Source organism: Manacus vitellinus, unplaced genomic scaffold (genome assembly GCF_001715985.3).
Source record: "Manacus vitellinus isolate BGI_N305 unplaced genomic scaffold, ASM171598v3 scaffold_3_pilon, whole genome shotgun sequence".
Classification (NCBI taxonomy): domain Eukaryota; kingdom Metazoa; phylum Chordata; class Aves; order Passeriformes; family Pipridae; genus Manacus; species Manacus vitellinus.
The window spans coordinates 42,847,563-42,991,741 of record NW_021940535.1 but is presented as its reverse complement, the minus strand read 5'-3'; the positions used below and the strand labels follow the sequence as shown (position 1 = coordinate 42,991,741).

At 37.7% G+C, this 144,179-nt stretch overlaps 1 long non-coding RNA gene across 1 annotated transcript; it reads right to left on the bottom strand.

Moving 5' to 3' along the window:
• Window positions 1-76,000: 76,000 nt before the first annotated feature.
• LOC108640181 lies at window positions 76,001-140,345 on the bottom strand. Its single transcript, XR_001920970.1, has 3 exons — window positions 140,328-140,345; window positions 77,481-77,563; window positions 76,001-76,127 (listed from the first exon to the last, which is right to left on the bottom strand). It is a non-coding gene; the product is annotated as an uncharacterized LOC108640181 (long non-coding RNA).
• Window positions 140,346-144,179: the final 3,834 nt, after the last annotated feature.

The following is a 144,179-nucleotide window of genomic DNA, read 5'->3' as shown; positions in this document are numbered from 1 at the left end:
CCTTGAAGAATTTTGCTTTGCAAAAAGAAACTGCTAGAACTCTTTTTCTTATTAAAAGCAGTTTTGTGGAGTACATTACAATGAAACACCCTCTCCTAACCACCTAATTATTCCAGCATCTACAGAAAACAGAGACAGGGAGCAGCAAAGTAATAGTTCTAAATTCTTCCCTAAAGGTTTCTTTTCTCTGCACTTCCCCAGTCTGCTGGAGCTCATGCTAGCCAAGTTGCTCAGAGACATTCACCTGAGGATGCAAGAAGATTCTTCATTTTGGACTAGTGAGTGAACAAATCGTCATCATTTTTGGTGAGATATAATAATCTCTCTCAAGGAAAAGATATTTATTAGCATTGCACAGTCCAGACTATTATGTTATTCTTTAGCAACACTGAATCAAGATGGGTCTGGGAAAAGAGAAATAAAAAAACCTTCTGTCTCCCAACCACTGATTCACTGCAACAGGGGCACCTCCTGGAGCAGGGTAGTTGTATGCCATTCCTTATACAAAACAAGGAGCAGATGCTTTTTTCAATCCTAAGTGAATTACATGAGTGAAGACCCTCCTTCATGCTACTGAGGTATATCAATATTGCAGATCACAGAGTTATCTTCAAGTCAGCTACTTAATATAATCCGAGTAGCACAGGTATAGTAGCACAGAGCTCAACATGGGCAACAAAAGGCCACGAAACAGAAACATTAAGAAATAAATTAAATATTCAATAATCAGCCCAAACAGAGTTCTTGTTGCTGCTATGGCCAAAGTTCTACTGAGCCTTAGGCTAAGTTGTTTAAAGCTGCTAAGGAATCTCTTAATTTATAGACCACATCCTTAGCATTCCTCAAAAGCTCTTTTTCCTTTCTGTTCCACCCTGACTGGATACAAACCCAAGACACTGCTGATTTATTTTTTGGATACAGTTGGCAAAATTATGTATATCTAGTGGCCAGATTCATCCTCTATAGCTCTCTCATTCCATGCCAGTGAGGAAGCTTTTATATTCCCTGACTGACATGCTGTAAGGTTTGCTGTCTTTACTGTTTTTTGTTTAGTTTATACAAATTAAATACAACCAGATCTCACACTTGTGATCTAAATTGCTCCCCAATATGTCATATTTTGCTGACTATAATGCACTTTACAGATGCAGGGAGAGTAAAGAGTGAAAGGGGTCACCTTCCTCTGTTATAACTCTTATGGAGGCTGGACTTGATAAATCAGTGGCTTAAGCTGTTATAATAAATAAGATGTTTTTCTATGCAGTCCTCACTACACAAGCTTAACAACCTAACACAGGAGATGTAAATAAAGTGTAAAAAAGGAGTTCTCAGCAGAGTCAAGATGATAAGGCTGCTGCATTAAAAAAAATAAAATCAATGACTTTTTCCCAAGTGTTCACTGAAAAATAGCACACGTCAAAGCATTTCTTCAGATGAATAAACATGAGGAAAGTGTGGTTAAAAGAAGAGTTGAAGGCCAGGGCTCCAAAGCTAACATTGACTCCTGGTTGTCACATAAGCAGTCAGTGCTACTATAGGAGGATGGAACTGCTAGAAGAGAGTTGAAAGCTGAGCTATATTTTCTACTTGGGCACTGGTCTCACAGCCCTCAGAGTGTGTGTTTGGGTTATTTCAGTGTCCTCTTTGTGAGTTGCGAACCTTCTAAGGGTTATTTTTGCCTACTTTTACCTCCAACACCTTGTTTCAAAGGCTTGATCTCAGGCCAACAAAGCTAAATATGTCTGTTCACTCACAAATATGATGGGTCTTTATCTTAAATTTAATCTGAGGCCACTAGAACCGCAGAGATGCACCTATTCAGTTAAACTGGCAAGGTTATAAGGTAGAGACCATAATGAACTTACACACTCTGAACAGACAGAGGGGAATATTTAACCCGTGCTCTTTGGTGGGTTGCACAAGCCCCACTGACCTCAGCTTAACTCTGCACTTACCTAGGAGGCCCCACACAAACATACAATACTATCAGAGCTAAAGTTTAAAACTCATGGTTGACAAAGACATTTTTTTCTTGCATATAATGGAAAACCAGACAAGTCTCACATGCATATTGAATGTCAGAAGCAAATCCTTTAAGATATTGTGTTGCTGAAAATTTCATATTTGAATATACTTTGGCAAACCAGATACCTACTCCACATGTACTCTATGAACTTTCCCCTGCTGAAAAAAGAAATCATGCCTTTCAGCTATTTCAGAAATGAAAATATTCCATGCAGGTTATATTAAAACATATGAAAGTGTATAAAATATAGTCACGGTCAAATGCAAAGTCTAGTGTCAAATGTAGCATTGAGGTTGCTCAATCAACCACACAAATCAGGAAATTCCAAAAGTTAATGGTGCATGGTCTTCTCTTATATAACTCCATTGAAACTATTTTGCATTCCCAGAACTCACTGACATAGAAACACATGAAGCATTTCCATTTATTTTAATTTCATAATGTTTGTGTTACTTATTTTGTGGTTTAGACTAGTAGAAGATTCTATCTGGACAAGTTAACATGATGATAAAACTGAGCTAATTTCGATCTGGGTGTATAATCTTTCCAAGAGAAACCTGAAATCAAGACCAAGCGGTCCAAAAACCAATTAAGTACTTAACAGTTCAGGAGTTAATTTCCTATCTCTCGTACAGGTTTCCAGGTGACCTTTAGTAAACCATATAAATCTCCATGCAATATTAATTCATTCCAATATTAGTATATTTAATATAGAACAACTTAATTTCAGCTCAAGCTGCTTTATTTTCTTCTGCAAGAACAGTGAAATAAGCCAGGCTTGAAGCTGGCATCAGTCACATTTTTTATTCATTTGAATATTTATTTTGAAATCATATCAAAAGGAGCATATCTTTCTCACACTGTCATAATACAAGTAGCCCCTATAATGCTTTATGAAAATTCAAAACAGAATCACTAGTCATGAAAAACATCAACTTGAAAGGACTTTTAGAGAGTCAAGACTAACTTAAATAGGATTAGAACTGAAGATTGAAAGCATGAAGGAAATCTGGACAATTATCCCATTGACTTCTCTGTTGTCAGGATGTCACCCAGCACTTGTGTCATATTAGCTGTGACTGCTACATTTCACGTTTGTCAGGAATAAATGCACATAAGTCTCCTGAAAAATATTGAAAAATTTTGTATTTCCATTGATTTCTTTTCAAGAAATAAGATATGAAGGAAGCCTTTCTCTGGCATTTTACTTCCTACCATTTGGTTCTGTTACAGTTTCCTACTACTGCAAAGGTTGAGTGAGGAATGCTTAATGGTTTAAAATTTTTCTTGAAATGTAAAATATATTTTAAAGTAATAATAGGTGTAATATGTTTTTATCTATTTGGAAAATGCATTTTACTTTTCCCTTAACCTAGTTTCCTAGTGTAAAAAAGTGGATCAACTCTATTTGAACAAGCCATTGTCTGAACTACTAAAAGATGTTCCTGTAAAATTGCAAATTCTGTAGTGTTTGCTTACAGAAATTAAGCTGAAACATATTGGCAGCACTAAAGCAGTATAGGCACCGTTGATTTATATCACAAATTGTCCTAGCATTTTTACTATTATTTTGATGTGTTGATTAAATATTTCATATGCAATCAAATATTCCTTTTCACCTCTTCTAGGAGGTAAAATACACATGTGGACTTCTTACTGTAGAGTCTCACTTTTCTAAAATGCATAATACGTTTCACGTGTATTTACAGCCTCATTGAGTTGTATAGCAATATTATGGATGCATTTCCTACAGGGGGTGGTTTCACAGGTGTTTAAAAAGAATGCTCCTGAGTGCAACATTTTATACAGTAATCTCTAATTTAGCAGACAGATGTGAAAAAACACATGTAGCCAGGAAATTCCCTAATAACAATACAGGGGGATGGAAAAGAGCACACATATTACAACTAAGGTCAGTATTCATTTGTGCTCAAAATTAAAAACTATACTCAAGAAAATAAATGTACATCATTAATTAAATAAATTTTATGAGAGTTCAGCCCTTCCTCGTCTGTAAAAAATTAGCCTAAAGTAATATTATCATTACCAAGTTTTAGAATCGTCTGATGTAAAAAGTAATTTTAACTTGACCTTTTATTTTCTATTTATTGCTAGGAGCATGTGCTGTGCTGTGAGTTCACTAATGATGTCCCTGGACTGCCCCACTCAGAATTACCTCTGCTAACAGAAGTTTGCTGCTGCTGCTTCTGCAAAGAGTGGCATCTAGGATGGAACAAATCCTCCTGGGTCTCAAGTCCCCAGCTGTCCACTGGTTCCCCTTATGTGACTTGCAGTGGGCTGAGAAAAGATTAAACAGCAAAATAACCCACAGTGTTGGGAACAATGACCAGAAGTTCAAATTTCTTCTTTCCCATGGCCTGAGTGACTAACCAAGGTTAGTAGTCATTGCACACAAAGTCAATGCAATGCAAGGATGTAGGGTCGCTGGAAATTTCTCAAAACCCTAGGATATAATTGCTTATGTTACATATAAATCACAAATGAGGAAGCTCCAAATTGCCTGGAGATACGGAAAAGTGGTAAGTGTCAAGCCATTCCTGACAGATTCAGATATGTCAGTGCTAGAGAAAATGTTTCAGCTTCCCAGATTTTCTCAGATAAAACTACAGTCAAAACAGAAATGAAAACGCCTAGTTACCAAGATGACAGTAGAGTTATTTAGCCCCTAAAATTGTCTTCCTTTGAATTAAAAATGCTTTCTGAGAAAGAAAAAGTCCTAATATTTTTTCAGAATTTTTAATTTAAAAAAAACCAGCATTCAAAAATTATGATATTCTTTTATTATGGTTTTTCACTTGTTAATTTTTGTGTTTCATTAATTATGTGATACATAGCAGATTCTTAGTCTTTCACTATAATATACCATCTCTTAGAAACACACACTTTAATAGGCTACATACTCCTTCTGGCTTATACAACATGTCTAGTCAGCTCCTAAAGCAGATGAATGCAGGTTTGTGTACGACAGGTTTGAGGTAAAAAAAAGGGTGTTTGTGAAGGCCATCTTTAGCCTCAGGGGTCAACTTATGCAATATCTTCTGCTTTGAAATACCCTCTGCTGGAGCCTCTCTTCCTATCAAGCAGGGACAATTTCAGACCAAAAAAAGGGTTAGATTAGCCACACTGAACACCCCGCTTCTAAACATGCGGGATTTTTTTACTAAGAGATTAAAGTGCAGGCACACTGTAAATTTGTCACACGCTCACAGACTGATATCTTCTTGCTGCCTCCAAACCCTTCCGCATCCTGTGCATTTCTCACTAAGATCCATGCAAGTATCTACAAAACCCATGCGTATCAATAAGTTCAGCCTGAATTCAAACCACAGCAAAACACAGCTTTCTCAAAGCCTACAGGAGCAGCAAACACTATAAATCTAAGGTTAATGACAGAAAATGCAATGCACAGTGCACAGATCCAATGAATGTTCTAAGAAATCATTCCCAGGTGTACCAGGTGGACAGACTCAGACCAGCTTCTAGTGATAGTGATAGAAGTGTTCCAGCATTCACACTGTGCTTACATATGCAAGCAATCCGTGGTGAGAGTTACATTTTCTGAACCATGAATATAAAATAGAGAAGCTTTCAGTGGAAAATATGTATGCTTTCATCAGTATTTTTCATTTAAATGTTCTTGCATGCTATTCAGCGCCATCATTTAGAACATAAATTCATGCTTTTCTTGGATCTTAGTTCATGAATGCTGCTCAGAAAGGGCTATGGATTCCACAAGAAGCATCAATCCAGAAATTGCTCCACATGAGGTAAACTCTGACCTTATGTCTGCCTCCTAGAGAAATTAAGCGAGTTTTATAACTATGAGAATCTCAAAATTATGGGTGATAAAGTCTGAAAGAAAGATGAATATTTAGGTTAGCAGATAACTCTCCAGAGTTATCCATCCATACATACATACATCCACCCCCACTAGAAAGCAGCTTCAGATCAAATGAAGAGCGATAATTCTTACAAACACAAAAAAGCAAAGGGAATGAACTCAGTCTAAGCACCATTCAAAGCAATACACAAAATGAATCCTGGAAAGATGACAAGAATATCTATATGGACATAAACTATAACACACTCTGCCAGAAGTCTGACAGCTAAGGGTAGGAAGAAAAATATATGCAAGAGTTTAGACCACGTTTATGAAGTTCTAAAATATGAAAGATGTGAACTCTTTTGCTATATCACAGTTCCCTTATTTAAAATCCTGTAAGTCAGTATTAGCTGCAGTAAAATGGCTAAAAATTGTCTTATCTCATTCAACATCTGTTGGATTTTCGCATGATAAAGAGTATCTTCAGTCCACATATTATTTTAATATCTAGGTAAGCCACATTCTTAATTTTCTTTAGCATGTCACTAAAATCTAGAAGAGGGAAAATATAATTTTTAGACCTTTTTGAAAGCTCATGTGACTAGAAGTGTATCATGCTGACTTCTAATTTCTCTGAAGAGGATTAAGAAAACAGAAGATTTCCCAAAAATGCCCAGAGATACAAGACATGATCTGGCAGCCTTACTCAGAGGCCACCCATGGAGTGAAGGACTACTTAACACAAGTGCAGTTCGTAGGTTCTGGATTTATGAAGCTAATGGAAAATTAGATCATTTTATTTGCATTTTGTAAAATGCAAAAGCAGTAAATAGTAGAAGGAAAGATGTAAAGAACCTGTCTGTTTGTTTGTTTCCCATTATTAGGTAGCACTGGGAGATGTTAATAATCTGTATTTTATTTTTTAAGAGTGTGTAGTACTAGGCTATGCAAGATATGACTTCTGGTTAAAGTTGGTAAACTTCCGAATTTCTACTATGTTCATTCTTGAAATCCAATTTTCAAGAGGATGCCAAGTCCTTGGTGAAAACAGTCTTTTCTTATATACTTACCAATGGGTTAGAAGTAGACTGGGATCATATGGGAATAATCAATCACAGTTTACATTTAGGCCATTCAGCACATTTAGTACACACTTACACAAACAATGTATAAAAAGATATATACTATTAAAAACATTGTTTTGACACAACTCAAGAAAATACAGAGTCAAAGTATTCTAGGTCATTTGGACACATCTTTCTTCCATTAATTTTAATGGAAGAAATGCCTTGCAGTGATACAATTTCACAGAAGCCAGATGAACAGTATTGATTTACTTTTCCTAAGAGCAAGGGTGTAGATCTCCCAAAAAAGAATCAGTTTGTGAATCAAGATGATACTATGTCAGAAAAATTTAAAAGTACTCTTGTTTCTCAAAGACATATTGGTTAAAACCCAGAATTAAATACAGAATTATAGAATAAAAAATTTCAAAAAAACCTCGAAAGGCCACCTGCTGAAAATAGAGTCCACTGTAAGTAAATGTCTTCTAGAGGACTGAGTTATATTGGACAGCATACTAGTCCTATTTAACTACAGACAATTCTTAAAAAATTTAACAGGCCCAGGGCATTGATGATGTATTAGAAAATTCACCTGTTCAGAAAGGATTATTGTGAGCATGATGGGTTCAGCATCAGTGAAAGGATGCAAGAATAGTTGATGGTCACCTCCATGCCCCACTTGTCAGTCTTACATATGTGCTGTTTTGTGGACTGTGAAAATGTAAGGACATCCTATCCTGATATGTTGCAGATTTCTAAAATGTCTAATTTGTGGAACTGCTGTTTTATTGTTTCTTTTAGTATATTTTGTTCTTCCAGCAACAGTGGAGGGATAATCTTTCTGGAATATTGAGTCTGATTATACTGTGTAAGGCTGATATTTTTACCAAATAAAATGTAAATATAGAACTGTGTGAAGGCTAATCTGGAGACAAGAAGTATCATTTAATTGGCTTGTGCTGATAGCCTGGTATTTTTTATATTTAAATAAAACATCACAACCCAATTGTGACTTCATGTCTTTAGTTAAGTGGAAAATAGCACATGCTTTAACAAACAGATTTTTTTTTTTTTTACTTACAGATCTATGCAAGTAAGAATTTGCAGACAACACAGTAAGATATTCTGCCTGCTAATAATGAGTTGAAAAGCTTTGTAATCTGTAAAATAAGAAGGACAAAGAGCTAAAAAATAATACAAAACAAAACGAAAAACTGCGGGGTACCTCAGAAAGAGCTGATCAATTTACAGTTGCAATCCTTTTATTTTCTTTTTCCCTCCTACACCAGAACTGTATGTTCTGGTGCTGTGCAATGATTGCCTTCTGTAGCGGCTAGAGCAATGTAACTCTCTTTCAGAGGACCTTTGTTTTCTTCTGCATTGTAAAGAAGACCCCTTTGCAGAAAAGGGCATTGAAAGGTGATGAATTTGGCATGGAAAAGGCATCACAGAGCAAAGCTGCAATATTGGGATACTGCTAGAACACTCATTAATGTCATCTCATTATAACTGCTTAAGATGCTCCATAGGCACCCAGCCTTGCAACCATTTCCTGGACTATTTGCTTTTAACACCTTGCTCCTTTCTGTGTGTACCTCCAGCACTCCCACTTTTTATCTCATCAACCATGAACTCATCACCTTTGCCTTCAACAGCCAACTCCTGCTAGCTCACAAGGGCTAGCAAAACATTGGCCACATCTTAAACTCACAAACATTTTCATGTTTAAAGTCCCTGACAGTGTCTGGGTAGCCAGTGCCCTGAGATCACAGCCACATATGCAGCTCCACATTGTCTTGTAATTTCTTTGTGCTTCCTCTGGCTGCAATAGGCCTACCAGTTGTGTCTATCTCATACTTAAAAGTTGTGAGTTGTGTAATGAAGGATTTTCTTCCTTCTAAACCTTTTCAGAGTGTTCAGCTGGGTCAATGATCACTGCTTGTGCACTGCTAACATACATCCAAGGGGTAATAGTCAAATATTTGCTCTCAAAAAGATAATAAAAGTAATACTTTTTCCTACCCAGACAGAAGAATAATGGAAAGTTCTTAAGACAGTAAGACTTACTTTGAATATTTGCTAAAAGAGTTTAAAAACTGATAGGGCTGTCATTTATTTGCTAGCATTCCTCTGAATAAAAAATTACTGCATGTTATCAACATTTTGATTAAGCCAGTCAATTGCTGATTTGTTGGGTTGTCTAGCTTTTAATGGATGGAAATGCTTAAAAAATGCAAGAATATTTGCAGAAATACTGTCTATAAAGCCTTCAGTAAAAGATGTCATCTATGAGAATGTGATTTATTGCTTTCCATTTAAATGACACTTGCTGAATTCTGAAGGACTTTCTCCTGACATATAGCATTTCTTTTTTGGTCCTTAAATACATGCACATTCACACACAAAACCACATTGAACAAGACAGATGTATTAACATTTGTTAGCAGGTCAAACCAAAACATTATCAAGGACACAGTGTTCTCTTTGACCTGCTAACACTTAAGCAAGCTGCAACAGCCCTGCATAATTCAGATTGTAATATGTTTTACTTAACCTTTGTTAACTAGCACATGAAGGAACAGCTTTTCTTTTTAGGGAGGACAAAACATGGTGTTTCAAAAGGGCTTATGTGAGTTGAGAGTACAGCTCTGTACACAGTTAAATCCTACATTTGACTGCTGAAAACATTCTTTCCCCTTTCCACCCAAATCCACATGGAAACAATAGAATAGGGGAAAAAATGGCTGAATTGAAAATACCTTGAATTTTTTTCCATACCAAAACCAAAAGATAAAGACATCTTCTCCCGTTTGCACATGATGTTCCCTTGTGGACAAAATAAAACATCTAAAGGCACATGTCAGGAAAGACCAAGGAAAAAAAGGACTAGGTTCATAAATATGTTGCAAGATAAGCTTCACTAACCTAGTCATTGGAGCACATCCTGTTGTCTTCAAACTACAGTTGTTGCCTCTGCTTCTGGGATTTGAGGTCAGAGTGTTGTACACTACTCCAGGCTACTTCTCAAAGTATTTGGAGACACAGATATCAAAGATAACTGATACTACAACCTAGACTTAGCTCAAAGCACTCCAGCCTTATAGGCAAATTTTGATTTTCCAGTGTCAGTAAAATGTAGTCTGCCAGGGAAGACATCAGAGAAGCAGTGAGATATCTGGTAGAAGCCTCTGAACTGAAACACTGGGATTTTAGGAGGTAGATGGGAATGAGTGTCTAGGAGGAAATCCTAAAGTTTACAGGGGATCAGGAGCCATGGCCTTCCTGTCTTTCCACTTCTCATTGCTTCCCTATCATTTTCTTTCTACATGCAGTCAAACCATTAAACAGATAATCAAAAATCATTCCAGTGTGACTCAGAATTGTGAAATAGCCTGAGAAGCCACCATCTTCTGTTTGTTTTCTTTTCCAGCAGTAATTTCCAGGAGGGCTACAGCACAATCTCACTTTGTGATGCAATCTGTCACTGGCTTGAAGGCAGGCGAAGTGAGGAAGGAGGAGGAGGTAAGAGTTGTAAAAAATTAAGAGATTTCTCAAGACCCTCCCCTGGAGGTCCTAGAAGATGTTAACATAAGGTAAGTGGCTAGGGTCAGTTCTGGAGGTGGATTAGAAAAAAAAAATAAATTTAGACTAATAAAAGCTGAGAGAGCTTCTGTAACTCATCATGTTCCCATTTTTAAAAGTACCAATATGAAAGAGCCACTAAAATAAAGACCTTCAGTTTTCTGATTTAAATAAATAAATTAAAAAACACATCAGTACTAAAGGGATACCTGTTACATTGCCCAAAGCAGAATTTTTTTCTAAAATGAGTACAGCCATTGGGGAATAAACCTTATTGTTCTATGTGTGAAAATTCAGGTTCACACTGGTCTCCAAACACTTTCCAACACAACTATTGTTTCCTTCCTCAGAGCATTCAGAACAATGGTGAGTGCCTGCAAGATGAAGGTTTCAATATCTGAAATACAGTCTCTGCTCACAGAGTAAACAGTTTTCTTAGCATCTACTATCTTTCCTTCCCAACTCCGCAGGCTTACTGAGGAAATAATTGAAACAAAACTAAGCTAAACAAGGTATACTTACAGAAGAAGACAGACCATCTAGAAATACAACTGTGGAGTAGTCTTTACAAGTAAAGGCTGCAATCACTGACAAATCTCTGATATTCATCACAGCCAGAATTTCCTCCCTTGGCTTTCAGCCCCTCTTCAATATACATGATGACTTGTCAAATAACAACAAATTACTTAATTTCTTGGTTAGAGCTCCTGTATCTGAATGTTCAAATGCCCTAGGTATCAGCTCAACCTCCACAGTACATTTGAATGGGAGCACAGTGGAAGTGGGAGAGTACTTTTCAAGTGCATAAAGTAGCATTTCTGCTTTTAAGATGTGCACTATGAAACACTGCTTTAATTCCTCAGCAAATCTACCCCAGGATAGACAGGCTGAGCTCAAGCACTCCAAGAATACTTTTAACAGTCCAATCCAAGTGCTTTAGTCCTGGCTTTCCTTGTTTCTCCTCTCTGTATGGGGAAGGAGCCAAAGTAGTGGGGGGCACATTTCCTATGCAGCTTTACCTGTCATGGGTTTGGCACCAACAGCTACAAAAACCCCACTCTGAACCTAAGGCTTTCCAGTATGGGTTGAAATTGCACACATCAATAATGTTTTCCCGTGAGAAGATATATAATGTTTTCCTTTGGGGCAGGAGATCTCTATTATTGTATTAAAGTTAGCCTGTTGCACAATTTTGATTACACTGTGTCTGTTTTAATCAACTGCTTCACTCTGTGATATTGCTTAAGGAAAAAAAAAAAGAAGGAATATAATTTTCTCCTCAAATCTGTCATCAAGAGCACCAGATACCCTCTTAATAAACTTTTGTTCAAAACACAAGTTTTGCCAATCTCAAAGGCTGTCATCTCTGAGGTACATCAAACTAATTAGTAATTTAGCAGGAGTAGAGGGAAAAAAGTTCACTTCAGGCACTTTAGTAGACAGAGACAAAGAACAAAGTTCCTTTATCTGTATTAATACTTAAAAAAATAAAATTAATGACCTGCAGTTAAAACAGTACCTGGAATGATTTTATGGAGTTAGTGCTTAATTTGAAAACATTCACAGACTAAAAGTATTTAATTAAACTAATTAGACACCAAATTGCTTCTCTTTGAATGGAAGGAAAACAATATTAATAAATAAGTAATCTTAATGTATGTACTATAGTAAAGACAGTATTAGACTCACCAGGATCCCAGACAGAGGCTCAAGCACAGCAGTATCTGCCTCCCACCACTGAAATGGTGATTCCCACTGGTATGTATCATGGCCAAATCTGTCTCCATCCCCACCCCAACTGCAGGCAGCCACAGCATTTACCCCAAAGTCTATTTCACTTTTCTGTTTCATTTGTTGCTGTCTTACTGATGGGAGTTCTGCTTATTTTCCCAGGGAAATTGGATGATCTTACTACAAGAATATTTGGTTTTCCAATGCACAACACAGATCCATGCCATTTCCAAAGCCAGGGTGGACAATCCCTTGTGTGGCCAAACAGAATCAATTATTTCAGGTATATTCAAGAGAAAAGAACAAAATCCTCTTTTTATATATATACCCATCTCCCAAATCAGCCCATGGCTAACAGCCCTGATTTGTGACAATTTGTGCCAAGTCAAAGCTGTATCAAACTAAGTACCTGTACCACAGCCCAGCAATCTACTGGTCCACCTCACTTGAATTCCTTGCCTCCCATAGCTTGGTTGCACTAGAAGAAGGGTATTTTCTGTAATAATATTTGTGTACAATTTTTTTAAATTGTTTTATATATACAACGATAAATTAAATATGTAAAATCAGTATCCAGCTAGTCACTATTGCCTATGATGTATTATAGCTACACGCATAAAGTCACAGAAATAAACATAGAAAGGCTTTTATATGTGATTTAAAAGAAGGGAAAAGTATTGCAAGAGTGATTAAATATATTTGATTGTCCTTTATTTTTTGTGTTTAGCCTTTCAAACTAGCAGTTTGCATGATGAGAACTTTCAAAACTTCTGCAAAATCCAAGGGAATTAGGAAATTATTCAGTGAACCGGTATAATTTGTCTGGGTTTTGGGTCTTTCTCAGTCTGTTGGTTGAACATCACTTCCTTGAATCACAACATAAGGTATTTTTTAATAAAATGAAGTATAAGTATTGGTGTTTGGTGACAATGAAAAAATAGTATTATGGGTGCACCTTTGCATGGCTCAATCTTTCCTTCCTTTAACTATCAAAACCAAATATAAAACCATTGCACGGTTCCCCCAGTCATACACTACAGTTCACTATTTCACACACCATACAGTTTGTTATTTTTTAGGGTGTTTTGTTCTCTTTGGGGTTGTAACCCTGCTATTATCTCTTGTAGGACCAAAAATGTCAATGGTAAATTGTATATGAATTCAATGAAAAGATCTCATTGGTTTTTAAAATTTATATGAGATTAATCTTACTTTTATATAAAGTAGATGACTGTGTACAGATGTCCTTACCTGAGAGATGACTGGTAGAATATTAGTAGTCAGAATGGTATTTTTACTCGTGAGAATGTTTTTTTACCACGTAGAAACAGCATAAGGCATTCTAGTCCTAATTACTTGAAGCGTAAATAGACAAAGCAAAATACAAAATGAACAGAAGAAAAATGCTGTTTTCGGTGTCAAACCTTCCCATGTATGCTAGAGCTGGGCACTCATCTGGCTCACAGAGCCCTGCAACACCTGTAATCCAGCTATAAGGGGTAATACCTGCATAAGGAGGAAGCACCTAGAGAGTTTTTGCAGAAGTATCTAAATTTCTAAATATGTTTTGTAAAACCTTAATATTAATTGACTTGCCTAAAAAGACACAGACAGTTCTCAGAAGAAGAGGGGGTCCTCTGAGTCCCAGAAAAGTGGTTTAATTGCCTCAGCATTGTTCCTTATCAAGAGCTATAAGACTATAGAATAATTACATGATAACAGTGCTTAAAAGCTCATCATTTGGACCATGTAAAGTGAACTGATGAGCTGTAAACTGATGTTTGGAAAGGTGACCTGAATGGAAAGCAAATATTTTTTCAGTCACTTATTCTCTGAGATGGAAAATTTGAATTCTAAACTACAGAAACCACTGGCAGTTATTATTTTTAAAATACCTTAAAAAAAAAAGATGAATAAATGAGTTTTCTGCTGTCTGAGGATACTAGTACTAAAATGGGATGGCATAATTTAAAAACACTCTAGAAATAAGTAAAGTCACATCTTATTTCAGTTTCTTAATTTTACTTGTAAATTTTCACTAACTTGCCATAAGTAAACTGCTTACAGCATACTGTAATCATTTGCCAGTCACAGTCAGACAAGTGAGATTTCTGGGTAGGCCATTTGCTTTGGATTTGAATACAAATGACAGAATTATTTGGATATACCACAATTAAGTCTGTCCAGTTATGATGGCCATTTAATGAGCTTCAGAAAGGCAGAAAGGAGTTGGTTCTACCTGTCTAAGCAGGGTTTTAATATGCCATAAACCCAACATAATAAATAATTTAAGTGCTGAAATATAACAAAGCTAAGACTTTCCCACTGACTCCGTAATGTGGATTGTCACACATGGAGACAGCCATTAGAAATCCAACCAATAACAAAGTGAAAATGAGTAGATCACAATATTTGACTGCTAAATATTACAAATGTGCTGTCTCTCTTCATAGCAACACGTTATGGTTTGAGATAGTTGTAACCCGCACTTGACAGACATTTTTGTGGCTGTGCCTATGGGTCTGCTCTCCTGTGTCATGTTGCTAGAAGGCACAGCCCCGAGAAAGAGTGAGTGAATGAATGAAGGAAGACAGGGAGCATCTCACAGAGTTGTATCAGAAATCATACGCTGCCCTATTTTAAACAGAAAACCCAAATGATTTCTATCAGATGCTAAATTAACCCAGCGGGGATTTCTCACTGTTCCAAGCGGAAAACTGCTTTATTCGTAAAAATAATTGGATATTTGAGAGATCGCCATGTTTCATATCATGAGTTGTAAATGTTGGCTGGTCCATAAAGGACTATCATGGTGTCTGCACGCCTTTACCAAGGCAATTATGCAGTTGATTAAGTTCAGCAATGCCCTGAAACCTAGCTTTAGGACAGATTCAAGGTCCTAAACCAACATAAGTTGGCCTTTTCAGTGTCAAGTAGGAACCAAGTTGGTAGCACTGCCCTAGGAGCCTCCTCTGTCACTTATGACATGGAAATGATATTGAAATGGAAATACACAGAGGTGAGGGGGATAAGAGGACCAACCACCTTTAAGCAGGAAATGTGAAAATTACCCTTAGTTATGGTCCTCCAGGAATAAAGGGACGATATGATTTTTACATCTGTTAAATTTTCTAAGTCCGTTTTTCTTTGTGGTGACAAAAATACATAATTCAAAGACAAAACATTTTTCTACCACCATAAAAAGTTCACAAGTTATGAGGTAATTGCATTAGCACGCTGAGAAAAGAGAAGAGAATGCAAGAAATCCTGATTGGCATTTCTCTGTTTAAAAGGAATTATTTTCCAATACCTGAGCATGCCCAGAGGAGCTAGTCTCTGAGCAGCTGTGAAACAGAACCTTTTTACTTCAGGGTTAGTGCAGGGAGCTCATTAGCACAGCCTCAACCCTCAGCTAAACAGCCTTGTTTGCATATTGAAGCAATAGAATGTGAAGGTGTTAAAAAGGAAGAATTGCAGCCGCTACTCCTGACTGACATGTCTATCTGGGCTCTTGTGTTTACAAGAGAATAACGAAGCTGCCCCAAAGCCCCTACTGGGCCTGATTATTATGCAGAGGCTTCTTAGATTATGTATAATTGATATCCATTTTCCCTCCAGCTAACCAATGGCAGCTCTCAGGAGTAATGCTCACTCTCCTGCATCTTACCAAGCAAGCAAACACTGGAAATTGCTATCTTTTGCTAAGCTTAATAATTTTTAAAGACCAAAAATTGACATTTACATTTTTCAGAAGCACAGATGACTGCATTGTTGGTGGGGGTTTCCTGCTAATAATAATCAAACAGTGGAGATACTGTATTTAAGGGTGTTGATGATCTGGGGCTATGTTTGTGTATCTTTTCTATATATTTATACACATACACATTCAATGGACTGTCTATATAATGTGTGTGTATGTCCCAGTTTTCTCATACACTAACAATATGGCAACAAAAAGCAAGGACGGGTTCTGAAAGATTATTTTCTGCCATTTTTAGTGAAAGATTTGCAAGGTGAGTTATGCAGGCAAGGACATTTCTTCAATTACATTTACCTGTCCCCTTTCTGTACTTACAATAGTTATCTTCATCCTTACAATTTAGGCCAAATGTCCGACTCCTAAATCTGACACAGGCATAAAATTGAGTAGCGCAGTGTTCACTTTTTGTTTCTCAGATAGTTCTCTGCTCTTCTAAGAGAAAATCCCATTGAAGTTTTTCCTCAAAACTACATTTAGCCTTTCAATTACAAAGCAGTTATGAGACAGGAGAGGTTTTTTTATTTCATTGGTCAATTTTTTGTTGTTTTTAGGGGCTTTTTTTGGTCTGTTTCAGAGCTTTTGAAAGGATGTTTGTGTGGGAGGAATGGGCACAATAATTTTTAAAGTTTTGCCAGCAAAGAGTTGATCTTGAAAATTAAATGCTAATAGCTTGTGATAAACATGCAAAGTCTGTATAACCCTCTCAATGTGCTGTACTTCAATCCTGACCTTCAGCCTTTTTGCTTTTTTTTCCTGGATATCTCTTCAGCACAAACTGTCAGTTGCATGGAGAATTTTTTATCCATACAAATAGTTTCCAGAATAAGGATGTGTCCAGTCCAATCATTTTCATGTCACCTTTCTCTCTAGAGGTGAAGACCAAGCTCACTAATCCTTTCTGCTACCTAGCCTTGGCAGAATTTTAATTTTAATCTGCTCTCTTAGGAAATGCATGAGAAAATGCAAGGAATATTAATACATGGGCTGAACTGGGTTGAATGTGAAAAGGTGAACGTTCTTCCACTCACTTATATACCTATTCAAAAGCATAGCCATTATGAGTGCACTAAACCCTCTCTCTGCACAGAGCAAGGCAAACCAGCAGAAAGGAGGATCATGAATTGATAGAACCTCTTATAATCACTTCTATAACTACCGAAAATCTACATACTTCTTCCATCCACCGAATAGCCTGAGTAAAACTAGATAAGAATAAGGAAGGAGAATACAACCTGATTTCTGTTCCAGTAACTTTTCAGAAACCAGGGAGTAGTCATGGAAAGCTGAACAGTTTGCAGCTGCCTTTACTTTAGCATACCCACCTTTATGTTATGGAAACATAAATAGACAGAAACCAGCCACAGCAAAAAAATTTCTGCCTAAAGAAAGGCAGAAATAGTCCCAACAGGCAGCCATACACATAATGATCTCCTGACCTGTATTTAACAAAAACTACACACTAGTTCTAAGAACAAGTGAAGTCAAATAATCGTTTCAGAGTTGCACCTTTGGCCAGTGGACCACAGGACTGCAGTCTGCACGACCACACAAAGATTTCAGGCCACATAATTACATTCCAAGCAGTATTAGTCCTGCTTTGACCATGTAGTCAGTTAAGTGATATATAGGTCTTCTTTTTTATAATATAAGCATCTGGTTTTTTACGTAAGCCTCTGCAAAGTGGCTCACTGCAGTTCTACAGAGAGCTTACTGGTCACATATGTCTGTCTCTCCACCTCCTTTCAGGTGCTAACTTTCATTAAAAGAAGTTTTAATTAAATATTAATTTATTACTTATTTATTACATAGTGCTTTTCCATGTCAAGAACTGCTGAGCTTGCCATACAGATACTATTTGATCTCTGGGAGGAAAGGATGTGTCCATGGATGGGAGGGGGCATGATCTATATTGAGGTGCAGGTCACGTTATGAAAGACTTAGGTCACATCCAGCATTTATGATGAATCTCAGGAGTGGCTCTATTAAAAGGCATTGTTTTGTTGTTCACACATTCAGTATTATTTTGAGATGCTCCTTGAAAGTATTTGTGGTATTTGGCCATCACCTGCCCTTGAAAATGAAACTATCAGGAAGAGTTTCACCTCTGTTTTTGCCTTCCCTCTCAAAAACCAAATCACAAGCCTTCTTTGATTTCCACCAGTGTCCAGTAGAGACCATTATACTTAGTTTTTCTTCAGAAATATAGAACCATCTCACTGCTTTGAGTTTGGGAGTCATCTTCGGCAGGTATCTCTCAGGAAACATGTCCGGCCCAGTTTGCCAGGTACTTGTAGAAGCTATCAACAGAGATAGGGGCTAACTTTAATAACACAAAATCTGGACTCATGGGAGTGTGATTCTTTTCCTTCTTTCTTCTGTTATATAAGTCTAAAATAAGGACATAAAAGCCATCCTTCTGAAGAGCAGATCCTGTTTCTCAGTATACTTTCCCTGAGGAGTCACCTAATGAATACTGAATGTTTTTCTTTTATAATATAAAATACTTTCCAAAGCCCATTTACCATCGTCACAGGAATAAAAATTGTGCTGACTATCTGAAAAAGATCATAATCAGTAAATATGCCATGTGATGGGCAGACTAGAGCTTTGGTCCAGTTCACTATATGATCCATCTACAGCAATTAAGAAATATTCAAGGTTTTGTCCAGGAAAGCATTTAAGTATTAAGTTATATATACAGACATACTGAGTTTAAAAGGTTGACTGAGAATCTCATAAGAGGTTTTTCTTTTTCTTTCCTTTCGTTTTTAGATTACACCAGATTTTCCTCACCCTGTGTTGGTAATTCTTTTTCCAGATCCAGGGGAAATCAAGGCACACGGCCATACATGAAAATCTATATTTTAAATCAGCTCTGCAACACATTTTTTATATTTATTATCTCTTTATCATTTTTCTTGGTAGTAACAGGGGTCTTTTGAGTCACGGCTTCTGTGCCACACTGATGGCACAAAGGAAGCCACAGCATGAAAAAGACTGCAGGACATGATTATAGCAAAGAATAATTGAAGTCCCAGGAACCTATAGTCCAGAATAAATTTTAGCCTGCCATTCAGTGTGTTCTGCATTCATTACTATTCAGTGGAAGTGCCATGCACACAAACAATAAAAAGTTTACTCTTGGCACTAGAAATTCTCACCTGCAAGAAGGCAAAGCAGTCTAAAGTGGAGACAAAATAACTGTTGGAATGAATATTTAATGACTTCTTCAAGAGGTTAGCACAGGGAGAGAGGAGAACAAAGTTTACCATTCAGAGACTACTCTTGTATAAGGCCAGGGAAATTTGTTTTACAACTCCATTGAAATATAACATAATCTTCCTCTTTATTAGGTAGACCCTTGTTTTAATTTGTTGCTGCTCTCTAACACTGAGAAACACCTGAAACTTTCAGTATCCTAAAGAAATAGACTATATTTTTATATAAATACAGAAATAGTTCTAGTCTCTTTAGTAGCCACATTGTATCCTACTATAACAGAGGAACTTAACACAATGCATTTGCAAAAGTCAGTGCCCAGGAGCTACCTCAGCTCGTCATTTCCTCTATACCTTGCTGGGCTATAGCTAATAGCTAATATGTTGATCTGAATATCACTGATCTTAGTGCCTTGCAAAATGTTCTTTTGAATATAGGTTCCTAAAAATTGACATAATTTTTTGTACAGGTATCACAAAGACAGTATCACAAGGAAAAGAAATGGAGAGACATTAAAAGTACCACTAAAAGACAATCATCTCTCCCAGCACAAGCTAAAATTTCAAGTCCGAAGAATCTGATTATGTCCATAAAAACATAGGTCCAAAAGCTGCTAAAGAACAGTCCCTTATTTGTTTTTAAGCCTGTTAGTCTTTCTATCTTTTGTGTCTATCACTGAATTTCTCTTCATTTCCTGCCAGACAAGCTATATAGATAGAATGCCACAGAGACAAGAGAAAACTTCCCCAACCAGGTGCAACTCACTTGGGCTGCTTTGTTCCTCAGGAGTTCATTTTCAGGCAGCATCTCATTGTTTCAACGAATTAATCACCAAAACCCTGGTCTGGTAATGAAGTGCTGTGGATTTGCAAAAGCTCAAAAAGCATTATATTTATTACCTGAAAGAAAAATGAAGTGAGCGCTCAGTATGGGAAAATGAGCACAATGATGCTGTCAGAGGCCAGTCTTCCTCTGGAGCTGTTACTAGTAAAGCTAGCTAAGTCTCAAACTCTGTGGTTCATTTTTGACCTGCACCAAGTAGTCATCTCTATACTTGTACTTGAAATCTAGAACTCCATGGATCTTGGGTTGTTGTTTTCCACAGGTTTGGTGAAACAAACTATTCTCAAAGACTGGCATCAGTGTGATTTTTGTTAGTACTCATACAGGCTTAGATTCAAATACAGGCTACTCATTAGTCTATTTTCATCCTCCCTCTTTCCAAGCCTGTCATAACTATTACCATGTTCTGAAGGAACAATTGTGATGTTTATGTTATTATTCAAGTGGGTAAATTCATTACATTCTACTTTATCTCATAACATTTCTGCATTTTACCACTGTAAAATAAGACAGACAGGATTTTCAGGAGATAGGATGGGCAGATGTCTTTAGCTTTAAGCTATAACAAGAGAATGGAGAAAGCACTATAAATGTATAAATATGGCATTTCCTGAGTCCCACTGAAACACCCTGCAGAAACATTCAGCATATGTCTCCTCTGACACTTGAGGCTCAATCCAAGACTGCTATAACAGTCTCTTACTGCTACACTGAGACCTCCTCTGCTCAAGCTCCACAACTCTCTCGAGAGGAAGAGTCAGCAACTCTTCAGCAAAGCATTGTTGTTGGTCCAAGCTCTTACTCGTGGAGATGGATCAAGCATAAGAAATCATCCACCACCAAACAGACCAGCTGAGGTTTTGCAGAATGGATACCTCGAGACTGAGACAGGGCTTGGCTGCTTGAACAGTAGGTGCTGCCACAGGAGCTCAGTCATGACAATGTTGCTCTGAATATACTAAAGTTACTCTATTTCTTTCAACTGTGATTACTGCAGCTGAAGTAGAATCAGTGCCAAATAGGTTGTAATTCTGACACACAGCACTTGGGAGCTCAACAGCAAAAATGCATCCCCTGACCTTTTATTGGAAATTCATCTCCTATCACTAAGAAAGAGGAGAAAATAGTGTATGGTGAGGTTTCCTATTAAAGCATCACCAAGCCTGTCAAGTGCTGAACACGTATTGTGCTTAAACACATGCCAAGACAATCTTTGTCTCTCAGCATTTCCTAAATCAACACAGTTTCCTATAGGAAATTTCCTAAAGGAAATACATTTTACTTTCTTTCAGCACAGTAGAATTGCCTAGTTTGTTCATGGCCCTTTTCAGGACCATAATATGAGCCATTAAGCAAAACATATCCATTCAAGATTCCCTATTTAAAAATAATTTATAACAATATCAGAACCATATCTCTGCATGATTACAGAATATCATTTAATAAAATTTAGAGAGTGAGTAAGGAATATGTTTCATTTGGTTTACCTCACATTACAAATACCTGTAAATACACATACAAAGAAAGCATAAAACATAATTATTTTTTTTATGAACCATACTGTGGGGATTTATCTCATCCATTTAACAACACAGCCTCTGAAATTAAGTTAGTTCAAAAGAAAGTACACATGATCCTGTTGTAGGTGCTTAAGACAAGTGTAATGAAGCTAAAAGTTGGCTCAGTCTAGATGTCCAACATTAAGGTGCATGAAATTAGAGAAGATGAAGACTCACGGTAGTGCTGTGTGGCAGACCAAAGCAGCAAAGGATTTGGGCCAATGTTGAAGGACTTGGACCAGGTGTATGAACCATTTTTGTTACAAACTGCAGAAGAGATATAATTCTGCCTGTACTTCTTGGAGAATTAGGTTTTCTATCTACACTGAAAGCGGAGTGCAAGGGCAATTTGTAGGCATGCGGGGCAGCAGCAGATTTTCAGTAATAGATTGATTCCGTTCCCCAAACATGAGAACTTTTCTTAAACAAAAGTACTTCTGCACCTCACACCTTCATCCAAGCCTTACCATACTGACCTTCTCAGTATCTCTCATTTTGGTGATTAGGATTTATTCATGTGTATTACATCAGAAATGTATAAATTTTTGATAATAAGAAGGCTTATCTGGACTTTCTCTAAGACTTTTAGATGCTGACATTGAAAGAAATAGCCATAATAATTAAAGAGGTAGGACAGTCACTTAAAACAAAACAACACAGTTGCCCACATTTTACACTGACTCTCAGAAAATCTTATGTATTTTTAAAATAGAAGTTTCACCAGAAGAGCAATTGGAGTGGGAGGGGTGGTGGTGTGTTGGGGCCTAGGAAGCTCAAACAGTCTTCCAGAAATGAGGAATGTTGGCATGGGCAGTGATCTAGTTGTGAAACACTCACGCCACTCACTCAGTCACTCAGAACTAACAAGCAGTCTAAATAAAGAAATTAGCATAGAAAGTAAGGTCTCCCCTGAATTCAAGGTAACAAAACACCTTTATGTAGGCAACTAGCATTCCTTTTAACCATCAGTCATCAGTTCATTCATAGTTGCCATAGCAGAAAGCAACTGAAGTATTTCAAAGAGTGTCATTTCAGAATTGCTGCCAGAAATTAGAGATGAAGGCTTATCAGCACAGAAAACACAAATCTGGCATAGACCTCCTGTAAACCAACAGTAGCAAGGAAAGTGAGAGGCTGAAGTTCAAATGTTTTTTTTACGCCAATTCCACCCTGCTTTGATATTGTAGTTTCTAAGTTTGAATCACTGGAACACAGTAGCTAGTCTCTTGTCTTAGCCAATGTCTGTCTGGCATCTAGCAAAATGCAGCTTTGCCTGTGGTTACAGGAGTTATGATACAAATGAGTAAATATTAAATATAACCATTCATTAAGGGGATAATCTTTTCCTAAAGGTCTCTTATGAAATAATTCATTCTTTCAATAAACTTTTCTTTATCTGCTGGCTAAGGACTTCATTAAAAATACAAAACCTATGAGGAAGACTGAATAGTAATACTAATAAACAAATACTTCTGTGAATATCTTACTTATTAAAAAGAACAATTAACAACCAGTTCCAAAAGGAAGCTTCAGTCTACAAATAACGTGTTTGCAACACAAAAAATTAGAAACATCTTTTCCACATTAAAAGTCAGTTAGAGGAGATATGCTACCAGAGTTAGGACAGAAGCATGGCAAGTTGTGTAGGGGAAAATTATGTTCTGCCATGAGATTAATTTTTGTAATTAGAAGAAAAACAGATGAGTTTTCCTGCACACAAATTTCCCTTCAGAATGCAGTATTATTCTTTGTGGTTACATATCATATTGCATTATCACCTTTTGTTCTTCTCTGTTACTTCTGCAGAGCTTAAATATTTATCCAATTCACCATTCCAGTTCCATGGAATGACTGCCATCTACCATGTAAAAAATTCACTTTATAAAATATGCTTTGTTTCTAACAGCAAAACGTTTTTTTAGACCTCTATTACAGTAGACATATCATGTCTTTTTCTTACTGCTGCCACTTAATGAACCCTTCCCAAAATTGTGCCATGCACTCTAAACCAACAGTGGGAAGCATTCTTGCATTAATAGCTTTGTTACCTAAATAATGGAAACAAGCACAGAATGTAAAAGAGGGCATGTTACAGATGGAGAACTGAGACACAGACCGATTTAGTCAAAAGTATTTTCCAAAGGCATACAATAAATCAGTGGCAGAAGGTTGGATTCCTTGTTCCCTATTCAGTCTCAAACTTTCCTTTCTTTTATTATTTCCTCTTCCACATGACATTACTTACCCACACACATGAGCAAGATAACTATCACAACTATTATGCTGTGCTATTATATAGCACTAAGGATGAATAAAAATGCAGGCTATGAAGTATATCAGTTTTATACTGTGCTTTTGAATGTCACAGATCTCCACCCATAACAGTTCTGCATCACTGTTTCCATAGTAACAAGATAACATGAGACACTTTGGTGTATGTTACTGTCTCTGAAAGAGTCCAACCTCAAGATGAGAATACCATATTGGACTTTGTAAATGAATTCTGATTTGTGCCTTTCATGCAAAATATATCCCTGAATGATGTACCAACTTGAATAGTGAAGTTATTTAATTTGATGATGATACAAAGACATAGATTGAAAAGAAAACAGCTTTTAATGTGTGACAATGAGCTGAAAATGGTTTTCTTTTTAGATAACAGGAGCTACAAGGCAACAGATTCTCATGCCAAATTAAATAATGTTTATATTAAATTTACAGGAAGAAATTAAGTGATGGTAGTGATATATAAGGCCCAGTAAAAGACTGTAGAGAATTTTTTAATAGAGTAGTCCCCCAAATTACAGCTGACAGTTGAAGAAAAGGTGTTATATGAGCTCACTCATGGTACAGGTAAAATGGTAGCAAGTCAGGTGTCTGCACATCCCAGCAGTTGAGATCTGGGAGATGAGAGAAGTAAAAGAGCCCAACAAGAGGACATTAAATTACAGTGGAGCTGAAAAATATCAGCAGGTGCAATGGACAAGGAGCTAATTTGTCCGATGTGGTCCAAAACTGCTAGGAATATGTACATGGAGACTGTAGGATAGAAGAGAGAGGGAATGGTACTGCAAAGATAGGTAAGAAAAAAATTACATACAAGTTGTAGACAAATCATGCACATCCACCTCCAGTAACCATTTCTACCACTCCTAAAAATTTGACCTGATTGTGTGCAATACCAACCAAACTCTTCCCACTGCTGAGCTGCAGGGCCCACCACATAAGCTCACTTCCTTGTCTTATTTTTGGAATGTTCTTCAGGATATAAGTTGTTTCATAGAACAGTTTGAAGTGCAAAGCACATATAATGGGTTGTAAAACTTGGGGAATTTTCTGACTGGTTCCCTATGTGGCAGGAATGTGACTGAAATACTGTAGTCTTATAATTCAATTACTTTTTTCATATATTTTGGCTGTTTATATTTTTGTCTACCTTTTGATGTCTAAGAGTTAAATTAATTCAAAACGTCTATGGAGTTGGAAGAGCCTCCCTCTGACTTGCAGAGATGTGCATGGCTGGGCTTGTATTCTCCTACCATATGTATCCCTTTTAATGGTTCAGACTTCAAGGGGCTGACAACATCTCTTCATTTGATCAATAGCCTGAACCGTTGCTACGTGCTCTAGCATGTACAGTGGAAGGGGCCTGGCAGTGGTACCTTTCTCAGAAAAAGCATTAAGACAAAGTCACTTCTTTCCCCAGCACTCCCATACCAGCTCTTTGTGTGGAATGTCACTAAATCCAGATGGCAGCTCCACACTGCCACGCTGGAGCAGCAGCAGCTCCACACTTATGAGGTCAACAGCCACTGGGGAGCACAAAGGGGGGCTTTCATCAGTCAGTCCATAACCAGGAGAGAATAAATTAAATTGCTTCCCCTAAAACACTGCCCAACACTCACTGCAAGGAAAGTCTTCAGGTAAATGGTCTTTTCTTCTCTCGAAACTTTGCTTCACATCATTTGTGAGAGGAACCTGGGGAAACTTTTGTAAAATCATGAGAGTTGGGGATAGACTTGTGTGAAAGTATGAAAGTGTAGCTCTATGGTCTAACGTGCAATAGTTTCCACATAAAATAATCTATTCTTCTATTCCTGTTCTGTTCAGGCTGGTGGGGACTCAAGTGGCTCTAATGAGACAAGGATGAGCGAAAGGCAGAAAGGTAGACTGTGAACTGAGTTTCAGCAATAATATTTCTCAGGGGCTGGTTATGCTCCTGAGTTTTAAAGACCACTCACTTATTGAAGGACTATAACTGAAGCTGAGTATAAACATGTATCTGTATCTGAACAAAAGTGAGATTTTTCACCAAGACATGCAGTGATCTCACTCCTCTCCCAGTGAACTAGTCCTCTGACCTGCCCCATGAAAGCTTTTCTTTCTCCCTCACTGCCAGCTCTGAGCATCCTTTTCATCCAGAGGTCTCTTCCATATCAGATCACCTGCTCTGTAGCTGACTTTTGCTCTAGCACTGCTCAGTTTTCTAGGGAGTTCAGAAATGACCTTATGTTTTACAGAGCTCATTCAATCTTTCAAACACAGTAAGAAATTTTGGAACCTATTGTATATAGTACCTGTCCATAACACGGCACACCACTAAACCTCGTGCCCTACCTGCAGATTTACAGCTGAAATGTATTTAACCTTCAATGCATGCAAGAGCAAGAAATAACTAGAACTTTGCCTCAAAACAGGGACAGAAGAAATGTGGATATCTGATGATAGAACAAAACTTTCAGTAGAAAAGTGACATAAGAAGTCTTTACAATAATGTTGATAAATAGATTGTTATAGGTGCTGGGAATTGCTATGGCACTCTTCACCCTTTTGCCTTGCAAAAGAACTTGCTAGAAGATAGCAATAGAATTCCAGACTCTAACCTTAAGCTTGATTTAATCCCGTAACAACAAACTATAATGATATTCTTTAAATGGAGAGTACTCAGATGTGCTGGGTGAGATAAGTAAAGCAAAAGCTTTGGAGACTATTTCACTCCTTCACAGGGAGAGTTTGAAGGGGATGCCTTTGTAGTTTGTTTTGTTTTAGTAAGGGTTTTTTTGACAGTCCTGATTTGCAAGCCAGCAAGTTTCACTGACTTCCTGCATTACATTGACCCTACCTCACTTGGTCCTCAGACAATTATTCTTCTGTTCATCACTTCTAAATGCTAGTTTTGGATCTCCTCCTTGTTGCACATCAGACCTTGCACTACTGCCCCAACTCCATGCTTCCTTATTACCTGTGTTTCACCACTTTCTTTTAGGGGACAGTCTAATTTTTATTTTCTTCCCAAATGTTTCAGCAGCAGGCAGGATAACATAAAGTAGGTTTCCTTTTTTTACTATTACAGTACACAAGATGTGCACAGCAAACTGGAACAAACCAACTGACTGTATCAGAGTCCCTGGTGTGGAACAAAATAATATATTTCTTTCATCATGATTCCCACTTGTGACCTCACATTGTTTATGAACTCTGGATGCAATGTTTCTACTGTTAGATGTCTGCGACGCAGTGGGGTGGGAAGGATACCAAAAGGTTTTCTTAATAATCAGCTAGAAGGAAACAGGCATATTAGGGTGAGATTCATTCAACAAATTTGAAGTGCTTGTTTTAGGCTGAGATGTGTAAAATTTTACTTTTAAGGTATTGAGTCTTTGGGGGTTTAGGGAGAGTGATTGGAACCACTACATTAACTTGATTTCTCCAAAGCAATCCAGCTTTGGAGATCAAAAGCAGAAAATATATGGCAGACATTTACTTCTAGAAGTCTTAAAAAATTGAGGGGTTAGTTCCTCCTCTTGATTATGGCAGGGTTATATTAATTGCCTAAATAGTTTAAGGCACAGTCCTCTGGAAGGAATGATGAAAAATACCATCAGTAAGTGAAGAATTCACTAGGGAACACATTAAGAGAATGAGAGAAATATTTTAGGACATATTTTAAACCCTGCCAGTTATGGAAAACAAAATGCTCATAACAGGGACTCTATAAGATACCTTAAGCTCCAGTGTTGTAGTACTCAGAAGTTATTGTTTACTCCCAAAATTCTCAACTTAAAATATTACATGTTGTAAATTTGTATGAATAAAAATGTACAATTGTACATCCAACAGTGACACTCTTTCAAGAACAGAAAAGCAAGACATTCTTTCCTATTTTTCCTGGCATACATAGGCTTCAGAACTGAGATTTCTAACATAGTATAGGAGCACAAAAATAGGGGAGTTTTATCCAACAAATTGCAGAATCTAGCAACAGGGAAAGACAAGAAATTTTTTGCCTTTTTTGCTTTGTTGCTAAGTTTTTCCTCTACATATTGGAAATGAACAGAGCAAAAGGAAAGGTAGGCTTGAATTCAGAAGAAATGAAGCTTTGATCTTAAAGAAGTTAAAAATCAGAGTGTAGAGAGTACACATATCACTAGGTCAGGGGAAGTGATGTCACACTCGTAATGAGCAACAACAATGCTTCTGAAAAAAACAACTTCAAAAAATGCCTCCTAGATATTACATCAAGGGGTATGTTTGCATGTTAACTGCCTCCAAGCCATCTTTTATATTAAACTACTTTACGTGCAAGACTTCCAGATCATTTACAGGGCAAGTGCTTAGGAAAGTAGGGGCTTTCCAAGCGCCTGAAAAGATTGTCTGACTGATTGTCTGTCTACAGGTTTCTCTTAAAGCTATTTTAAGTATATGATCCCATCCCAGCTATTTAACTCAGGAACCTGCCAATCACACACTGCCTAATTGAACCCTCGAATACTGTAGGATTGCAAGCCACAAAGCATATGAACAAAAATGTGAAGAAAGAGTTTTCTGCTGTGATTTCATTCTTCAAACCCAATTTGAAGAGGTCAAATTTCAGATTGCACAACCCCATTGAGACTCAGGGACTAAACTGGGACAATTGAAAAAAAAAAAAAGCTTTTTTTTTTTTTCTACTTTTGAAAAGCAAGAGGAGGTCTTTAATACTAGTTAGTTGCTGGGGCTGATAGCAAGGTTTGAGGGTGGGAAAAGGACAATGCAAACTGAAAAAGGGAGACATAAGTCAGTTTTTGTACTGCTGAGCTAGTAAATGGGTGACTGACTGACTGTATGACATCCCCTTCAGAGACACTTGCAATCCTGCTTTCTCGTCTGAATTTTTTTTTTCTTCAAAGAGAAAATATGGGAAAGCAAACAGAATAAGGAGCTAAATAAGGGCAAATACGTCTGGAATACATTTAACAAAGGGCTAGAAATAAACTGTGTATTTCACAATGGTTGGACTGTGGTTCTGAGCCAAAGTCCCCAGAGGTTAACTGAAAACCCCCTTGATTTCAACATGCTCTACGTCAGAACCTAAATCTCAGTGTTTTACAGAAGTAAGAGTGGCAATATCTATCTTGGCATGTATTAAACAAATTTAAACTACTATTTAATCAGCATATACTTGGATTTACATTGTCGCCATCTTTATTGATTGACTTCATAAACATGTGTGACCTCAGCTGGTGTAAAACCTTAGGACTCCACCAACTCCAGTAGAGCAGTGACAGTTTATGTCAGCAGAGAGATCTGAACTGTAAAGGAGAATGGACTTTACACAGCACATGGTCATCATGTTCTGAAATGGTATGAAGTATGACTGAGCAGGTTCGTAATATGAGCTGAAGAGCAGTTACTCTAAGGAAGAGAAAGCATCTGACTACATATGCTTATGCAGCAGGTGATTTGCAATCATGATCACCCCCAAATGTTGTCAGAGGTGTGCCTGGCAGCCTTTTTGATATTTAAGGGCTAAGTGAGTGTTAATTGTACTCACCTTATTTGCAGAACTTCCTCTATCTTGAGAGCATTAGTGACTGTCAGGCTGCACACTTTACATAGCTGTCTACTGGATGCTTTACTTTTAGTGACTTTTTGGGGGGTTTTGTTTGGTTTTTTTTTAACCTGAGGCGTTTCAGTCATGTAACTTCAGCAATCAATTTTGGCCCAAAGCAGCATAGGCCTCAGTCACAGAGAAGAAAGTATTTGCATGCAAGCTCACTATTAAAGCACCAGGGAGAAGAGTGAGTCCACAAAAGCTTAAGAAATCAAAATCAGAATTGAATCATCACAGAGTCAGCTAAATTATTGGCCCTGTAATTAGCCTTTTTGGAGGTCTCTTAATTGTTAATCCCTTTGCTCATTATAATTGCCTTACTGAATCCAAATAAATCAAATTTTTTTAAGAAATAATCATGTAATTCTAATGGCTACATAAAATAAAAAATACGGAAACTACTTTGTTTGAGGCCTAATTTAGATTAGGCTCTGTTGAAAAAAATTTGTCTTGGGAACAGTATTTTTTGCAGAATTTTTTTGCGAGAGCACTGAATTGGAAGGCTGGGAGAGGTTAATATTTCATTTACACAGTGTATGCAAAGCAGTTACATTTAAAAATTCACTAGATTGGGAGTATTCACTGCATATGGAGAGTGAGTCAGTGCCAAACAAGAACTGCATCCATGCCAGGAAAGAGAGCCAGGGGTTAGACATCTGTAAAGTGTTGGACAGGATGAAGACAAACATAAAACACTTTGGTTCTTTACACATCTAGGTGATTTTCTAGCCATTCATGTAGATCTAGTTTTCCAGACCAAAATCACTGTATGTAAAGATACACATTTTCATATTTTGCAATGCACAGAAACTTTATTTCATCCCATAAAGACTGACTTTAACCTGAACATATAACACTGAAATACCCAAGGTCTTATCTGACCCAATCTGGGATTAAAAAAAAAAATGTCATCCAGGTGTCTGGGACTTCCAACACTAACAGGAATTACCTCATTATCCTACAGTACTAGCCTCATCAGATAAAGAAGAGTATGGGGGGGAAAGATGTGGAAACACGAGAAGGAGAACAGATGAAAGGAACTCGGGAGAAGAAAAACATGTTGAGCCTTAATTGAGCTTGGAGAGGATGCAGGAGGAGTAAAACATAGTTGGCTGACTTATGATTTATTCTCTCTAGTGATCTGTGTTTGCAGTGGATTGAAACATGCTCTTGTTCCTAATATATATTTTATTCCTTGTTTATCAAGTGTGAAGTCAAGGATGAACAAGTTTAAGTTTGGGCAAAGCATGATGCTTCTTTATCAAGAAAGTAAATCTTATCAAGAATTACTTTGTAAAGCCCAGTGAGCATATTAACATTTTCCAAGTTGTTACACATCATTCTGTCTTTAGCCTCAGTTAGTTTAGTGTGTTATAATAAACATTTAAATGTATTAAACTTTATATAACCTCTTATATGCACAATATGCAATCTTGATGCCGAGTGCTTCACCAAGAAATCATCACTGAGCACAAGAAAAGAATTTGAGGTTAAATTTGGACAGAGAAAGAGAAAAAGAAGAGCAGAACCAAATATACAAATCAATGAAAATACAATCCTCTTTCTCCATTCACCTACAAAAGGAAGGAGAGATGACCAAGTTTGGAGAGGTAGCAGGAGAGAACCAACATAATAAACAGAGATCACTGGTAACATGTCTCCAAGGATTCATAAATATAACTGTTGAACCAGACTTTGTGCTTTGATTCCTATTTGTGGAATATTTTGTTAGCTTTAAGAGAATTTCTACAGATTCCATGTTTACATACATGTTTAAAATTCCATATTCATAGAATCAGCCCGGTTGGAAGGGATCTCTGAGATCATCAAGTCCAACCCTTGATCCAACACTGCCATGGTTACTAGACCATGGCACTGAGTATCACATCCAGTCTCATCTTAAAAACCTCCAGGGACGGAGAATCCACCACTTCCCCGGGCAGTCCATTCTAATGCCTGATTACCCTCTCTGTAAAGAATTTCTTCCTAATATCTAATCTAAACCTCCCCTGGCACAGCTTAAGACCATGCCCTCTTGTGTTACTGATAGCTGCCTGGGAGAAGAGACCAACCCCCACCTGGCTACAACCTCCTTTCAGGGAGTTGTAGAGAGTGATGAGGTCTCCCCTGAGCCTCCTCTTCTCCAGGCTGAACAACCCCAGCTCCCTCAACCTCTCCTCACAGGACTTGTGCTCAAGTCCCTTCACCACCCTTGTTGTTCTTCTCTGGACCTGCTCCAGCACCTCAATATCCTTCCTGAACTGAGGGGCCCAGAACTGGACACAGCACTCCAGGTGTGGCCTCATCAGCACTGAGTACAGGGGAAGAATCACTTCCCTGGTCCTGCTGGCCACACTGTTCCTGATCCAGGCCAGGATGCCATTGGCCTTCTTGACCACCTGGGCACATTGCTGGCTCCCGTTCAGCTTCGTGTCAGTCCAAACTCCCAGGTCCCTTTCTGCCTGGCTGCTCTCCAGCCACTCTGTGCCCAGCCTGTAGCACTGCAGGAAGTTGTTGTGGCCAAAGTACACAACTCAGCACTGGGCCTTGTTGAACCTCATCCCACTGGAATCAGCTCAACTCTCCAGCCTGTCCAGGTCTCTCTGGAGAGCCCTCCTGCCTTCCAGCTGATCGACACTCCCCCCAACTTAGTGTCATCTGCAAATTTGCTAATGGTGGACTCAATCCCCTCATCTAAATTCATATGTACAGATACATATAATCTTTTCTACAAACTACTTTGTGGAGTTTTGAGGCTCCAGCAGGCTCCAGAACTATATATAAGTATTTAGAATACCATCACAATTAGCCCTGATAATAATGAAAGGAGTGTTTGAAACTAGCCCAGTACACCAAAGTGTCCAGTTGCCCTTGGAAAGCAAGAGTGTAATAAAATGTCATCTTTGAAATACAGCTCTCTATCTCCTACATACAGCTGAAAAATTGCCACTTCAGCAATGAAACATGACAGCTGCTCAGAAGCATCCTGTGTCTCTACATGCTTTTCTCTTCACTTGGTTAGGATGCCCTCAGTAACTGTGCCCTTATGGAACTTTTAGCTATAGGTATTTTAGTTTGGGAGAATTGCATGACACATAGCTATCAAAGGATCCATTACTATAACACATATTTTTTCCCATGATCGCCAAATTCATAATTCTGTAGACAAAAAAAAATCTGTTTCCTCTGGATGTATGTCTCAAAGTCCACATAGGTATTTAATGTCATTAACATGTTAGTGTCATTAACATTCCAGTTTTTTTAGTCCTTCTTCATGATTAAATTAGAAGGGAAAGAAAACCAAAAACAATTTATGGAATCAATAAGTAACCTATAGTGAACTTCAGGTAGTTGCAATATTTTCTTCTACTGTTTTAGTATTACTTTACAGTGAACCAAAAGTATATTAAAAGAGGAACCATCAGCATCCTTTTTATTTCTCATCCCAGATTATCAGCCCTCATGTCTTATTTTACTTTTTTAAATTGCAAGCACTTCTTGAGTTCTTATCCTTTGCTTTAGATATAGCAGCATCTGTACAACACCAGCTACCTTTGTCTGAAGGAAATGTGTGAAGTGTTCTAGGATACTGGTCTGGCCTGATCATGCATTCCTCAATGTTCCAATACCCAGGAAAGACACATAAAAAGATGTATAATCCATTTAATTATGGAAGTAGCACAAATTACTGAAGGACAATATAAAAGGATGGCACAAACCCATAGGAGAAATATTTCTATGGGCTCAGGAGCATACCTGCGACAGAATTTGAAAGGGAAATAATACATCACCAGAAAAGACTTTTAAGTGCTTTATTAACAAGAGAAAAAATTAAGATAATAGTTAACAACAAAATACAGTTAATTACTAGCAAGTGGGTTAAAGCATTGATTCTAAGACAGGATTTGGGGAGTGAACTTATATCTATTATTAGACTAATTAAGTAGTAAAAAAAAAAGTCTTCAGGAACACAAACCCTGCTCCAGAGACAGATGTTTTTCTATTTTCCAGCTATATCAATTGGATTAATAAAAGAGAGTGTCTTTTTCCCACAGCATTTCCTTGCTTATACTCTTAGGCTATCATAGTTACAGCATTATCACTATGTCTGGAAAGTGTTCCGTGATCTTTTTGCTTTAGCCTTTGCTTAAAGATCAGTTTTAATGTCATAGTCAATCTCATTAAAATCATAAATAGAAGAGTGAAAATCGGGACAAAAAAGTGAAAGAATTATGTAGAATTCACATAGATAATATTGAAGTTTTCAAGTTGGCTAGGTTAAGTGTAATTCAGTGCTGAGAAAACAGAAAACAATATATAGCCACTAGCAATTATCTTTAGCAATTTCAGGAGTACAGATTCCAGAAGACTAGAAAGAGTAAATATTTACTTACTTTTAAAATGTCAAAAAGAAGAAGAGAACCTCACTTCAATTACCAGGAAAATATCAGAACAAATAATGAAAAGGTCTATTTTTAAGAATCTTGAATATAACCAGTATGCAAGAGACAAGATGAATTTCAATAAATAAATCATGTCAGAGCAAATTTATTTCTCTCTACAGTACATAAGATGCTTTAAGGACAGAGGAGAATAAATACTGTCATGCATTTGGATTCTGGTTTTTGACATCTCACAGGACATTCACATAGACAAGTAGATTTAAGATAGTTATTTGGGAAATCCCATTCACAGAATTAGTCATCAATAGTTATCAATGATTCATTTTCAAATGAGCAAGACACATCAGGTCAGGTTCTGTAAGAAGCTGTATGACATATTCATTAATGAACTGGTAGATGATTAAGATGCTCTTCGCATTTTAAAATACACTAAGCTAAAAAGACTTCAAATCCTTTGGAGTGCAGAATGTACACTTTAAATGATCTTGGTGAACAGCAGAAATCTGAATCCAGCTAAGCAATTAAATTAATTCACAGATACATGCACAAGTGAAATTACTTGAACAAATATAAAATGGAGAATGACTAACCAGATAAACAGTGTAGAAAAGAATCTGACAATTAGAATAGATCACAAACAAGCAATAAAATCATACAGTTGCATAAAAAGCAATCATGCTGGCTTAGAGGAAATTAGTACATTTTATGTTAAGCACACAAAATATTCCTTCCATTCTACTCAGAGCTGGTAATTCTTTACCTGGATCCCTGTGATTACTGCAGGTTATCACATGTCAGTATGAAACAATACATCGACCAGCTGGAGAAAGTCCCAAAAACAGAAATAAGAGTGAACTTAAGGGGGAAAAAAAAAGTTATCCTGCATAAGACTTTGCAAGAACTGAGCTTGCTTAATCCAGGAGGGGGAAGACTAGGAGAAGATTTGATAACAGTTCTCAAATTTTCAGGATTCTTCGTGACAGCAGATAATGAATTGTTTTCCACAATCTCTGAAAAATAGAAAACATTGCAATAAGGAAGAACTGGGTTAGAGGTGGCAGAAATAATTCAGTGTGAAAGGCCAACTAAGCAACGAGTAATAGACCTACAGAGATTTTTCCTGAGTGTTAGAAACTTTAAGGAGGAGCAAGCCAAACAGTGAGGACTGGTTTTCTGTATCGATCTTGTTTTGAAGCACACATTTGATTTAGTATATCTCATAAATATTGCACAAAAAGTATAATAATCAAACAGTATACAACTTTCTACACTTGCTCTATTGCATAGACTCTGGTGATAAATATATATCTCTATTAAGAGTGTTGTAATGTAAGATGAATACGAAAAATGAAAGCAATTTGAATGCCATAAACAAGGATTCAAAATTCTTTTAACTAGGCATCATTCTAGTGACTACTGCAGAGGAATGGAAAGGGAAAATACCCACACTTTTCACAGATTTTTCAGTCGACCACTACTTTCTGTCCAAATATTTCACTGATCCAAAGAAAATAGAGTTTAATTATTAATTACACACACAAAAAATGAATGCCTTTGTGAGCAGTCCATATTGCATTGGCTTCTAAGGTTACTGCATGCTCAACAATTTTCTGTTTTTTCATACTAAAATGTAAATAAAATAAAATCAATTTCTGCACCCTATAGCTCTGACATGGCTGTTATTTCAGAAATATCAATTTTTATCACTTTCTTTACCACTTTGAACTTTTCGGTAGATCATTAGTTACGTAATACTGTTGATGATATTTATATCATAAAAGCATGATTATCAACTAACCTATAGGTTGGATACATGTGTCAGCATACCACATGAAGGCAAATCCTTTAAGCAGTCTGGATGACACTCCTCTAAGTTACTCAGAGAGCTGAAATAATGAAAATTATATCTTGTCCCATTAAGAGGGAAGGTAGTCCCCATCCTCTCTGACATAACTATATCTAAATAGTGTCTACTTTGCTGTAGCCTCCAATTCTTTGTCGCTTCTTACCTTAATATTTCTGAGAGGAATAACATAGGAGTGTTTAATTAAGCCTGTGATGTCTTTATTTTCCAGGTCTTTATAGTGTCTTAATAGCAAACGTGCACTCTTAAACAGACCTCTCTATCTGGGTGGAAAAGTTATGCCAAGACCAAGAGAAATTCTGCACACCAAGGTAGGAAGGACCAAGTCCAAGAACAGTGAGAAGGCAAATGCTGAGCTTACCCTCGCTACTTAAAACTACGTCTGAAAGTCCTTCTCTTTCATAAAACACACTTCCTATTCTTAAAATAATGAGTAATAACAAAGAATAGCTGCTGTTAAAAGCAGCTAATGTTTCACCTGTCCCTGTTAATGTGCACTCATAAAACTCAAAAGTCATTCACACAACTTTACTCACAATGGGAAATATAGACTATAAAAAGTGTTCACAAGATCACACTTGGATACTTGCACTTCGAAAAAAATCTATGTATCTAATAAATAATATTTTCTAATGAAAGTGAGCTACTAGGGACTCCTCATAAAATGTAGTACTATAAAAAAGACTATTTCGGAAAGTTAATCTACTTCATCAGCAGGATTCTCAGAAATCAAAAATAATATTTGAGAGAGGTTTTAAAGTTATTTTTAAAAACAAGTAAACATACTTTCTGTTAGAAAAGAGAAAGCTTGTGGTGAGCTGTGCAAAACCACAACTTATTGCTGCTCTGATCATTATTTCCTTTTCCCATTTACTGGACCACATACCAAAGCAGCTATGACAAGGTCCAGGAATAATTGTGTTGGAGCTTTAGAGCTGCCTCTAGGTCTGTCACATTGCTAGACTGCCCCTGTGTTGTTTGTCTTCCTCGTCCTCCAGAATTCCATTTTTTTCCTTTCAACATTTTTTCCTATAATTTGTCTGGTTTTTATCCATTCATGGGCAACTTTCCACTCAAACCCTGTATACATCCTGGACACACAAGGTGTATATAGCAGACCTTCAGGCTGCGAGTACAGATTTTGCTCAGGTGGGCAGATGAATTTAAGAAGCACATGCCTACTGGCATTGAAAATGCATACCTGAGACACATCCTGCACACAGTCTGAAGGCTTCACAAACACATACCTTAGACAAGTACCCCTTTTCTATTACAAACACAATGTCCTTTTTTTTCCTGACTAGATCCTGGTTCAATCTGGAAAACTCAAACTTGATCCCATATTTCATGTGCTCTGTTCAAGTCAGGAAATCTTAGTGTGCTGTCTGGAAACACCTTAAGGACAGAGTTGGATTTGGTTTGAATTTCGTATTCTGCCACTGAGATGAAAACGGAAGTCTCACTTTTTAGGTGGTACTTGTGTCTACACCACTCAGACAGAAAGCTTCTGAGAGCGTCCAGAATATCCTGCATGCCTGCACACCAAATATGTTTGAGTCACTCCCAGCATATATCACTGTACCTCCTACAGCTATCCACAGAGAAAATCCTGGGGCACTGGTTTTGTGGTGTGCAATAAGCCATCCATCACTCATCCTCCTATTTTACACACTATGTCGATGATATGAGCCTACTGTGCAACCCTACATAAGACACAGGGTCTGGGAAGCAGGGGCAGAAACAATGGTCACAGCCAGATGCAGGTGTCACAGTGTCAGGCCTCCCCACTATTTCCCAAGTGTTGACTTTGTCTGAACTTGCAAATAGAGGCTGTGCCTGTGCATGGAGTAAGGATAAGATGGCATAGAGGTGCTCATTGATGCAAGGGCCCCTTACTAGGCAAGCTGTGGAGATGCCACCACCACCAGCTCTGCCACCGAGGGTCTGCAAGCCGGAGGGTTGGTGCAGCCCTGTGTACAAGAGTCCCCAGAACAGCAGTGAAGCTGCCCTTGCACCTACAGGGCACAGCTCAGAGACACAGTCATGGGTGTAGCCTCCTCTCACAGCAGGTTCTCAGTGCCCCTCAGCAGGTGGACAGTCAGGACAGTTAGCCGTGATGACCCCTTCAACAGTGCCACAGGGCACTGGGCTCTGAGGTCCAGCTATCACACCAACTATCTCAATCACAATGTTTGTAAACCACTATTACAATATCCTGTACAAATAAGGGTTTGTCAACAAGAATAACTGCAAAGGTGCAGTCAGTGCTTGCATGGTATGCTGCAAGGACTGTATGCTGCAAGGGTGCCAGGCCTCTTTCTCCTGCTGTCCCTGCATAGTGCCCTGTCAAAATAGTCATTGCTGCCCCATGGGAGTATAGGTAGCATGTACCACAGGGGACAAAGAAACCCAGATAAGCAGGGTGCAGGAAGGAGAAGGTCTAACCTGTCTTCCCACCTTCTTGGCCTCGGTTTTGATCCATGCATCAAAAAGTGATGTGACTGGTGATCCACAGAGATAAGGAATGAGCCTGCATTCTCCTTTATTTGGACACTGGACACATATCCAGCAGATGAAAGGGGAGGTATTACATCTTTACCAAGCTTCATCCAAGTAGCTTCACACCATCCATTGCCAACTTGAATTTCACGAACACAGACTTTCTCCAGTGATAAAGAAACATTTACACCATAAGTCCTTTAAGGTCCAATTTTTGCACTAAAAACAAACTTGTGTTTTTTAGGAATGACAGAAAATGCTATGCACATATTGATAGATTGAAAAATAACAAATTGTCTTTTCAAAAATATTAAAAATGCACATTACGAACCATTATGAAAATACACTAATATTGCACGGTACAGATCACATTCTTATCTCCAGAACATCCTGACCTGAATCTGTCCTTATTCAGCTTTTTCAGGAAGATGGAATAATCCCTTGGGACTTCACCAAGCACAAAGAGGCAAAGTGATGTGTCCACAGTAAGTAAAGCAGTGATTCAGAAACATCCTTCCTCAACCTATTACTTATCAAGCAATATTTCCTCACCTTATTAACAGGCTAAGAGATCATGAGAATCAATGAGATTAATTGTGCTTATAGATAAAATGTATATTGCAGGTTGTGTTTTGTTACATCTGGGGTTGAGGAGAAATCATACATTGCATCAAATGACTGTCAGTTCTGCTGCAAGCACATTTCTCACTGCTCAGCTATAAATAGTGCTCACAACAGATGTGAAAAGTATCACGCTCCATTCTGAGGTGGGAAATCGCTGAAGAAAACTGTTCTGGTAAACAAGCCCTTCCTGGATGGCTGTCTGAATAACTGGCAGTGAGCACAACTCCTGGACCGCTCTGCTGACAAAAACTCCCTCACTCCTCCCTGCTACTAAAGCAAGGCTGTGTGTCAGGGAAGGCTGAGGCCACTAATACAGAAACTGAGGAGTATTGGTGTCAGCCTTAGAAAATGCCCTTTTTTTGCCTGGCAAAACTGCTCTTTATAGCAAATCATCTCCTGGATATGGTCCGGGTGTTTAGTGCAGCTCACATCTCAGCTGTTGATACCACCATCTTATTGCCAGCCCTCACCACAGGCTCAACAGTGGCTCAGCCCCCATGGCAGACACACCAGATGTATTTTCCTGAGTTAGAGATTCCCAGGGACAACTTCACAGCATGTACGCAGCCTCTTTCAGTGCTGCTAAGAAAGACTTTTCTTGTGTCTCACTGGAGTCTTCTCTGCTACAGCTTAAGAACATTTTGCTCTCCTGTCCATCAAAAATATGGAAAACAAACTATCCTCATTTGCACCCTTCTTGGTTTGCTTTTGAACACCCTAGACAAGGTCACTATACCTGCTAACAATATTTTACATAGTTCAAAACTGTTAGGTGTTCATATATCATCCTGTTCCAGAAAGTACACGGGACGCAGCAGGGCTGCTGCATGTAATCATTTGATGGAAAATATGTTTAAGGTATTACACACCTCTGCTCTCTTCTGCGCTGTCATATAGGATCTCCAGTACCTTGATGGCACAGCATTTTCCAGGTCTATTTTCCTGCTTCACCAATCACATGCCCCACATCCCATGCAGCACCCCTGCCAGGGAGCCTGGGAATTCATTAAGCCGTATTTACATGAGCATAAAATAGGCTAGCTGCTCTGCTATTACTAAACATACCACTAAACTGATACTGTTCCCCTTGGCAGTTTGTACAAGTCATCCTTCAGAGGTACCCACTCCTTTCCACTGACCCTATGAGGAACACAGGCTCCTAAATTTTAGTGCGCCAAACTGTATCTGTCTGATATCTAAAGCAGACAGTGAGTCAATCTTGCATCAGCACCAACACAGGTGGTTATCTCAGCATAGCACTTTTGGTGTATGCAATATTTGAGTAAAATCATGCAACAGACCTCCCACAAGCATTCAGGTTGGTAAAACTTAATAGCTCAAATACTTCCAAAAGAAGCAGCCCAGTCCTGACTGAAATGAATTTTTTTCCAAATGTAAGTGAAAGCATGGAAAATATTTTGCAGTCTTCAGTCTGAAAATGAGGATAAGCATCTAAAGCAGAAGTCTTCATTCTGAATCACTGGTCATTATATATACCCTTTAGGTAGTTAATATTGAGCTTCACAGTATGGATAACATGTTGGAAACTTCTTTGTAGCTATCCAAAGAGATAGCTAGAGATATCCTAGTTACCACTGACATTTAGAATATGTTAATTGTTTTCCTTCTCCTTTACTTTTGACAGCTACGGCTTAAGAAAGGACTTTGATATAGCCCATGACATGCCTGAGGGTGTTTTTAAAAAGCACTTTGGGGGAAGAGGAAGAGAATGAATACAAGAAAATAAAGCCTGATCTAAATTAGTAATTTACATGTTCCCAGGTGTTTCCTTCTTGAGATCTCACATAGAGCAACTGCATCAGATCACCTGTAGTTTAAGGTTTTCAGTTTGTCACTAAATCTCTCCTCCTTTTCCATAAGCTTATCTCATGTCTTCCAGAGTACTCTTGTTTTCACTTCACATCGTCTGCACAAACAAATGAGGCACTCCCTCCCCCACAAACACAAACTCATGTGCACTCATGCTCCTCTCTTTGGTCTGCATAAGGTAGCTTGGCACCAAAAAGATATGTGATTAAGTTTTAACAAGTGTCAAAGCCAAGTGGCTCACAGACACTTACCTGGAGATCAGAATGAGGTTTAGGTGCTTTCTGAAATTCAAATTAGCAAGTGTCATTCTTCCTGCCTTCTACCACACTTCAGGGAATGTTTGATCTGCAGAGAGAGAATGAGACACAGAAAATGAGCAAGAGAGAAACCTCCAGGATCCAGGGGCTCAGACTTCCTACTCCCCCACACTGCCACTGTCTCTGGGAGCATGTGAATAATCACAGTTACTCTTGTTTACATGGCCCTACTGCAGGGCACTAATGTAATGTACTGTAGAACCAAATTCCTCATAAATATTTAGGTCAAGGATTTCAGCATAGAACAACAGTACAATTAACAATTCAAAATGCTGCCACTTGAAGTTATTTTTGATATCATCAGCTGGAAGTGAGCAGACATGCCTTTGTTAAGTTATGATGTAGTCTATCATTTGTAATACAGTATCAGTGCAAAAAAAATCAGTTCCTAAGAGCATTGATCAGAAAATTCATAATCTTTTTTTGTTTGCTAAAGCACGCATTTTATAAAGACTCTCATGATCTCTTGTTACTGCCATGTTGCCCAGAAATAAAAGGGAAGGAAGGAGATCTAACATCTCATGACCTACATGGGTTCTTTATTTTTAAAAATGCTAAATTTAGGTAGTTTCTGTATCAGAAAAAAAATTAAATAAATCGGCATACACAAAATGTATTTGTACATCAACTTAAATATAAATTTTACACTTCACATAGTGGTCCAAATTAATATATCAGTGTTTACCTACATCTACTCCTCATACCTCTTTACTATACTATTATACAAGTGCTTGAAAAAATATGACAACACATACAAACATAAAAAGAGTTGCAATAGCAAATCACAGTGTATGAGCAATAGTGATCTCCTTTCTTTTTTAACTGAAAACAATATTAAGTCCAGTGAACTGTAAGACCTGCATCCTTTGTTTACCCAAGTATCCCATTAAGCTGCAGCTTACATATTGAAAAGGAAAAGAAAGATAAAATGAAAAAGAAACCAAGTATGAAGAAAATAAGAACTGTCCAAGAAGCAGAGTTTTCCTCCTACTTATGCTCAGTCATCAGCCTTCTATCTTGGCAGCTTCTGTGTTTGCCTGCTCAAATCTGAACAGTTCATCATCCAAACTTACACAGAGCCAGGGCCTGTTTTAACCACACTGCATACACTGACATTTTCTCCAGTTATACACATTTTAAATACTGAGTCCCTTCTGCCACAGGACAGAAATAAAATGGCATCTAGTTATACTGAATCTTCTAGTTCTATATTGGCCTGTTGAACTTGGGATTAATCTCTTTCTGGATACTGATGTGATTTTGGGTATTGATATAAGCAGGATAAAAAATACATGGCACCAGGTGGGAAAATGTATGATCAAGGCACCATGAAATCTTTATCTTTTCTGTGTGTTTTTCCTGTTGTTCCAGGAAACTTTGATTTCAATCCATCATCAAATTAGACAAGAAGCTGCTACACTAAGTCCTCACAATGGAGGCAGTGGTGTGGTTATGCAGCAGGCACATGGCAGACAGCAGAGGAACCCATTCACAGTGACTCTTCCTGGTTGAAAGCTGGACTAAACACAGCCCTGTCAGACCATGCTCTTGACTGCGTCTAATTCTCAAGTGACCTCTTTTCCTACTCACAGAGAAGTGCAAGGCAAGGACAAAGGAGAAGTAATACCTTTGAAACCATATATGCCTTTCATTGTTATATATATATAAAAGAGGTACAGTTGCTAAGTCTTATTAACAAAGAATCAGAAAACCACACCCCCCTGTGACTTGCTAATTATGTACCCATCCCTGTAAACGTTCAAGGCCAGGTTGGATGGGGTTCTGAGCAACCTGGTCTAGTGAAAGGTGTCCCCCCTACCCAAGGCAGGGGAGTTGGAACTAGATGATCTTTAAGGTCTGTTTCAATCCAAGTCATTCTATGATTCTATGGGCACAGGATGTGCTGTGTACCTTAAAATTTTTGCGATGGTCCTCTAACTTGTCTTTGAGTGCTGCTAATGTGGCTATTTTTTGAAGGCAGCAGTAAGATCTGAGTGCTTTCTGAAAATGCGAGAGGATTTAAAAGGATGAAGGGTCCGGATCTGAAGACATTCTTTTTATTTTATTTTTATTTTAGTTCTTTGACATACTCGACAATCTATTCTTTTAGACTGATGCAATCCGTTCAGAAAAGGTATCATAGCAGCAAGCTTGAACTGCAGTGCAAAAAAGCAACAAAGAAATTGCTGTGTTCACCTTGTCCTAAAGACTTTTTCCAAATATATATATATATATACATACACACATACATAAATGCCTTTATTTATAGCTCTTTTGAACTATAGAAATGAAGAAAGAGAAAAGCATTGAATAATTCATCGAATTTTCTTCCTTTATCACTCAGGTCCAATTTTCCCACACGAACATATAAAACCAAGCTGAATTCTAACAAATTATTAATATTAAAGATGCAACTGTAGCATTTTATCCCAAAGAAAAGAAGTCTTGCTAGTCAGCATTGCTAGAGTTTCTGTGACCACTTGGAGACAGGCATCTAGATCTGAAGCAGCCATCCTTGTCTCTGTGTGTAGTCAATGTAGATGACAGAGCCCAGGGACTAAGAGGTCTCATCCTAAGCAGAGAGGTAAAACAAACCACCTGAATACATTACAAAAGTATCTATTTCTCACACTAAAAATAAGGGGAGCCTGAATAACTACCTCAGGCATGTACCCCACAGATGTTTCAAGTCATGAGAGATTAAACATTCATGTGTCCAGCCTCTGACAAACCAACCTACTCAATTTGAATTATGACTACAGAAACTGTGCCAGATAAATACATATCAATATTCAAAAATATTCTAAATATACTGCTACCTTAGGGTCACTGCAGGTAACTCCAGTTAAAATGTGCTCTCCAGGAATATTCAGTAAGATCCATTGCAAAGTTTATACGTCAATAAAACACTCCCCTGTAATAATAGAGCTTTGACTTGACTGTAGTGAAATTGAGCATTATGCAGAGAATACCCTTGCTATACTGTTTACTAATTTAGCTTTCAAGACTGTGTTTAGAGGGATGTTGAGAATTAACTAGCATGTTCTCTATTTGTGGATTATGTGGGTAATTCCCCAACCTGAAATACGAGTACATATATCTAAAAATAAAGCTCCATACGCAGTTTCCCAGTAGACAATTGCTTACTCATTTAAAATGTATGTTTACTTAAAATTTCGTTCTCTGGGATGGCTTTATGAAATATACATTTTATTTTAGCAGGGATTCCCAAAGGAGTCAGCTACCAGGCAGCCTTTTTCTAGCTCCTTCAGTACAAACTGTGTAAAGCAGGACATTAAATCTGCAATAACAGGCAACACTCAGAAATTGGAGTTTCAACTGTGTTTATGCTGACAGTGCCTGAGGAGCACCTGGATCTGAACAATTCTGTTAGTACATTGGATAATTCATTCCCAGTAATTTGTTACCTGACATTAATTTCCTACAAAACCATGATATCTGAATGCACTCCACATAAAATCACTTTTCAGGAAAGTCAGAGGCTAAGAGGAAATAACTGAGTGAAATTTCCCTAGTTATGAATGTTTTCAGTATTTTTGCATCCCAAACCCCTGTAAGACCCTCCCACGGTAATTTTAGCTGCTTTTGTATTAGGCAATGAAGATATTAATTCTTCCAACTGGAAATCTACCTTAAATTCTGTCCCACATTTTGAAAGCATGAAGAGAGACTAAAAAAACAGACTTAAGAAGGTTAAAAAGTATGCAGTCACTCTATTGTATAAATTTTCTAACTACCAGCGAATTCATGCAAAAGACTTAATACTATACATCACATCCAACATGGTCACACAGATCATCTCCATTAGATAGAGTCTAATAGTACCTATATACCAACAAAAGGACTTGTTTATGAAGAAACATTTACTGCAGTTTTGAGTAAATATAATGCTCTATTGTATATTACAAATCCTTCAAAATCAATGTCACAAACAGTCAAAACAATAAAAGTACGTTACAAGGTTTTGGTTGAAATAAAGGACAGGGAAATAGTAGTATACTGTTTGGCAGGAGTCCTGAAGACATTTATATCAGGAGTCATTTAAAACTAAATCAAAAGGGATTCAGGTACCATTGGCTACAAGTAATACCAGCCAGGAAAACTAATCTCGATGAAATGACACTAAAAAAATCATTTTTTAATGCACTGTTTTCCATCAAAGCCTTTCACAGAATAAATGTCTTGAAAGAGTTTGACTGAACTGACAGACATATCTGAACGTCTCACTCAGCAAATATAAATCAAGATGAAACTATAGATGGTTTTATAGAGGAAAATAGAGGTAAACTCCAGAGACAGCTACGGTTTCTAGTAAGGAAACAAATATATTTAGTTACAAAAACAAACAGTTGTAAAATACAGGAGAGAAACTCTCCTCAGAGCTTTTATCCAGCAACTGATAGCAGAGGTGAGGAGTACTTGCTACAGGGAAAGTGGGTTACTCACAATATTATTAAATGTAGGATTGGGTTCTGCTCAGTCTTTCAGACCTGCCATATTTGCTGCATAGCCACCTATATCAAAATGCATTGAAACTGCAGGATAAGAAAACCACATATTTTTAGGCTTTTCTAAGTTGAGCAGGGCTCATAACAAGTGAAATACGGAAATAAAAAGAAATTTTAGGGGGGTAGGTTAGAAATAGAATAGGAAAACAGATAAGAAAGAAAATGTTAAGCAAATTTATTTTTTTTAATCACAAACTCTAGCTCTTTGTAGCCTAAGTAAGGTATTTACAGAAACCCTACAGTTGAGGACAATTTGACATGTAAAGAGGAAATGAGCTGTTAGTTTTGAAAGAGAACATCAAAACCAAGAGGCAGTATAGTCCGTCATGAGAAAGTTACACAAGAATCATTTTACAGATTTGAAATGTTGAACACTACAACAGCACCCTGCTATTTAAAAACACTGTAAGAAACTTTCTGACTCTTTTCCAAAGCAGATAGATAGACTTCTCTGTTTCCAGCCTCACCACATGTCATATTCCATTTCCTGCAGAGATAGAGTAATATCAGGTATACAACTTTAGGCTAAGAAAGGATACAATCCCTCAAGCTTCACCAGCAGGTGAGCAGACATTGTACCAGCCTTCCCCAAGGCAACAGCTATCAGCAGTCACATCTTTCCCCAGGAGAGCACACAGAAAAATCCATCTGTTTCCCAATCAGGGTATTCATCATGTCAGTAAAATGATACAGAAATTTTGTTAGCAAACTTGTTACCCTCTTGACTGAAAAAGGCTTTGCAAGACTGAACAGTTGTTTCATAAATATAGACAGTTATTGCTTACAATTGTAGCATCAGTGCCTAGGTCACTTAAATGAAAACATTTCTTTCCCCTTAGCTGCAACCAGCTCACTGTTTATTTCTCTACTGGGGCTGCAGATTGGCAGTACTGAGGTGACATGGTTATCTGAAAAAAAATAGACCCTGGCTCCTTGTCCTGGTTCCAGCTGGGATAGAGTTAATTTCCTTCCTAGCAGCTGGTACAGTGCTGTGGTTTTGGATTTAGTATGAGAAAAATGCTGATAACACAGCAGTGGTTTAGCTGTTGCTCACAGTGCTTACTCTGTCAAGAACTTTTCAATTTCCCATGCCCTGCCAGTGAGGAGATGAAGTAGAAGCCAAGAGGCAATGTGGCCAGGACAGCAGATCTGAACTGGCTAAAGGTATATTCCATACCATAGAATGTCATGCTCAGTATATAAATGGGGAGGAGTTGGTTGAGAGGGGCTGATTGCTGCTTAGGGACAGCCTGAGCATCAGTGGATGGTGAGGAATTATATTGTGTGCATCACTGGTCTCTCTTGAGTTCTATTTATCTTTCTATTTTTGTTGTCTTGCTTTTCATTTTTATTGTTGTTACTATTATATCTTATTTAAATTATTAAACTGCTCTTAACCCACATGTTTTATCATTTTTCTGATTCTCCTCCCCATCCCAGAGGAGGCAATGGGGTGAAAATTGATCAGCTGTGTAGTACTTTATTGCCAGCTGGGGTTAAACCACGACACTTCTTTTTCCCTTTTTCCCTTCCTTGGCATTTATTTCCACCTCCACACCAGGCTGCACAAGTGCTAACACCGCTTGTTTTCCCGAAGTATCAACTCTGCCATCCAATTTACCAAGCCACCTCAGCAGGTCAGGGGTGCAGAGTTAATGTGGTCAGCGGGAGGGAAGGGGAGGTAGCCAGGACAGGGTTACTCCAGCATCTGTGAGGGCTCAGATGCCCCACACACGACAGCTGATCCCCATAACACCTCAGGTCGGTTTGATGACACTGTCCCATAAGAGGCCTTAATAATTAGAGACCTGAGATTTACAGTTACATATGCTAATTGCTTTGTAAAAAATCAGGTAACAAAAGCTGCTACAGCAATTCATTTATAAGTTTATTAGATGTATGACTAAAATTTCAATGAAAGGGTAGACCATGGGAAAACTCTTAAAAGAACTATGCTTTACTAAATAAATACGTCCACATCTAGTGTAACTATGTATCTACTGTTTATCAGAACTGCTATGGTCTATCATGTTGTCTCTTATAGTAAAAGAAATAATGATAATCATCTACCATAATAGAATTCCTGCTTATTTTAATAGATGTATAAACACTTTAGTTCAATTTGTCCATTAAATCACTAAAAAAAAAACTTCTTCTGTTAAGTTTCAACCCTATTAAGCTTTGCTGGATTGCTGTACTCTTCATTACTGTTGTCTCTCAAAATACCACCTTCACTTCAGCTGTAAATAGCCCAGGAAAATAGTTCAAACCTTAAAGGGAAACTTCCAAAGAAAAGATATTTTTTCCCTCATAACTGAGACCTTTCCCAAGGGAACAGTCCACTTTTGGATGTGTTAGTGCTTCATGTTTGTAGGAATGGAAAAAAAGTATATAGAAATAATGGGTTGGCTGAGTTTATTATGAAAGGATTGCTCCTATTAGGAGATTCAGGGCAAATAAGAGTCACGATAAAACAAAGTTATGGCAGAAAGCTTGGAGAATTTGTACTAGTTTCAATATCTTTGCTTCCATCTTCTAAATTGCCAATTGTCAAATGTCATTACTGCTCAGGCTGTTAGCTGCTCATTTGATTACAGCATAGCCCCCTCTCTGGAGTATGGCTCTCTCTGTGTGTAAAATCATAAAATGTACTTGTGCAGGTGCAAAACTTGGGAAAGCATGAAGATGATAATTAAAGATATTTTGTTGTCTTTTTAATACATAGATACGTCTACAACAAAACACAGAAATACTAAGCTGTTTACTTCTATTTGTCCTTAAAGGATTTACAACTGTATGTACTTCAATAGTTGCAAAGAGTTCTTGCATAGTTTTAATACTTATTTATGATGAAGCATAGCAAAGGAACCACAAGTTATTTAAGAAAATGAAATAAGGAAACTTTTGAGGTTTTAGTAGAAAAACAGACTGGAGTGCAAGTAGTCTAATGTAAATGAATAGATGGCTTCAATGAAAATGAAAGAGAAGAAAACTCCCTCCTGGGGTTCATTATGCCTCTTGAGCTGTTGGTAGTAAAGTTAATTTTTAAATGCTTTGAGGTGATTAAGAACTCAGGCATCACTCTAAATGTAAATAAGTCCTGTTTCATTTCCTTGCAGTTAACTGATTGCAGCAGTCACCAGCTACTTAGCTTGCTGATGTATTTGAGATCTGTAGTCTAGTTCATAATTAACCCTCTTCATATGAAGTGAAAATGTTGCCAAGCCTGGTGCTAAACATATATAACCAGGATGTGACATACTCACGAGAGAAAGAGAACATTTATATTTGTAAATCATGAGGGCAGTATTTGAAGCAAAAGTATCACAGAATGGAAATCTACATAGAAATGAAAATTTTGTTTCCATTCACACTGGATGCAGCTTTAAAACAAAACCAAAATATATGCAGTTTAGACACTTCAGCATAAATAGATGAACTATTTATAGTAAAATTTGGAAAACCATTAAAGTTGGACCTCTTTCTCCCCATCAGGTCGAGTCAACAGAAAATTTCAACATTCTGTATATGAATATCACATACAAATTAAAAATCTCAGATGATAATCCATTCTGTTAACACATATATACAAGCAATTAGGAATTAATACCAATAATCTGTTCAAGGCAGTGACTGGGACCTCCAAAATATGTATTGTCATTCCAAATCTCTCTCAAGATTGTTTCAGGGCTAGGCAAATGTTTCAAAAGTGACTAATGTTGTGCACCAGTTTGTAATTACCTAACCCAGGACATGCTAAACCATAAGCAGTTAAAATAGATCTACTGGATACTGAAATACTGAGGCAACAACACTCACCTCTGAAAATTCTAGCCTTAAAGTTGCCTAAACTTGCAAGAGGAAACCTACATCTCTCTACCTCTCTCTTAGCAGACTAAGGTTAAATTCTTTCACAGTTCTGAAATATTTTAGTAAAGGCTCTTCACATCTTTCCTACTTCAACCTTGATTGTTCTTGTGATATAAGCTAAAAAAAGCAGTCCAATAAGAGCTGAATTCAGGACTTTTGCACTCCCAGACTTACAAACTAAATGATAGGACAGTTAAACACTTTTATTTTCTCATACATGTCATTGTGTCAAGGATTCCCCATATCACATCAGGTAAATGGAGATTGACATTTGGTCCAAAGATCAGCTTTTTCAGTCACCCATATGCTCAAGGATAACATCCTCACTGTGAAGAATCCCAAAAGTACCTTGGTACTGCCCCAGTCTTTGTTGTGGTGGAAAAGGTGGAGTTTCTCAAGACATTAGGTTTAAGCCATTCAGAGATTTGTGAGTCTACACTTGTATTTCCAGCTCCTTCAAGGAACCAACAGGCAGCTACTGCTACAGAGAAAATCTGTGGGTCCTGCGCACCTATAACCGGTCCTAACTAAGAGGGATCTTCATATTCCAGCTATTTCAAGCTGATTTAAGGTGATATTCCATATATACTTCACTACCATGGTAGTATAGTCAGATTGGATATTATGAAAAAGTTCTTCACTGAGAAAGTGGTTGAGCTCTGGAACAAATTTCCCAGAAAAGTGGTCATGGCCCTATGGCCCCCACAACACTCTTAGACATATGGCCTAACTTTTTAGTTTGCCCTGTGTGGAGTCAGGACTTGAACATGACAATCCTCATAGGTTCCTTCCAAGTTAGGATATTCTATGATTCTCTATGGAGTAAAGATACAGGCTTTATTAGTACAATACAGGTATCCAAGTACTCCAAAGTCCAGGAACCTTCAGTACAAGTCCTAGCCCCAAACTCTTGTAGTAAAACATTTTTCTCCCCTGCTGTCAGGTTTCTTTATGATCCACAAAGGTATCTGACACTTGTCCAAGCATACTATAAATACTGAAATATTTCAAGGCAAACAGAGACCTACAGAGATGTCCATTTTCACATCTACCTGCAAAGTCAGTCATTTCGCATGGTTAGTCAAACCAAATTTAAACATTCTTTTTTTTTTAACTCAATTCCTTTTATTTACTTGAATACCAGAAGAATTGTTGGAGGAAAATGTACACAAAATAGACATGATATTTTCACAGTCCCCTTCTAAATCAAAAAGCCAGAAATATCTCACAGCTGTTAGGTACACCTCTGCCTTGCACAGAATGAGAGACTGTGCATGACCATGGCAGATCAGAAGGAACAAAGAAGGAAAGTAAGATTCATCAGCAAGTAAACTAATGAGAAACTGATCATTTCCAAATGAATAACAAAATGTTAAAGTCATTTTAAATAAACTCCACAAAAATGCAGTTGTTCTTTTCCCAGCACTGATATTTAATCCCAAGTAGCTAAAGTGGAAGAAAGAAATGTCCTAAACTGATCAGGATAAAGACTTCCTAAAACTGTCGGTAGTGTGAGCTTAACTCAGCACTGCCCCAGCTAGAACCCTATTTCTGCTCCAAGATTGTCACAAATTTATTAGTAAATTTGATGAAGTAAAATTTACTCCAACCATTTTGGAAAGAAGGTCTTTTCTGTGAATTTTACTCCAAATTTCAAATTTTCCCACTGACAAGTTTTAACACTATTTTCAAATTAAATATACTATTACAATCTTACCTGACAAACATCTTGAATACATCTTAACAGCTGGATTTCTAATGTTTTTTCTTCAAGAAATGACAGCACAATACAGTCTGGCTAATAAGTAATCTTAGCTTTTACGAAAGTTACCAGAAGAGTTTCTTTTCTCCCCTGCTCTTCTTCAACTTCTAAATCAAATTACAGCAAATATTACTCATGTCTCACTTTCTATACTTCACACTTGTAGTTGGAAGAAGATAGGGAGGTGAGAGAGGTTGATCTAGTCATTTATTAATGTCAGGGAGCTTCAGGCTAGAGCTATTCAGTGGGGGAGAAACACTGTTGTTGCTCTCAGTAAATTGAGGCAGGTCACGTCAGTCTTGCAAACAAAAATTCTCCAGTTGTTCACATTTGCTAAATAAAGGTTCTCTGGCCAGCTGCCTGCTGACAGCCACAGAACAACAGCAGCAAGAAACATTGCACATCTCTCAGGCACCCGCAGGGAAAGCAATGGCACCCCATATGAAGGTTCACAGAATTTCCAAGCAGTAAACAAGAAGACACAGAGAAATTACTAGAAGGCACATTTGAAACAGGTACTTGATTGTTTGTAAGGAGGAGCTGGCTGCAACATCTCCAGCAGGCAATGTCTTTTCCTTTTCATTTTTTTCCATATTCTAAATATGGGTGACTTCAAAATTTATTTTTTAAATTATGCCAAGTTTGGAAGTTAGGCTTGAATATTCCTGCACATGGATATGTGCATCCAGTGATTACGAAGATGTGAGTTAATCTGTGATTATAACTGGAAATTAATCTTTTGAAAATAACTCTCAAAGCAAGGTAATAGCTGCCATACAGCACACTTCAATATTCATTTTTGCAAGCAGAGCAGCTATCTACTTCTAAGTTTGAACTTTAACCATCACTTCAGAATTCTACATCAATGTCCTTATTTGAATCACAGACACATTATTAAAAGGAGGACAGTCTATCGAAGGCCAGAGCCACAGCAAGCCCACAAAAACACCAATTAATAAATGTGGATTTAGAAAGGTACTTTCTGTTATATTCTGCTCACCAAGGATCTGATTCAAACTTTCAGCAACTGTAGCACCCCATGAGAAGGTATGCAGGCAAAGAGGAGGTAATTTTGTTCCTTTTGTGCTGAATCTTTCACTGTGCTTCACTTTTTTGTGCTAAATGAGGACAGATTCTTTGCATGGATGTTTCCCACCCCTCAACTCTCATCCTGACACCATGGGACACCCATTCCCACAGAGGACAGGTCACCTTCACTGGCCTCCTCCATAGGATCATAGAATCATAGAATGGTTTGGGTTGGAAGGGACCTTAAAGGTCATCTAGTTCCAACCCCCTGCAGGGACACCTTTCACTAGACCAGGTTCCCTCCCTCTGGGGCTGCTCAGTCACAGGCAGAAAGAAAGCTAAAAGTCTTCTCACCTCACTGACTGGCCATGGAAAAGTATCAGAAATCCTGGTAGGCACTAAATGCAAAGAGTCATCCCAAAAAACATATGTTTATTTTAAGCCTTCATATTTTTTAAGTAATCTTGTTGTCTTTCGAAGAGGTGAAAAAGATATCTAACCAGTTTCGAATGTTTGCAAATGGCAACCAGTATGAAGTGTATAAAACCACAGTAAGTGCTTGGTGGTAGTTGAGAGGTTCTTTCCCAATACTTTGGTATGGATTACAGTTTTCTTCGTTGTACCACTGCATTAGTGCAGCCTTTCCCATGCCTTACCTGTCTGGGATAACAAGAAGTGCTTTTTCAGAGGAGTATTGCAGACACTAATATTGAATTGTTTACAGCATCACAAACCACAAGTGTAACATCCCATTAGCAGAGCAGGAGCATACAGCCTTGATTCAGTGTCCAAATTTATTTTCTCCAAGTGAGACTCTGGAGGATACTCAGCCTCAGCAGCCCTCAAGTGCAGAGGATTAGTGGATGCTCAGCACCTCTTAAAGTATGAGCAAGACTGAGCAGGTCCAGCCCACGCTGACTGCCCGGGTAAAGATTTTCTCATCTTATCCTCAAAGCTGTTCAAACCCTGATCCTAACAGAGGTCTTAGAGGGCTTTTTAATTTTCATACTTCTCAAACTCAATTTAATTTAGTCATCCCTCTCAAATCAAGCCAAAGACTTAGAGGGATTTGAGGAGAAATACAATCTTTTTTCATTAAAAGCAGGGTCTTATCACAGATCTTTGTGATTTGTATTGTCGTGGCAATAGGGGAGATCGTGTAACTGGGAGTGTTTATTTTCTATGAGGCAATTAAGGTTGAGAGATATGATTGTAATTCTACATGCTTACTTGCAAAACTATGTACTCACTTATACCTGGGCTGGGCTTGGTCCCTCTGGCACCAGTTGCCAAAGTTATTTGTGTGTGCATATATCAAGGGCTTTGAGAGGTCAAAGAAAGACCATTCAAACGAGACTTAAAAAACCTTGTCAGTGTAAACAAACTTCTTATCAATTTGAGAAAAATTCTGATTTTTACAACACTCTGCTCTTTTCCCATCAAATCCACAAAAATATAGCACAGAAAGTTTGTCATTGCATTTGAAGTGATCTCCTCTTTAATTTAGAAAGAGGAGATCAAAAAAGAGATGCCTTCTTTTAACTTTAGGGAATTTTTTCTCATGTTAAATAATTATTCACCCAAATTCATATCTTCTTTTATACTTGATCATGTTGGTCCCCCAGATCCAAACGCCCAAACAATTCAAAATTGGACTGGAATCAATTCTTACTATTCGAGGTTATGGGCATACTTGTTTCCACAGGTTAAGGTAATGCTCCACTTCTAGCCACTGACAAAATACTACACCCGGTTTTAATATCTCCCGAGTAAAAAACAAACTAACAAACAAAACACCACCACCAGCCAAAAAAAACCCACCACCAATCAACTTACAGGACAGAGAGAAGGTTGCCTGGACAAGGCTGTGACTTGTCAGGTAAGGACAGCCACAACTGCTGATTACAAAAATGCAGTTTTCTGTTTTGACCAGGGACAAGCCCCTCCAGTAAAACATGATGCCAATTAGCATTTATTGTAGATGAAAAAGGCTGGTTCCTAACCTTCTGTGATACTAGAAAGAGCCGAGGACACTCCAGTTAATTGTATGATATACAGGTACTCAGTTAATCATAAAGCACAAACAGCCTCCTCAGATAATCACCCAAGAACTGCTAATTATGAAAAGAATAGATTATACTGAAAAATAACCCATATTTTAAAACTTTTCTCCTGGGCAAGGAGATTTCTTCTCTTTTCTTACACTGATGTTTATTACATTCAGTCTTTGTTCAAGGGATTTTCTTCCACCAGCTTGCTATTCTCAGCTACATCTAATCTTTCACACCTGTTCAGACTTATTAAACTTAAAAATCCTGCATATTCATACCTCAATTAATTTCACTGCTTGTAACCAAAATCATTTAACTAGGGAAAATTTATACTTCTTAAAATATGATACAAACAGGCCCATATCTTTCCCAGTCAGTGGCCAGTTCCTGCTTATCCAAGTTCTCTCACTCTCAATAACTTCTAACCAAAGACCAGCCAGATGAAACTGATACCAATGAAATTCCTGGTGACAAGAAACATGGCAATCTGAAGCATTTTTAGCCCTAGTGCATTCCTTAGGACAGAGGACCTATACTAGTGAATTAAGATGAATTAGTACTGAATTATATAGACAACATATACATAGACATATATATATAGACAACAGGTCAGCAAAGGCATATAGTGCTTTTGGAAAAGTCCATAAAAGAGTTTGGCGAAATAAAAACCTGAAGAAACGCACAAAGATCAGTGTTTACAGAGCCATAGTGTTGTCTACTCTCTTATATGGATCCGAATCATGGGTCATCTACCGCCACCACCTGCGACTCCCAGAACGCTTCCTCAACACTGTCTCCATACAATTCTAAACATCCACTGGTCAGATTATGTGACCAATACATCTGTTCTAGAACAAGCAGCAGTCACAAGTATAGAGGCCATGTTGCTGAGAACACAGCTGCGATGGGCAGGGCACGTCTCCAGGATGAAGGACCAACCACCTCCCTAAGATCTTGCTTTATGGTGAACTTGGCACTGGCTACCGCATGAGAGGAGCCCTGAAGAAAAGATACAAGGACTCCCTGAAACAACATCTCAGCCTTGGCCATATTGATCAACACAACTGGTCTACTCCAGCCTCCAATCGGGAAGTCTGGAGACACACCATCTATAACGTTGTTGCTTCCTTTGAGAACGCCCACAGGATCGCTCTAGAGGAGAAAAGACAACACAGAAAGAATCGTGCCTTGCCAATACCATCTAAGGAGTCTTTCTGCTGTGCCTTTTGCAACCGGACTTGTCTATCTCATATTGGCCTTTTTAGCCACCAGCATGCTTGTAGCAAATGTGGGTAGAGCCCTTCCCAAATCTTCGTTCCCAAAGCCTAGCCATGATGATGGAGTACTGAATTATATACTACTGCTGAATTAATGTCATGAGTTCATCAGTCATTTAACATCATCTTCAATATAAGAAGAGCACTTAATCCTGATCAGCTGCAACTGTCCTCAAGCTCAAATACCAGTATTGTCTTATGGCATCAGAAATGCCCACAGAATCTAAAAAACTTGCACTACATCTTGCAATGTTTAACGACAAATGCTACATCTACATCAGCATTGTTTGCCAGATTCTACAATGGCATCCCACAAAATATTGAATATAGCTAAAAAAATGAAATACTATGTTCAAGATATCTTATGGCTGAAGATTAATTAAAACCTCTGGATAAAGATGATGGCCAAAACTGCTACTCCCCTGGCACTTTGGGACTTCCACCACAAGGGTATATTTTTAAGGCTACACAAGACTACAAGACAAAACTCTCACAAGCCTACCTCCTAACAACCTTGATTTCACACAGTTATCAATATATGTGTACATGTGTAGGGATGCTCATATACTCAAAAAAAAAATTTTAAAATACTTTATTGCAAATCTTAACCACTTTTAGAAAAAAATTAGTCCAGATGTAGCAGGTGTTCCTTATGTTGGTTAAAGTGGCTGTGGAAGCCAGCATGCTGTGTGGTATAAAAAAAACATAGGATGCAAAGACTAAATGGAAATGAGATTATCAGGGTCTGTCTCTAGAGACAAAGTGATTATTCCGTCCAAATGATTATTCAAAAAGAGCAGTCTCTGACAGGGGGGAAAAAAGATAGAATGAGGGTCATAGGGGGAAAGTGTGCATTGTTCAAATATTGATAAACAAGCTGCACAGAAGGGGGTAGAGCCTGAGGTTCCAGTCATAGCAGTGGAATTGCCTATTTACCGGATGATGGGAATTACCGAGGTGAAAATCTACTGGGAATGGACAGGGCATAAGAATGCAGAAAGACAAACTGACCCATGTGGAAATCTTAGGAACCCCCTGACAGGGATGGAGCAGTAACCGCCATCTCCAGAATAACAGGCAGTAGGAATGGAACAGCACTGATCGGCCAGAATCCCTTTTCATCAATCAAATTAAGGTTTAATATTGCAGTGGGAGGCAGAGGGGCAGGAAGGGATGTGGGTAAAATAAAAGGAGATTACATAAGAATTGCTCTTTACTTCTTAAAATTACAAAGTTGGGGTTCTGTTCCTATTAGTGTCCTATGTTTTCCAGCACGCTGTTACCTGTAACTGCTGGTGTGTAATTATGTGTTTCACAAAATGGTGCAGTTACAGGAAGCCATGACTAAATGCTCCTACTAAATAAGCCTCTTGTGTATTAGTCACTATTTTCATGCAGGAAAAATGGAGTTTGGCTCTTCCCTCATGTTTACACCCATTTTGAATTGGTCTCATCTCACTGCCTCTATATGTGATCTGCCATTGCAAGTGGAAGAAGACTCTGATCTGCTGTTTCAATTAACTTTTCAAGATACATATTTTCCTCCAAATATTAACGATATGCAGAACTTAAAAAATTACAAAGTGATGTTTATACTGGTGTATTTCAAAAGAATGAATGATTTAACTAATATAAGCATAAGAATAAACTTCCACTGTGTAGCAAAGGAATGCAGGAGTATGAGGGAATTTTCACATACATATTTTAATGTACATAGCAATACAGGTGTGCATTCTTATGACCACAGAGAAGAAAGAGAAAAAAAAAAAGTTATATAAAATACTTTTCCTCCCTTCGCAGCCCAATCCAAATCCAATAAAGAGAATAAGAGGGGATGGGTGGAGACCCTTATTCAAATACTTTAGGATTCATACTTTTTTTTTTTAATATGGTTGACTCTTACTGTAGAGTTGCCATAAAACTTGTCAGTTGCATATATACTAGCTATAAAAAGTTCCCCTTAATAGTGACATCATTAATTTTATTTGGAGGAATTTTGCTGACCTCACCTTTAGATGAGATGGAACAGGTAGAAGGGAATGGTGCGTACAGAAGACAGGCAGTTGTGTTATTTTGTGTTTGCACAGCACAGTGGAGTTATTACTGCTTTGCAAAATGGCAGCAACCTACAGGTAAAATGATAGCAGATCTACATCACCAGATTGCATATTTCCATTGGAGGAGACAGTGGAAGTACTACTTAGCAATTATCTTTCACATATTAAAGATATAGAATGGTAAGGCTGACTTGGAAAAAAACTTAATTCCATGGGACTTTTTATGACAGTAGAGCAAAAACTCAACTGTCATTATGACACTGCAGTACTAGGATATTTCTAAAAACTTATGTTAATCAGTTGTGTCAGTAAAGGAGGAAAGCTATGTAAAGAACTATTAACTAAATCACCTGATATATTCACAACTGATACTCTTCCCAAATGAAGCTTCGAGCTGACCATCACCTCTTACAGATAGTCATGACATAACTCTGGGTGCCCTCTCTTTTCATAGGGATACAATTGTTTTCAGTGCTCCTCCTCTCCTAGCATTACTGGGATTTCACTTTATGCCATTTAGAATAAATGGAGCTCATTAATGTAATATTTTGTGCTGTGACTTCAGATTAAAGATGCACCCAGAAAAACACTATAGCTTAAACAGAAAGATAAGTAGAACTAGGAAAATAACACTCCCTCCTGACTGCTCTCTATTCCTCTCTAAGGTAGTGATTCTGAGAAAAAAGTTATCTGTTTGAATAAATGAATAGAGGGACAGTTGGCCTTCTGTGCATATAAGTTGGCTAGCTGAGCAAGAAATGTTTCAAAGACCTTGAGTGCAAGTCTTTGTTTATTGAGAATAAGCAATCAATCAGCCAGAGCATACAACAAGACCTTGTTCAAACAATGGATAATAATGAGTGCCTCAGTCACACAGCTTAGACTGGGCAAGTAAGCCTGACATTACCAGCAAAAAAGGCAAAGGCAACAGCATAAAAGTCACAGAATGTGACAGTTCAGGGAGGTCTCAAGCACAGGAATGTTAACACACGTTCAAATGGATAGAGGGCTTTCTTGAGATTTTTCTTAAACAAAACATTTATTATTTAAAGCTATCAAAACTTGCCTTGAAAACCAGATTAAATAAATTCCTCACATGTGAAATCTCTATGACTAAAGACCAACTTCTGTTAAATTAATTTTCATGAGATTTATAGTATCAAGATTATTTTTTCTTCCTGTATGTATTTGTATATGTTTTACAGATTTCATTTACAGCAATAGCCCCTGTTTATAAGCCTCACATGAAAGCAGGCCAAATGTGAACAGCAGCACAGAAAAGAAACAGTCCACATCATTAAGAAAAAATTAATGGAAAATCTAGTGCAAAACAAGAACTAATTATTCTGTGAAAAACATGCATCTCTTTCTGTTTCTCTTTCCAGCAATTTCTCAACTACATCCTTCTGTATTACAAATGAAATTATAAGTACTCTCAAATTTTGCAGCCAGTAGATCCTGACAGTCTTCTGATTACCTGGTGATGGATGAACTTGCATTATTTACACAGGAATGGGGTGGCAGGGGGAGAGAGGGAGAGGGGTGTCTGGAGAGAGACGAGAGACCAGATATGTAGAATGATTTCATATTCTTGGGTTAATGAACAGTAACAAGATGAGAAGTTCATTTGCAGCCTGCAAAATATACTTCAAAACAGAGCTTGGGTCAACAAAAAATTTATGGGTCTGCTTTACTTGCTGCTAACTGAAAATCCTATCACATGCAGTCTTCATTCTACCACATTTTCCGTGAAGAGAGTGAAAATCTTCAGATTAGCCAAGCTATTTGTGTGAGAGAGCTTACAAGACCATGAGATCATGTCAGCTGTGGTATAAAACATCGATTGATAACACAGGCTGTTTCTGTGAACCATTTCTGCACTGCATCCCAACAACCCTTTCCTCAAACCTTTAGCTGCTCATGTAAGTTGATTTTCCTTGAGCCCTTGCAGAACTTTTCCCATTCAAAATTTTTCTGTTATGTGGCTGCTTAAACTCATGCATTTATCTTATTTTTATATATATTAAAAAAAAAAAAGACTCAACGAAGAACAGCCAATGGAAATTTTTTCAAGATAATCTAGTATATCTTTTGGTTTTGATAAACTGAGCACTCCTGCAGCTACACAAACAGAGGGCATTACATCTCCATAAATAAGTATCAGTCTTATCTCATTTGTTTCTACATGCGCAGGAGAGACAAATGCTGGAAATGGAAGTCTGAGGTATATTTCACAGTGGACAGAACCAGGATGCACTTCCTTCTCCTGTACTGCATTTGGACAACAGCCCTCCAAGTCCTCAGCCTCTGTTGTAGCTATGAAACATTCATTTTCCACAGGTAGAAAGGAACTAAATTACACACTGATCACTGTACTCAACTGCTCCTTCTGCCAACAGGGAAAACACTGTGCTGAATTTTAAATGAAGTGAATTTGGTAGATATTCAGAGTGTGAACTGTATGACGCCTTGTGCACCCCAGGGGCTGCAGAAAGGCAACAGAAAGGTTTTCAGTTGCTTGAGATTTCAGTGGGTGAATGGCAAAACCAATAAAAAAATATGTGTATCATTAGGCTTAAATGGGAATGGGAATGTCCCTCATGGCAGTGCAAACTGGGGACAGACTGCCTGGCTCGTAGCTCTGCAAGAGGGGCCTGGGCAAGGGGTCAGGGTAATAGCGAACAGTGCTGCCTTAGCAGAAGAGCATAGCCAGAAAGACAAGGGGAAAACTGCTTCTACTCAGCACTTATGAGGCTGCATCTGTGTCCAGTTTGGGGCTTACCACTACATGAGATATATTTTCAACCTGGAAAGATTCCAGAAAAAGGCCATTTAGCTGGGGGCTGGAGGAGATTAAATCCAAGGAGAGGCTGATGGAACATGTTTGTTCAGCCTGGAGAAGGGTATGGGGGAATCTGATTGCAGCAGCCTTCTGCTACAGAAAAGGGAGTTTACACAAGGGTGGAACCAAAGTCTTCTCTGGAATGCTCAGCAAAAGGTAATAGTCACAACAAATTGCAGCAACACAATCTAATTTGACATAACAGGGAAAAAATCAGACTGAGAGTGATTAAGGACTGAAAGAGGTTGTCCAGGGAAATGGTGAATTATCTATCTTGGGAGATTTTTGAAATGTGACTGGACAAGGTCCTGAGTAACCTGATTTAAAGTTGCAGTTATTCCTTCTTTGGGTTAGATTATAGGACCTCTGGAGGCTTACTCCAACCTGTGTCTTTGGCCCAAACTCATCCTTATGGGCACGGCCATCTCAAAAGTTTGGAGATGGTCTGTGGTACCTCTGTCATGTCAAATCAAAGCACAAGAGATTGTTGCTTTCAGGAGACCAGGTGCAGCAGCAGCACTTTTGGAGGATCAGCTGGACTAGTACCCTTTTATATATCCACTCTGCTGCAGCAGTTGAAGAGCATCGAAGATTATTGGAGTTTGTGTAGAGCACAGAAGAGTCTGTTATGCACAGGGGAGAATAGAGTCAGCACAGCAGTTTGGCCAGGAGACCTGCATTCTTTTATCCTGCCCTGTTGTCACCAGCTTCACTTGATAAACTCACTGGATCTCTCTAGGAAGCCCCAATGAGACAGTTTTCTCATTTACTCAGAGACCAGTCCACTGAGGTCCAAATCCTTTGGACAGCTTAATAAGATAAATATTTATTAATCTGAGTTACTATAATGGCAAAAGTGTTTACTGTCTGGGAGAATTGCTTCCCTCTGGTCTCCTCCCTGAAATTTTCTACAGCTGGAAGTTGCTCTTTCCTTCACATTGCCTGACTGCCCTCTGAACTCCCCCTCACCTCTCTCCATCCTTCCTGTGCAACTGGCATCAGACTCCAATCTCAGTTCCACTTTCCACTCTGCTACTACTTCACCCACTCTCTTCTCAGCACAGCCAGCCTGGGAGAACACTCACCTGCCATTTTTATGGATTTCGCATGTCTCTCTCATTCCTGTAATTCCTGCTACCACTTTGTGCATTGTTTTGCTCTGTGTGTTTGGATGGTGTGTCAGTCCAGGTGTTTGAATGCTCATGGGAGTGGGTGTAGTGAATAAAATTTATAGATTGCAGTAGTGGAAACTTCATAACAGCACCAAATATCTAGGGTTAGGTGAGTGTAAACTGTGCAGGAATTCACAGGACCGGGCAAGAATCCATGGGGGAGCAAAAGTAGGGAGATATATTTGTATTTCCAAACAAGTCATCCTTCCTTTGACTCTGATCCCTTGCAGTCCCTCCCCTGATTCACAGCAGCACCAAACTGCCGTGGTGAACCTTGTCTTGCAGCAGAATGAAGAAAACTCTCCCTGTCTGCAGCAGGACACACACAGAAACAGAAGGGATTTCTCATCATCCCCAAATTTTATGCTCCTCTCACACACTATCAAACATTACTGTTTTTTTAGGATTATATATTTTAAAGAAAAAGAAATAAACTATAGCTGATTACCCAACACCAGATTTTTGAATTGTCTTTTTACTAACCAGAATTTAAATCAAGCAGTTCTGTAAGAGCCCAGATTAATGCCTGGTATTTTAGACTACCACAGCTGTGACTGGTATTGGGTATTTTGGTAGGCATGGGTTGCAGACAAAGCTTTCTGCTTCATGGAGATATTCAGAAATTTTCTCTTTTGATCTTGCCATAATACCTACACACACAGAGGATAAATACCTAAGCCTCATCTTAGGAAATCTGGTTAAACAAATGAAAGCAAAGAGATGGAGCAGAGAGGTATATTTACCAGTCAAACAGATTTTTTTTTTGGTTGGGTTTTTTTCCTTTTTAATGAACACATTTAGATGCTTCTGGGTAGCAGGACATTTTCAACACCCATACATTTATTCATTTTTTTCTACCAATGTCCAGCATATGTAGGTAGCTACCAAAGCTCAGGCATTTCCTCTTGCAATCCCAGGTTTCCAGGGAATATAGCAATATATAAATGCATAAATTTAAACTGCTTTATAAATCCCATTAATGTAATCAGTTGTAGTTTGCACCTATCAGTCTGTCAGTTGTTACAATTAGAGCAACTTTTGAACAATAAACCTCTAAAAACATCCATCTTGTAGGTTTGAAATAAATAAAATAGTATGTTAACAAACTCCAGGAAAAAAAAAAAATCATGCTCCTAGCTCCTACACATGTTGACAGTTGCATTTTTAGGTTATATATAATAGACAGCAATCTTTGTTTGGAAGCCAACACACACTTTCCCAGTGAACTGCAGGATACATATAAATAATCAGGGCTGGAAAAAGGTCATCTCACGGCTAGAACTGGGGTTAGCAACAGCACCTTTCAAACCAACTGTTCAGAAAGCCTTAAGCAAAGCAAATCAAGCTAAGTGTAACATAACTGACTGTGCTGAAAGCTGAAAAAACTTAATCATAGGGATGAGCCAACCTTGAACCTTAATGCTCAACAAATTTTATTAAGAATTGACAAGTAGCGAGAGAAGTTACACAGCTAAGCTGTAGCTCAAGGGAATAAGTGTGCAAAAACAAGACAAGGTGCATTTAATAAGGCCCAAGGACCACCAGCTGAGCTCGTGACAATCTATCAGTAACAGTTTGGTCCCAAGGTCTCCTTATTACTGCAGCAGGGTACATATGAATGGTATATATTGACTTGCAATAAGAGATTCCAGGAAATGTTCCCTTTTAACTTTTGCAAAATAAAATTTAGTTAGCAGCAAAAACCAACATAATATATTTTCAAACTGTGTCTGTTTCCCATCAGAAAAACAAAATAGATTTCATCAAGACCTACTTGTCCAAAGGTTCAATTTTCGTAACTGAAAATTGAGTTCTTTTTCATTTCAATGCCCTTGGGTACTGTCTTGTGGTCGTGTCATGATCTCATTTGCTTTGTTAGGCCAGAATCCCCAGACAAATTTACCTGTACTTCCACTTTATGCCTAGGGACTCCTATACTGCAAGCAAGAGAGCCTCTGCCTGAAAGTGGGAATTGTCTCCTAGAAGACACAAGTATTTTCATAAAGAATAATGTGCTCAGAGCAGCCCACAAGTTGTGCCCAGAGTATATAGATATAGCATGCTAAGAGTTGCTGCTTGGCAGGAGGAAAGGTGGCAGAGGAGAAAGCAGGATATTCAGAGGTGTTATACACTTTGCCACTGAATTGCTGTATGCTTTAAACACAGCTTCACAACACTAATTAGGAAGCTAAACCTCGTGATTTCCTGATAGATTCTTAAATATCTTAGAAAAACCCTCAGGGAGAACTGTAAAAGGCAGGAACTCCACAACTGGACTATAACTAAACACAATGAGTTTTGAATCTCACTCCAATCTGTCCACAAAGTCTGCTTTCTATCTGAAATTTCTTCTGTATATCCAATTGGAAGGAAACATATTGGCTTGTTTTCTTTTTTTTTCTTTTCTCCCAAAAGTTTCCTGTAAGCCAGATAACACATCTTGCTCTGAGTTCTGAAGGCATTTTAAATTAATACTGCATACTTAATCTTGTCTTAACATGCCTTTTGATTGGTTTGTTTGTTTGGGGTTTTCTTTTCGTTTGGTCTGGGAGCTACATTTGATGGGATGCAGCAGTTGTGCAATCCTACTGATTAACTGATGTTTGCTGTTAAAAGAATGCCATGAAACTTAGTTAACTGAAGTTTGTAAAAACTTTTACAGAATCTTAAAGGAAGCCTTAAAGGTAAGAAATAGTTATTAGAAAACAATGGAAGGACATCTGATGAAATGATATATAACAAAACTACAAAACAGAGGGTCTATGCAAATCATATCTAGATGAACACCCACTTGTAGCTCCTTTAGCAGAATAGAGGTGTTGAGTACCGTGTGCTGGAGCCTGGTCTCATTTACCTGAACTGCAGTGATGCAGTGATGAGTTACTCCTGATTTACACAAACAAGAACAGAATCAAGCCAGGCAAGAGCCCGAGGGGTACGCTTAGAATGAAAAGGAAGGAGTTCCACATTAGACAAACCCACCAGACCAGGGGATTCCTAGTTTGAACTACTTTTTATATGACAATTGCCAGTCCTCTGGTAAAACTGCCACCCATGTACGAAATCTTACAATCATGAAGAAGAACATTTCTCTTCCACTAAGGTACATAAAGTCAGTGTTTGGGAAGGGACAATGTCTTGTCATGGTCAGAAAAAATGATCTGGTAAAAACAATTCCTCCTTCCTCACTTATTTCCTGTATACCCTAACCAAATCTGTTTATTTTACTGACAGAGGGCATTTTTATTAGTTACCTGTAAGCTGGATGTTCTTTTGAGATAAATCTGAAGCACAATGTGAACTTTCTCTTACATCCCCAGCAACTATCCTGGTGAAGTTTCACTTGCAGCCCACACAGCAGTTGCAGGAGTTGTGATGGAATTACAGCACAGCTGGGTGTGAAGAGCATGATTGCACTTAAAGGTGCAGTTGCAGCTCTTGAATAAAAATTCAATATGCACATGTCTGATGGAAAGGTCATTCAGAAATAGAAGTATTCTGGCAACACTTTCTAGGGTAACTTCAACATATATTCAATGTCATGCAGGATAGTAGCTATTGAGAAGCTGTGAGGAGCAGCAAGTCCAAATGGGAAAGGTTTGCAAATAGGCTTACAGCCCACACAGGTTCAGCTAGTTCCTGAACTGTTGTTTGACACTGATCTCATCTCAGCATTTAATCTTCAATTTTCAAGTGAGTATTCACTTAGTTCTTATCACATGTAGCAACTACCTGGTTCTCATTACAACATTGCATAGAAAGAACAAGTCCCCATAAAATAAACCTCACCTTACACTCCAATACTCCATTTTGGGCTGACTACATTGCACACTACTAACATATCCACAATGACTTGACCCAACAGAGTACCAGAAATCTGGGGGAAAGCCAACTATTAAAGACAGATCTGCAAAGATCTGTCTAAGTATCCATATTTAAGGGCCATTATTCTTTTTCAAAGACCAACAAAAAATTGAGGCTATGTCAGATGCCTGACAACTGTTATATAAGACAATCTAATACTGCCCTTGGTGATACATTTGTTCCCTTGATAGCTGTATGTGGCAGAGAAAAGTATTTACTAATTCTGTCTATTGCACATGAAACTAATTTGGGTTCCTCTGCCAGAAAAGTAACCAGCTTGAACAAGGGCGAACCAGAAGCAGGGAGTCACTACTTGCCATAATTTTATTTTCTCTAAGATAAATGGAAATAGTTTTTCTTTTATTTCTCTTTTTTTTTTTTTTAATTTTCTAATGCATTAAATTAAGTTGTGGTGTATTAGACACTCACCTAAAACCCCCTGAAAGAGAGATGGATTAATCAACACACAAGCAGTCTCATAGCTAAGCAGGATGTCTAAAAATAGGATCTCCAGATTATTTCCCTTGGGTTTCAATGTAAGGCTTCCAATTCTTTCAGCTTTTGAGTATTCTTGTTTCTTTTTTCCTAAAACTTCCCCAGTTTGTTCACTGTACTGTGAACACAACTGAATATAATGTTCTTGAAATGAAATTGCAAATGCCAGCTATAGGATATATTCTTCTTGCTTACATGAAGACCATGTTAGTCCTGTTTGCCAAGGAATTATCCTGGGAGTTAATATCCAGCTTATCCATCAGCCAGAATCTCACTTAGTTGTAGTCAGAGTGACTGTTTCTGGGACAATCTCTCCTCTAGTACCTTTGGTTTCTATTCTTTCTTCCAAGATAAAGTTGTCTGTTTCCAATTATTTGAGATCTCTCTGTATCATTTCTGTTCCTTACTTGGAATTTCCCCAGTACTTGAGCTATCTGCAAACTTTATCTGTGATAATTGAATTTTTTTTCTTTCAGAATATATGAAAAAAAATGAACAGAATGGAGCAGGAATTAATCCCTGCAGGGGCCCAATATAAGCATCTTTGTGTGCTAAGGCTTTCTCACTTACATTTATAATTTGAAACATAGTATTCAAGCACAATAATTTTGTACCTTTTACCTTTCTTCATCAAAATGTCATTGGTTATTAAGCAACACTCATTTCATAAATCTATCAATCAAAATTTTAATCCTATTGAAAACAAAAACTATTTTGAGAGGATTTCCAGGCTGCCAATCCATGTTGGCTACATTAATTGCATTATTTCCCCTGTTTATTTCTTAACTGATGCACTTTAACAAATTCATCTGTTATTGAATTCAGGCATTAAGTAACCTAGATTTCTACACACTGAGAAATGGTACCTAAATGTAATTTTAAAACATTTTAAGTGCTTTGAAACTTTCCTGGTAGCCTAAAACATATCACTGTTTATTACTGGAAAACCTCATCAGCCTCATCTTTTTAAAATCTCAGCTTTATATAATGAGTTCATAAAAAAAACGATTCAGTACTTACTTTCCCTCAACATCTTCCAAATTACTAATGAAAAGTACTTCTAATTGTGAGATTGCTTTTTCATCAATAAGGAGAAATATAATTTTTATCTCCTGTGCCACTTTTCTGTCATTGGTAACTGTACCATCTCACCTAGTAACAGACTAATAGAATTCTTCAGGATTCTTTTTGTTATATAAGTGAAAAACTTTCTTACAGTTCTAAATGTGCCAGCCACTGATTTTTCCTTTTATGATTTTTGCCTCCGTCTTCCATTTTCTATAATTAAATATATATTCTGTATGCATTTATATCCACTTCTTTAGTAAGTATAGCTACTTTCATGTTTTTCTCTATACCATGTAAGGGGTTTTTTTAAGATAAAATCTTTCTAAACTGTATTGGGGGCTCTCATAAAATTTTCTTAAATCCCTCAGTTCCCTTCTTCAATAGCCAACTAGTGGCCATTTTTACACATGACAAATATGCATAGGTGCTTGTCACAGTGTATATGTTTCTACTTATTTAACATGCACATCTAAATACAGTAGTAAAATTCTATTCTTTTCTCAAACAATAAATGCATCTATCTCAATCACATCAACTTTTAAAAACACATTGATGAGATGTCATCATTCCCTTTTTAATTTTTAAATATTAACATAATATTTATTTATGGTGATTACAATAAGTCTTTGGCTTGGAGATGATAGTTTCATAGGGTTTTTTAATATCCAAATATTTTACTTTTATATTATGGTATTTTCAACACATCGCTCACACTAAAGTCTTCCAGAATACACAATGTACTTTCCTTTATTAAAAATACTCTTTAGGGACTGTACTTTTGTCCTTTTGTGGCTATCACAGTAGGAGAGAACTAAATTCTATGCCATGTTTTAAGATCTTGATTAGCAAACACCTAAGAGCGCTAGCTTTAAATTGTCTGTCATGTGAAGACTCCTTTTCCTTTGACATACAACACTAATCCTTGGGGAATTTTGCTTCACTGGTCCTTCCTTGGTTTTAATAAATAAATTTTAACTCTCTCATGCTTATTTCCATCTTGTGTGTCCAATGAGATGGAAACATCTGAAGCCTGTTGGTTCTTCTCACCACAGAAGGTGAGACAACATTGCCCAAATGCCTCTCCTGCTTGTTCAGTGTATTTCTGCTCATCACCCTCTATTTCCTACTATGTACAATGGTACCCCCTTCTCCTGCCTGGGGTGATTAATAGATAACTACTTTCTTCCTGAGTTTCACTTTCTTTGGTTGCTCAGCAGCCAGATCCCTTCTTCATAGTGCTGGAGAACTGCTGCCAGTCATAGTAAGCTCATCAAGAAATGTTAACCTTCACTGATATGCCACATTACCTTACTTAGCCTTTCATTTACTTTTCCTGCTCTTTATCTGCTAGACCCATACTGCTGTATTTGAACTGAAGGTGGCAGCCAAAAAGGGACAGATTCGTATCTTTCTCCCTTCTAATTTGCCACAGTCTTCATACTTTCCATCTTTTGCTCTTTGTGGAGTTCTCTTTTCATGAAGACAATTTTTATCAGCCCAATTCAAAGAAGGCCAGACACCTTCCTTACATATCTTGCTTACTATTCACAACAATCTTTCCTTGTATCTAAGATGTCATATAGCTTGGCTCTGATTACACTTGCATAGCTGTAAATATATTTTCCTAAATGGAGTTGTTCCTGACATGAGCGGTAGGCCCTGTAATTTTGTAGCATAGCAACTCACTTTAGCTAAAATAGGGGTTTATTATGATTTTGTAACAGGAAGATGCTTTCATTCTGACCTAGATAAGAATCTCTTTCTCCTCCCTCCTTAAGACAACTATGAAAATGAGACTGTAAATCTCCTATGGAGAAGCTACTTGGACAAATCAATAATTTATGTTATGATTTTGAGAGACTTTCACCTTGAGGAAGTGCCAGCCCTATCGTTATTCTGTAGATCTTGTTTGAAAATGTTTTCCATTACTAATCGAGAGAACCTTTTTTTTTTCTTATTATTTATACAAGGCTCCTTTGATTTTCAGTGTGCGACACTTCAGAATGAAAATGGTGTCTGCATTAATTAAAAAAGCAGATGAGAACTCTTACTTTCCTTCCCCCTCACTTAAAATCCAAGTAAAATGCTGGCAGGCAACACTCAGCACGTAGTGCTCTACTTCCAGCCATGAACCCCTTTTATAGATTTCTGTCATTTTAGCTGCTTCTGGCTAAAATCACTGGTTACAACAGTGACTTGGAAAGAAAAATGAGCAGTTAAGAGCAAAACGGGGGGTAGGTACACGTGGCAATTAAATAAGCCTTCTGCAAATCTCAGGCAGAGAGCATGTCAGTCATACAGTTCCTAAAGGAGACCCTGGCAGTGCCAGGTTCATGCTGAGGCCTTTGGGGGAAAAAAAACATACAAGTTTATGCCCATGCACCTTTCATTTGACCTCCACAGCTTACTCAAGTGCAGACTGCCCTGTCAACAGCTCACTTCCCCAGACCCTCCCCATTGTTTCAAGAAAACTTCATTATGACTTGTAGCAGCATGTTCTAAAGCTGGCTTGGTTTATCCACAGGATCTCTTAGAGATTGGATAATTAATGGTCACCCCATTCTTACCCACTGCACCATAAGTCAAAACCACTCACACAAAGTGAGGTAGCATGGCTGGGTCTGCCCACACAAAGGACAGACACAAGAGCTCCTGGAATGGCACAACAAACAGCAAGGCCAGGGCCAGTCTCTTCACATAAGTTTCACATTTCCACCTCGACCACTGCAGGCAGCTGTGACATTTCTGAACCATATCTAGAGGCAGCAGATGACCTTCAGGCCTTCTGGAAGTTGCAGAACTTGTGTCTGTCTGCTGTATGCCAAGTAAATTAATTCCCTTTACTTCTTTATAGCAAACCAAACCTGAGATGTGACAAAGGGCTAAGAAATCTGGCAGAATAGGAATTACGGGAAAAAAAGAAATTTAAAAAAATCTTTGGTCTAGGATTTTCAGTGTTAGCACCAACTTCCACCTCCAATGGGTTTAAACTTTGTTTAAAATGAAGCACCACCCTGCAAAATTTTTACAGATTTCTGGAACGAAATTACTTCCTTTGTGCAAACATTCGACTATCACTCCAAACACTGTTTCTCACAACTCACTGCTATCACTGTGAAAAAAAAAATTCTGAGCTATATGATGCTGGAAATATTCATCTATTTTGCTTCACAATATGTAAAAAAATAAGCCCATATAGTATTGAAAGTAAAAAAAAGAAAAGAAAAAAAAAAAACAACTCACCAAAAAAAAAACAAAAATTAAACTTTCCCAAACTTTTCAAGTTTTGATAGTCTTTATATTGTAGTCTTACATTACTAACATAACATCAAGCAGGGCACAAATCTAAAACAAACTCCAGAAACATAACTTTGCATCAAAATAGAATGCACGGTTTTATTCAAATATTTTCTTTTTCACACACAATTAAAAACAATGTAGGTAATGAATGAATTGATAGGATGGCAACGAAGTTCATGGTCCCTGTACAATTTAAGATTATTCAACCCTTAACCTCAAGGTGAAAAATAATAACTGTTGGGTTTTAAATAACATCAAAATTTGATCGAAACTCCCAGTACACATCAAGAATTACGCTGGGAAAGGAAACACTACAACCTCTAGATATACAGATGTACAGATGTCTAGATTCAGATGTACAGACTGGGAACTATAAAGCTCCAAGTCCTTCCTAACTCCTAGTTTCACTTATTTCCTCCCCATTTTTATATCAGATTTTTTCTTTTTTCCTTACGTCCTTACTTTTTTCCTTACCTGCCCCTACAAAACAGCTCAAATATCCACAGCATTCATGGCAGCAACTCTGTGACTAAGACAAACTGATGAATATGTAACATGATCTTAAAAAATGCATGTGAAATATGCAAAGGCATCAACTTAATGAATACTTTCATTTTGTCCTTTTTGTTTGCATCGAAGGGTCAGTTTATCAAACAATGAGCATCAGAATAAATTACTTGTATTCTGAAACCCAGATAATTCAACTGGCTAAACAAGGAGAATTATTTGAAATTAAGCAAAGGACTGGAATTTGTCTACCATAGGGTGCCACAGGATGCACTTTTTAAATATCAGGGCATCCAGGACATTTTCGTATGTCATCTGAGATCTTAAAAATGTGACATAAGAAGTAAGCTTCCATCTTAGCAGTCAGCAACCAGAAACTATCTAAGAATTTTCACTGCCTTTAGAAGACTGTTGTAACAATTATTCATGTTGATTTCTGGAACTGAAATGTGAACGCTTTGCAAAATGTAAAACAAAAAAAATGTTATTTCACCTACTTGCCCTTTAAGGGTGACAGAGATGGGCTTTTATTTCTGCAGTGGTGCATGATGAGGTGTCCATACAGAAAACTAGGGGTACAGTAGAAATACTCACTCAGAAACCTCACAGACTGGTGTCTTTGGGTATTGCCTATGAAGTGTAACTTTAAAAAGACAGAAAAACGTGAAGGAATTACATATAATTCCAGTCAGTCTGGTAAGATGAGCAACAGCATGTAAGTTGGGTCGTTATCTCAAAACTTCGGCATTTATAAACACTAGGTTTCAGAAACAATACTCAATGTAAAATCTGACATAACTTACATCTGTATGAAAGTGTTTAAATAATTTTGAACTGACACATTCCTAATAATTCCCAGCCATGTTTGTTTGGAAACAATTAAACAAAACTCGTTTAAAAAATAATCTGTTGATGCATTTTCTTCATCTCTTCCAACTAATAATTCAACTCCAGAAGTTTCACCACAGTTTTTATAATGTATGCTTTTTTTTCACCTGGGTCATTTCTTACCCATGTGAAAGTTATATCTCACTTTTTGCCTTCAACAGTTTGAAAACTTTAGAGAAATCATTAATATTAAGAAGAATGCCAAAGACGATAGTTTTCTCATCTTGTCTTTGTTTCTCTTTTCCTCTGGGCCACATAAGGATGTTCAAGTCAGCAGAGACAGTGTTGCTCTTTAAAAAACTTGCTGATTTAATATTTAGTAGGTGATGGATTCCACCTCAACAATCAGACTCAGGAATAAAAATAGTCTGAATCCCACTCAGTGCCATCCACAAATCCATAGATAGAAACCCAAAGAATTGTACAGCACAACATTTCCTGCTCAGTAAGCTAGAGACAAGCTGCTGTGATTCCCTATATATACACATATATTCTGAGCTGATGCCTGTCAAACCAGCCTCTGGTTAAGTGGCAAGCATAATATAGCTTCCTTTCCCTAGAGGTAACTGTCCTCATTACTGAAGCGAATGAACCCCTAGGTGTATAATAGAATCTTCTTTAAAATATTCATCATATGACAGCTGATATTTCAGCCATATTTGGCTGGAATGCTACATTTTGGGAAATTTAGGACTCCATAATCAATTAACCTAGCATTTTGCTTGCCATCTAATTTTTTTTTTTATCATAAATCATTAAACATTTATGTTAGCATGTAAGTTGTTATTCTCCTATTCAGGACTGAGCAAGACAAGCAGACCAGGGTTTCTCTTACAGCAATATCCATTAAAACACCTGGACTAGCAAGGCTGAAACTTAACACTTTCCCTCAGCCAAAAAACACCAACTTCTCCAAGATGAGTCACATCATCCAGCGTGGTTCTGTTTCCTTCACACTTCAGAATCAACACTTCAGGCTGTGAAAAGCTCCCTCTGCCAGCAGCTCTCAGGAAGATGGTGGGCATGCGGGGGGAATAACACCAGGGCCAGAATACTCCACCAGAAATCAGAACAAAGAATCTGTGTAGGGAGAGAAAGAGACAAATACAGCAGCAGGCTATTCAGCCCAAACATTTCCATTCTCAGACACCAAAAAATAGTTTTCTTTTTGCCTCTCTATTCTTACTTCTTTCTTAAAGCAAATACGGTATTTTTCCCTGCCTACTCTTCCTATTTTTTGACTACCTCTTCTTAATTACAGCCACAAACTTCTGTAGGTTCTATTCCACCTGCCCTTCCACTGTATCACCTCCCACCACGAGTACCTGCTGCCTCTTCAATTTAACCTTCCACAACCCTTCCCTGCCCTGTTCCATGCACAGCATGTAAGGCAGGTCCACAAGTGAGCCCCACCAGTGCAGAGGGAGAACGTCAGCGACATGCAAGGCTGCACAGGAAGTTTACACTGCACTTGCCCAAACTTTGCAAGCCTTCCTGACACCAACACAGCATTCCAGCACACCAGCATCATTTCTGAGTGATTTCTCATGTGATTAGGGCTGTCCCTCCATTTCCACAGGATACTCAGACGCTGGTGGCAAAAAATCATTCTTACTCTCATCAGGGCTTGTTTGTCATCAGAACCCCTCTTTAATTTTAGTCATTTGCTTAGTTTTAGACTACTGATCTCATTATGCTAGTCTAATTAAAATTATTTGCTGACAAATATTGTCAGTAAAGTAACAGTTGGTTAAATTAACACTGGCTTAGCCTTAGCTTTTTTATCAGCTTAACTATGCAGCACTGATTGATGAGCATTTTAAAGCAGGAATTCCTTTCTTCAGGTCAAAGGCAGAGAAGGAAAAGCTGGAGATTTGAATGTGATACATCAACAAGTCTTACCAAAGAAAGTCAGACATAACTGTGCACAAGTCAAACCAAACTCACCTCTCCACAACTTCCCTGCAAGCTCGGTCATAATAACAAAGATGCATTTGGCCCAACCTGTTAAAACAGCATGAGCAGAGCTTAATATCTTGGTCTAAAATTACTGTTATAAGCAGTATATCTTGTTGTCTGATACTTATTTACTTTTTTGGCATAAATTGAGTATTTCCAGACCACAATTATTCCCACAGACAAAACTTAATTGCAATATTCATCACCGTATATGTCTAAATGATAGGGATGCTGGAGTGTTTTACAGTGAAAACACATCCAATTTTAATGAAGTTCAAAAGAAGAAATGTTTATTTATGGATTAAAGTACACAAAGATCTGCTGCTCACACTTTCTGAAATACTGACAGCTTTTTTTTTTTTTTAAGAGAGAAAGAGAGAGAAGGAGTGCAAGGGAAGGAAAGACTTCACATCTTGTACATAGTTGTGGTGAGTGGATCAATGTTCCCAGCAGACACGCAGAGAGCTACTGGGTCTTTTGACACAAGTTGAGATTAGATGATATACAGCTGAAGTCTGAAGACAAAGTTGCCTCTAAGAGGTTGCCTCTGGTGAAAGGGTGGAGGTGTTGTGCTGATAGCCTATTACAGCTGCAGGGGGATGTCTTGACATGTCTTGAGAAAGACTGCATACTTCTCTGTTTGGGGCTCAGCTTTGCTACTGTTCAAATTAAGTGACATCTTTTTAACACTCCTAAAGTTCTGAAGAAAAAAATGAACAGCATCCTGTAAAAATTTATTTTCTATTTAATAGGTACTTAGGAGAAAAAAAAAGCATAACTAAATACCTAAAATTAGCCCTTCTACTGAAGACTTAAATTGAAAACAACTTTAAGAGAAGATGTGAAGGCTTCAGAGTGACATGTAAATATGATTTTCTATAACTTTCATAGAACTATGAAAAAAAATTAAATACAGAGAAAAATTCCATTCTTGGATAAAATTTCCAGAACTCTTTTCCCTACTTGAATTTGCAACCACTGCCTATTGAATGAGAGTTGCTGCTGGTGGTCTTCAGAATGATCCACTAGCTGACAGTCCACAGAAATATTACTAGGGGGAATACCAACCTCCCTGAAATACAGATTCAGCCTGCTTGGAGTCAGATGTTGGGAAAGAAACTAGAAAACTGTGGCTGTGCATAGCCTTGACAGTACTTCACTAAAACAACAAGAACCCAGGTTTGCACAGGCTCTAGAAAGTTAACTGGTGCAAGAAACCTTGATTGTTTTAAAATTAAAAAAAAAAAAAGATTTTCATGGATTCTCTCTTCAGGCCTTCAGACTGGCTGTTCAGGCAATTCAGTTTTGGGATCAGTGTAAATGGGAAAAGGAAAATATGACAGACAGGTAATCCTTACTGCTCTGAAAACCACTGCTAACACTGACATGCTGTCAAACCATCCAAAGACAAGAAAAGATACAATCTGTTCCCATTATTACAGTCTAAATCTTTATGGATTCAACAACAGGAAAACAGTAAGTCCAGAGTTCAGCCTCAGCTTACATTTCAGGGACAGAGAAAGAAAAAAAAATACAAATAACTTGTGCTAAGCCAGCTAACAGCATGCTGCTCCAATACTCTGCCTCAGGCCATGCAGCCTCAGCTGCACCATCTGCCCTGGAAAGACTCCAGGGAGGAAGGAGCAGCTGAGAGTGCAACAAGTCAAGAATCCAGTATAACCATGACTGTTCTGTGCTATGAGTTCACCTGAAACCTCACCTCCCTGGATCCTGTTCTCGGACACCTACTTTCTTAAATTGTTATTTTTCATGCGTCCTCCTCTATTCAGCTGCCTTAATTACTTGTTTCTCTATAAATGCTGGCTTCTTATGCCTTTCCACTGTGTAACCTTCTCCCTGAATTCACAAGAGACAGCATCCTGGGTAACAGACACAGCAAAATGCCATTTACAATGGAAGTATTAGGTACCAGGAATAAAACACAGGATGAGATTGCTTTTAAGAGCAGTAAAATCCCTTCCAAAATCTTGTGACATCAATTATCAGAAATAGAAATAAAATGTATTTCCTATTTTCAGCAGCAAAATTCCCATTGATTTTAACACTGCAGGATATGTCCCTGTGCACTGAAACAAATCATCTGTATATGAATGCAGTCAGGAAGAAGTGGCCTCCAGCAAAGCAATTTTTTATCTTTTGGTTCTGAGGAGTAACAGTAAAAAGGTCTGTCCCTTCAGTCTGTATCTGTGAAGTCACCCACAAAGAGATGTAACATTCTGGATCACACTCTTTTGTTTCCCCTTTCTTTGACATCTTACCATGCTTCCCATTTTGTTTATAAATTTCTCTTTTATTCTTGACATGCAAAAGTTAGTGACTTCATATGAGGCCATAATGCAATGGCTTGTCCTTTCTAAAGGTAGACAGTGTTAGCAAAGGAATAAAATCCAATAGTCTCCTAGAGGAAAGAAAAAGAAGGCAGTATGAATCATCTACAGACTTCATGTGAAAACTCCATTTTGGCTAGCAGATCAGAGAGCAGACTGGGGATATTTAAGTGCAAGTCTACAAATTCAGCTGGAGAATGTGACTATTGTGCTGGCAGTGCAACAAGACACACTCCCTTTTGCAACTCTCATTCACAAGAGAAAAAGCACAAGGAAGAATGACTCGTGAGCTGCCCTGCCTCAACCTGGGCAGAGGAGCTGCAGCTGTCTCCTTGTTACACACTGTACACCCTAAAACCCCTTCTACTGACTTCAGAGTCAGCAATTCCCACGGGGCATCTCCACATCAGACTAGAAGATGCTCCTGGCAGTGCAGAGACTCTTCTCCAAAAATCCCTCCACGCTCCTGCAGGTGTACACAGGTCTGTGTGACAGGGAAGGAACCCTCATACTGAGGGATGACTGTATGTCTGAAATATTTTGCTATTGTCTTCATTACACCAATATCAAATCTTAAATTGCCTTTAGCAGGAGCAGGGTAGGAACCTTGCATGGCATCACATGAGTTGCTGAATGGAAAATGCACATTACCTGGAAACTGCCTTCAAAACTCATTTTAAAGAGAGACTTTGGAAAAGTCTGACATTTTCATCTTTGCAGATGGATTAAAAAAGATAACTGCAAATAATTTAGAAAACTGCTTATGTTTTTTACATGCATTTACATTATTTTCTGCTTTTCAACACCGAAATCCTGATTTTTTCCACTGGCCTTACTGTTATGCAGGCAAGCACTCTCTGCTGCTAACTCTTCATATTCCTGAGGTAAAGGCAAGACCTGTTCTTACTTGTTGAAAATTAGCATAGAGCAAAATTTAATTATCAGAAAAGTACACATTACATAGGCAACTGTAAAGAGTTCAGTGCTTAGGATTTTGGAGGAGGTTATTTCTATACTTCACTTACATGAAATGTTTTCTGAAATATTCACATGTATATTTGAATCCATTCTTGGGACCTGGATGTCCAGCAGATGGATTACAAAATCTGACTTGCAGCTCTTTTATTATCAGTGCTTTCTGCTGCCAAATCCATGTCCTCTGACATCTCTGATACAATCCCATCATCACTTCAAGGAATATGAAGTGATACCCAGCAGATTAGCACAGGGTAGAGATGTTCAGACCTGTTCAAACACTACAGGAGAGGGAGCCAAATGTCCTAGGCCAGAGAAGAATGTAAGGACACATGAATTAGAAGGAATGAGCAAAATGTCCTCTTCACTCACTGCAGTGGGTCCATGTGTGTGTGGGCACATTGCTTCCCTTCATTCACAATCAGTTCACAGACTGAAGCCACCCTTACCTCCTTTCTGCTCCTGGAGAGGGACATGCAGCTACACATGACCTCAATGAACATCAAACATGCTGTGAGGTACAGAAGGGTATCTGTAGGGAAAAAAAAAAAAAGAGGAAGAAAAAAGCAGCATAAATGTACTGTCTCAGGACAGAACAGTTCAGAAGAGCAGTTAGAGGATGCAGATCCAGCCGTTTGCTGTCAGTTCTTACCCAGTGCAGTAAGACTTAACTTACTGCACTGGTCAGTAAGAACCAGGCAGGGAGACTTAATTTTATTCCTTAAAGGCAGAAGACTAGGAGACATTAGGAAAGACCACCAGTATGATTCTGTCCTTATCATAAATGGAGGGGCTTACCAGGCCACTGTTTTCCATAAACACATTTAGAAGTTTGGCACATTTTGCCAGCTGTGTGACCTATTTATATTCCATTGTATTTTTCACAAGGGCAAATGTGCAAAAAACAAACTTCTGCCAATCCGAAAAAAGGCAGTAAGACAGAGCTGTCCTGTGATACTACATGTACTCCTCAGAAAATCCTAGTAGGATGTTCAGAGGCTATAAGGAGGAGACCCATGCTCACAGCATGCTTGCATTCCTCTCCTGGGATCATACCAGAACACTGCAGACTGTGTCTATGATAAGACAGCTTTCCATGCACGGAAAAAACAATGCCAAGGAATCTTTTAAGATAACAGTCTCACCAACTGCAGTCAAGAGCTTGATGAAGACATCTTTCACAAATCAAGTGAAGACCTCTGGAAACAATCCAAAAGAGGATGTTGGGGAGCAAAATACTGCACTAATAAAAAATTGGGTTCCTATGTCCAAATTTTTTATTGCATTTTTGGCTATTTCCATCTGTAACAGCCAAGAAATATGAAGGTACCCTGCATAGAAAGTTATGATAGTTGCTTTACAGAGTGTATCTGAAACTCCCATTTCCCACACTTACATCCTTACCATTGAGATTCACAGTCCCAAATCCTTCCATTAAATTGCTGACCCAAATAATGCATTGCAGTGAGTACAAGCAGTGCAACAAAGTCTGTGCAAGTTTAGATGCAACTAAAAAAGTACATGTATTAGTATGTATCAGATGCTTTTTAACTTATCTAGTCATCTTAAATATACAGCATCAGTCAACTATCTATATTTAAAAAGCAATACTACCCACGATACAAATGGTAGCATCCAGATTATGACAGGCACTGAAATTTGTGATCCAGGTTTCCAGGTTCTTGCAGGTGCAGATCAATACAGTCAGCTAGACACAGCAATGTGGAATATGTCCTTGCCCATGGCAAGGGGGTTGGAACTAGATGGTCTTTTAGGTCCCTTCCAGTTCAGATCATTCTATGATTCTATCAGTAAACTTTCCCTTTCTCAGATGACCTTTTACATCTGTCTATTCCTTTAGGATCTCCTGCTTTTAAGGACCAATTTTATTCTACTTTAGGGACAAACTATTCTTTTCCCTAATGGGAATAATGTGTAGCAACTATTAGTCACCTTTTTAAGAGATGCCCATTCAAAGGCATTTTCCAGAGACTCACATTGATCGCATGAAAAAATATGTTCTGTAGGAAGCTCTGACATATTGCAAATGCACTGAATGCTTGACATTTTTATGATTATGCTAATATTGTGACATTTGATGTGCTTGTTTTTGAATAAACATAGTGCAATTAAGTTCTCTGAAAGAAAACCAAAAAGAAACAGATCAATCACTGAGAAGGCAGGAAGAATGAAAACTGCTTCTACCAGCTTTGGAAACAAATGCCTGCTAGTCAATGGCAAACACATTTGAACTAGATATTTCATGAGATTTGTCAGTTTTACTCTGAAAGAGCACTGATAGGGTGACTTTCAAGTCTTAGTACAAGCAGTGGCTTCACTTTTACCTGTTCCCTCTACCTTTGAAGTATATTAGCATTTGTCATAAAATGACTCCTTCCATCACTGAAAGAATTACAACTCTTAGACTACTATTACTTCCTCTTAGACTGTTTCAAACTGGACAACCCAGTTAGGTCATGGAACCTTGTTTTTAACTTCAGCCCCTTTTAAAGCATGTTGCATGCTTCAATTATATTCCAAATTAAAGTAGGAGAGAGATAAGGTTTATAAATGTCAATACAAATTATTTCATAATTCCTCTCCCTCAACTACAGACCAGATTAACAGGAAGAAACAGAGAACTGAAAGAGGCACGACTGGAAGAGTGTGGTGTTTGATGGCAGGAAGGTTGCATGGATCAGAGCTGTGGAGTCAAGAAGGAAGAGCAGCAGACACTGGAGGAGAACCAAAGGGGGAACCAACGGTATATTTTTGGTACAAAGCCAGAGAAGGCATACAAAATGGCTACAGCTTGATTACAGCAATGTTAGGAAGCAAGATCTATCTCCTCTGCCTATCTATCTCCTTGGAAGCCGTAGCTCTCTGAAAATACTGAAGTAACTTAGTAGCAACTTTGGAGGCAAATTAAAAGAACATTCATAACCTCAGGAACTGTAGACATTTAATCTCTTGTTAAAGACAAATACTGGTCAGATTGAGTTTAATAAATCTAGCTTGATGGATACTCATTATTGATGAAATCAAGAATCAGCTTAATTTCAAGAAATCCAATTCCTTACACAATACATAATCAAGGCAACAGTAGCAAACTTAGGAAAAGTTACCAAAAAAAGGGGGTGTTGATCAAAAAAATTGAACTCATGGTCAATTATTGGCAAATCCCAAGTTAAACTCTGCAAATAGAGTTATAAAGAGGGACAAGCTGGAAAACTGTAGAAGTTTCAGCTCTTTTCCCTGAGACAGTGCAAGGTAACAGATTTAAGTTAAAGAATTGGTCTGAAATTAAAGGGAAGAAATAAAAAAGGATATTCAACGTCAAAAGGAATGAACTGGCAAAACACAAAGCCTAATAAAATAATCCTTTCAGTACACTCAGAGACTCCTACAGCTTTTCTGTTCCTAATAAGATGTGTACACCTAAACTTTATTAATGTTCTCCGTATTTGTCTTTTTTCAGACACATGCACTCTAGGATTAATAATGTAGAGACACTTGACCTACAAAAAGATCTCCTCATATAATTGGCATGGCAACAGATGCAACATATCTTTAATAGAAGTGACAATTAGTGGTACTGCTTCTGCCACCCCTTCAGTATGACATTAACCTTTACTGAATTACTTTCCTACAGCATAATAGTAAACCCAAAGCTTCCCAGATGAAACATCCTTCTCTTGGGATGTTTTAACTTGGAGACACCTCAATATCCCATAGATTTCATTCCTTGGTCTTAGTCTCTTAACAGACACTTTCTCCTTTCGCTGGCTGCAAAGTGTTTGAGCAAGTTGATTCATTAGCCAGTGGTGCTCAGAAGGGAAACAAATCTGGAGGGACACAGTGTTTCTTTCTACTCAACTAAGTGCTTCAAGCAGGTCTACCTCAACATATAAGCCCAACTAGCAGCACGCTGCTTGCCTGCAGGTATGCAGTTAAGACAGAAATATATCCCAAAAGCTTTTAGCTTTTTAAGGCAATTAGATTTTCAGTACCAACCAGTGCCTCAGCTATGTGACCAGCTAAGACTGAACCAGACCAAACACACTACAGCCTATTTAATCCAGCTGGGAACAGTGAATATTTTGTGGGGGTTTTATTTTACCATATTTTAATCCCACAGAGAGTATATGTCTATATCTGAGCTAGTTAATTTAAGCTTTTTTTTTTAAGCTAAAAAAGAAATACAAGTATTTAAAAATGACTCATCTGACCTATTTTTGCTGATCTACAATGAGATTGATCACACCTTAAATTTTGTCAAGTCAAATGACTCAGTCTCTTTCTGACTTGAAAAACAGAGCATAATTATTAGCTCAGAAATTTTGAACATACAATGCAACCTTCTGCTGGCAACAGAGACAAAACACTGCAGGTTACTAGACTCAGTAGGTCCAAATTCTTCTTCCCCTAGCACTGCACTTACACTACTTACCCTACACTGAAGCTACTTCACTTTGTTTTTCAGCACTAAAGAGAACCTTTGGCTTTCTCCATCTTAGCTTCCTTTTATTAGTTTTGTAATGCAGAAAAGTAAAAAGATATTTTGTTTAAATATTTTCTTCAACCCTTATGAATCCAAATCAGAAGTGGAAGTTTGTCTAAGGCATTCACAGCTGAATATCTGGATGTTCTATGTTCTAACAGATACAGAAAAATCCAAATCTGAATCTTGGTTTGAATTCATTTTCCTAACCAAGCTCCACTAGTAGAAATAAACAGGATCTAATGTAGTAGAATATCAGACTTTAGACCCACCCTGAATGATGTAGGTTTTCTAAACCCTGTATTTTTTATACCCTAAGGTTTTTTAAAACCCATACTCACTATAATCAAATCTCATTACCATGTCCACAGCTTTAAATTAAGGTTTACTCAGAATTAAAACAGCTTCTGCCAATTAAATTATTTTAAAGTACAAGTTGAACTAAATAAGGAAAGCATTAAAAAATCAAAAAATAAGCTCACAGATATATATATCTAGATAGATATAGATACATAAACACATTTTTCTTTATCAAAGGGCATTGTGAAAACTAAGCAATAAAGTAGCCATGATTATTATAGCAAACTCAAAGAACTAAAATATAAAATAAGACCAATACTTTCCAAATTCTCCAAGCTTTTGGCTACCTCTACTTTTGCATTGCCAGATGCGAAAATCCAATTCCCTCATTTCAAAGTGCTGAATTCACTACCATGAAAACCAATGACAGCTGGGATTACCCAGCATCTCTGAATATCAGATCCAGAGCCCCACACCTTCTTCCAAATTTAGAAACTCCTTTTGGCAATATTTGCCAAAGTAGTTTCCTATTTTGCTATACAACTCCTTAAACTACACAAGTCAGTTCTTAGGCCAGAGAGATCAAACCTCAGTTCCACCAAACACTGAGGGAGTCCTGACACTAATTACAATGAGGTAAAAATTAGCCTCTGCAGAAATAAGTGGAGGGGGTGTATATGAAGTTATTCATTGCATTTCTTATAAGGACTGAGCCTTATCTTTGAGTCATTCTATAATAAATACCATATCATTGCTCAATTGTATGGAAATGGTGATTAGTGGTTCTGCAAATGTTTTGTTTGGGATTTGCATTTTCTCATCAAAGGATACTTCTCTGCCTTCATATGCTGTCAGCCTCTTTCTGATGAGACAGCTCAGCACAGAGATGCCTCAAATGTATCAGGAAGAGAAGAAAACATATTAAACCACAAAAACGTGCAAGCTAAACACAGAGACTCTGAGTTCAACCACAAGGGCTTGGAAATGAAGGGAGCTGTGGTAAAATATTTTGGGTTGACTAAATACCATGCCCCGAAATTTAAGCTACTTACAGTTCTTAAAAAAGAAATTCCAGAGACTAAGGCAGAATGAATACCAGCAGGGAATTTTAGTTTCCACTCCCAATTTCTGGCTTCAAAACCTTTTTATTTTATTTTACAACTGAAATTTTAGGGGTTCTGTATAATTTAAGCAGGTGTCAAATACATGTGCTCTAGACTATCAGCCATGAGGAAGTGGTTGGTAATGGGGAAGGGATAATAGTGTGAAGCCACCATCCATGTCAGAGCTCCTAAGACAGCCCTGGTTTTTAATAGGTCTGTCCTACCATATCAGTATGGTCAAGGACCTCCAAACTCATTTGCCTCGTGAGGATCATTTTCAGCAGAATTTGCTGTACCCAAAACCAAAAGACAATTCTTTAGATTGTATTGATTTTGTTAAGAGGGATTTCCCACACATTTATTGCTGGCTATCACCATAATACTATGATAAGAAATATCCATGTCTTTTATCCTTATAGAAATACAATAAACTCCTGCTGTCCCTTCAGCACACCTAAAACTGTAAATCTGCAATAACTCATCACATCCCTTGTATAAGCCTTTACTCAAACTACTTTAAATATGTTTTGCATAGCCAGTATGATCATAACAACAGTTTGAATTTAATGGACCTTAACTGCCATTAATTCCAAATGGATACTACTGAGAGTGAAATAGCTCTTACAGTTGAGGAAGCAGGTGTTCATATAGGACAGAAAGAGGACTGAGCCACAGACTCTGGTTATGGGATACTTCTGATGGGAAAAAGTTTGTTTAGAGCCCATTGCTTACCTAGGTATGCAGTAAAGTAACATAAACAGTATCCATTTGAAAAACGTTAGTTTGCCTTTGTAGAAGCCAAGGCTTCAGTTTTGTGATTTATGACGTATTAAAAACTTTGGAGAACCTAACAATTAAACAAGATTATTTATTGGTTTTTTTCTATAAAAGAATTGCTCTTGACTGATGTCTCTAGACAATGACATCCTACATAAAATATATAACATAAGTAATCATTGTGTTTCTTACAACATTCTTTAAAGACGGAGGACAAGTTAACAGAATGCTAAATTTTCTAATACTAGATCTAAGTCTGAAAACACCAGAAAGAGCATCATCTGGAACTAACTGAGATGTAAATTTACAGTTTTAGGATACCTGCCTATTAGGTGTGAGGTGAGCCCATTAACTCATTCCGCTACACAAATCTGAAGTGATATCATCCTTAGCCAGACTAAAATTAGAAGCCCTGCAACCACATATTGCACATTCTTCTATTCTTCTGCTTAAGGTTTCCATTTCCACTCAAGACATTGATTGTGTTTTATTTCACACAATCAATGAATGGCTGATCAAACAATACACTGTACTGATATAGTTTACATTCACTCTGTCACTGGATTCACTGCCCATGAAAGTCTGGAAAACAAATACAGCACACGTTCAGAACGACAGAATGGTCAAGGTTGGAAGGCACCCCTTGAGGTCATCCAATCCAACACCACTGCTCAAGCAGGATCACCTACAGACAGTTACCCAGCCCATGACTAGATAGCTTTTGAATATCTTCAAGGATAGACTCCTCCTGATCTCTGAGAACCCTGTGGCAGTGCTCGGTCACCCACACAGTGAAAAAGTGTTTCCTCATGTTCAGAGGGAAACTCCCATGCTTCAGATGGTGTCTATTGCTTCTTGTCTTGTTAGTGCACACCACTGAAGAGGCTGATTCCATTCTTCTTTGCACCTTCCCCTCATATATTTACTTATGTGGATAAGATTCTCTCCGAACCTTCTCTTTCCCAAGCTAAACAGTTCCAGCTCCATCAGCCTTTCCTCACAGGAGAGATGGTCAAGTCCCTTAATCATCTTTATGGACTTCACTGGACTCTCTCTAGTATGTCCATGTGTCTCTTGTGCTGGGGAGGCCAGAACTGGACACAGCACTTAAGGAATGGCCTTATCAGAGCTTAAGAAATGGGAGGGATCTTGACCTGCTGGAAACATTTCTCCTAATACAGCCCAGGATAAATTTAGCCCTTGCTGCAAGGGCACACTGTTGGCTCATGATCAACTTAGCATCCATCAGGACACTGGGTTGTTTTTTGCAAAGCTTCTTTACAACCAGTTAGCCCCCAGCATACAAACAGTGCATGGGGTTTTTCCTCTGCAAGAGCAGGGCCTGTCACTTCTCCTTGTTGAACTCTATACGGTTCGTATCATCCATTTCTCCAGCCTGTCCAGGTCCCTCTGGATGGCAGCACCACCCTCTAATGTATCAGAAGATAATCTGGTGCCTGAAGTGTAAAACTTGGGACAGATTCCTCATAATTTTTTCCAGCATCTAGAATGACAAAGCCTGACTGATCTTCTGGTGAATTACCAGATCTTTCCTTCTTGGGGGAAGCAAGGGATTCCCAGGTTCACCAGGTACGCTGGCACAGTTCTGTGCTCACTCCAACAGCATAAGGGATACCTGCATCTTACAGATAACCTTTTAATTAGGCAAATTACATTCCTCTTTAAAATGCCATGCAGTGAAGCAAAAAAAGACTGTGTCTCACACAGACATGTTGACAGCAATTTCTGTTCTAGAAAAACAAGCCTCATAAAGACAGATTCTTTCTCAATGGTACCAACAGTTTTTTAAGAGAAAATAACAACAAAAAAAAATTGACTGGGGGGGAAAGAAAAGGTAAATTTATATGAAAAGCGAGGAGTTTTTTCTTGTGGAAAAAGACTAGTGTCACAAGGTTCAAATATTTTAAAATATTAAATTTATTGCCTGATTGAAATTCACTATAAAATGTTATTCAAGGGAACTGATTAAAACCCTTGCCAAGTAGTATTATAAAAAAAAAACCTTTTATTTTTGCTAGCAAAAACCCCATAGCTTAATACTACTATGAGGCTTACTCCAACTCTTTTTTACAGCTTTTCATTAAATTCCATTAACTTATGATCAAATCCTGAGTTATATTTAAATTTCTTGAATTCAGGAATGATTCCAACAGCACCAGATTAATGAGAGAATCAGGCCCTAAGAGTTGCTTTTATAGTCACACCTTTACATAGTTACTTTTTCTTCATTTTTTAAACATTACTACATTTAAGTGGGAAGGCTCTTGCAGGCTGCATATTCCTCACTCAGCATCTGTGGAATGAGGCTGTAAAGCATGTATCTAATGAGGCTGTGATCAAAATCAAGTTTTCAAGTTTGCCTCACTATCACAGGCAAAGAGCTTTTGGACTACAGTGGTGTGAATGACTACAATACATCAATTTGCAAACAGGGCTCCAGAAATAGAAAGATAACCAAATACTCTAAGGGAAGTCAAACTTTGCAGTGCCCCAAAGAGAAGCTTTTATGATCTCTAGAGGAGACACTGTATTAAGGCAAATTGAATTAGTCCCAAATTTATTTAACAAGGTTGGATTGATATGATTCTTTTACAGTTTACTTCACAGCTGTTAATCATTAACCACACTTCAGATAATCATCGGATATTCATTTTACATGCAATAAGATTTTTATTGAAGTTAACATAATAGTACATCTAAAGAACTCTCTTGAAAATGTTCCCTTAGGAAAAAAAATTATCTGCAAAGTAAGGCCATGAATTGTGTGCCTCATGGGTTAGCCAACTTTGTAAATACATATGAACATATATAACACTATTCTAATGCCATACATAGCCCCTACTTTAATATGCATAGTAAATACTTTGCCTGGGGGTTTTTTATGAATATCACTGATTTACCCATCCTGGAGAGGTCAAGAGAGGAATTACAGAGATTGTAGACTACTGTTTTACAGCTATCTTGTTCTTTCCTGTTTTGAGAAAGAATTTTTTCTGGCTGGACTTTTTTTCTGCTCCCATAAGGTCCTCCTTTGACTTAAAGGAAACTCCTCCCAGAAAAATTACTTTGGCCCTAATCCTGAAAGCTGATCTGTGTCAATGGACATACACAACATCACACTGAACCCAGTGGAGCTCAATTTGAATGTGAAGGTTTTGTTGATTCAGTATGAAGAGAAAAGTAAAAGTCAGAGGTTTCCAGGTAAGGTCTGTATTTATATCTGCAGTGGTTAACCGGCTTGTGTTTAGTTTCAAGTTACACCAGCCTATTTTCCAAATGAAATGTAACAGAAATCCAATGAGAACAATAAAAATGTTTCATATACTAAAAGTTAATTTTCTGTACTAAAATTATGTTCATTTCAGTGACTTTCTGACAATTTTTTTCTAAAAAGATTTCAAAATGAGCTTATGGAAATAGATTGTTTTGTAAGCCCTTCCTCTCTAAATCACCCAATTCTGTTACACAAAAAGAAATACTTCCAGTTAGTTGTTTGCCTAAAAATTTGTGCTCTTCTGGTAAATAACTTCATTGATCAGAACTGCAGTGAAGGTGAATTGCATGTACCTGCCCTGAGGTACCTTCACAAAATTCTACCCAAGTTTTAAAGTCTCCTTAAGCAGAAAACTAATGAACCTACAGCCACAAAACTCGGGTTTTTCAAAGACTTTAACAAGCCGCTTGTAATTTTTTCTGACTTACTGAATGAAAGGGAGTCAGGAGGAAAATTCCGATAAAACTGCGTGTAAGCCAAAGGTTTGTTTATGCTTGTATGGATTAGCATTCACACATTTCCTGTTACTAGACTTCCCATTAGTGATGTTTAACTTTAACCACATATCCTGGGTTAAGGAATAGCTCCTGAAGTCAATTTCCTGATTAGGCTACGAAAGGTCAAAGGTTAATTTTGCAGCCACATGGTTAAGCTACCAACAGCTACTGCATAGCCTTGTTTTAACATATAAAGTTACTGCAAATATTAGCTGAAGGAGGTGGCACACTCTGGTGATTACACAAAAGTGTTGGGAAAAAATAATCCCAGGAGTTTATTCACTCTAAGTGAAATTTACTCTCTCCACCTGCGCACATAGAATACACATCAGTGGAGACATTTCTCAAATATGGTGAGGCCAATCTGGCAACCTCAAATGTGTACATCCTTTTGAACATGGCTGTGTGACCACTGCCAGTGTCAAGAAACTTCCCGCTGTATATCATCTTAAAGTCTTTCTTCATACACTTGCTACAGACCTTGAAGAAGAAACCAGGCTTAATATAAAGTAATACAAGACTACACAAACATAAACTTATCATATTCTCAAAAGCACAGTGATTTCTGCTTCTTTAGGGGGGAAAAAATCAGCAGATGGATGATGAATTTGCAAACAGCACTGCAGCAGATACTCTTTGTTATACCAAATCAGCAGGAATTAATTCATCATTATTTCTTCCATTTAAATACTAAAGTGAACAATCCTCCCCCCAAATACTTAAGATGAAAAATGAAATATCTGAAAGAGTTTGTGGAGCTTCTATCTGGAGACGTACTTTTGTCCAACAGTAAAATCAATGTTTTTTTAATAGTGAATAAGCAATAACGGTTTATTGACACATATCAATAGCAATGAAGAATTCTAGAGTTAGAGATAGTAATCCAGACTTGTTCACACTGCACAACATTGTCCTTCCCTGGTGAGTTCTCATCTACAAATTATTTCATTCTGATTCAGTTTTGGTAACTCCCTAGCATAGAATATGTCAAATATTCAATAGTCATATGAATTAAATCCCATGTATTAACATTCTAGTCTTCTTTCAGATCTGTGAAACAGGTGATGGGGAGATTTGACATTGGATTTAGTAAAGATAGTCTTGGTACTTAGTTAGCTCATTACAACTACTGTAGATTAAATAGAGGGCTCACAAGTAACTAAGTAACCTGGGTTACAAATCATGGTTTTACAAAGGAAACTTGGTTTGACTCTTACCCAGGGCCTAAAATTACTAATACAGCCACCGCTCTTTGGGTGGCTGTCTGACGTTATCATTTATATTTGCATCGCCGTGGCAGCATTTTACACTTGTTTTGCACAGGGAAGGCCTCTAGATAAGATGTAAGATAGTGGAGACAGTCATCAGTCTTTACTCAGGATTTCTCAGCTGCATGTGAACAATAAAAAAATCCACTTTTTTTGTAAAAACTAATGCATTTGAATATGTTTGGAAATAGAGAACATCTGTTTCTTACACTTAAATCTGGTTAAATTCCAGTCATGAGGAACTGGTTCAATTTTCACATTTAGGCTGTTTGCAAGACATAATTTTTGTGAATCATTCATAGTCATTCAGCCTTCACTGCTTATAAACAAAACAAATATAAGTGGATGCACATGAGCTGTTCTTCATTCACTCGTGGACTTAACATTTGGAATTCACTTTTCCAGCCATGTGACTGGTTCTACCAGTCAGACAGTACAACTTTTCTTCTCTGACTAGATTTCTTAAACTTTGTAAATAGCATAGCACTCGAAAAACATGTTCCACCATCCAATAAAAACAATGAAGATTACCTGAGAAATAACAACTTTGAACAGAAAGGACAGTCTAATGACTTTTGTTATATTTAAAGAAATTTAATTCATTCTTTTTCAGCTGAGGGATATTTCTGCCTGGCTAAAGGTATCCATTTCAGATTTTAAAATACTCTGTTTCTTTCCTAAATGCAATGGAGCAGGGGAGAGGGATTTCTCTTGTCACATTTACACCAACTCATCACTACAAAAGCAGTTTTCCTGCCTGCCCAGGAGCTGCCATGTTACTGACCTGTGCCTCCTTTTTCTCCACATTTCCCCTGATTTAGTTTAGCTTGATGGCTCTTTCTGGTCAGCAGCTTTGACACTTTACCAGCTGATTTTGCTTATCTAAAACATGAAGTTCTAGGACTGTTTACATTTTAAATTGTAAATACTTTGGTAGAACATATGATGACATTTCAGCAGCACAAGTTCCTGTGATGTAAATCCTCCTGTCCCAATAATTGATTACAAAAACTGCAGGTACAAATTCCCTGTATTCTCTGGTTGGAATATAGCAAGGTCTATGGCCAAGGAATCTCACTTGCTACAGTGCCTTTTCCCTCTTCTTTCTTCTTATTATTGGGAATGTCTGCTCTATGGCACCTTGAAAAATCACTGCATTTTTCAATCTTTTGTTTCCCTACTAATTTTAATACCTGCATAAACACATCCAGGAGGTACAGAATTACTGGGTAAATGACTCTGATAAAAACACAATTTTTGGCAGCCCAACTCAGTAATGTTCTGTGCCATGTGTCTAACAGGTATCCCACAAAAAGGATGTATTCTAATAGTTCCAAACCTGCAATCCAGCTTATATTCTGACCATAAAGTTTCCGGTTTCTGTCACTGCTCTTTTTTTGGTGGGGGAGAGTTGAATTACTAACACAAGTTCATTCATGTAGAAATATTTCACACCTCTCAACTCTATTTCTTTGAAATCCCAGACAAATGGCCACTGCTCATGAATGGTGGGACTCTCCATTAGGCAGTGAGCTAGATGCCTGTTTCTCTCCTGTGAGAAGAAATACTGCACACTTTCAACATTGATAGAAAAATTGCCAGTGCCCTCGCTTTAAATGACAGTAGAGAAACTAAAGTATATAATCAGATCCTGGGAGACTTGGGTAATATGTTCCCCTGAGATAAAAGGTGTTCATCTCCTATTTTCAAAGAAAGTGCCCTAACCACTAAATTAAAGCTTGATCAAAGTGCTCTAGTATGGCACTGCGCTGCATCACAGAGCAATACGTGAACATCCACCAAATGCACCTAGAACCTGAATTTGATTTTAGTTTCCTATTGGAAATGAAGGGAGAAATCTGGCCTGTGGTTAGACATCACTATTCAAGATTTCCTAAAATATACAGTAACTATATTCCTCATTAATTGCTGTCTACTTCTGTCAAGATAATACGACAGCAACTCCAATGAAGTTACAGCACTTACAGTAGTACAGCTGATAGCAAAACTTGGCTCGATATCCTCAAACATAAATGGATATTTTATCTGCTTAGTGCATGCTGTCTCTTTTATTGAAACCAAAACAGTGAGACAAAAGTCATCCTGAAGAGACCAAAAGAAACTTAAATATGTATTTTTTTCTAAGCATATGAATATTTTATGATCTATGGTTTCCATAGTGCTTATTTACTTTGTTTGTTCAACATTTTGAGTTGTCAAAATAGGCATTAGAAAGAGCAAAAACAGAAAAATGGAAAATAAGTCAGTAAGAAATGGATTTCTTACATTTTTCCTTGGGACACATGCAGACATAGACACTATCAACACATTGCAAATAATATACTAATTGTTCATTTGGCCCAAACTTAAACCAAGAATTCAACACTCTCAGAAAGTATTCAATATGTATTTTTAAAATTATTCCAGTCACACTAAAATATAGAAAAGTCTCAGTAAAAATAATCATAGAAGGAGAAGAAAAATCAGGTATATTTTGATAAGAAAATATTGTGTACTCAGTACAATATCTTTATCAGATTAGCAAGTTTCTTACTAATATCTACAAGGAGATATTTTCAAGTCACTTATTTGTGTGAACAGTTTCAGAAAATGTTAAATGTTATGAAGTGTTTCTTTAAAATCTGCATTATTAGTGTCATTTATCATTCATCTTCATTTGCACTTAGCATTTTGGTATTGGTCTTAAATGTATCAAAATTTGCTTCTACCTTTCAGGTGATGACAGGGTAGGACATTGCTAAGACGGGCTTGCTTGGGAGATGCACAATATTTTTGGCTGCGTATTTTCCAAACTCTATGTTGTCTTCCAGTGAAAAGCAAACAGAAATATTTAAATTACATAATTGCCTCCCTACACTCTACCTAAACTCTTCTTTCAGTCACACTCTCTTCTTTCAGTGAACCTTAACAAGGCAAACTGAAAGCTTCCTTTGTTATCCTGGTCTATGGCACCTGAATGGTGCCAAACAAAACTGAGTTAATTCAGAGCTCTTAGCAAAAGGATTTCTTTCTCTGACTCCAATACCAAATAGAGAAAAAAACAAGCCTTTTGCTTTTCTCTCAGTGTTAACTAAGAGCAGAGAAAACAAAAATATCATCTCCTTCATGTTATGATTTACATACACTCGCCTTCCTCCTTTTCTTATTTCTTCTGAGTCTCCATTTGATTTCTCATGGTTATTATTCATCTACATAAAGGCGTTACCACTTATGGTATGAAGTGGTTTTACATGGAATCCTTGTAATGCAGCAACTCATAACCATAATCTAGGCTAAATGTGTTACCTAAATTGCTGTGGTTTCAAAATTTACAAAAAAAATGTATTTCCTAGAGCAATCTAACTTCTCCTTTTACTAAAACAACAAAGTAAACTCATTAGAAAGACTATGAGTTTGAGCAATTAATTACACACTTAATAATATTTTATAGTTTTCTAAATACTTTAAAGTCCTTTCCAAACATTATGATTCGGATCCTGCCACCACTCCTCATAGAGACTAGAAAAATAATTGGAACTACTCCAAAAGCAAATTACATTTAGGTTCTGGGAAAATTTGGGTTCTGATTCAATTTTTTTTTCAAATAATTTAGTGACATCATTTTGACCATATGCATTTGGAAATGGAAACACCACATTAAGCAATTTCATGTAACAAAATGAAAGAAAGATAAGATTTCTCTCGAAAAAAAAGCTTTGACTCTTAAGTATCTTACATAGCTGAAGTGTTCCAAAGGCACAGAAGGTGGCCAGCCACAAAATCATTATGGAAAGCCTCAGAACTGGATCCTACCTCACATTTATTTCTGTAAATCCTTCCCTTGTTATGCTACTGCACCTAAGAATGAATAAGTAACTATTGTTTAGAGTTTCACATTTATTACATAACTAATGCCCTAATCACATTGAGAAGTTACAGAAATTAAAAGAGTATGATCATAATTTCCAATCTTACACATTTTCAAGTGTACCACTGACATGACAAAGAATTCAGCAACTACTCAAATCACATGGTTTGCAAAGGCATTCTTTGTCAAAAAAAAATAATTAAAATTTAGGGTTAAAGCTAGAAAAAAAAAAGACAATGATAAATACTGGTTCTGTTATAGCTATTCTGTTGGAATTTTTAAAATATTAGGTAAATCTTCGTGATTTAAAGATGTTGATTCAGAGAGTATTAGCTATTTACCAAATACTTAATAAAGTCAGGTACAAATTAAAAAGCTCAATATGTATTCTCAGTTCTGCATAGAAATCCTCTGTTTGGCAGTTGGAACCACATCAAATCAAATTTTTACTAGGTTTGAAAAAAAACTGCATATATTCATGGTTTCCACCGGCTAGTCAAGAGCTTGAAATATTGGTCTTGACTATCCAGTCAAGACCAATTCTTTCCACAGGAAAGTAATTCTCAGAGGAAATTATTTGTCACACTACTTCCAATCTAAAGATCTAAACACAGTCTTTCCTCTAGCCTTTGGCACAACCCATAATAATTGGACCATAGGAGAGAGCAACAAAAAAGTGGATCCACAAGATGCATGCCAAATATCACTACCAGCTCAATCATTTGCTTTCTCACCTTTCCTCCCCATCAGGAATAATCAGTAGCTGAAGTATTAAATGACATGTCACAGTCATTCACTGATGGAGGAGCAAGACAGAATGACATATTCTCCTGATCATTTATAGCTATTGGTTGTTATAGGGTATTAACTTGCAATACACAGTCTCGTTTGAATTTCAGATGAGCAGATGGCCAGATGGATTAGCCTGTAAAATTAATATTCCAAACCCATATACAGCAGGACTTTGTATGGGTACTGACTGCTTCAAAACCCATGAAGTCGGTTTAGTGGATTTTATTTTTCAGGCCTTGCTTATTATTTGCTCCACAAATACTGAAACCTGCCACAGCAAAAGGCAATTCTGAAATGCTTCAGTATTTTGGTGGCATGGCTTCCTTGAATACTTCTTTCACAGTGCCAGGAGCACTCATTTCCAGTGCACATCTGGTGAAAAGACCAAAATTTGTTTACCTTACCTCAAAATATTTGCATATGCCTACAAGGAGGTGTACAGTACATGGGAGCTGGAGATATTAGGTGCCTAATTATGGCAACAAGCAACACTGAAACTATTGCCAAAAAAACCTCTCTGTGCTTTTCAGGTCTCACCTGGAGGACTGTATGTGTACACACCTGGCAGATGTCGCTCCCAGTTCCCGAACTGACCAGAACACTAACACAGACCTGCTGAAACAGGAAAGAGCAACTCACTTGCTGGTGTTCATAGGGACAGAGGGTACAGTTAGCGACTGCAGCCCAGGAGAAGGTGACAAGTTCCAGCTATTAAAAACTGTGAATTTCTCAAGTCCCCTGGATCTTTCTGAAAAGCTCACCTCAATTGCAATTAGTCTGCCTTGGCCTCTGACCCACTGCAGATGAACATAATACAAGTCTTGAGGGAAACTGCTGTATTTTAGAGCCACCAACTTGATTACTATTGATTATCTACTTGCCTCAATGGTAATTTCCCTTTGTCAGTAGCACTTCTGCCTGACTGCTCCTTCTGGGACTTAGGTTTTCTGTTATTTTTCTCTTTTTTCCCCAGATTGGCTCCAAGAAATATATTTTGATTATGTTTTCGGTTAAGCAAGGAAGGTAATAGAAGGGAAGGGCTCAGCTCTAATCACAATAGGAACTTATTAAAGAAATCCCTCATTGTTCCAGGGGAACCAAGAAGGTAACTTTTCAAAATTAGATTGTCCATGAGGTAAGTTTTCCTTTTCTGCTTTGATGGGGAAAAGCATAACAATTTAAAATAAATAATATATGAGGCATTAGAATACTCCCATATAGTTCTAATCTAGATAGTTAACGTGAGGACTGAAAGGATTCCTACAGTTAAATTACTGTGTGGTTGCAAAACTCGAAGACTAAGTTTAGAGCTGACTCTCCAATATGATGATCCAGCTGAGTGGTTCAGTAACAATGATGTCGGGCCTCCAAGCGGCAGATGAGGCTTTTGTTTTATTTGTTTGACAATAAATATCTGGGCTGTTGCTTAGCAGCCATACACAGAGACAGAGGCGTTTCCAGACAAAATAAACTACACTACAGCAGGTAAACCTTTCACAGCAATTACCAAATGGAAATGAGATCTGAACTGATCACTGCAAAACAACCCAACACCTTTGTTTCCTGCAGATGTTTTAAGCACACAAACAGCAATTTGGGATTTCTTGATGCCCCTGTGATAAGGCATCATATATTAAAAAAAAATGAGTATACTGATTTTGAAAAATTATATGCTGAAAATCCTAGAAACAGAGACCAAAGTTTTCAAACTTCTGTCAGCTGTTAAATCCATATTTAAATAACACATTAAACAACTAGATTTTCTCTCAGAGACAAGGAGCATTTACAACCGTTGCTGAATTCCAGGGAATTTTCATATATCCTAGGAGCATTGCACTCATCCAGAACTGAAATACAAATAACAGAGCACCAGACTGAAAAGCTTTTTTGGATGTTTTAACAACTTGGTATTAATTCTGATAAGTCTTATTTCTACCTCTGCTGTCACAAAAGCCCCGATACCCTGAGTTCTCAGGCCAAAACTCGTGCATGTCACCTACCCCTGAGTGTTTCATTTCCACACAAAGTCTTCAGCTTTCACAGGACTCACCTCCTATACCAAAAAAAAAAAAAAAGGAAATGCCAAAGCTGCTCTTGCATATCGCAGCTGTACAGCTCTAAGGCAGGTATTTCACTGAGAAAGCAGCACTTGGCCTCAGTGAGCAAACAGAAAGGGCCAAATTCTGCTCTCTCTCGTTACCCTGGGGCATTCCACAAGGAGGAATCTGCATGTGAATAACCTAGAGAAGAAATGTGTTTCCAGACACTTGAGCTTAAAGACTGAAAAAATGCTGTTGTGAGTTCTGTCATCTTATATTTTCATTGACGGGGTTTTGGGGGAAGAGTTGTGTTGTAAGGTGCTTTTTTTTTACTCTCAGGGTTGATCCACAGGGCATTGTCATTATGTTGCTGTCTCACCTTTCAGTTGATAGACAGACTTCCTGCTGGAGAAACATTATTATTTAACCGGATCCACTCATCCTGCCACTGATTTGTTTTACTTTTGTTCCTGGCAAAGAACAGCAACTCTAGGTAATGTTTCTTTTCTCATTTGAGCAAGTCCTTCAGAACACTTTAGTAAATTAACCCTATGTAGTTCACTTAGTAAACACAGGATCTCCAGAAAGGATTTAAAAAACTAAATTACTTTAGAATTTCCAGACAATCTTTGTTTTTCTTTCATTTTGTCTGACACAAGCTTAAGAAAATACTCAGGAAGCAAACGTGAATGTTTAATTCCTCAACAAATGTTGTAAGCACAGCATGAGAGAATCAAAGCAAAAAGGAGGGGTTTTAATAAACAATAAAGACATGCCAACTCTGCTTCTGGACTAGAAGTATTATCAATGAATCCGCAATAGTCTGTTTTTTATTACATTAATCTTTTCTAGTTTGAGTTTCCTTTTAGCACTTGTAACCCCTCTGGAAATCCATGTCTTCAATTTGACCACAATCAAATTCTCATTCATTAAGTTTAGGCTGCATGTACATATATTTGCGTATAAATATTTATGATACATCCTGTACTGTACACCTCTGCTCAAAGAGAAGTAATAGACTTCCTAAAAACATTACTAAATAAATTTTTTTCATCTCAGTAACATTAGAATAGACAATTATAATAGTCTCTTACATTCATTTACAAATCTATTAAGAAAACATATTCAGCATAGCTGTGTTCAATGGAATATTCTCTCTCCCATCTTGTTAAAGTTTAGAAACTTCCATCAGATGGTAAAAAGGCTTTAAAATATTACATTGTATACGCCATTCATAAAACTTTCCTTGAGGATCCAATCCCAACTTATGTAGTAGATAAGGAAAATATTCCAGTTAACCTAAACAAGATTTAGTCTGAACTGTAGAGCGACAGCTACTCACCACTAACTTCATACATATTTTCTTCTTTCTAACTAGAAAATTAGGATCATAATTTGTACAGTGGTCTCTACAGGTTAAACAAAGGATTTCTCTTACTACTCACCTTCTTGTTTTCCCACTCTCCAAATGGTCCAAGAATCACCAAGACAACAGGACACCTTCCAAAGTCTTCACTAATGCAGACAGAAAAGAAAAAAAAAGAAAAAAAACCCCAAGGATTTGTGCCCAAATGCAGAGCATTGCAATAAGTAGCTATTAGACGTGTGGGCACAAAGGAAGAATCTGTATGTTCACAGGTTCAGGGACTTGCTTTATACGGGAAAAATGAGATGCCTCTGATCCTCAAAAGTTAGGCAGGCATATTTTCAGGCTCCTCAGTTAGGATTTAAACACATAAAGGGGGCAAGGGAGGATCACAAACGTACATCTAACCTACTTGCAGTCTGAAAATATACAAAGCGGCTTTAAACACCCAGTGCAAGTGAGAAGAACAGTTTTGCTCCAGAGCACAGAACCCTGCAAGCTAATTTGGGAGAGGATAACATTAACCTGCTCAGAGCTTTAAACTGAATTAACCCTTGCACAGAAATTAGCTCAGTTAAAGTCAGTTTAGGTACCTCAACAGTCATTCTCCTATAGTCCATCCACCCTGGAGAATACCCTAAAAGCAGAGGTAGCAGCAGAATACCCAGCAGAGGTAGCAGCAAGCACTCTGCATGGAACAGTTGCAAAATGGAGAGAAGATTTCTCAAGTAGGGTTAATATGTTAATGTCCAGCAGCATTAACAAAACCCATCAACTGCACAGAAAGCAAAGAGAAGTGCAAGCAGATGGGAGCAAATACTGCAGAGGAACTGCCTGTAAGACCATCCTGCTCTGGAGGAGCCACACAGTGTGGGGCACACAGCTAGGTCTGACTAGGAAAAAAGGTCTTTCATAGGAATTTTTGGGACCAATTAGGCAGTGTCACTGCTGCATCACCTTCTTCAAAGTGAAGATCCTTAATATATTGACCAAAGGTGCAAACAAAAACATTAAAAAATAATTCCTCTGAAGTCCCTTGTCATGTTAGCTGCCTGGGCTCCTCTTCTGCCCTGTATATACTGTCACAGATCTCAGGGGTTCAGCAAATTCCTTCCCCTTCCATACTACTGCAAACTGCTGAGCTGAGTTTGTTTGCAGTGACCAATCCAGAACTGAACATCAGCACTTTGGCAAGCCCGAGCCAAAAATGCAGAGTACTAAAACCAGCACAAGCTCCCAGCCAAAACTGGTGTATGGATAAAACTGCTTAGGAACTCCAACTTCATCATTAAATGTTATGTATATCCAAAGAAATTCCAATAGTGTGACCTAGCATCTGTAAGTTCTCTCTGCACATGGCAGTGCATCCATATAGGTGTTTTTTTCCCTCATAAATAGTCTGCCTTGGTGGATTTAAAGCTGTGAATACTTGAAGTTAATAGCATTTGACTTCAATCCATAGGCAGTACAGGATCAATTTTCTAATTACATATATAAAAATCTGTTTCCCCACACCAGAAAAAAAAAAATGAATACAACCATGATAATGTACTGTCATTTATTTATAACAAAGTCAGAACACCTGAACAAGAGAGGTTTGCAGCAAGATTTTTTGTTAAGTATGAACCCCATTCCCTTCACTTTCAGTCTTCCTGCTGTAGTTACCAATTATTACACTTAAAGCCAAAGCTGCTCTGAAGGAGAACAAGAGCTGGAACTGCCAGAAGTGAGGCTGAGATATTCAGTTAATAATTTAGCAGCAGCTACTTATCAGGATATACAAGTTCACATTCCTCCTTTTCCCCACAGAAACATCTTCTTCATGAAGGAATTTCTCTGGGAGGTCACTGCTAGAGAAGAGAGTGAATAGCACTGTCTGCAAGAAAATGCCTATTTCAGGCTCCAAGAATTATTCTGGATAACTTGCACAGACTTCTTTAAATGAATGGTAATAACACTTCTTTAAGAATATTAAATCTTCTATGTAGAGCTCTTCTACCACATTGCAGCATTTAATCTGGTTTGAAAACTAGGTTTTGCCCTCATGCAGGTCTAGTAAGAGAGCCATATAAAACATGCAAATTAAAAGAAAAAGGTATAATTATGCTCTTTGGTATCTAGATTTTAAGTTTAGATAGCAGAAGAACGAGAGTGAATGAAGTATATCCAAAACCTAATGCCAAATTTTGGGCTGCTGAAAAGAGTCCATTCTTATCTTGTTATAAAAGGTGCAATATTATTGTCTCTTAAATATTACTCATTTTTTTTGGGACTTCACAGCTGCCATTGCAGGTATGTAGTAACATTACTTCCATTTCTCCATAAAAGGGTCATCCAAATCAAACAATATTTCTGCAGAGCATCACCAAATATGATATACTCATCAACTATGATATATAAATGGAAATTTTGAACTTCAGACTGTAAAAATATGCTGGAAAGTATTAAAGGTGGTACAAGTGAAAATCATCTGGAAAAAAAAATTCTGTGCTTTGACTAATCTCCTTAGCCAAGCAAGACAAGGAGTTTATCAAAGTAAGTTTTAGTGATCAACTCTCCAGATTAAAAATACATCTTTGTGTTAAATTTAAATGCTTGTATGTTCTTCTGTATAATTCTTTGCTATGTACAGGAGATAAATTTGAGGAAGTTTTATTTCACTGAGATCCAAATTCATCTCACTAACTGCAGGAATTTCTCTGGGGTGCCTAATTAGGAGCCACATCAACAAAGGTTGCCTATATAAGTCAATGCTGAGAGACAGCTTTAAAGGATAATTCAGTGTTGCTACTCTAAAATTGCCTCTTCTCATGCACTATAGAACAGGGCTCCTAATCTCAGCTGGGTATTACAATTAGTTGAAATTAATTCTGGCCCCATCCCTAGGGTTCCTTCAGTAAAAAAGTTTTCCTTTTTTCTTTCATTCTGAAAGAAAAAAAATTATTCACAAACCTAAGAAACACGTAGGACAGATGCTACTGTCTTTCACTTGGCCCTGCAGGCTTCTGAAAACCTATGGAAAATACCATTCTCACTGGTGTTATGGCTTCACAAAGTCATAACCACTGCCACTGCCTTAGACTGCATTCAATGTTCCCAGTAGACATTTCTAGCTAGCTAGCTTGAACTTCAAATTCACCCCATTTCTAAGCTATTCCAGTCCCCAGAAAGGATCTTCAACAGTCTAAGGCAGAATAAAATGAACAATGACATGGCTCCCTACTGCAAACTTGCACTGTTTTTGAACACAGATGGAAAAAGTAAAACAGAGCCCAGAGTAACTCTCTGGATGCATGACCCAGGAATTGGTGCACCCTGGAGTCCTGAGGATACACAGTTCTCACAAATGTATTCTGCTCTGTAAGTAACCTGCTTGTGAATTTGATACAGAAAGAATAGACAGTCATGAAACGAAAACAAAACAAAAAAAATCAAATCCATGTATTTATATAACTTCTCAGGATAGACTTTACCACAATCAAAGGACACAAGCTCCATTCACTCAGCCAAGTTCAGTATTCTTTCAATAAACCAGGTTAAAAAAAATCCAGGCTAGTGACATGCCAGTAAAGTAAGGGTCATTTAGGAATGCTAAGTGAGAATATTCAGCTGTCTAGTGTTTGGAAGGGGGCAGGGGAGAGACAAACTATATTTCCCCACATTTACTTCCTTTAGAGATTTTTTTTTTCCAAAAAAGATGCCTTGCTAAGGAAAAAAACCAATGATTTTTCATCCTTTCATAGTGCTCTATATGCTATATGAAAAACTAAAGGGAAGAATTAAAGAGGTGGTTTGGTTTGGTTTGATTTGGTTTGGTTTTACAGTCAAAATTCATGTCTATGTACTCTGGAAAAGTTGCAGTGACTGAAGAATTTATGAAATTGTGATGTGAGAAAAAAAGAAACAGGAAAGAGTAAACCCTACAGAAATAGAGATTCCATTGTCTACTGTCCTTCAGCCAAGATTTTCAAGAATGACTAATGATTCTGGCTGTTACAACGCCTGAATTGCCTTTGTGGATATTCATTTCCAGAAAGTGCTGAGTATCTTTCCTCTGCAAATCAAGCCTCTTGAAACTCTGTGTAGCTGGGTAACCAAGAAGGAGGCATGGAAAACTTCCTTTAAATTTAGAACATTTTTTTTAAACACCCACTTAACTACAATGCTCAAAAAGACACTTGGAAAAAATGTCATTGTGAAGTGATTGGATTATCTGCTATATAATTACAGTGTTGCAATACATACCCCTGAGATATTCAAGCAGCTTGAGAGGAAAACTAGGGATGATAATGTATTATCCGAGACATGAAGAGTTTAAAAATAGGCAGAAATAATGCCTCCAGCCATTTTTTATTTGCTACACCAAGATGATACTTTTAAAGTACTTCGTACATTTACTAGAGATTGTGTTTACCACCTTAGTGATCAGCCATAATCTAAATTATCTCAAAAAAGTGGGTTTTGCAGAGATTTTTGGCCTTTTTTGCAAGTGTAGGCACTCTCCTGCAGTTATAGATATAATCATACATGAAGTCTGAGGAAACTGATAGATCTGATTTGCATTTAAGAGTTCATGTAACCATCAGGCCAAATGGGACTACACAGATTACTTCAATTAAATGTGTGCTTCACTGTCTGTAGGATTAGGACCTTACCCATGCCGTTCACTTAAAAATTCAGCTATCCTAATATCTGAACATTTAGTGCAATCCACTGGAAAATACACCACAGCATATAGAATTATTATAGGCTGCAAGATACCATTATTTCCAAGTTCACCAGGAATTTACAAATTCCCAGCAAAATATAAGATGCAAGCAGCTGCACATAAGATTAAATCCCCTACCTCCAGCAGTTTTACAAAACTTTTGCATGATATATGTTCATTACACAAAGCTAAGTGCCCACCAATCAAACTGCTATGAATGCCCCAAAGTGGTTATCTCTTTAAGAAGATAAAGTGTGTTGTTTATATAACTTATTAAAAATTGCACCCTTGCATTCCTTTTTCAGATAAAAAGTGTGAGGGCACTGCTTTATCACTTTAAGCATGTGTTTCTTTGAACATATTTGTGCTTTAAAGTAAACACCAATGCTAGTTTTTACGACTACTAAAATCAAAACACATCTTTTCAAACTAATCTGTACAATGGTTGGGAAGAGCCTTTGATTCAGTACCGTAATTATAAACAGGCACTTAAGTCAGAAGTCCTAAAAGAGCATCAGTCATTTAAAATCAAATTAACAGTTTGATTAATCAAACACCAGACTGTCAAGTCAGATAACATACCTGATGGCTTTGTTCAGTTACCAAAGAGGGTTTCCCCTTTAAGCACCACAGATTTCATCAGCAAAACAAATTTTACTCAAGCAGAAAATTTTGGTTTCCTTCAAATGTGCTCTACAGTATTACTAGTAAAATTCTCATGACAAGCCAAATCCTGCTTCACTTTCATGTGGTCACATGGCAGGAATTGGGAGACTTTACAGATAGATTTCCTGTCTCTTTGAGGCCCACTTTTCAGGTAAAAAAGTGCAGTGTGAGCCAGGAGGATGTGCACTAATAGAATCAGATCATGTGAATGTGGTATACCAATGTGGTAGAAAACCAGTTAATTTACTTATTTCTGAAAGTTAGTGATTATTTACTAGAATGTATATGAGAAGCCAGTGCATAGCATAGGATACATTGCATGGATTTTCACACCTGAATTCTCTTTCCCTCCCTTAGAGTATTTTCTGATTCCACCATATGACACAGAATCTGAAGATCAGTCTTCTCTACAAAAATTTGGAAAGACCCTTCACATTAGAGACAATATAATTGCTGTCATTGTGTTAAAATATCAAAATGGAAAAGATCATGCTATGCTATTACAGCCCCAGAGTAACCAAATGAACAGACTGGAATATGTCATGCTAGAACAGACACACATCTGCAGAACCATTATGGAAAACACCAGCTCTGTGTTCCACAAAGCAGCATATTCCTCTGTGCTACTGGGATCAATCAAACTTGAGAAATCGTGACTGAAGAATTGTCCTCTGAAGTGAAGTAACATTGATCCTCTGTAAGTATGGCATTGTATCTGGTAGGAGGTGTCTCCAGATGTGCTGTATTTGATTTATGAAGAAAAATTATGTTAGTCAATACAGAAAGAAGGCATGCACTTCGATTGACCAGAAAGGTCTCAAACAAAGAGAAAGGAAAAGCCATCTTTTGTCTGCAGTATACAAATGCTCCTGGTGTTGGATAATGCTCCAGAATCAGTTTTCAATCCCTCGGGTGTCACAAATAGTCTAAAAACAACTATGAAGGTAAAGCGAGCGAGTTTCTCTCTATATCAGTTCACCCACTATTATTAGACACTGAAAGATTGCACCTATGACAAGCACTCTGAATTGTGAAGCAGCATCAACAAGCAGATGTGTGCTTGTGGGGATAGGCCTGTTTTCAAAAGAATGGCTGCAAATGCATGTCCTTCACAGTGTCTGATCCCGAGCCCATTTCCAGCATGGTAAGGAAGGATAAAATGGAAGTATGCCAAGTATAGCAACATAAAACCTCTAAATTCGTAGCAGACAATTAAAATTAAGGGAAACAGGAACAAATTCCAGATTAAACAGCAGCAAAGGAAAAACTTGAAGAAACAAACCCCATCACCTCATACACCAAGGATCTTTCTGTCATGATTCAGTATGCTGCCTGCATAATATCTATGGATGTGTAACCAAAGAAAAATCAAAAATGCCTCTTGTAAATGGTGTTTTGAAAAACTGATAATTTCTTGGCTTCATTCCACAACTGTTTTTGATACTCCCCTGTCTATGATTACAATTCAAACTTTAAATGCCTCTACGCTTCCAGCCTAAAATACATATTATTTGTTAGTTGTATTCTAAATGACAACTCTTTCAAGGTGTCTGCATATGGGGCCATTTTGGGGGCTGAAGAGTCTAATTCAGCTTCATGCATTTTAATGTTTGGTGCTGCCCATTGATAAGCTCTACTGAATGTGAGAGACCTAAATATGAGCAGAAAGTAATTGGCCAGTGGGATATTCTTTCCACAATACAAGAAAAACTCCTAAAACTGTGCTTAAAAAAAAAAAAGGCAAGGAGAAAACCTTAACCCACTGCTTAAGTGTGTTATGAGTGAAACAATGATCATGGGTTGTAGGAAATCTAAAGGCTTATGGTAAAAGCATTTCTCTTGCTTACATTGGCATAAAGACAAGAGGTTTCAAAGAAAACTTCTATGGGTTTTGCCAATTCATTACAGTATTTCTGCTAAAAAGAATTTCCAGCACAGGTCAAAATCCAGTGATATATGAACCACAATGTCTTCTGAGGTTTGGATCAAGTATGCCATGAAAATTATGGCTGCTTATCTAATCTCTGAAGCTTCCTTTCTTCCTTTTCCCTCCACAGTCTTGATCTCTCCCTCCACAGCCTCATCACTCATTACTACTCACACCAATCCTTCTCACTGTTTTTAAAATATCATGTGTAAATCCCACCAAAGCCTTTTTTTTCCTCTTCTAACCACAAATATTGGTCTGATAGCTGCTTCAGATACCAAATCTCAGGATCTCAGGAAAAGAGAAGTGCAACAGCAAGACTCGAATCCTGTATCTGGCGGACTGAGTTCTTTTTTCATATCCACAGATGTTTCCCCAGGATTGAATGAACTAGAATTCACCACCTCCATCCCACAGTCCCACTGCAAAGATATGCCCTAGAGCTTGTAGATACTGCATGCAAAACTTTGTCTATGCATTTGCACAGCTATATAGGTAATTTGGACTTTAAACTTTTTATTCAAACCCATTACAGCTGGAATCGGTACAGTTTGCTGTTTGTGTTCCTTAGGGTGAAGAAGTGAATTCTTTTTAAAGCAAATGCTTGATCTCCAAGCTAGATGGACCATCAGACACTGATGACTAATGACAGCTATGTATTGTTTCACCTTTAATCCTCATTGATGTTAATGGAGACACAGTCTTCAGACTGGGACACCTAACTGCAAGTAACTGGTTCCCTTCATGCTTGAATTATCTACTGATACTGATGCAAGAACATTTTAAACCAGAGAAAATTTGATCAGGTACTATTCTCTGGAAAAAAACAATTTTAACAAAATCCAAAGCTTCCATCAATTTTGATGAAATCTTACATGTGTCAGTTTCTAGTAAACAACTGCTGTTGTATTTTTTTAATTTCCATTTTATTTCTATTTCATCACTTCATTTATTTTACACCTTTGCCATAAAATACTGATACATAGCATGCTTCAATACTAACAGAGTTTCCATACCATGAAAAACATCAAGTTTTACTCCAAGTTAGAACAAAAAGACATTTTATCCTGAACAACAGAAAAATGCCATTCTTAATCAGCAATACAACACCTAATTTAGGAACCTAATTTTCATGGACTTAGATGAATATGAAAGTGCTCAAGATAGATATGAGTTTCACTTTCAGAAAAACTCAGAAACAGAAAATAATGATCAATGCTCCAGACTGAATTTTTAAATATTTGGATTCCTTATTTTTCTTATATAGTTTTATTAAAAACCAAACAAACACAAAGAAAGGAAGAAAATTCTTCCCAACAGTATAATCCCATCTACCAGCAGTGAGGAATCATTCTCTTTCACATCCTAATGGACATTTCACTCTGTCAATGACACCCTATCACCTTGGCAATCATACAGAAAATTTCAATATACAGGTAAAATAGGAATGAACTAACCCCTTTAACCTTAGCATTTTGGCCACATGAAGAGTCAGTCCAATGTATTTTGTTTTCTTATTCCAGAATGCCTTTCCATGCCGATACAATCTGCTGGAATAACATCAGACTGCATTGTGAAATAATAGTTTTGTTAATAAACTAACACATTTTGCTCTATAACAGAATCCCTCCATAGAAAACCATTCTGAAATAAGTGTAATAAAACACCTTATTTTCCTATACATTGGTCAGTCAATTTACCCAAATTCCAGAGAGAAGGTCACTTTTAACTGGTGTCCAGGCAAATTGTTGCCACACCAACACCTCCACAATCACTAACAACAGTAATACCTGACTCCATTTTTAGCCTCATATTTTGTCCAAAGTCTAAATTCATGTTAAAAAACCTATACCAAATCAAATCAAACAAAAAAGATAAATATTTATGACATTTCATAACTTTTCTAAATCACAGTGGCTTAAAGTATAAGAATCTGAAATGAACATCAGAAGGGAAAAGTTCAGAAAACTGAGTAAATTCATGTCCCTCATTTGCTGTAGACAAAGATTACACTCTTACAACATTCAGATAAAACTAATTCAGATTGAATTAGTTCAACCTCTTGCTCTCAAGTATCTGATCAATAGAACAGAGCTTTAAAATTATCAAAAAGAGACTTCTCCAGAAGGCCATCTCAGTTGAAATCTACTCTAAAACTTCATTTGTTTTAATCTGGCATATATAATATAGATATGTCATCTGGTATACTAATGTATATATTCCTCAGTATTCACAGGAATTTGTACGAGTCTGGACCATTTCCTTCATAAATCTTAGGGGTGTAATAAAGAGAAGCCTTTCACAGTATGTCACTGTGATTCTAATTCCATTAACAACTTTATTTTACCAGAAACTGTGGCCCTCCAGATATGGGTTCTTGAGACTGCAGGATTTTCTTTTCCCCTTTGGATTAGCTTTAAATACAGGCTCATACAACTGCACAGAATAATAGCACTCAAAGGAAAAAAAATAGAAAAAAAAAACAAAACCAAAACCAACTGTTATAGAAGGAGTTGTAATCAGCAAAATTCCAGAAGAGAAAATGGGATCGATCTAATAGCTTTTTCATATTGGTACTTGCTGTATCTTTAGAACAAACATTTATGGAAATTAAATCAAGACTTTCTCAGACTTCCTGCTTCCTTTGCAACATTCTCCCCTTTTTCTGTGAACTACAGAATACATTTAGTTCCCTTTTCCCTTGCCACCTTCAGATCATGCTATCCAAAGAGCATTTGAAGGAGAACTGTACCTGATTCAGTCAGTCCATCAGACCAAAGGATCTGCACAGGATAAATAGCTCTTCCCACACCAGACAAACCATTCCATACTGTTCATTATATTTTTAATTATAGCTGGTATTTCTCAGAACTAATCAAAAGGACAGCTCAGTCATTGCTCAAGAAGTCACACCCTTGCAACATTGTTTTAAACATCTGAAAGGTCAATACCAATAAAAATATGTGCTCACAGTGAAGAGTTCCTTTATCTGACATCATCTGCCCAATGCATCTCAATTCTGTCCAAACACTATACAGTCTAAAACTAAACTCACTGCAATGTGAACACCCATTGGGGTCACATCTGGATTCACTTGGTTCCTCCCAGGCCGGTTTCCCTGACCATGGGCCTGAGGAAGGTAACTTGACAGTGTCAAATTCAGGCCTCTCTTCTTGTACACTCACCAAGAGACAATAATACAGGGCCAAGCCTGCTTTCCTGACAGCAGAGATTCAGAAAAGAGGGTGTATCATTTAAAAAAAAAGAATAAAATATTTATTCCATTGCTATCAGAATTCTAACTTACACTTTACAGTCTTACATAAACGTCTATGATGTGGAAAGAGAAGGTGCATCTAATGTAGACTGTACATCCTCTCAGAAAAACTAGCTTCTACCACCTCAGCTGAAAGCATTGGAGACGTGAGCAATACAACAACATATAAAGACCCCAAATAAACTTGGGACTCCTTGTGTTAAGTGCTTCAACCACAAATGCCACAGGATATTGCTACAAAGAATGTACTATTAAAAACAAAAGCAAAACGAAACAAAACAAACAAACAAACAAAACCCAAAAACAAAACAAACATACTAGGAGAATGAGAAAATATGTTTATTTCCAGATTCTTACTGCAAAACTGAGCCACACACATAGCAGACTACACTGGAAGGGTATAGAGAGTTAAGTATAACACTCATCAAGGTATCTCATGTTGCTGAATCAGAAGGTCACAACTTCTTTTTTACTTCAAATCCTTTTAGAATATGTGAACATTTCCTTCTTCTGAGTAGGACTGTATATCCAGTGGATTTTCATATTTTTGGACAGCACAACATACCTTGAAATGACTCCAAACCTGAATAACAGTGTTTTAAAATTAACTCCAGTCACAGTTTCATTCATCCTCAGTGGTGATAGAGTCCTGGAAGGGGCTGAAGGTCAAAAATACCCCTATCACAAGAGTGGCCATGCTGGGTCAGACCAGAGGTCCACCTAGTTGGATATCCTGGCTCTGACAGCAGTCAGTAGCAGATGCCTAAGGAAAAGTATACAAGCAAGGCAAGCATGCTGTGATCCTTTCCCTACTTACACTTCCAGCATCCTGTGGTTTCAGTGCTTCCTAAGCCAGAGGTTCTGACAGCAGTTTTATATGCTGAATTACAGGATTCAAATCCCCAGCCCTTTATTTTGTGTAGCAAGGGTAGAAAGAAATGTTTTGCAGTTAATTAATGCATGTGTTAAGCAAGATCTGGTTTTTTAGCCTCAACACAATTTAAGTGTTCCTGCTGCAAAATTACATTTGTTTAGGCACATTTCCATGTCACACATCTAGACATGAATTCCATCAATCTTATTTCATTTGCTGTTTGAAGCTGCGAAGAATCCAGTTTGCCCATAAAGATGCCAAAAGCCTAGAAACTTATTACACACTGCTCACAGTGTGGATTCAGATACATTATCAGCATAAAAAGAAAAAGGCAAATTAGGCCACAGTAGGAGAACGCATTTTTAATATTACAGTCTGCAGCTTGCATCTCTAATTTAATGCTGCTGTTTCTCAAAGTTATGCTGCATCATTCTAGGTTGCTGAATTGAAGAGATGACAGTGAACTAAATTTTTACAAGCAACTGGGTAATGCAGATAGTCAGTGCACTTGATGACTTTCAGAGAAACCTTCAGGGCCAAAGTGAATGAGACATTTTCAAAGAATTCTTTAGGCCTTCATATTGATAGAAATGCAGTATGAATATGTTCAGTGTACCAAATCTGGGGAAAAGGGAGATTCTAGTGCATTCTTCCAAAAGAACAGAAAGGAAAAACCCTCAGCACCTGTAAGCAAAATGCATATATCCTCTGTAAATGCTCAGCTGGTTACATACACACGCCACACACAAACATCACGTAAATTATCATCTCAAGAAATCATTACTTACTGAGAGGATTATCTGCACCATTATGGTTTCTCTCTGGAGCTGATAGTTATCTTCTACATCATATCTACTGTTTACTCCAGCTACAGCAGAAATATTGAAAGTAGATATCAAAGAATAGCAAAGAAATACAGACAGCAAAGAAAAGTAAGTTGCAGAACTTCTAGTTTCCTGATGCATCTTATCAAAATTATGGTCAGCTGGAGCAACTACATTTTGCTGAATTTGGTTTAATTTAAAGATGGTGACTCTCCCAACTAAGAATTAGAAAACTGATATCGAAGTACCCTGGGGACCATGAAACTTTACATTATGTTGTTTTTATGAAGTTATAGATTCTTCTGTTTAGGAATTAAAAAATCAGACAGCTCATATATATGAAAATTTTGACCTTAGTCAGATGGAAGCAGGAAGGGAAAGACCAGCACCTGTTGCCTTCATCCTAAGTAGAAGTCTTTAATATTAGACAGGTTCAATTTCAACAGTTCCAGTACCCTGAGATTTTATAATACCATTCAGATGAGGTGGACTTATCAGTTTACCCACTAAAATTACTTCCGAAAGATAATGAGTACCCACCTTGAAAGTTTACTTTACTAATATTCAGAGGATGCACACACATGCACCACAAAACCAGTCACCAATGAACACTATGTCTGCTAGCTACCAAATGGCACGCAGAGTAGAAAATTATTCAGAATTGTAATTAATCTCGTGATTATTCAGCCAGCATTTCATTTAAGATGCTTACAGCAGGTTATTTTACATTGTCCAAAATAAGCAGCCTGCTACCATTAGATACTTCCTCCATGCAAACTAAAGAATTCACAGTACAAGAGCATTTCAAAAGAACTAAATAATAGTCAATTTTCATGTCAGCATATTGTTGTCAAAAATTGCGAAAAACTAGCTGTTCTTCAGGATGGGTATTCAACATGTTTAGGCCTCTTCAGCATTTCTTGCCTTGCTCTGGGGAACGAGCAGTTTGAGACCTTTTGGTCTCTATTATAATCCAAAGTATTGTGTTACTTGAGCAAACAAATTAAACACATCAATTAACTGGAAAGAAGGTGTCTGTGATTCTTGATATCCTGAAGTGGAATTAAGTTAGCACTGGAACTCATATAGTAAACATATTATTACTGTTGGATGTTTATTCAGCAACACTGCAGGGCCTCAGGCCCTTTAAATTAAATTCACATGGCCAGTTTTTAAATAGACAATCAATAGTGCATATGTCTGTAGTGTTTGAGATATGTATGGTTTGCTAGACTGAATCATTGGGTAAGCTTTTAATTACCTTTTTTATCATCATTTTTTCAAGAAAACATATAAGAAGATAAGAAGTGTTTAAAGATATCAGGACCATTTGTCAGCCTCAGGCTGATTAGAACGTAAATTTCACACTGTAACTAATAATTTTAAACTGCTATATTCAAGTCCTTCTAGAACTCTGGCAACAGCACTGTGAATCCTGGGATGTAATTCATCTTGTCCTGCTGATCTGTCATTTGCACTTCTGGGTCATATCTTGTTGCTGTACTGCTGGTCAAGGTGGGTTTAGGGAAAGGTTCTTTTCCAAATTTTTCATTTGATAGGTGGTACACTGTCACTCTGAGCCTCTAATGTAGGGTCTTCAATCATTTTTACCCTGTTGGTTGCTCTTTTAAATTTCTTTTCAAGAAGTTTTCTTGGGGTTTATGTGTTTGCCTTTTTTGAATTTAAATATTACTACAGTAGGGGATTTTTTTTCCTTCCACAGGACACAAACTTTGAATTGGTCCTGATCTCTTCAGCCTGGTAACACCTTGAACTGCACTCTGTGCCATGTTAAAGATTTATCCAGACTTCACTTCTCCTTTTTTCATTTTTGACTATCACTCATAGAGGAAAACTTTCTAGAAAATATCAATGACGGTACTTCTTAGTGGCAAAAATACAAGCCTGAACCGCTTCTGATGCATTAGAGAAATTCCTATGCCACTGAGTTAACCTCTGTGATTGTAAGATTGTCATAAACCACAAATCATAGGTTTCTGATTAATAAAGCTCATAAATATCTTTTATATTATGGGGTAATACTTTTTATGTAAGAAAAAATAAGATTGCTTAAACTGTTTGCTTATAATCATGATTTTACTGCATAACACTAAGATTTCCTCATTTTTTTATATAAAACAACCATAAAGTTATTCCATCTTGCTTATATTTTAAGTACATATTAAGGATAGTCAAGTAAAATGCAGTTTCACACTCCATTTCCAAGAAAGTCCACAATGGGTGGCCATTTTACAAGGTAGCATCTAGAATCTCAAGAAAACTAAACCAAAACAGACTGGCCTAAACCTGAAACTTTCGCTGCCACAGCTTTGTTAAAAGTAGGAAAGAATTATGGTAGACCCATAGAAATTCTGGAGTACCTGAAGTGGTATTGGCCCCCTTACCACCAAAAAAATCCCCTTTTTGCAAATTCAACAGTCAAAATAAGCTCTTGAAAAAATAGTTCTCATTTGCAGCTGTAACTATGGAATTTGTAGTCTTAATTATGGAAATTTGTAAGCATAACAGAACCAGTAAACCTTGCATGATAAATACAGCTTTAGCCACATTGATAAAATAGCAGTTAGCAGTACAGTGTTTCCCAGACACAAATAGAGCAAAGGCTAAAACTGGTTTAGCACCAGATCTGAGGCCCCATGTGCACAAGCACAAGTGTGACATAATCTATCAATCACATTGACTACTACTGTAAATTCATTTGGAGACATACTGGAAAGACTTATTTTAAAAATCAAAGACAGTTTCATTTTCCAAAATGCATGGTGTTTAAATTTAATTAAACATTAGATTTGCATTGTTTGGAACAGACCTACATTTGTTTGTCTAAATCTACAAAATAAACAAACTACAGCAGCCAATATGCTGTTTAGTTCATATTAAATCCTTCACCTTAGGATGTGTAATGGCATGTAGGATTGGATTAAAAATATTGATCATGTGTTTCTGTTAAACTGGTTATCAGTAAAAATTATCAGAGTTGATATTTAAAGGCTAGATTTTCAGGAAAATTCAGCATTCAACATTTAGACACCTAACTCAGCAGACAGACTTTCAAAAGACCTTTATCCCCTTTTTGGCACTGAAATATATTAATTAGATTTCCAAGGACTCAGTCCTACATGGTATCAGGCATTCTGCCTCTGCAGCGGTGAAGCACTTCAGCACATTTAATTTAAGCATGTAAATGGTCCCACAGCAGCCATGGGGCCATTTGCACATTTAAAAACCCTCACACAATCTTATCATATTGCTGGCTTAGGGCCAAAGTTTGCAGCAGCTCACAGGAGTGATCCCAAAAGTAGTGATGAGGCCTAGGCACATTTGAAAGCCTCCCATACATACTGAACCTTGATTAAATTAAAGAAAGTTAGTTTCCCATTTGTCTGAGAGTTTGCAAGCAGTTGTGTCCTTGCTCATTTGCTCCTGTTTGGAGAAGAAAAGAATGTGTATGAAGTCCTGTTTTATTGAACAAAATGGGGGGAAAAAAATACCAAAGGTGAATATAATTATCTTGAAATGTAAGTCTGCCCTTCCATGAAGTACTGTATATCTAAACTCTGTGAGCATCTCCACGATCCCTGTTGCCATGTCTGCTTCTCTTTATTCATTTGCCTTTTTGTTCACTGATATCTCATCCATGGACACCTGTAAACCAGCTGAACGCCAAGCATTGCCTCTGCCATTTCATGTCCCATCAGTTTCAGTGCAATTTTGGCTTTTCCACAGTCTTGGACATTGGCTTGATGCCTTAAGCCCCTAATGGTTTTTTATTTTTCTAATAGTTATAAGACTTGTAAATTTTATAGGTAGGTTTTAAAAGCAGAAACCCCTCTGTCCCTTGTTCCTTTCCCTTGTTTACACATTCCCTAACCCTCTTACCCCATTCTATGCCTTCTATATCAACCTACCCCTGAATCCAGTAGCAGTGTTTAGTCTTTTGTCAAGGTAAAGGCCTAGACTGTTTGGAGAACAGCGTATCAGGGCCTAAACCACAGAGTACGGTCAAAAACTAGGTGACAGTATACCCTTTGTACTCTGATGAAGCTGAAGATGATGAAGTAGGTGGTCCCAAAAAGACCCCAGACCCAATTCTCAGGGGGAGGGCCCGGGGCGGTCCAGAGGAAGGGCCAAAGGGTGGACACATCTGGGATTGGATGGATAATGCTATAAAATGTAACCTCTCGGGCACGGCGCGCGCGCGTCTATATCACCTATTGCCTTGGCAAATAAACCCTTTCTTATCTCACCCCTAATTAACTGCTCCGGAGATTTTTTTTTCAGAACCAAAATACACCGGCAACAGGCTTCTTATTGTTTCTACCACCGCTGCATAAAGGCAGTGGTCACCATTCTTTTCATTTAGATCAAGTGAAAAGTGATTATTGCTGGTGAAGAGCAGCTGGGGTGATGCCACCTTTAATAAACACAAAATAAAATGCTGCACGGAAACTGGTCTAAGGGCTGTCATAGCATCAGTGTGAACCATCAGTCATAACTGGATCTGTGGTCACTCTACAGATTGGAGAAGGCAGCCACTACTGCCAACATGAGTTACCCACTCCAATGCTACATGACCAAACTCCTTCCCTCAGGTCTCCATGGCCATGGAAATTCTGTGACAATGGTATTGCTCCTGTACTGCTCACCCACGTGCATGAGCCACACGAGCCATACCATCTGGCTTTACAGCTCACATTAGCAGCACTGTAACAGCATTTGCAACTGCTTCAGTGGGACATTTCCTGTTGTTTTAGGAAGCTGACAGCCTCCCAACTGCAGCTCCTCTCTAATATACAGTGAGCACTGGTCAGGGATGCCAAGATGATAGTGTCAGTTCCAGCACTACATCTGATGGCATCTTTCTGCTACCATGTGCAAAATTTCATGCAGCCTTTTATCCCTAGTCTGAGCTTTTACACACATACATATACAGCTGTTAAAATTGCCAGCATTCTTCAGCAAAAGGACATTAACTCCTATGAATTTATCACTTTTAGAGAAAGCTTTTTGGATAAAGGGAATTAAAACTGTTCTTCAAAATGACATACATTCTTATAATGTGTAGTAAACATCACACTAAAAGGCAGGGGGGAAGGAAAAAAAAAGAGCATTCCATGCAGCCAGCAGCTGTCAAGCATCAAAGATTTCATTTCAACATTATGTCAAAACCCATGATGCTTTAAGGTTCGTCAAAACATGAGTACATCTCCAAGGCAGATGTCTTGACTCTTGAGGCCGTTGAATGGCTGGATTATAGAAAACTTACCCCCCTAAAAAAAGAAAAAAAAATCACCCATGCAGCTAAAATTTTTGAGCAAGAAAAAGCACCCATACAAATGCACCAATAACAGTTACCCTTACTTTTGGCTACATTTCTATTTTGTCATCTTCCAGCTCTCCTTAACTGCCAAGGCCCTTCTGATTCCATTTGCTCTCCAGCTCTAAGCAATTGTTATTGCTTTCTAGTGGCATTTTTTCTTACTTGTCTTCATGTAGGTATCATAGATTTTTGTATATGTTAAAATACACATGAATAGACCCTGCAAGAACATATCAGGCTAAGGATAAAAAAGAATTCATATAGCTAACAAAAAAAAAGTGTTTAAATTTGGTTCAAGCTAACATGTTACCCAGCATACTGCTTCACAGTATCTGTTACATACCTATGCTCTAAAACTAAACAGTGACAAAAATAATGTTCTCCAGAACTCGCAGAGATTTGGTCCTGTGCAGGGCCAGGAGCTGGACTTCAATGATCCTTCTGCATGCCCTCCAACTCGGAATATTCTATGATCTACGATCTCAAATATGTGAATTCTTCGAGTGGCATTAACTTGGCCTCAACACCCCTTAAAATGGCTAAAAAAGCCAGTAGCAGAAGTGTTAAAGATATAAAAGATGTATTAATTGCATAAAGATGTATAAAACCAGATCAGACTGGATTTACGAACCAAATTACAATAAAACATCTTATTAACCTCAAAATTCTAAGGGAAATATCCATTGACATGAACTGTAGCAGCAACAGACATCTAGACTCTCAGAATGCCTTTGACAATTTTTCACATGATGGATTAGTACATATGGTATTAAATATAAGTTGCCCTAAGGAAAATTTTGAGACTGGATAAAGAAAATTATAAGACTAAAAAATTGGTTTATAGACAGAAAGAAGAAGAGGAGAATTTAAAGTATCTATTCACCATAACATGACAAGAATTGTTTTGCATGGGATTTCTATCAGATAGCTATTCTTCATATTTTGAATAACAAGGTACAGATAAGAATTAAAAGTTAAACCTGTATATTGTAATCAGCATCAGAGATTAGGAAATGGTTAAAATTAGAAGAAATATTTCTATTTTTATTAAAATAGAAGCTCAAGGAGATATGGGAATTTTAAGTTCCATGTGTAGAACGATGCACACAGAAATGGTAAATCCTTAATTAAATACAGGTCAAATAAGAGGAAAACAGTGTAAAGGAGAATGTGATCTAATTAGGTATGGTCACAGTTTTTATATTGGTCTAACACAAGCAGAAATTTAAATGTATTTTGCTTTTCTCTGAAAGCTTCTTTTGTAAGAAAGAAATCCTCATGGAAATCCACAGCAGTTTCACCACCAATTTCAATGGGTCAGGATTTCACCTGAGGTGTCTGATATTATTGGCTCTACCTAAACAAAGAAAATGTCACATGGGTAAGTGGTGAGGTTAGCTGCAACAGGGAAGTTTTCCACCTGAGAGGAAACTGGAACAAGTGAAGAGGGGGTGGGTAAATTTACCCTAATGAATTTACCTGACTAACTTAAGGATTTACTTTCTATAAATTAACCACAGTCAGATGCATCAGATGCAAATGGGCCCGTCTGAAAATACTTAACAAATGGTTCCTATAAATGTACATTACACTTTAGGAAAGTTCAATTTCCTGCCATGCTTCTGTCTCACACCCACCTCTTCCCTTTGTGGGCAGAAACAAATGGCTATCACCTTCTGGATTGGTTCCAGAAGGTCAATAGATAATTTAGATGAGTCTCACAGTTTTTGTAATGAAGATGCTCTCTTCTTGAGCCTCAAAGATGAAAATACACAGAAAGTCATTGAATTATAACTATGACTAGGTTTTTTAATTGCACTGGTGCTACCACTGAAAGCCATACCGCACTTTACTGGGGAGGTGAGGAGCTTGGAGAGGGGTTGTCTTTGAAGGCTATCACTTTGAAGTATATCCTCTCAAAGGAAAAAAAAGGATTTCATACAAAAAGACAACAAATTTCCACAGAAGATACTTCCCCAGAAGGTAGTAGTTCACTGCTACCTTACACCATGCTATCCTCAGATGACTGTCACTTATTCTTCACACCAAATTAGACCATCATGTTTGAATCAGGTTTCCAGCTTACAAATTCTGTCAGATTTCAGTATGGAATGGAAAGACATTGCTACCTCAACTTCCAACACAGCCACAGTAGGAACAGAAGTTTCATGAGGTCACTCAGTCACCACAACTCACTATTCAGCAAATCTGTGGAAAACTGCAATCAACTTCAGGGCACTGCCTTTATCTTTTGCTTCTTTACTCTCACAAATCACCTTTCTTGATTTCCTTTTGTCTTCCTGTGTCTTAGGTTCTTTGCTCTGCATTTCCTTATCTATAAGAACACGTACTTTCATTCTCCTTACACACACCCACTTGCCCCATTTGGGATGTCACATACCAGCTAAAAGTTTAGGTGGAACTGAAAGTTCATGGAATTTTGTAGTCCACACTAGGAGGAAATTGAAAGCAGGGCAGAAGTCACTGCTTCAGTGATATTCAAACTACACAGTAATATTTTTCCAGGAAACCTGGAAAATTTTGTTGTGTCCTAGAGGCTACAAAAGTACATCAATCAGAACACAACTTTGAACACCACCTTCTGTGCAGATAGAGGTCTTGGTGACCCTGGTCCTGATTCATCTTGCAGAACACCAGCATTTAACTGAGATGCTGAAATAAGTAGCCTTTCATCTCAGGAGCTTTCTGCTATCACAAAGAGACACAGATATACATTAGACATGCTGATTGGTTTCCTGTGTAATCCTGGTCCACAGGTGTCTAACTGCAGAGAGTGGAGTAAAGAGAATATCCTCAGCAGTGATACCTCAATCTAGTGGTAGAATTAGTTGTGACCAATCCTGGTTATAGCATTTTTGCTAAAACACCTACTAGCAAGCAATGTGACTTCAGGAAACTCTTAATTTCAGCATTATTTACTCCCTTAGAGCCTGTTTATTCTTCAACTGGGATTAAAAAAGCGTATGAAATGTGTCTATTGTGAACAACTAGGCATAACCAAGAGTGTAGGGAGATATAATTGTAAAAACTATCTAGGCACATACAATTATTCAGAAAGAATTCTGTAATGGTTGTTTTTGACAAGCTCAATGTATAGTCAAGACCTCAGTCAAGATGGTTTGCCAGGTCAGGGTGACGTAAAGATGGACATGGTTTGTAACAGAGGAATCCTGTATTGCAGACTATCAGTCTTGGCCAGTTGACTTGCTCTCTGGAGGTGTTCATCTATCATTAGGAGTTACTTACACTCTCATCTGGCATGCTTTGGCAAAATATATGACATAAGTCATGGTCATATCACTGTCACAATAGTCTAGAGTAATTTGGAACAGAAAAAAATTATAAATTAGTATCTTTAATTATTGAGACAAATTCAAAGTTAATTTATCCTTCATGGGATATTATACCTTCAACAGAAAAAGCAGTTCCTCCCCATGTAATTCAACCTATATTTGACAGCCCACTCCAAAACTCATTTGGACTCAAAGAGAAAGAATGTGTGGTCATGGGAGGATGTTCCTTGACACTTCCACAATCTACACAGGACCTCTGAAAAAAGACAAAACTGGAAGTAGTTACAGAGGATCTATTAATAGATTTTGAACAAAGAAAGTCAGACAAAAATTAATTGAAAAACATTTGGAAGGGTAAGGATAAGATAGCACTGTGAACAGAGGAATAATTAAATTCCAGGAAGGAGTTGCAAAATTAAGCATTATTAGTTTATGTGAGTACAAAAATGGATAACATTTTTCAGTATGTTTGAGGAATATCCATCACTTCAGCATCCACAAAAAACATTTTGCCTTTTAGGACTCACTGGGGATTTTGGATTGGTCATGTTTCCTCTGCAGTACTGGCCTTAAACTTCTCTGGTGCTCTTTCATTCTTCACTACAAGGTCTCTGGTGCTCTTTCATTCTTCACTACAAGGTCTATAGCCATCTATAACGCAGCTGTCTCCTTTGAGAACACACGCAGGATCACTCTCGAGGAGAAAAGGCAACGCAGAAAGAACCGTGTCTTGCAGAACACACCATCTAAGGAGTCCTTCTGCTGTGCCTTTTGCAATCAGATATGTCTGTCTTGTATTGGCCTCATAAGCCACCAGTGTGCCTGTAACAAATGTGGATAGAGCCTTCCCAAATCTTCGTTAGCGAAGCCCAGCCATGGTACAAGGTCTATCTGTGACATTCATTCTGCTTTGAGCACGGGTTTGAACGCCTTAAGTCCCTTCTAACCTAAATTATTCCATGATTCTAGAATGTTTTCAAGATTCACAATTCCACAAATGTATTAGGTTTGGAAGTTCATCTTACTGCCCCAGAAATTAAAAGCTCCTCGGCCCATGTTCTATACCAGGTTAATACAATGCACTGCACTACTGAAGCCAGTGTTCTCAAAAGGGACACTGGCCCTCATACATCCACTGCCCAAAAGCAACAACCAGGCCCGTAAGAATCATAACCATGGATGTGACAATAAAAAAACCCTTGGTACACATGGAGTCCTATATAGGATGAAATTTCCTATCTGAAGGATCTATCCTGGGGACAGTTTTTGTAAACATTTTGTTTCTCAGTAAATGCCTTACGAGATGCTGCACTATTCTGTTTTGAGCAAAAAGGCTTCCAGATCACCTACTCTTCTCATGGAAAAATGGTTTTGAAGAGTTGTTGCATGAAAACAGCCACGCTCATTATGAAAGGTTAATCATAATCAAGCTCTGTACACGTGTATAATGTTGATGCTATTTTTCATTTTTAATCTCAGACCCTATGCAAAATGTATTTATGCTGGCAGAAATGAACCTCTTTTGCAAGAAAAAATAAAAGTAAAAATACTAAGAATATTTTGAAAAATATGTACATTTTATTTTTAATGCTAATCCCACTACATAACAGCTCTTTCAGTGTGTTCCTAGAATCATCCAGTTTAGGGAAAATTGCAATCCGTAGGATTTCAAAGACTACCTAAATCCTACAGCATAATTTCACTAATCCTACAACACCCCTGACAGATAAGCATCTTGTTGAGTCTTGCATATTCCACTGATACTGGTTACAAAACAGCCCTTGGCAGCTTTTGCTATTGCATAATTGCTCCTATGAGGATTGAGTTGACTTTGAAATTTGGCAAATATTTTATCCTTTTTTGGAGATTTGAGGAGTTCCAAAAATAAAATCTAAATTTGGGATCCATTTTTCTTATAACTGAAACTGATTCTTAACAGCCATGTAAAACCTAGGCTCCTTAGGTTGGTGCTTAATATTTTGAACACATGGAAGATTTTTGCTGTGAAGTCTATGTGTTCTGCCACTGTATCTTTATTTCTGAAAGCAGGCTAGTCTTTCCTCTTTTCTGTTCGAGTTCTCCTTCATAGATTCTCCATATAAAAAGCAGATTCAGTGGCTGAACCTGCAACCTGTCAAAGAACTCAAAATTAGACAGGACAAACTTCGTTATTTCTAAAATAAGGTTATCCATTATTGTTGTTTTCTTGTTAAGCAGTAGGAATAATTGTGACAGTAAGCCACAGGTATCCTTTTGAATGCTCACAGACATAAGCATTTTTTGGTTGTTGTTGTTGTGGTGGGTTGACCCTGGTGGGTGTGGTGAGTGTTGTGGTGGGTTGACCCTGCCTGGATGTCAGATGCCCATCAAAGCTGCTCTATCTCTGCCCTGGTCAGCTCCACAGGGGAAAGAAAGTATAACAAAAAGCTCATGGGTTGAGACAAGAAGAGGGAATATCACTCACCAATTGCCATTATGGGCAAAACAGTCTCAGCTTAGGGAAAAAATTATATTATTACCAATCAAATCAGAGAAGGATAACAAGAAATAAATCAAATCTTAAAATACCTTCCCCCACCACCACCACCCCTCCCTTCTTCTCAAGCTCATCTTTATGGGGCTGTGGTCAGTTCAGCATGTGTTCTCTGCCTTTCCTTCCTCCCTGAGGGGAGGAGCCTTCACAATCTTCTCCTGCTCCAGTGTGGAGTCACTCCCACAGGAGACAGTCCTCCGTGAACAAGTCCTGCCAGGAGCCTGCTCCTAGAAGCTTCTCACAGAAGCCACCCCTAAACCTTGCCCCCTTGTCACCAAATACATTTTCATATCTTTAGATTCCAGCACGCAGTAACAGCATCTACAACATTTTATTAGCCCAGTGCACATGATTCCATTTTCTACTAACAAAGCAATAAACGCTCCTCAGACAAGAAAGGGACAGTGCCATCCACAGCAACTTTCATAACACTTGTACTCACTCAGATTAAATGACAGGGTACAATTGGTGAGGGATTTGAATTAATAACACTCTCAGGGGGCAGAAGAAGCTGCTGCCCCTAAGAACTTGTCTTCTTATGATGAAATATATTCCAGTTCTACGCATAATTTTAATAGGAGTTGTTTACTAGACTGCTGGAAACATTTGATTAGTGTTAAGAATGTTTTAATTACAAAGCTCATAGAAACTATTTTTACCCCTCTGGAGTAGTAAAAATGCCCAACAAAGGCTTGGCTGCTATTTGTAATTTGCAGACTGTGAGTGAATAAATATTTCAAAGTGTTTTGTTGGTGAACTTTAGTGAGCATCATTATGACGGAGCAATGGGTAAAGATCCAAACAAAAAAGTCAGTTGCTCTGAGCCAGTACTTTTTTCTGCCCTTGAATACAGGGGAAAAAGCCACTACACATAGGAAAGAAAAAAATAAAATGTTTTACCTTCACGGTACACAACAGCCTTTGCTGATATTTAGATCTTTCTTCTGTGCCTCCTAATAACATGAGCTGTCAATGTTTGCTCTAACACTTAGATCAGCTCTGCAAATATATGGTGAATTGGCAAGAAGAATTCAAGGACATTTATCACAATAAAGATCATATATACCCCCTCAAACTCTCAAATCTTTTTCAATTCATGACATTTGGAAACACAATTATTCAATGAAAAAATGTTAAAATTATGCCCTGTTCCATTCTAAAGAAAATCAAACTGAAATTAAAGATATTATTTTTGTGATTTGGGATTTTTTTCCTCCCTCATTTGACCAAATCCTTGCTCCAGAAGCTTATTTGCTAAACTAAAAAGCAGCAGAGAGTTTACAAGCAGAAAACTATATTAATATTTAACTTGGACTCGAATTCCACATGTGTTGGTGGAATCAATGCACAGTGACTAGAAAAGTTGGTACTGACAATATATCTACCTGTAATAATGTCTCCAAAAACTGCTGTAGTGACCAGGTGGTACATAGCAGTTAAAATCCCTGCTTTTCCAAGTTTAAGCCACTACTTCTGGTAGCTGACAAAAATGAAGCATTTCTGAGAAATGCTTTTTACATGTTTTTTATTACTCAGAAACATTTAGGAATTATTCTCCAATAATTTTCCTTTGACAAGGCTGCATTTTGCTTTGCTGCTTGACTACTTGATGTACAGCGATGCTGCTGTTCTATTGGTGAAAAATTTGTATAATAAAATGCCCAAATCAATGTCATTTTTTAAGAGGGAAACTGAAGCAGAGGGAAAAGTAAAATGCTGGGGCATTTTTTAAAGACTCTTCCAGGTATTTGTCAAATTCCCCAAAGGTACTGGGACCAGCATATTTTTGCAAAATGCATTTTCTAAAAGCCTTCTCAGTCCTTGACTCAGTAGTAAAATGAAAAGGTGGGAGATAAGCATTACCTGAAACCTCACCAGGGTAACCCAGTTCTCTCTTCTATTGTCAGTCACCGTGACCAATTTCCAAGCCATGATACAAAGCTAAGTTTCATCCTGCTTTTTCATGAAAGTCAAATATGTCCCTGCTCTTAATGAAATCAATAAAGCTTTTATATTCATAGCAAGAAAGAGAACTCTGTCCTACATCACCATGCTTCAACATACCTATCTATAAATAAACAGCTAGCAAGCTAAAGAATTCAATTAAGTTTTCATTTCTCTCAGTCAACTGCAGATCACAGAGGAAGCACCAATGACAGCAAAGACAGATGATGAAAACCTGATCAATTGCTATCACTTCAATTTAGATAAAAAGTCACTCACTTTTCAGCTCTGCTTGGTGCCAAGAAGAGATTAGATTAAAACTAAATCAAGAGGAAAATAAAAAATCTAAACAACAGCCACAGAAACGTTTTCTAGCTCTTGTAAATGTCCTCAGTTAATCCTATACGTAAAGTCAGGCTACCAGCAATGGCTAAAAGCAAATTCCAGAAAGTTATTTCTTTTAAAGTTATCAGTACAGTTGAGCCTTCAGAGAAAATGAGCACAAAAAGTTAAACTACCTGTTTGTTAAAGTTGTCTCCGTCTATACTAGACTTTGGACTACATTAAAGAACTTTCTAGAACATGATTGGAGCAAACATTACAAATTATTGTGTCTGCATTACCCACTATCATGTACTACCATGCTGTGTGTGATTTCAAGAAGTTCTGGTGTTATTCAATTCTTATGAAGTCACTGCAGAAATTTGCTAAGATCTGTCTATCACATGCTGATTTATTTCAGTTTTGGGAAAATATAGATAAAGCACTGAGATGCAGGATCACCAACTGATACTTTGTGTTGCAAAATGATTTTGCAAGTGGCTTCATATAGCAAAAAACAAAGAACATGAATTTATCTCATTGTTACAAACAGAACAGAACACAAGTAAAGGGAGAAGACATCTATTTCACCACCACGAGGCTGTCATCACATACAGGAATCTCTAAAAACAACAGAAGTAAAAAATCTTGATTTTATTTAAAAAGAAAATATATGCCTTATTTAAAAGTTGAGGAATTACACTTAATTCATCCTACCAAATTCTGTGTATGGCAGCAGTTCAAATATGAAGAGCATATCTCAGCAGGCAGAATTAGCACCAGAGGAAACATTTTAACGAGAACAATATTAATCCTAGATTTTATCTTTCTTCTGTCAACATTTGTCGCTAGTACAAATCATGCAGTCACTTTAACACATTGTCTCGTGATGCCCAGCCCTGTGGCTGCAACACACATCAAGGGTGTCTACCACAGCCTTGGCCTCTCTCTGGAACCAAGTGTACTGCAAACACATGGCCATGCACCCCACAGGGAGACCCCCATAGAAATATATACATCTCATCACATATACATCAGAGAGTATATCCCTCTTACACAGCTGGGCTTACCAATCCCACCTTGGGATTTATCACACACCCCACACACTGACAGAGTTGCCCTAAGGAGTACAGCAAGGAGGGGGTTGCAGGCACTTGGGACAGGTTATGTGTTAACACCCAGAGGCCCTTGGAGAGTACAGGGAGCACAGAGTGGATCACAGACTGTGCCAGCTATTCTGCTGGGCTGTACCAGGATTCTGTGGCCATCTCCATGTGATATGAATAATCCTTTGTCTTAAATTCTCATTTCTAGCTGTCAACAATCACCATAGTGCAAGATAAACAGTAACCAAAAAGGACCAAAAGTTTTAAAGTGTCACAAAATATGGCTCTTCTTTGAGAAGAAGGTACCATGATGTGCCCAAATTACCCCATAAGGCCCCATGTCAGCTCAAAGCTGACAACACTAACGAAACTCTGAATCTGAAAAACTTGTATGCTTTTCTGCCTCTTGTGCTAAAATAAAACTGGTTTTCCTTCAAACTTTCTACAGAGCCACCATCTTGGTCAGCTATTTTTTTTTTTTGAGAGCAGCTAAAAAGAGGCAGAGAGCAGCAAGAAACAAGCACCACACAACCAGTGAAAGTGCTGGCTGTGCACTAGGATATTTAGAGGGAAGAAAAATGACATGGAAAATTCACACTAGATAAAGCAAACAAAACAGTGGCATCCCAAAGATCCATCAGGCAGAAAGATATTACAAGGTTGAATGACAGACACCTTCACATTCCATGGAAGCCATACACTTTGCAAAAAACTCAGAAGTCCTACAGCTGACCTGAATATTGAGTCAGCCCACTTAGAATCCCTCTTCCCTACTCTATGCTGCCTGAGCCAGCTTTCACCAACCATTTGTCTCCCCAGTTCCATATAAACTTAATTAATTAATTAATACTAACATTGTTGACAAGTCTTCTCCCATGCGGACAATAAAGTCCAAATCTTAGTTCAGGACTGAGAAATTTCACACGAAAAGTAAAAGGCTTGATTGCACAATATCAGGGCTTACATCCCTCTCCACACAATCATTTCTACACAGAAGTTGTCTTGTCATGTTGATCATTGCACCAGCAAACAAGCAAACACAAGGAAACTGTAGAGGAAGTCCAACAAATTTTTGCAAGATATTGCTGGGAAGACATGACAGATATAAACACTTTTAAGTGTTTTTAGCAGGGAATATCTTCACACTCCCACAGTTTCACTTAACACAGCCAACATCATCTCAACACTTTCCAAAGCTGTGTGCCACTTGATGTACAACAGAAATCAGCTGTCTGACATGCAACACACTGGTGAAAAGGGATTGAAGTCAACCAGCTACATGCATGGACAAGTCTTAAATTTCACAACTGTACAGACACTTGCAAAAGCACTGTTTGGCTGTGAGGTTTTTGTTGTTGATGTTTTCCATAGTCTTGTACCCATTGTTAGTCAACTACAAGAACACGGAAATGGTACAATGAGTAGCATTTCTCCAATAAGGCAGGAAGAGGGGAAGTGTAGGTCCAGATACATCAATTCCAAAAATTGCTGGCATTATGTTCCAAGATTTAACCACACTGCATAGTGCCATCACTACTAGAAAAACATGAGGAAATTATGAAAATAGAAAAATCAAACCATACATCAATATAAATACTCATTTGGAAATAAAATAATAAATTGTTATTTTGGAAAAATACAGTAACCCTACCCTCAAAGAAAAACAGACATCTATCAGTTATATTTTCATTGTTTCCATTCCAGAGGAAGATCAGAGAATTATTACTGTAGCAAAAAATAGAAGGACCAATATTTTCCCTAAACAAAATTTAGTATTTTAGCTAACCCTATACCTGCAGCATCCCATCTTCAAACTACATTTTCCCCCTTTCCTCTTCCCTCCCCTCCTCAAACACATCGGAGGGATGAAACCTACCTGCAGACTTCACCATAACCAAGAGTTTCCATATTTATGAAGACCCAGAAGCTAATGTAATCTTATTGCTGAGATGACAGTTGTGCCTAAGCAGAGGAAACATGAGGCAAAAAAAGAGAGAAAAACACCCGAAGTAGAAAGCCTAGCTCAATAATAGCTTTTTAGATCTTCTGGAAAGAACAAATGAAGACAGAATATAGGCTGACTAAGCCTCGTCTAAACTAAGGCTGCTCAGAGGATATGTTTTAGCAGACCTGTGACATCTTCACTTTTTACAGCAGTGAAGCAAAGGGCACATACATCACAGTGTGATTTTGCATTATGAGGAACATCTATCACATAAAACCAGTTTTGCTTGGTTGTGTGATTATATGTGGAATTCTGGGATTTGTTCCTCTTTGCTGTGAATTTACTGCTATATTATTTTTCAGAAACATTTCTTTTCCTAGATGCCCAGAGTCCACATTTGATTCATTAGTGTGGGGTTTCTGGTTTACCCACTAAGTTGATTTGAACAATTCATTTGTTAATATAGTGAAACACATGTTCACGATTACAAATTGTTTAACAAGTCTCAACAAACAAGTCCCTTGGTGGTCTTGAAGTTTCTCAAAAGCAGATGGATGAGGTACAATTTTATAGATTCTCTTTCCTATTTCTGCAAAGCTGCTAAGGTCGGAAATAGGCTTTAGTGCAAACAAGGGGCATTGTCAGACAATAAAGAGACAATTGCCTGTGTTAGCACAACAATTAATTTATTTGCAGAGAACCACTCAGCCTATTTGTTACCAGAAATGTGCTAATTATTCCTGCTAATTACATGCAAAACCTTCATTATCACCTATATGAGGAAGAGGACCCCTCAGGTTTCAGTGACAAATTAATTACTGTGTTTTCCTTCTGAATGTACTTCTTGACAGTCCCTGCTATCTAAAAAATAAATTGGCTAGCAGGAAGCTTGTCTCTCAGAGACATTCTGCAAACTAAAAGCAAACATACAAATATCACATCAAGTCACTACTGCTATTTTTTCAGTCAGGTATATTCTGAAGCTCTCAGAATTTCTATATTAATTTACAAGCTCTTAATCCTAATAAAATGTATCATGCACTGCTAAATTCCACTATGTAGCTGCTTTCAGAGCCCTTTACACATCTATAAAACAATGGATAAGATAGCAGGGATTAGGTTTTAAAAATACAGCAAATAATTCCAGTGATAAACTACACAGTCAGTAAAACGTTTATATCATTTCAGGGAATAAATATTATTTAAAATTCATAACTGAAGTGAAAAAGACAGCAAAGGGGCTCTGAATTACTCAGTCTTGCATTATCACCATTCTAATTCAACATACAGAACACTTGCCACCAAGTCTTTGGAATGCATATCAGGGTAAGTTTTATGCAGAAGGGTGAGGAAGAAGAGGCAGGCAGGACCAAAGTCTTGATTTGGAAGGTAGGAAACACGGCTGGTGAAGGAGTTGCAGCACAACAAATCTGGCATAGGAATGCATGGAGAGGCTGCAGTGAATGCTCAACACACAAGAAGATACATTGACTATTCCAAAAGAATTATTTAAATCTCTTAAATTTTGCTTAAAACCTGTTAGGTAAGTTTCAGCCATACCTGTATGACACCTTGCCGATTGCCTGCCTCTACTTTCAGTAACAGTTGCTCTAAAGTGCCATACCCACTGTTCATCCTGGTTATAGTTACTCCAAGCATCCTCAGTTTCTGTGTTTGGCATAGCAGAATATCAATACCTTAACAATGCAGAGTATCAGCAGCATCCATTAATAGCACATGAGCATCACCACACAATTCCTGAATGTGGACTTACAACCACAACTTTAGGAGCAGTTGCTACACAACATTGTACAAAACAACAGCTAATCCATGTCTAGATACAAATGGGGCAGTCTTGGCAATGTGGTAGGGATGGGATAGAGTAGCTCAGATAGGGCTACTAAAAGGCTAGAAATAGTTTTCTAATGAACCAGGTGATGATTAGCACATATACAAAGTCATATTTCAACAGCCACCTCACCTCACAAAAATAAAGCAAGAGTAGAGGAGTGGATTCAGACTCTGGATGTCTGTAAGACCCAGCCCTGCCTCTCCAGACCATCAGCACAGAAAGTGCCCCAGAGCACTGAACCTAGCCTTAGAGACTAACTCACCCATGACTCACTGGACCTATGCCCTTCCTTCACCATAATCAGGGTATCACTTGTCATACAGCCCATTCTATTACTTGAAACGTAAGATACTTATCTTCATATTTTACTTGTATGTGTAGCCCATTTCTCAAGAGATTTCTGTTTTATGTTTCAAGAGACTTAGCTAAGTACCTCCCATTCCTACTTGTTTCTAAGTAACTGTGTTGGTGCTTTCTGCAATGTTCTCCCTCAGAGGGAGGAAGCCCCCATAAATAACTATATGGCAATTTATTATTCTCCAAGTCTACCTTTATCCTCTCCTTTCACTTGAAGCCTTCAAAAACTTCAGTAACATATTGCTAATAATATCCTCAGCTTCCATACAGTGTACTACTGAATACAGTTTCCAACTGTGTATCTTGGTTTGTCTCTTGTGTCAGAGGGTAAGTTCTGCAGAACAAGACACACCTCTTTGGTGTATTCTTGTAGTTGGTATGTCTGAAACACTACTTGACGATAATTGTTAATAACAGAAATAGTATGTAGTAATAGTGGTATGAAGAGGAGGGAGCATAGTGCCAGTTTTCCAAACCAGAAATGCAGGAAATGATTCAATATTTGGAGGTCAATACTACCTTTGTCATAATTTAAACAAACAAAAAAAGACAAACCAGCAAAGAAAACATGTCAACTGGCATATAACCACAGCTTTGTGTACTTATAATTTTTATTTTAATTTTAATCTATAATCCTGACTGAGGTTCCAGCATGTTTACACTGCCTTTATTCGTGTCCTCCAGCTCAATATCTACCATCATTCAAATAAACCCAAAAGATAACAAGGATGAAAAGGAGGAGTTCTGTATTCCATCTCAGTGCAGTAGGTTTGGTTTTTTTATTATTTTTCAGTCAGAGACATTCACGTAGAAGATAGAATGTGTATGATTTTATTTCCCAAAAATAGTAACTTATAAAATTATGCCTAAAGCTCAGCCCATACCACCAGCACAAAGCCTATATTGTTGATAGGTATTAGTTTAGTCCATGTGGATAATAAGACAAACTTTTTACATAGGAAAAATTGTCACTTCCAAATTCCAGTTTATTACCAGTTTTTTTGTTCCAAAAGGCAGGAAGGGTATCCCTGGAATAAGCAGTATATCCCATTCCTGAAATTTAGAACACACTTTTTTTAAGCAGTGTATCACCCTGTGTGACTGAAAACCTGAAAAGAGATTAGGGTTGCTAGGCCTCTAACAAGTGCCTTCCAAACTACTGTACCCAAAAGTAGCTCAGATCCAGAAAATGTAAAACTAACCTACTATTAATCCATTGAAAACTCGACTCAACAAGCAAGAGTTTAGGAGAAGAATGCAAAACCAGTGCATAACTTACTCATGATAGAAAGACCTTTCATAATTTATTACAGCAGGTCGTTCACCAGATTCTTTTATCTGTTTGTCGATAACAAGAACAGCAACAATTGACTGACTTTGAGAGATGACTGGCAATAGGGATGCCATGTGGCAACAAAGGAGGATTCAAAATCTGAGCAGCAATTGATGGAGAAGGGAGAATAATCTGAAAACCAGAGGTGCATAAAGAGAGGTGCATGGCATCAGAAATTATTCAGAACTAGAACTGAAGGGGACAATGGAAAAGGATGATTCTAGACTATTTTTGCTATGGCACAGAGGAGGAACAATAGATGGCTTTCACAGTGAAACATTTGAGCAATAAAATAACGAGTTTGCCTAGAAGGGAAACCCTTTCAACATGGGCCGTAATATCTTCTAATTTGCCTGGCCTGAATTATGAGAACATATTTTTGGCCTGGCCTATACCACAAAATATGAGTAGGATTAAGAGCATTCAAAGTAGCTGACAAGATGCTGAAGCAGAAGAGAACCTTCCCACAGAGACTAGAAAGTTGGGGTCAGCACTGGATTAGCTGACATACAGACTGCATCTTGTGTTCCAGAGGCTTAATCACTTCACTTAAACCTATCAGCATGAAAGGTAGCAATAGAAAAATTATAGCTTGATTTGGCAACTATGTGACAAGGAATGACTTAGTAACATTTCTTGCTTCTTTCCCATGTGTGAAGTTTTCAGAGATCATCTTCTTCCTACTTATTTGTTTCCAACTAGATAAGAATTTCTGTAGTCAGAATTGTTACAGTTATAACAGTTTAGTAGTAAGGACAAGTTTTTCAAATGTAGGAGCCTAGAGACTTAAACATCGACAGATAGAAAGGATATGGATCCAATCCTCCTGAAACCAACACTGGCCTATCAAGTTCTACAAGAGACGAAGCAAATACTGACATGGAAAAGAACTGATCTAACTCAGAATTACAGTACTACTAGAAGTTGGGGGGTTTTTTTATTAAATACCATGTGCGCTAAAATACCAAGAAATTTTAAACTGCTTTACATTTGATGAGGAGAGGGAAGTAGTTGCTGGGTATGGGTTTTTTTAAAATCTACACTTTCCTTCAGGTTTTCACATGCTCTTGTATAAACATTTCCTGGCTCAATATTGTGTTTGCTCACATCACAGTTCTTCCACAGACGCATTTACTTCCTGCTGCAAAGAAGGGGGAGGGAGGGCAGTGTGCAGTGTAGCACCATTTATCCTTTTCAGACAAGGTTTGATTTAGAAAAGAACCAGCCACAACTTGCTGGGTACCAGAAGCCAAATAAGTTATTTTGCTGTTTGATTATCCACATCATTCAAAACCTGTGTCAGTGGCAATTGGCTTGTTTCCTGTCATGCTGGGACCTGGGTTGCACAAGTTTGTCTTGCAGAGAAATGCGAGGTGTCTGGAGTTGAAGGCTCCTGGAACTGCTAGTTTTTAAAAATTTTGTCTTGGACTGAGCACCTTAACTCCTCCCTGTTCTCTAGCACAGCAGCTAAAATGAAGCCATCCTCCTGGAGCCTGTATAGCCAGAAGCTCCCTAGGGACCCCCACACCCTTCCCCTCACATTAATGGGCAGCTAACCAATAGAGTAAAAGAAATAAATTAGCAAAAATCTTATTCTAGGAATAAAACAATCCTTATGTCAAGGAAGAAGACAATCCCAAAGAGGAATTTAAACAGAAGGATGTATGAGCTTTACAATTCACTGTACGAAAGAAAGCCTGTGCAAGGTACTGCATAAAAGAAAATGAGAAAATGGTTTTAAACAAAATAGAAAGTCTCCAAGGCTTGCACCACTAATGGAACTGAGAGGAGGGATGAAAAATGCTAGCGTTATCTCTGACTCAGGAAGTCCCAAAACCATGATTCAGTAGAAGGTAGGAGCATACACCAAGAAGGGATCATTACGTGCTTGACATTTTCTTATACGCTCCCCCAGGCTGCTGTCAGAAACAGGATACCCGACTAGACAGATGTTTAGTCTGATCCTGCATGACTGTTCTTAGTTTGTGATAGTAAGACCATAAATGTGGATAGGAAGAAAGTTATGTGCAACTCAGGGATCACATGAAACTCCAAGTTGATGCAGGCACAGCAGCCAACAGTGAGGACTGGACCCCAACTGAGGCGTGTCGGCTTTGAGCAAATTCTGACCTCTACGGACTTCACTCCAGGGAGAAGTTCATACTGCCTAAAATCCTTCTCATACATTTCAGGACTTGTCTTTAGGACATATGGTACCTTTGGAGTCAAACCACTTCCCCTACCCTCCTCTGGTTCTTCAGTTACATATTTCATTCTTTAAAAAAAAAAAGTTTCTTTGCTCTCTTGTCTCTGAATTAATACCTGTTATCATGCTAATGCCAATGTGGACATTTTCTGCACTGCATTTTCTAGTTCTTTGCAAGAAAACAAATCTCTCCAATGCCACCAGTCCTTCTCATATGCAAGTCATAACCTATTCAAAAAGTACAGTGTCCCTTATCCTGCCACCAAGTATTTGGGAGCTAAAACAGACACGCAGAGAGATTTTGCAATATAATAACAATGTCACGGGGTCAACCATCATTTCTAAGTTGTACATAGAATGGCCCAAATCATCACAGTTCAAACATAGCTGGAACAATTCCTGGTCAGGAAGGGTTTTACTTCTGACTTTAGCATAGACTACAGTCTATACTAGAAATTTTCTTTCACAAGAAATTTTCTTTCAGCACAGCCTTCAGAAAGACTACCTTTTCTTCCTCCTAGAATTTTAATTCATACTCTTTCAGGCAGGTTTGCTAAAGAGACTGTATATAGAAAATGTTACACAACAGTTGCAGCAAGTAGCCTACACAGCAGCTCATTTGCTGTAACAAATTGCACAGAGCATGCCACACACCAATACTCCATATTCTCTTCTGGGTCACTGAATTGATTCTGGTTCAAATTCCTGACAAACCATTTCATATGTAAAGCCGCTAAAGGACCAGAACTATTTGCTTGTGCTAGCTCAGACTAGCCTCTACTCTAGGAGACTGGGTAGCCTGCAAGGCAACACACAACACGGATGCAAGCCCACTCAGACATTTCTTGGATGACTAGCCACTATGATGTTATGTAAAAGGGAGCTGCTCCATCTTTTTTCCCAGCAGTAGCTGCTGTCACCACATTTTATTAGGAAATGATGCTGCTCAAGGATATTGTGTGTTCAGGGAACATTTACCAGATCAGCTGTCCCAGGTAACTCTGACCCCATAACGTCTGCTTCCTGGATCCTAGTCAAGCTTAAGGAGCAGGGCAAAGACCTCTGCTAAAACAGGGCTGTTTTTGACCTCAGCTGCCAGGCACCGTGGAATGGTAAAGTTGCTCATGGAGCTCAGGTGTCGCCAGGGCTAGACTGCAGTTAAGGAGGCACTCTTAGGGCCACAGTTTTGGACTTAAATAGCTTACTCTTCCAAATCTCATTCTAGGTAAAAAAAGGCGTGACTTCAGTGATACATTTCTCTCAAGAGTACTGTACAGTCTACAAATGTATTCCTCAACTGACTGAGAAAATTACTTACTGGTTGTGTGCACCATAGCCTGATCCCTAAGATGAGTGTTCAGGATATATAGATAATACATGAAAGAGTTATAATCAAATGATTTTCACTATGGAGGTAATCACCTCACTTAATTTCAGTCATCTTATAAAAAGCAGTGTCTCTTTCATAATGGGAGGGTGATTTGGTGACAGTACCAGCTTAAGCAGCAGCTTCTACAAGGTCAGACCTCCACTTAAAGAATAAAAGTACTCAGGAACAAAGTTCAAAACAGGTGGGACAACTGGTCAGAAAGCAATATTTTCTCTCTGTTCTAACAACAGATGAAGAAGCATAGACAACTAGATTAAATTGGAGAGCAAGATACACGTGTTTGTGTTATAGTAATGTCATCTTGCACCAGAAAAAACAGGACACATGTAAAAGGATTTCTTTAAAGCTAATGCCCTTTAAACTACATTGGCATATATTTTTAGTTAGGAGCTATAAACTTTTTCTGCTCTAGGATTATTGCAGACTGGAGACTTGTACAACAGGCCAGGTACACCAGATAAGAGTCACACTATACTAAGAAAAAGAGAAGTTCTCAAAACAGCAATGCAATTGTTTAATTTACCTTACCTTATACTGTCCACCAGAGTAACATTAGTTCTTATTGCTAAGTAAAAATATACAAGTGCCTATGTAAAGAGAGATACAGAGATGAATATTCTGTTAATTTACAAGGTTAAAGATCTTTCATCAATCTTTACATATTAAGGAGTATTTATCATTTCTATCATAATGCCCATTCCAGTCATAACATTGTGCTCTTATGGAAGACCACAATTACTCTGCTACCTCCCAAATAATATTTCAGTGACTTTATTTAAGACCCCTTCCACATCAATAGTTCCCTATGACTGAACCTGTGTTTCAACAGGAAAAACTTTACTGGAGGAGGAAAAAGAAGGTAATTCCCATTAAATCTGTGATGCTTAACAGTGATACTGAGCAGCAACTTTTTTATGCTGTCTGACACCAGATGAGAAATCACTTTCTAATTAAATGGAGAAGTAGCATATATATGAGCACTCAGAGCCATTTTCTGAGAGTGTAAGTAATACCATCGTTTTGCAGGGTAAGTCTGTTTTGCTTCTTTAAAAGAAGACACTAAAAAAAATATGACCTTGGAAAGATTTCCTATGTATGGCACAGAGAAACTGTTATTCCCAAGACACCACAGCTCCTAAGTGTTTCAAAAACAGGCACAGAAGAATGAAAAAACAGACAGGTGACAATAATGGCATGAGCAAAATACCTTATGCCTCACTCAAGTATTTTATATTCAAGGCACAAGTTACAACTCATAAATTTCATTAAATCTACCTAATTTATACCAGAATCCACTGCCTCTTTGTATTTCAAGGGAATAGAAATGCACGAGAGATTGTGGACAAAACTGATATTTCTTGTGGGAATAAAATCCAAACAGAAAAAGAGAGAGACTTAGGCTTAATCTTCCTTATTATTTGATAAAAAAGTATTTTCTGAGTAAAGGTACAAGTTATTTGTGGTTTTGATCACTCCAGTATGCTGTTCCATACCTAAGAGTAAAAAATGTTTCAAATATTTAACAAATCAGGGCTAATTATACAGAATAATTGAATCCTTAATATAAAGCCTGAGAGACTTTATTCTTCTAACGTTACTTGCTGCTGATGTGAATACCACGAGAAAAGATAAAGCTACAGACCTGTTAATACAAAGAAGACAGTTAAAAATTACTTTCAGTTTTGAGAAAAACACTAGACTCTGAATATAAGCTAATTATTAAAGTTCAATTCCCTTTTTTACCCCCCAAAATAGTTATTTTAATTACTGCTTTTTTATGCCAAGTGTCTGCTTTATTTAAGAGAAGAAATTACTTTCTATTTGAAGCAATGCCTACTAGAAATAAGAGTTACTCAAGGGCAGTGTTTTATTGATAAAGCTTTTTCTTTATAATCATCATATGTCATAACATTTCACAGGATTCATGAGGTTCACATTTTTTCAAAGGCAGAAACAACTGAAAGTTCTGATCTGGGCCTAACAAAAAAACCCGAAGCACTGTCTAAAGTTGGAATCATTTTTGCATTTTAAACCCTAGGTACAGCAAAAGTCAGGACTTCATAAAAGTAGGAGAGGTTATTTGTTACCGTAAGAGCTACCATTTTTAAACTGTTATGAGTATTTGCATACATTTGCATGCACTGAAAGCACAGCCATTCAGAACAAACAGCACAGCCATTCAGAACAAACAAGGTTCATTATGAAGACAAACATGCTGAGTATGACTGAGTGACAATCTACACAATAGCTGATTTAAACTTTACATTCACCGACCATTTTTCTGAGGAGGAGGAACAGCTAAGGATGCCTTACATCTCTTAGGTCATTTTTTATTTTTGATAAACCCTGGGGCTGCCTCTGTTAAGGTGAGAGAATACACTGAGCAGTCCGTTCAGCCTGCCGAAACCTCCGATATGGTCTTTGACTTCTAGCAGGCAAGCTAGAATCTCTCTCAACTAGTGGAATAGGTAGGAAAACTGGTTTAGCAAAAAGACATACACAGTTCTCTTAAACAGTTCAACTTTAAGGCATGTCTGCATGCATTCCTACTGCCTGTGACAATAGTAACACTTCCTTTCAGCCTAATAGGTCCTGAGCCCCATCCTTTGTCTGCTGATTAACTGCTCTATTCATTGACCAGACCACTAATTGCATGCTCCTTATAGTTACCCTACATTACTGTAAGAATTAATGAGACACAATTACAGCTCCCAGAAATCTCAGGCCTAGCCAACTGCAAAGCACTCCAGCTGAATAAGAACTCCCCAAGAATAAAGAGAAAAATTCAGCCCATTGTTCACAGGAAGCAGAATGTTTTTTGTTAAAAAATTGTATTTATTTGAAGCTGTTTCATAATTAGGCCCTGGAGAAAAAAAAAAAAAAAGGAAGAATAGAGAAAGAACTTGGGAACTAGCATTCACTGAGAAATCACAGCGGATGCAAATAGACATGCACACAGTTCAGATATGAAGAGAAAAAACATAAGGATGGAGTGCATGAAAAATTAGTGCTGTGAATGCTACAAATATCTATAACCAATCAGCTGCTTAAACAGAGCATGTCCCACTGTATGGGAATTGCCACTAATGCAACCTTTTATTTGATAGCTTCAGTCTTGAGCAATTTAAAATAAGCATATGGCATGCTTTGCAATCATGTCTCTACTATGAGATGGAAGAAGAGGAATTTAATTTCCCACTCCCAGAATTTAATATGCATTAGAAGTCAGTGTCATTAGCCATGAAAGTCAAAATGAAGGACAGAAAATGAGTTTTTTGAAAATCAGCCATATTGAAAACTGCACTCACATTTAATCTGTGTAATCAACAGCCACAGCTATTCAGTCTTAGTGACTACAATCACTACCTATTAGCCTGTAAGTAGTTCAAAAGCTATTATTCTCACTTGAACAATTTTCCAATACACAAGAGACAGCATTAAGTTAATGAAGTTAATATGCAAAGTCAATATTCTGTGTTATGAAGTCATCTTATTCCACTGGTTCCTCTTCAACATATTTTCACCATATAAATTCCATTTAAATTACATGTATAGTTTGACAAAGCCACTGATACTCAAAATAGAGCTTGAAATGCAGCACTGTACTTTCTAGTCCTAGTAATCATTTTCCAGGGCACAATTTATAGCAGCCACTGAGACCCCAAACTACGCATGTCAGACTGGCACTGCTACATTCCAGAATCAACATCTTTGGACAGAGACAACATTTTTTGTGCGACTCTACAGGGATTCTCAATAATTGCACCTAACTGCGGTAATAGTTTAAATTCATGGAAAATGGATGTTCTTCTGATACTATCGCTCACTGATATCACAGCAGAACGCTTTCCTGCATGAAGCAGTTACCACCATGTGGTGCTGAATCCCAAGCAGGAAACAAGGCACAAATATGGATCAGAGACCTTTGTGTTCAGTGTATAATAAGTCCAATATCCCTGTCATAGAACAGCAATCATTAACTCGGGGATCTTTTGTTAAATGGCCCCTGTGGCTGGACTGGTAACAGCAGGGATCAAATTTGCAATCCTCGAGACTAGATTCATCTGTCAGGGAGGCTGCAAGCCTACAAATTCATGCATTTCCAAAGTAAGTCTCTAGGACTTGAAGTGAAAATACCAATTTCAATCAACCTTGGCTGATTAATCAACCTCAGTGCATGACCACAGAGCTTACATACACAGCTTTGGCTCTGGCAGTATTATTTGAAATGGGCTTTCCACATGTCTTGAAAAAACCTTTGAGGAAAAAGGAAACCTTTGTCTCAAATAAAACATCAGCTAGCTTCTTCATGCTGTTCCTGTTTCAAGCCCAAAAATAGAACAAGTCTGAATTCCTGCAGAGTATGATGTGAAATTATTTCTGCTAGTGCAAATGATGCATTCAGGTATCTGGTCCAGCCATCATTTCATATGTTATGAAATAACTTGAACTAATACAAAATATGTGTATGCTCAAGGCTAGATGTAATTTCTAGTTGGGCGTCTCTCTCTCCCATAAAAGAAAAGGGAGTCCTTCCTGCAGACAAACACTAAGACCCCACTTTTTAGGTCATCAATTCCAAGTAGGGTAGAATTTCTAGATGAAAGATAATTAGAGGCATACAGGAATTGCTTCGTAAGAGACAAGGGAAGGTTTCAAGTCATAACTTGAGTTCACTCCCACCATTTCTACTCTCCTGTTCCACTACCGATTTCTTCAGAACTACTTCTGCTTTATTGTGCTGCATGTAGCACCAGCAAAGGACAATCCTGATCCACCAAGTGTTTCCATGTGTTTATTCTTCCTGGAACTGATTCACCCAAGGAAGTGTGTAGTACTCCACATCCTTTAGTTTGTGTGTTGCACATCACAAGCTTCACTGCTAGGAAGTTTCCTTCCCTCCTTTTCATTGCTATATCTACATCCAGCCTCCCTTCTTCTTGCAAGTAGTTCAGTTAGTTAAACAATGGTCCTCTCTGTACTGTTTCCTAAGTGTGGCCCCAAAACTATCTTCAAGACTAGAAGTACCAACAGGACAGGTGCTAAACATGAAAATTCATGCTTTTTCAGGCATTATTCATGCAACTTGCAGCTGTAAGACAATTCTGTAGACAGAAGATGAATAGGAGACAGTGACACATACTATTCTTAGAGTTGCTCTGGAGGTCATTCTTTGGAGTGACATAAGCATAAGCTATGATATATCATCTCTATGAGCAGTGATATGAGTTGCATATGAGTCCCTACAGGATGAGGCTTAAAGCTGATTTACACTAGAAAGGTTAATATAGAAATTACACTAACAAGACTCCTCTTCCCAAGCAACTTCCACCTATCCCTCAAGAGAAGTAAAATGTACAGGTAAAAGAACTTCTTATGCAGCTTCTGCACTAGGGTTTTTGCTGGCATAGCTATGTCAGCAAAAAATTCATATCCCTCCCTGACAGGCTTCCTTGATAACACTTTCAAGTGCAAACCAGGTGTCAGTATTTCTGTTATGACAGAAAAAGAGTTCTACACTAGTCATGAGCTGAATACTTGGCCTTTTGTGACCTGGAAAAGTCCTTGCTTCCAAGGAGGTCAAATCCCATGATCATGTTTTCTACCAGCATAATCTCTCATGAGCATTGATTAATACAGTACTTATATGGTACTGTATTAACACATGTAGAGTAGCAGAAAATATATCAGTCAACATGCCACAAAAAATCCAGTGAATGTGAGGCACTAACAGTTCTACACAAAAAATTGCCGTGATTTTTAAATTAGACTAAAAATAACTTTAAATCTAATAATGTCTAGACATTTCAGCTGGTTTTACTTGGCACTCAGAAAGATTTAGATGATTCTAAGAAGAGATTATCTATAGATTGAGTTCCCAGAGGCAGCCAAACAGGAAACAAGATGACCAACAAACATCTTTCATTTTAATCAGCATTGTTAGGTAGAAAGTTAAAAACACCAGTTGAGAGCAGGTAGATAGCTTTTAAATAAAGCTAGGCTTTTAAATAATTAAATACATAGATCTAGCACATGGCATTAGGCAACTACCCCACAGCTGAAGACTAGAAGAAGCCATGCTGTCACAGGCAGCGCTGCAGAGTGTTCCTCAAGGATCACCAACATTGTATCTGTTCCTAACCTAATTTACCATATTCTCATCTTCTCCAGTTCAGTTGCTCCCTGACCTTATGAGATTGTTTATGGAATGTGTTTAGGCCTTGCACTGATGGGGCAACAAAAGGCCCTTTCAAAGCACCCCTCACTGAGGTGGAGTGCAAGGACCATGGTCTACCTGCGGTGTTCCTCAGTACAAACTAAGACGTTTGGTGATAAAAATCAGCATGAATAAAACAAAGTGTCTCTAACTACTTACACATGCAACACTCGTGGCCACCGATTAGCCAAGCAGCGTGAATCTCTGAGCCACAAGAAACAGTCAATCACATTAATTTCTTTAATTAGTTAACTAATTAATGTTCCTTTATTAAATATATAGAAAGAAAACATTCTTCACAAGCAAAAAGCAATCCGTGATATCTAAGCACTTAAATCACTACTCAAACTGTATCCTACTCCCAAAACTAAGTTAAAAGTCTAGCATGGGAAGAAAGCATTACATTGATTTATTCCCTGATTTACTATTGCTAGCTTCAGAAGAGCAAACAGCAGAGTAATTTCTGTGACAAAAGGATTAGACTGACATAAGGTTTTGCATTATTTAACTACCTGTGGCACATACCCCTCACCCTACACTTTTTGTCAGTCAAAAGAAGTAGAATTTGGCTAATATGCAACTTGCATATTGGGCTTACATTGGTCAAAAAACAGGTTGAATGGACAAAATAGTAGATTTTGAGCCCTGATGATTCCTTTTATAGCATCTTTACAAGGTAGCTAGCTCTGTTAATACCAACAGCCTTATGTTTCATACATTCCATTGTAAGAGGGAAGCTAGTTACTGGAAATTAGGTTTGCTGGTGCCTTTATTACGTGCAGAAAGTCTAAGAGGGGAGAGAGATGAAAAGAAACAGATAAATAAATACAGGATAAGACTAGGAAGAAACATCTCCTAAAATAGAAGCATAATTAAGCATCTAAATTGCCAATTAACAGTAAATAGCCAATAAGAAACATGTATGGAAGAATGCAGAGATGTGTGGGGAATTAAGAGGCTACATCGCAACTAAGCTTTATATGCGGGGAATTCCAAGGTATTTAGGCTCCTAAATCCTACTTAGGAACATAAAGTTCCACTCAGTTCTACAGGAAATTAGCCACCTTCCCATCTTTTAGGATTCAGGTTCAAGGATTGCTACCATGACACATCAGTGTACATGCCTCTCATGCGCCTGTCTCACTGTATTAGGCAACCAGAAGAACATTGCGAAGAAACTCTTGATGCACCAGTGACTCAGAACAAAACTCTCACTCTACCATAAATACATTTAATGCCTCACACATAGGACTGTTTAATGAGACTCAGTAAAAGCTTTAGAAGAGCAGTTGCACAGTGGAAACGCAGAGTATGTGGGAAGGGAAGCTGTAGGCAATTGCTTATTCTGAACTTACCTACAGGTTCAGAGATTTCTTCTGTAAAGCTGCCAGCCTTTCTTCACACACAGTTATCATGTACCATTTGTATTACTGTAGAACCTACTAGCTCAGGTTATAGATCAGTCCTACACAGATGCAAAGAAAAAAAGAATATGATTTCACATCTGATGAAAGTCATGCAACCCAAATATTAGCCATAAAAATTTTTTTAAAATTTTTTTGGTTTAGAATAAAGATAGTTACTATCAGCCATAGTAGAATTATCATGAAAACATTCTTCATATTACATTTGAACAGGCTTAGAAAGGAGAAATATGCACTGAACCACAAGGAGAAATACAGATTATTACAGTATTATGTACAGTCTAGATAGGCAGGAGAAACACCTTCTTTGCATGTAGTGAGGGGTCTTTTAGACAGCTAGATAAAATGTATTCCATGTAAACGACTTACAAAAACTGAACACATGGGAACCACTCCAGTAACTACAGTCTTGGAAAGCTTTCTATTATAAACATGAGAATATGTTTGGATATCATTTATAACACACATTCTCCAGCAATAATTTACCCTTCCACTCAAAAACCTTGTATAAGCGTATTTCACTGTTACTATGGACAAAAATCAAAACAACTTTAGAGAGAGCAACAAAGGAAATTTGCATCTTTCAGGCAACCTGACACTGATATCTTCCTAGGATAAAATATATTTTAATAAAGATATTGTCAGCAATACATGTGTTCATGCTTCTTTTTTCCCTTCACACTCAGATTTTATTTCATTTATGTCATTATCTACCTTGCAAGTTTAAGAAATGCATCATTTATTCATGACTTCTCTTTCAGAACCCCTCAGTTACACAGATGACCGGGTTAAAGAAAAATCAAATGGTTTGTCTGAGAACAGTTAGTGTCAAAATAAACTGTGTGTGTTGTACTTCTGGTACCTGAAGTCATAATAAAAAGAGTCAACCCAAAAAACAGTGCTTGTTTTACCTTTTTTTCAGAATAAACTCTCATAATTAAACTTTTCACTTTTCCAAGTAGCTGACTGTGTATTCCTGCACAGCAGGAGGTTTTCTCCACAGACATATTGACTTGGACAATAAACAAAGCAAAAATCCCTGACTGGAGTTTACAGCTAAATTTAACCATGCATATTGTTAATAAAATTTGCATATATGTCTTTCAACATTAAGAAAAAATAAAAGTTGAAATTCAATGAATTTGGGCACTGTGCTGCTTTGCAAGAAAAAAAATGAGATTTAAGCTGTAATTTCCATATTTATTGAGGCTGTATGTCAAAGGAAATCTGTGCAAAAAAATTCTGGTGCTGCCTTGATGAGATTTGAAAGATGACAGCGTATTAATAGTAAAGGAGCTTCTCCTTAGCAAAGATGGCTTAAATAGTACCTATAAAACACTGATGAAGGGCCACCCAATTCTAGAAACCATTTCTAGCATCTCTTATCTTTCTATCTTTAAACGACAAAATAAGTAAAAGCAGCTAACATGTTTTGAAGAAATATCACCCACCGTTTCCCCTCATTGTCAACTTTCCCCATGAAACATTAACAGATCAGTTCAGCCTTGGCTTCTTACAATTAAAGGTGGTAGAAACTTTCATTCATTGATTTTTTGTCATAACACTGCATCAGCACTAAACCTCCAAAGACAAGAGCCATCAGTAGCAAACATTCACCTTCTATTTCTCATTTTTGTGTCTCTTTTCACAGCATCCTGGACACTTGGATGTCTTAGGAATGTGATTTAAAGGAATTAGGGTTTATAGTTCCTTTAAAACTAAGTTACTTTACCTGGGTCTGCCTATCCACAAAAAGTAGACAATGGGATGCAGTCCTGCAAGCATAAAATCTTTTAGATGAGCACATACACTCGCACACTAAAGAGAGAATGTCATACTCCTTTGAGGTACTTCTCCAGCATAAAAGTCGGATATATTCCAGGGATTATGCTGCTGTTTGGGTGGTATGGGGTTTTATTGTTGTTATTATTATTATTATTGTTATTGTTTTAGGGGTTTTTTTAACTGAAGCAGGGAATTTTTATCAGTGAAGCACTCATTAAATTATGAAAATGTTCACCCTACCACAGTGCACTTTATGGCTTTCAGTACTTGCACTTGCTCTGGGCAGGATTTCAAGGGTGCCTGTAACTTATGGTTAAATCTTTAGAGTTTGGCTACTCCTCAACTGGAGGACAGGGAAGGAATAAATGCCATCTGGGAAAAGTGAAGAACTGGGTCATCACTTTAAGACATTACCTACAGTTGACTGTGCAGATAAGTGGCCCAGTCATTCCTTTCTCAAGTTTCAGGTGAAACAAACACAACCATTAACACTGAAACTACGAGATTTGTAACACCCCAGTGAGACGAACAGATCAGCTCACACCTCTCAAAGCACTTCTAGCACACACAGTAGGCCTGGGCGGGAGATCTCTGAATCATGCTCCCGAATTCTTCCTGCAAATATAGCTGCAACTTTTTTCTTTTCTAATAAACAAGCCATGCTGTGAGAGAAGTGCACTACAACTAGCACTTCTAGCATTCAGGCTGTGGCTATAAACAAATAAGGTCTCACTGAAATTCTGTAAAACAGAATGGTACCCTACTGAGTACCCTCGTGTGAGATTCAGCTGTCGAAACGTTACATCAGATTTTTTTTTGAGAATGTTTCATTCAGTTATTGTGCAACAGAGGTAGCTGAGGAAGGGGAGGAGTAATTTTATTCTGCAAAAGTGCAAAGAAAACTAGGTAAATAACTGCAGTGACACAGAGGAAGTTACCAATGTCTTATCTGCATTCTGGTCCAATCATAGGAAACCAAAAATACACAAGAATATAAGACTTTCAGTAGGGTAACCACAAGAAGCTGAAAGCTCACTCGGATGTGTTCATGACATTGAAGTCAGTGGAAGTCAAGGACCATAATTCTCCAAATACAGATTACTGAGCAGGAAACCAAGCCAGCACTTAAACATTCCAGAATCAGGCACTGAAATTAATGAGTTAAAGATTAATTCACTCACAGACTGTGTGTACATGGTCACCTCATGGGGCCATCACCAGGAAGACAAGAGATCTTCTTAGAAGAACTGGCTCTACCAGAGGCTAATTAACAGATATGCTGACTGTAAATAAAAGCAGGAGGTGGTAAACAGAAAAGAATAGGAAGTTTGATGGGGCTCCCAACGGATGCTGTGTGTCAATAAACGTCAGCTGAAACTTAGATGCTGCTTTTGTGCTCTCTTAAGGAAATCATTATAATCACATTATTCTGTAACACAGCCTAGCCTCATCTCCATGAATTGTACTAGAGAAGGTATTTTTGATCAACTCAACATTTGTTAATTACAAAACCAAGCATATTGAAGCTGTTTTGTTTTACATACAGAATGAAGCACTTATTTAAAAGTGAAAATTATTATATCCAGATTTCCTACCCATAAAACTAACAACTATTTCTTATATCCCAAACCAAACTAGTGACTCTTGTAAAAATACAGTTTATTTCAAAAATGCCAGTGAGACAGCACAAGCAGCTGTACAAAACAGACAAGAGACTGATATACACAGTTACAATTAGGTTTTTTAAACACAGAAACACTTTTCCAGTTTATCCTCATCATTTCCTAAACCTGTAGCAGATATATGCCTTAACTCTGGGTTTTGGCACGAGATTCTTTATGTGTATTTTATCATAGCATTTTCCTTCACTGACTCACAAATTTTCTGCCAATAAAGGACTACTTGGAAGGAAAACAGTTTTGATAGCACCAAATACTGAAAAGATGATGATTCATTGTCCATTTGCTGTCCTACACCCCCAAAAGTTAACTCCCACTG